The sequence below is a fragment of the Toxotes jaculatrix genome, chromosome 8, assembly GCF_017976425.1.
Source record: "Toxotes jaculatrix isolate fToxJac2 chromosome 8, fToxJac2.pri, whole genome shotgun sequence".
In the NCBI taxonomy this organism is placed as follows: Eukaryota; Metazoa; Chordata; class Actinopteri; family Toxotidae; genus Toxotes; species Toxotes jaculatrix.
In genome coordinates this window covers 19,300,818-19,444,383 of record NC_054401.1, presented here as the reverse complement: position 1 = coordinate 19,444,383, position 143,566 = coordinate 19,300,818, and the positions used below count along the sequence as shown (strand labels likewise).

Sequence of the window (143,566 nt, the reverse complement as noted above, 5' to 3'; positions counted from 1 at the left end):
GTATGCACACATAAGGGCACACACTCTCATACATGTGCGACCATAGAAATACTGACACACAGGCGGAGAGGGCATCACACTCACAGACTTTTATCAAAAGCATTTCATTCTATTTCTATTTCTTTCTTTTCTTTACAGCCAGACGGTGGTTAATTGCTTCTTTCTAGACACGCACAAAAAAACCCCTCATATATGATTACTCGGTTAAGGAGCCCTGGATCACGACTGTGCTTTCAACACTTTCTAAACTAATGGTGTGCAGGAAGTTGTGGAAACAGAGACGGAGAAGGAGAGAAAGAGAGAAATAGCCAGCGACTCAGCAGGATAATCAACTTAGCTATTTATCCTCCAGTTTGGACAGTTGGTTTTCGACTGTGCCGAAACTACACTTTGCTTCTTTGTAGACATCAAATGAACCGTGCATCTTAAGAGAGCTTAAATGCATGGATAGGACGTGCAGGAGCACGCTAATGACTGTGGTTTTTACAGTCGTTTGGATATTAGTCTGTTTTCACTGGAAAAAAGCATTACGTCACTTGTGTGCATGAAGCAGACATTTCAAGGTCATAGATGAAAACTAAATTACCCTCATTTGCTGATAATGCTGGTGCTGACTTGGAGTTAATGTTTTGTGCCTCCTGAGCGAGGGCTTCGCCTGTTTGCTATCATTTCAAACTATGCTAATGAGGTGCATCGACGTTAGCTAATACTGCGGGCAGTTTTCAAATATATTCTAACCCACGCTCAGCGTGCGTCTGTGTATGTGGGTCTGGCTTTGTGTATGACTGTGTGCCTTCATGCATGGACCTGTCTGTATATTTTCAGCACAGATGGAAGCAGTTAAAGTCTAATTTAACACCAACAGAAGAAGTCGGGTCAGATAACTAACAAAATCTATTAGCAAAACTATCATTCTGTTGTCATTTGGTCTTTAGGGAGAGGGGTTGCTCACAGAGCAAATTAAAACAAAACTACAGAAAGCTGAACCAGTCAAGGAGCAAGTTTTAAAGAGATCTACAACAGTGAGAAAAGCAGAAACTGGCTGTTTCTTAAAACAATATCTACTGAAGCTAATGACATATTGGCTGTTTCAGGGTGCACATCTCAGCACTGATGATGAAGTGCCCCTTAGTGGATAATGTAGCAGGATTAAGTCATCTGAGACCGGTGAAAATGAGTCGGGCTTGTTCTGGAGTCGTTATAACAGATTATTAAAATGTTGGAGTAATTAAATTCATGTGTGGCCACATCTGATTAGGCAATCTAGGATAAATCAAGGGTGTTTCAGAAGCCGTCAGGATGCTTATTAGCAAACCACAGTGAACATGAAGTATATGTATGGATGCATCCAAGCCACATAATAGCTGACTGTGGCTTATTTTGTGTGTTAGTTAGCTTGTTTAAATGTCTGGTGTGTTATTTATTGCACCATTTCAATGTATGTCTATGATCTTCTAATCGAAGACCATTTATGAGGATAATTACAGCCTCTATTAGCCACTCGAGACACTGACGCATATTCACATATTTTCACTCGATAAACTAAAGGGATATTACCAGTTTTCATTTCATGGTTGAATACCAATCGCCTTATATGATTGTCGGGCCAGTGCCCAAGTGGAATTATTTTTTTTCCAACCAGTCATTCCTCTCCTCATGCAGCCAGAAACGAAATTAGATGTTTGTATTTGACAGAGCGGCTTAACACAGGAAAAAAAGAGAGAGAGAGAGCAGGAGGGATTGCATGGAAAATCCACAGTTATAGGTAAAGGAACAGCCCAGATTGAGTTTCAGAAAAACAATAAAGTTTGAATTTGGTGAGTTGATAAGATGCCATGAAGAGAGTCTTTACTATCTTCACATTTCATTTGAGATGTTTTCACCTTGATAAAACAATAATATTGTTCCTGTGTGGTAATATCATCATATTGTATCTAAAGTAAACATCATCAGGTAATCATATTAGTGTCGGACAAATCACCCCCCTGGGAAGTAAATGGTATGTCTGTGTGTCCGTGTGTGTGTGGGTGTTTGGAGAAAGAAGGAGAGGGAGAGAGAGGGGGCAGAGATGTCATCCGACCGTGCCCTATTAGTCTTCAAGAGATTGTTTTGACTACCAGACCAGCCTTAAAGCCCCCCTCCTTCTGTTTTGACTGAACCAGTTACACTCCAGCTGAACCACCTACACCAGCTACAGCTGTGCTTTTCAAACTATCGTTGAGCGCTCACAGTAAGACGTGGGATGATTTCATGGTAATTGGATGCAATTTGGTGAATTATCCAATTGTCATGTGCACAGTTTCTGTGAGAGATTTTTCATGCACTCGCTTTCTCTAACCTGCATCAAGTAGTTTTACTTCCACTGATAAATACCTACAGGTTTCCACAATGCTTTCCAAAAAAACACCAGAGAGCATGGTTGCGCACTTGTGTCTTCCAGCTGTTGGTTTTATAGTTTGTTTTAGAAGAGAGCACAATAATAGCAAGGCCAAGTCTGGGCTCTGTGTGTGTGTGTGTGGGTGTGGGTGTGGGTGTGTGTGTGTGTGTGTATATAAATGCACATATACATATACATATATGTGTGTGTGTGTATATGTATGTATATGTATGTATGTTCAGTAGCAGTGTTTTACAACTTGGTAGTAAAACACTGTAAAACAACAAAATGAAACATAGCCAACAATATAATGGTATTGGGGCATGTTTAGATAATAGCAATCTAATAATGACCCTCTGCTCTCAGTCCAGCTGGAGGAAGGATTGACAATAACAGTTCCTGTTTCTCCTTACCCTCACCTCAATCAGTGGGTGGACCGATTCCTGTCCAAATCCTATGATCTCACGCTCTCATTATTGCCTGATACCCTTCCAAACACCTACCCACCTTTGTTGATGTCAGTCAAATGGATTTTTCCAAACACCTACATCTTGCACAGGGTCTGAGAGGAAATGTGTAACAGGTGTTCGGCTGCGGAGAGGAAGGCGAGGGGAGGGGGGGGGGCGGCAGAGAGGGCTAGTCGAGACGATATGGGGTGGGGGGGGGTGAAGAAGAGTCAGGGGAGGACAGTGTAGAGTGTAGAGGAGTCACAACATAACGTTTGACTTATTAATTCTGTAGAAAGAGTATAGAGATGATTTTTATATCTTTGTCCATGGAAAGCAACCACAAACAGCCTAAGAAAATTTATCAGCTATGAGTTCATCTCTGAACATCAGCCCTGAAAAGTATTTACAAAAGCAGGGATGACGCGTGTTGCATATCACCCAATGGTGTGTTTGATAAAAATCCCTTGACTGTTGCTTGCAAAGCCAGTGGTAGATGGCCTGAGAAGCGAGCGGAGCAGAGGTTAGGTGAGGAGGGAAAATGTGATGTTATTTTCCTGGCCAGATAGAGAAGGTCTCCTCACCAGCCAGGAAATCAGGGCCTCTCAGTTCTGATACCACAGATAAATGCGAAGTGTATCATCATGCAGGGCTGTCATACAGCAGCTCATGATGTCACTGTTCGGGCTATAATAAAATTAAAGAAATGCTTTATGATCTCTGCTGCCACAGTTGATACATGTATGCTACCATGCAGTGTGTTTGTGTGAGTTTACTGCATGCAGTCGAGCTTAATTTACATACAAAACCACATTAAGTTACAGTGGAACAGCATCTGTTTCCACAATGAATAAACTGCGTTTTGCAGTGCATTTTCGTGACACCATAACAAAGGGCTGACAACCAACACAGCAGTCCCACTCACCTGTTAATCACATTTAAAGAGAATAAAGGGTAAGAAATTGATCCTATTCATTCAGAAACTTTGGAAAACAGTTTGGTGATTTGAATAAAGTACATGTAGTGTGTTATATTTTTAAGAGTTAATGAAACTTGAGCAGACTATGATAAAACAGTAAAAAGACATAAATATTATTATTAATGTGTCACAGTTGAAGTGATCTTTTCTTTGTCCCAAACAATCCCACCAACCTTTAAAGGATTAGTAATTAGTATAAGTTAGGAAATATTCTAATTTGCAAGAGGTAGCGGTAGAAAACTGATACAACTCTCATGTCTGTGCACTAAATATGCAACTACAGTCAACAGCTGGGTAACTTAGCTTAGCATAAAGACTGGAAACGGGGAAAGCTAGCCTGGCTCGGTCTGAAGGTAAAACTACTTCTGAAGCCCACTAATTTACTCACTATGACTTGTTTGTTTATTCCATACAAAAACTGGAGTGTCTTTAAATTTATGTCAATGTTGAATCCTTGATGATGTGAGATGTTTGTTTATCTTTCTTGCAGAACAAAGACAGAGACAGGAAGACGGCCATCAGAAGCTAACAGTGAGGACACACGCCACGTGGATAAAATGCTTGTCACTTTGACAGCGCTTTCAGTGATTTTACAGTGACTGCAACTTGAAGATTTACAGACTTGTGATGCATTTCAAGGACTTTTTAAGGACTTCTATAGCACTTCCAGGACTTTTCAAGGGACTTTATGAAGCATTTTCTTTTTGTTGACTTTTTATATTGCTTTACAGGAACCTTTTAAGTTTAGAGTGTTCTCAAGTATGATTGAAACACTTCTGAAAAGTTTAACCATACTTTTAAAGGGCTTTGCGCATTCTTATCAACACCACAAAGAAACTTTCAACAACTTATAAAAGACCTTTTACTGTACTGACTCAGCGACTCTATCAGAGTCTAAGGAACTTATGGCACATGATCGAAAAAAAAAAACCACACAAAACCTATGAAAGACAAATTTGTATTCATCAAAAGCTGTGTGTTATTAATGTGTAAACTGAAATATAAATGTATATTTATGTGACATAACATTATATAATGAAACTATGTTATTTAACAGGCATATGACACTCTTGACAAATAATAGGGATTGGTTTAAGGTACAAACCATTGGCTAATGACGCAGTTTATGGCATCACAAAAAAACATGCTGGAACTTCTGTGGTACTGGTTATTTCTAATAATCATTTCTGAAAGTTAATGCTGGAAAATAACTCAAGATGACCAATAAATGTTTTTGTATATCTGGAAATAGATTTCATATGTTGGTGGTATTTTGAGCAGATTGCACTCTTAAACTTTGTCCTAATCCACCCCAGTTCCAACCAATAGACCTTGTAAAAAAAAAAAAAAAAAAGTTTCCACTGTGAAACTATCTTGTGTTGTACAGATACGCTAAAATCAAATGATGGTTTTATCATACTTTTGCTCATTCAGGAAGCAAGGGGGAAGATAATTTTTAAAGTTTCAAATAAATTCCTTCACCAAAGAAGTATTACAGTGAGCAGAAACACAAGGTCCACAGTGACTACACCTGTAGCTCACATCATCCTAAGTCCTTTTCTCTCTCTCTCTCTCTCTCTCTCTCTCTCTCTCTTTCTCTCTCTCTCTCACACGCACACACACACACACTCTCTTTCTTGCTTTCTTTCTCCTTTTCTGGGGCACCCAGATCAGAGCCGAGAAGATGAGGCGGAAAAGAGGGGTTTGAGGAGCAGAAGAAAGGCGAGCTGAAGAGACAGGAGAAAAAAAAGACAGCAGAATTGAATCTGCAGGTATGGCCTCTTGGACATCTGCCTGTGTCCCCTCACTGTCCTCTTCTTTACCTTTCCACATGCTCTTTCTCTTTTCTCCTCCTCTGCTCTTCCTCTCTTTTCCCAGGAGTGCCACTGGCCAGAGTCTGGTTTGTGATGGCTTTCCAGCGTGTTTAGCCACGCATCACTTACCCTCTCCCTACCACGTATTTCTATCTATCTATCTATCTATCTATCTATCTATCTGTCTATCTGTCTGTCTGTCTGTCTGTCTGTCTGTCTGTCTTCCACTCTTTCCATCTCTTGCTACCTCCATCCCTCTCTTTTAGCTTCTTTCTACACTGTTTTTCTCCTAATCTGTCCACTGCTTTCATGGAAAATGATCAGGGCATTAGCAGTGTGGAATACTGCCCTTACTTTTTTCAAGCATGTTGTCACTTTTTTTTTTTTACAGTAACTTGTTTTTTTCTTTCCTCCTCTGCCTGCCATGCACCTATTCACTGGTTAAAATATAGCTGAATTAGATGCAGTGGTCCTCCACCCCTCAGGTTCTGCAACAAATCTTGGAAAATGCAGTCTCAGATAAAACAAAAGTTGTGTTTATGGCGAAGTGTTGCTTTTTGTGGCTGATGTGAGACAAATGCTAATACTGGATTCTCCTCACAGTTATCATATGTTTCATTTCTAAAAATCTTTACTCCGTCTATGGTGTCCTAGTCCAGGATTATAAAACCACATAACGGCAGCATTTCTCAAGCTTTTTTCCACCATTAAGTGAGATGTAAATGAGCCGTTCTTTTAATGGAAGCTAAGCCCGGTGCTGCACCGGTTTGGTGTTTCCAAATTATTTTTTAACAATGCTCGCTAGAAGTTTCTGCGACCGAGGTGCCAATTATGGAGCTTTTTCCTACAATGTGACAAGTGCCTGGTGAAGGAAAACAACCAACAAAAATTAAAACGTCACTTGATTACACTGCCAAAGCACAGTTTTTAGTGGAAGGGGCACTGAAAAACAAAGCTGATTTATTGTGTGTGTAATCTCACAAACACCCCAAAACTATAAACAGCAGTGAGCGCTTGCCGTCAGTTTTAGAGTTAATGTGTCCTAAGAGTGATGTCATCTAGAGGACACTTACTTAAATGATATAACTCACAAAGGTGATGAAGGGGGATAAGGTGTAGATTTAAACTTGGGATTAAAGAAAGACTGAAAAAATGTAGTTTCATAGCGTGCTTTAGGAAGTCTCACAAAAAGAAAATAGAGCCAAATAATGAACTAAAGATGCAAAATCCTTCCTGGAGAATCACTTATACCAAAGACAGAATGCAGTTCTGGCATATTATGCTTGAAATGCCCTTTAAACCCAAGTGCCAGAGCTGGTTTTTCCTCCCAAAATGAAATACAGGGAAACAAAAGACTAAATCTCAGGGCACAGTTTTAGTGTAAGCGGTCCCTGCTGATCACTGGTTCCTGAGACAAAGATTTGAAAAGCGCCATGCGTCTTGTTTAAAAGATCTCAGTTCTGTTATGAGCCAATGAGACGTAGATAATCTTACTGCTGAAGGCTTTTTTTAAAGGACGCAATAGCTTTGAAAAAAGCGTTGTGTGTCTAGTGTGTCCTAATGACTTCTGGTCCAGTTAGTCTGAGAGTCTGATCTCTCTAGCAGGCCGTCTGTCTGAGCAGAGAAGAGAGGGGTGGGGTGGGGGGGGGGGGGACTGGTTCCTCCCACACAGACCAGATCAGGTTCCCCCTACGCCTACACACACACAATTTAGCACACACACAGATGACCATTTACACACTCGTACGCCGATGAACTTATGCACAATAAGATGGACGCACTGTATGCATGCATGTGCAGTCACACTCTTTCATGTGCACACACACGCTCTCTGAGCAGAAGGATCTGTGATATAGCTTAGCTGTCTAATGATCTCTGTATTTTACATTGATGAAAACAGATCAGCTGAGAGGGCAGACTGCTGCGGCATATTTAAGTGGGCGGTTTTGGACGAAGGTGAACCGGAGGTTGGACGATCGACTGGCTCTTATTGTCAGAATAATGGTCTCTGATGAAGATGCCCCCATGGAAATCTGGCATGTGAATACTGATAGCTGGAGTAATAAAAAGCAGCTTTTATCTTGGCATTTCCACAGTCTTAGGTGGTATCAGTGCCAGAGAGGGTTGGAGGATGTAGCTCGAAGACAATTTAGATAAATGAAGCATTTGGAATATGCCTGAAAACTGTCCAAAGGCTTAAGTACGGAAAACACAAACTTGCTAACTATTTTAATCACTTATAAAAAAGGTATCACATGAAGGCATTGTGTTCTATTCTGAGCTCAGCAGTAACGATAAACATCCTGTCAACTGATTTTCCTGTTGCACACGTGAACCTTAGGACTGGGACTCACTGAGATGATGATTTGGTGTTTCACAGGAACTTTACTGCTACATTGTCTTGAGCTGAAGGTCATGTTCTCTGTTTCCTATCTTCAAGTACTCATCACAGAAATTGTCTGAGTTCTCTTAAAACATTATGTCCCTAAATGACTTCCCTCAGTTTCTCAGTTTAATGGCACCAAGTTAATGTGGCAGAAGACAGGTTACAGGTTGTTTTGGCTAATGGTCAGTTAGTGAGGCACTCGAAGTGTTAGCAGCAGGCCGGCAGCTGTTTTGGTGTTGATGTGGCCACAAACTTTTATTTTAGCATTATAAAACATTCAGTCCATTTGTCCTTTTCCTGTCAATACCCTCTCTCATTTGATGCTATACTGGATGTTGTTTCAACAACTTTTGCTTGCTCAGTCATCTGAGACATTGTTAATACAGTCTGTATGTAAAAAAATGATTAATGCAGCTTTAAATAGGTCACTTGTGGAATTAAGTACTAAAACTTAGTTAACCACTTGGCTTGCCTTAGCCCAACTCCTCACTCTGCAGACCTGGAAACTGCTGAGTAGGAAACTGAATGTAAAGCTTGGAAATTTCAAATCAACCACCATAGTTTTTACAAATAAGTATGTTTTTAAAATAAGTGGCTAGACGTGCTCTTGGACCGTCTCTCAAAAGCATAAGTCATCTTGAGTCATTTATACATTTCTCAACTGTCATAACATGAGAATCAGTGGAGGAGACAGGAGCACTTCCTGTTTTTTTTCCAACTCATCCATGTTTTTGCGCTCAGATGGTACCCAGCTGAATAAGGCCTATTAATTAAGGATGGATAGGTAGCAGTGCTTTTCCTGAAGCATGACCTCCTGTTGACATTGGAGCAGAAGTTTCCTCTGGTGTCCTCTCCTGCTCCGTAGGCCTGTTGGCCAACTTCCTGCCTCCACTCGAACTGTCTCAATAAAACATAAAGAACAAAGATATAAAACATGGAGGAAAGAGCGAAATGCACCTTTAGGAACATTAGTCTTTCTAATCCACCTGGGACCTGAGCTATGCAAACACACACGCACACTCACACACACAAACACACGCAGGCACACACGGCAGGAGGCTAACTGCTCCAAGTGGGAGCTGTGCTGCTGAGGGCCGGATGAAAGGAAACACTAAAACTACAACGAGGGAAAGACAGGTGGCCAGTTTGGCAGCTCCACGCACTCATACACACACACAGGCACACACGTACACATCAACACACACATGCACTCTTTCCTCCTCAAACCCCCTGTTGTGCACACCTGTGAAAGTGCCAAATCCTGGACTCTACCTCGTTCAGCTTCCCTGCTTTCTTCCTACCTCCTTTCCCTCTCTCCATCTCTCCCTTGTCTCCCCCACGATGAATCTTTCTCCCTCTCTCTGTCTCCTCGACAGCTCTGTGTGCTCTCTGTGTAAACATTCCTCTTGTAAGCTAGCAGCCTGGCTCTCCTTTAATTGGTTGTTAAAAGGACATTTCCTGCTGAAGGGGATACCACCATGGAAGCCTCTGTGATTGTTCGATTGAATGTGTGCGTACGATGAATGTTTCCCTCTGACAAGCGTATGTGCAGCAGTAAGGTTGCAGAGTCCAGATGTGTATTCATGTATGTGTTTATTCCTCTTCACCGGGTGTTCGTCACTTGTGTGTTCATAAAATATATTCAGTCACCTGATCCCGCATGATAACAAAAACCCTTTCCAAATTATAGACAAATTAAAGCGGAACAGGATTGGAAAGAACTAGAAGAACCATTATTAGAAACCAATGAAGACAAACAACTCTGCGGCTCAGCAAAACACCAGAATTTCTCATCATGTGAAATGTTGTAAGCCTTGCACAATGTTTTGTCTCCTGAACACATCCTGAACTTAAAAGGCCAGTTGTTTCTCTTCAGCTCTTGACAGGCGTCTTTTCATACACTGAAGCCAGGTAACAATTTGGTTTCTCTCCTGAGCTGACAATTGTTTCCCCATTATACTCCTCCATTGTTATTCATCTGGTTTTCTCCTTTTTTTAAAGAAGAATTCTCACTGGTAGCATACACTGACTGTCTAGACTCAGTATTAATGTCTGTCTGGAAAATGTACCCTTATGAGTGAAGAGAAAATGACCAAAAGACCAAAACTACAAAGGTTCTAAGGACAACTGGTGTCCCATCCTTTAAACCAGAGGTGTCCAAACTGTTCCACAAAGGGCCGTGTGGCTGCAGGTTTTTGTTCCAACCAAGCAGCAGCACACCAGACTTGACTCATTTAATCAACTGATCTCAGTCTTCAGACAGTTGATTGGTCAAACTGTATGCTCTTCATTGGTTGGAACAAAAACCTGCAGCCACACAGCCCTTTGTGGAACGGTTTGGACACCCCTGCTTTAAACCTTTAAATAAGACATTTATTAATGAAATATTTTTGGCCTCAAACTAATGGTTGTTTTCATTCTCAATTAATATGTTGATTCTGTCATTTGCAGCCAGTGCACCGGCAAAAGCGTGTGCAGAGCACTGATGGCTTGTCACTGCCATGATTGAACGAGGTTTGTTATGTGGAGTTTGTTATGTAGATATGTGTTTTTAGCCTTTTGTATTGCTGGTTTATGGCAACAATTACTTAATTACCAATTTGAAAAAACAGTTTAGAGTTAATAAACAAACTCAAAGGGGAAAGTCAGATGAAAGTGAGAGTGGTAGTGGGTAGGAAGATGCTGGAAAAACAGAAAATGGAAGACAAGCACTAATCACAAATTGGGCAAATGATTAAGTGCATAAGTGTTAATCCTCATAGCTCTGATGTTGACACTGGCTGTTATCCCGTTGCCATAGTTTCACATGTGCAATGTGGACAGGGGTCTCATATGTTTGAAATTGCAAAGGGAAAACGAAAGGACACAAATTCTGATCTTGAGCCAAACCAGAAGCAGGCCCAGCACAAGTACAGCTGAACAATTACATCATTAGAAAAACTATAATTAAAGGAATCTGCGCATCCAAACCTTGTACAACACCATTTTCCAAACACTAACGATACTTTAAAGTAGAAAGTAGCAAAGCTATTTTGAATGTGGAGGATATTTTACGTACAGGGAAATATTAGAAAGTGCTAAAGAGATTTACATTTGTCATAACAGCTCTGTGCTATCAGGGATGGAAAACAGAGCCAGACCTTAACCAAGTACAGGCTCAGTGACCGCCAGCTGACAATCAATGGAGATGTATGAAATCTTAGCAACCAAAGGAAAACAGAAGATCTGGTAACTGTTCAGCAGGCCATGTTGAGCTCTTCCTCCATTCCTGCATTAAGCTGTCAACTATGAGAAACACTGGGTGACCTACACAGGCTTTTCCACTTGATCTGGGCTGGTGATAAATGAGGATTGAGATAGACGGAGGCTGAGACACACCCTAATGTGTCTAAGTTACACACACACACACACACACACACACAGGCCTGCAAGTGCTGCAAGTGTTTCATCCTTTTACAGGCTGTGTGAATCAGGAGGCACTTTAGGTTTTATTAGCCTCTAAGCAGGCGTGTACTGATCCAACTGTGAACACGTGCTGCCCTCCCCAGGGTGAAAACTCTAAGCACTCTGGACACAGTTATTAGGCACCAGACAAGTAATCAAAAACAAACGAAAATTGAAAGTAGCTGCTTTTAGCCAACCCTAAGTGATCCTAAGTCGGTCTTTGCCGCTCAGATGAATAATAAGGTGACTTTAGTGAGGAGAGGACAGGAGAGGAGGTTTGGGTGGGGCAAAGAGGAGGAGCAGGTACAGACTGCAGCGATCCTCTCCTTAGCTATAGAAATACTGAAGAGAAAGAAGGAGAGGGCAAGAAAGAGAGAATTAGAAGAGAAGCCAAGCCTTCAGTCAGTAGCAGCTTGCCAGAGTGTTGCTTTGCTTCGCCAGGTCCCTGTGCTCTCTGCTCTGTCCTCTCCAATAAGACCCCTGGTTTAATGCTGGAAAATTCCCTCCAAGCTGTCAATCACCCCCTTTAATAAAAACAAAGTATAACATTGCGGTCTCGCTCGCTCTCCGTTCCCCCTCGAGAATTAGAATGCGAGGTTTTGTCTGCGGAACTGTGAAAATCTCCTCTGCTTTTATTAGCAAAGCCCTGGTTCGACCGAAACTCTGGAAAAATCTGGCCACTCTCCGCTCTGCGTCTCCCATCTGGACTACATTAAAGCCAACCACCTGGACGCAAACCAAACCTGAAATGAAACTGGGGGTATTACAGAAAATAGCTCTAGGATCTGCCTGCACATACACACACACACAGATACATATCTTCCTTTATGCACTCACACACTACATTTGCGTGTGTGTATGCTCCTGACATGGTTCATTCAGCCTCCTGTTTCTCTCGCTTTCTATTCCACGCTTAATCAGATTTCCTTAAGGAAAACTAGTCTTAACCTGCCTGATGAGATCTGATTTGACTGATTGGCTGGTTGGGTGTGGGTTTTTTTTCCGGATTGTTTGGTTAACTGACTAGCTGATGGGCCAGTTGGGTGCTGACAAGCTGGCTAACAGGGCTGACAGAATGAGGGATTGACTGGCTGACGAATGAGCGACACTTACGAACTGACTGAGTGGCAGCTGGCAACACAGAATGTGTGAGATTAATGAACTCTTTCTTTTACCTCCAAGAAAAAGTCCTTTGAATCATGGATTTTAGCCCTGAGTGAACTGCAAGTCAGTCACCCCCCCTGGTTGTTTTTAAATCTTTAATAAACTTCTCATAACAGGATATTAACCCCACCTTCTCAGCCAGTAATCTGCACAATTTTGCCTCATCTTGTCAATTAAAGGATGAGTCTAGAAATCTTCTATATTTTTCTTGTTGTCAACAAATTACATGAAAAAATTAAAACCACCAGTCAAAGCTAAATCCTGACATACAATATGTTATTCCTGCCACTACTGTCCTAATACAATCACCAACATATCAGTGAGCCACACTGTTCAACTGGATGACATGTGCCCTCATAACGATGAACATGGGCACTGTAGTTTATTTCAGTCCCACGGACACAGCCCCTCTGCTGTATGTAATCAGCATAGCTCAAAATGTGTAATAATCCGCCGCTGAATATAATCCCCAACAAAAACAGTCTTTCTTCTTTTTTGACTAAGGTTTTCTAAGAACTATAGTGCCCAGCTGTTTAAATAAATCACCAAACTCTTTTTTTAAATGAAACTATATATTTGTGACCAGTTTTTAAGGATTTATGTCTTAAGTAGGAAAAAATAGGCTTGGGGCCGAGAGCCACAGACAGGCCTGAGAAGTCTGAAAGCATTGAGAGGCATTGTTGGTTTTGCTCTTTTCATGTGATTTATTGACAGTAAGAACCTTATACTATAAAAGCAAACTATTAGGTGCTTAGTAAAAGCAAGCAAACGCTTTAAAAAAAACTTTGCAAAGATTTTCTTTTTACATTTGCAATCAATTTTAGATTTATAATTGCATGCAAACACACACTCAGGCAAAATCAGCCTTTGATAAAATATGTAGTTTAAGTTGGATGTAAACAACTTTAAAAAAAGAAACATTGTTCAAACAATAAAATGCTGCACTATAAAGTGGAAACATTAGCATTAGCACAGCTACATTTGATAAGACAGCAGAGTTTATATGGCATATTCTAGGAGTTTCTGGTCTGTTGGTGACATCAAAACAGTGGGTTTAACCTTTATAGGTTTGACCTCTTAAGAGCTGCAAAATGATTTGTGTGATCATAATGACTCAAAAAAATATTTGATAATTATATTTAGATTTAACCAAAGATGCTGTAATGGCAGGTGCAGTGCACATAAGGGGAAGCTGTTCCATCTCACCTTATTACAAACACACTGCTGAATGGAGTAAAGGTGTAGAACAGAAGAGGATTCACTATCTTAATGCTTTGGAGGACATGGACATCCAGACACACACACACACACATATGCACACTGCCAGCTGGTTGTATTCCAAAACTACTCTCAGCCTCCTTAAATCACCAAGGTAAAGTGTTAGTAGAGGCAGAACAAAATGAAATGAAAATAAACATGGCAGAGCAACGTTTACAGCCCAGAACCCAGTATCACTCCCCTCGGTGGAAAACACACCATAAATTACTGCAGATCATTTTGTGGAATTTTGGAAAAAATTGTTCCGCACTCCGACAAAAAATTGGGCAGTTGATTTATATCAGCATTAAATGTGCGTGCATGTGAGTGAGTGTGCTGTGTGTGTGAGGGTGATTTTTGTGAGTGCCTGCTGGGTGTCCTTGTGTGCATCCATTTGTTTATGTAGAAGATTTGTCTTCTGTGTGTGTTTAAGAGAAAGACAGAGAGACAGGATTTTAGCTGTGGAGAGTAACAACGCTGTGGTTTTTGACCATATGACTCTGTACATTTCTTGCTCTGTAGGCAGCTGGACAGCTTCCACCGCTCATAACAACAATATGTTCCATATGAATCCCACTGCTCACCACTGTCAACGTTTGGCTACGAGCTCAAACCCGGCTGCACACATTTGTAATATCCTTTGACTTGTATTATTCTGGAGCCACTGAAAAAGGGACAAGACAAAATCATTGATGTCAAGGCAATTCATTTTATAGCATCACTAGGGAAAGCATCCTTCTGGGAGACAACAAGTGTGCTCTGAAAAACACAAAATGAAGAGCTAAAAGATATTAAAGACTCTGTAGAGTGTTGAGGAACTGCAAAGTTGGTGATAATTTTCTGGGGGTTAATCACACAAACGATCCCTTTCACATTACAAATAGTCATTCGATGCACTGTTGATTAGTGTAGCTTTAAGGCTTGCCTGTGGTAAGCATGAAAAACAAACAGCAAGAAGCTTAAAATATGCTGTTACAGCCATTGTGATGCAGAGTAGAGCAGTAGCATAAATACTTAAGCCAAAATATCTGAATATGATGAGAAAATTGGTAGGGCCCTTTGGTAGCAATCGCAGCTGTGAGCCTATGTTGAATAATCTCATCTTTGCACATCTGGACGCTGCAATTTTTGTCCAATCTTTCTTTGCAAAATTGCTCCCGCTCCATCTCACTGAGTGGGAAAAATGAGCAAAATGAAACTGTCAAGGCCTTGTCCACATTCTCAGTTCAGCTGAGGTTTGGGCTCTGGCTCGGCTTTGGCTGTGCGTTTGGGGTCAGTGCCCTCTTGGAAGATCAATTCTCCGCAACAGGTCTTTTTCCTGAATTCCCAGCTATAATTTTGCTGTCATTTTGATTTTAGAGAGAGACGATGCTGCCACCGCTGTGCTTTTGGTGTTGGGCTTGCACTTTACTCATGTAGAACTGAGCACAGAGGCCAAGCATCTTAGCTATCTTAAGCTATCTCCTAATAGTCCACACACAAACACGATCTGTCATGCTTTTCTTGCAAAAACCCAAGCCAAATAAACCAGTAGCTCTGTGTCTTGCACATGACAGTCTTTAAATCACATTTACATTGCCAGGAATCCAGGAATTTGCACTTTTTACCTTTTTTGAAGACTAATCATCCTGTAAAACAGTAGAATATGCTTGAACTATAGTATGCAAGCCTGAAATAAGTTTTTTTTACCACCCCTAACTGCAAAAGGAGTGTATAAACAAGCCAAATTGTGAGTGAAGTCTCCTGAAGATCTGTACCATATTGTATAGCTTAACTCCATGAGGTCTGTGTCCCAGTTTCTACAAGAGTTTATTTGTGCAAAAAGCTTGTGGCCTGGGGAGCAAATCAGAATCTCCCATTTTTAAGTATAGAACTGAATTGCTATGGGCATCTCTGCATAACGTTTATAATATGAGCAGGATTGTACACTGGCAGTGGCTCAAATGGAAAAAGGGGCATCAGTCACAAGCATGTGGTTGGAAATTGAACCTACAGGACAGTCTGCACATTGTGAGCGACTTGAGTGTTGCTCACACTTCTGTATTGGTCATTTTACTGGGCAGATAATAGAGGCGACTTTTCCTCTGTGTCGGAGTGTTAACCTGGCGTCCAGCCTTTTTGCTCTTTAGCCAGTTGAGATTCCTGTGTGCTTGTGTGTGAGATTAATGTGTCATGGACACAAACTGAAGGGATTTGTTTGGTCAAGAAACTGTGCCAGTGGGTAAGAGAAAGGTTGAGGTTAGTACAGTATCTGATTTCAGAGTCGGTGATTTAAAGGAAAATTGGTTGGAATGTGCTACAGCTGTGAGTGGTGTGGCTCTAACAGCACTCCAGGTCTGTCACCATATCACCAACTGTTCTGAGAAACGTCAGCAAATGAAACATTACTGCATGTCACTAAGCTAAAGCCAGATTTTCACTGTCCAAAATACCAGCAGGATTTGTGATTTCCATGTTGAAGAGACTATATTGTTTTTTATTTAAGATTTTATTGCTTCTGTCTGAGAAAATCCAACATTATCTTTCTGAAAATTCAGGAAAAATGTTCAAGTTACTGGCACAAAAACAAATGTTACAAAGCGCAAATGCTGACACATTGGTATAGTGCTCCATATGTGTTTCTATATACACATACAGTTTCCCTCTGACACATGGCATAAAAAAACAATAGTGAAAGAAGGCAGAAATTAATTTCAATATGTCTCCAAGAGCTATCAGTCAAAATGAAGAATAGTGATAGCACTGAGAAGCTGCAGACTACTTTACTAGCATCTGTTTGAAAGGTCAAATCCCAAACATCTCCAACATAAAAAGCACTTGTCTGAGAGTAACAAAAATTGAAAGGTTGATCCAAAGAAGATCCAAACAGACGATGAAAGAAACTGAAACTAGGATTTTCTCCAGATAACCCATAATTTAAAACACTTGGTGGGTCAAAGTCATGTTACAGTAGCCCACCAAAGTAGAAAAGATGCAAAATGTCTTTGCAAATGTCAATGTCAATGTCCAAGCCTGTGAGCAATTTATAATTCTACAGAACAACAGCAGCTGCCAAAGATTTGACCTGGTGTTCTTGTCCTTCACTCAGCAGTCTGTTTATTTTGCAAAGCTCACTTAGCACTATGAAGATGTAGCAGACGATGCATAACGCATGCAAGAAAAAAGATTTACTGCCCCAAACTAGAATCAGCAAGCTGTAAGTGCAGGATACACCCTGAGGAATTTGGGTGCCATGGATTTGTAGCCACTTCCACAAGCAGTTTACTAAGGCAGTCACAGCAGGGTTTTGTGGTCAGGGCGGAGGTCAGAGCACACTGGGCTTCCCTACAGAAGAGCAACTGGCTGAAAACAGAGAGGACAACCCTCATGGACCCATTTCATAGATAAGGAAACATGAGAGTTGGAATCCTATGATAGCAAAGGTGACATGTACAAGGCCGGACTCAAACCAGGGTTTTGCTTTTCATGCTCATTGTCGTAGCTACAGTAGTAGCTACTCTTGGCCCTTGCTGGATGTCTTCCTCTCAGGAACCACTGTTTTTTTAAAGTGTGCAGCATAATCTGGTTCTGATTTGTAATATTGTTGGTCCTATATTTCAGCACTGCGTCAACATCAGCCTCTCATAGGACAGATGATAGGTTAGAAGCTAGCGGCATACTGTGTGCGCTTACTTGATATACGGTTTCATTCATTTTACAAGGCTTTATTATTTTTCTACTTTTATCATAGTAAACCATGAATCATGATCCTGCAGTCACTGCACAAAAACACACAGACGCTCAGAAAACAAAGCTGTGGTTTGAGTGGAAAGGATTAGAGCCTTCTGAACTCTATTTCCCAGAAGGCCTAGTGAGTCAGAAGGACTCAGATGATTTCTGCACAAACTCAAATGACAAAACGGAAAAGACAGGAGGAGAAAGATATAATGAATGGAAGATGCTTCCAGTAAAGACACAGAAGATGGATTATGGATTGGACATGGATATGGACATGGATTGGATTGGATTATGGACGGAGAAAATGACCAGTAATGTGTGAGAACCAAGCCTGTGTCTGCTCACTTTAATTTCAGTGTTTTTTCTTCAGCATTTGGTTTTGGCACAATAGCAATGGCACAGTTGCTGATTTTATGGTGTTATTACCCTGATGTGATTATGTTTAAAAATATAAAAATGCAATGCAAATACAGAAAGAGTAGCTTCTGTTTACACTTTGTACAGACTGGATTGAATTGACCTCAGCAGTCAAATAGAGCAAACACACCGTGGCAGATGTGGAGTGATGGGATTACGGGTCCCAATAAGTTATGGAATGTACTCCTGCCACTTGTCTCTGTGTGGATCATAAACCAACCTTCTCCTCTATGGACAATGAGGCTCCTTGTGAGAGAGGAAAGATGTTCAGGGAGAATGAGATGAGCCTGCCAACAGAAATAAAGATGGTGGAGATGGAGTGCTCTGTGAAAACGTGGAAGCTTTCAAATGAAAGAAAGAATAAGGTCTCTGCTCCGCTGTGAGCCATCAATCAGTTCAGAAGGCTCTCTCTTCTTGCTAGAAGAACAAATGATAATATTTTGATCGGCATAAATTAGATGCTGCGCATTACAGAGTGTTCTCAGTCTTCCCCGTGACAAACATGTTAAACAGTTGTTGTTAAATGGAGATATTTAATGTATCTTATTAAATATTTAAGTCTAATTTAATCTGGCCTGAGAAAATTTATAACAACACAAAGGAGTAAAGGAGATTCTTGGCTTTCTACGATTTCTTTTTTTGCTTAACTTTGTTTCTTACAGGGATAAAAACATAGATCATTTGACACTTTATGTATAATTCAAAAAGATTTGACTGACTCTCATACAAGTAATCCCTTTTAGTATGTTATTTTGGACTGTAAATGTAAGTTGGCTCAGGTTAATTGAGTTAACAGAAAAGTCACTGTTGTTCTGTTCAGTTTGTGACAGCTATGCCATGTAAAAACAGTAAAGCATATTTCAAAGCTAAAGCAACAGAAAGCAAACATATCTTTAAATCATCAATGGTTTGGAAACTTGGTGACAAATGAAATTAGGTAACTTTAAAGTATAATATTTTTTTGGGAAATACATTTATTTGCTTTCTTCCTGAGAGTTAGAGGAGAGGATCCTTATCACTCTGTAAGTCTATGTCTAAATTATACAAAAAAAAAAAGAAATTCTTAAATCCACTTGAAGCACAAAATTCAGAAGTGTTTTTTTAATGGAGAAATTTTGTAGCTTATCTGCAGGATTATCACTCAGGTTTGACAATACAGGCAGCTAACAGTTTGAGACAACAAGAAGCTGGAAATGGAAAAAGAAGTGGTAGGAAAGTTTGTAGTGGGAACCTTATGGGAACAACTTGGCTGTGTTACGGGAGTTTCTGCTAAGTGTTGGAGAGTTAAATACACTATTTAGTGGCAACTGCAGCTGACAGGACATTATGGAAACAAAGTGAGCAATGCATGACTAGGTTTTTTATCAGCATAAAATGTGGTTGAGGCAGCACGCTTTCTAAACACAAAAACAGCACACATGAGCATGTCCAAACTATACAGTTAGGTCAGCCATCATTTCAGGGAAACTGCTGATACTTGGTGAGGTCCTTAGTAAAGTCAGTATTGTTATTGTCATTATTTGTGGAGCACCTTTTGTCATGACCCTTTGTCTTTCCAATGGTTTAGAACCAGTTCTGATCAGTTCTGATTTCAAAGCAACCACACCATCTGCCTCGTCCTGCCCAAAGTCTTGAACTTTCATCTAAGCTTTTTCAGCCTTTTTTGATGCCCAACACAATAATGTTGCCGTTGAAAAAGGTAGTGATTTCAGTAGGATCTGTCAGGATTATTGTGGTTATTCTTTTTATGCAAGTCTGTCATGTCTTTACTGTCTTTTGTTCTTCAACCGTCCTCCAAACTACCAGCCTCGTACAGAGAAATGGTGCAAAAAAAGGGATGTTGAGGAGGATCTCTGGACCTCTGCTGGGTTTTTTTGGTTCTTGTCTCTTATGATTGTGGTTCCAAACAATTGGACCGGTGCCAAACCTCCATTGGGCTGCTCCCAGTTATTCTTTTTTATTGGTTCTTGTAACACCTAATCAAAAGTCTCTCTCCTGATTGAATTATACATTAGGAAACAGGTTGCCACCTTCATAGGTGAAAAGGCATATAGTATATAGTGTCATGTTGTGACTGAACATATGGAGTGATAAAATGTCTCTGCCAGGTTCAACTGAATTACTGTTACTGCATCTGTTTAAAATAAAAACAGTTGCCACATTAAGGCAAATTCTTTGCTTTGACTGATTGAATGTGATGATTGTTTCCACTCATTATTTTCCCTCAAGGTACGAAACTTTAGCACTGAGGTAAGTAACTTCTTTTTTTTTTTTTGTTGCTACTTTCTACTTTTCCTCATGTGAGGTTCTGTGCCTTTACTCTTTTCAACCCATTTTATTCAACGGCATGTTGTTATTTTTCCAGTTATCACCAATTACCTTCCTACCCATCAATCCACAAATCTCTATGTTTAAGGACGCCTAATAGCTTAAACTAACTGCAACAAACTATCCATTTCTCCCCTTTGAGGTTGGTTTCAATCTTGAAATATGAAGTTGGAGCATATTTAGTGATGGAAACCACCAGAAGTGCTAAAAATACCTCTGCCAGTCTGGTAGCCACGAGGCTCCATCACACACTCATTACCACACGACCTGAGGTTGGGAGGAGAGGAGAGAGGAGGGGATGTGGTTAGGAGAGAGAGGCATATAGCGTTGTGTGTGTGTGTGTGTGTGTGTGTGTGTGTGTGTGTGTGTGTGTGTGTGTGTGTGTGTGTGTGTGTGTGCGCGCATGCTAAAAGGGTTAGCAGCAGAAAGGAAGGGAGAAAGTAAGGGATGTGGTAAAAGGAAGAAAAGAGAAGTGTAGAGTGAAAGAAAGGAAGAGGGAGAGAGGGTTTTGAGGTGTGTGTCTGTGTGTGTGCGTGCGTGTGCGCGCGTGTGTGTGCGTGCGTGTGTGTGTGCGTGTGTGCGTGTGTGTGTGTGTGCATGTGTCTGTCTGTCTGTGTCTGCAGAGAGTCAAGAATGGTTGTGGTCAGATACATTAGTATTATATGATATTTCCTATGGTCTCCTGGCATTTCTGAATGACGGCACACATTTCAGCCTACTGGGCTATTATTGAAATCTTACATCACATCATTTCTGAAGAATTTGTTTGGCTGGACAAATGTCTTTTTCTATGATCCCCCTCCACCTCATCTCTCCTTTCCTCTCTCCTCTCCTCTCTCCTCTTCTCATCCCATCCTCCAAACTTCCAGCCACCTTCCTTTTCTCCTCTCGTCTCTGATTTATTCCCCTGTTTCTCTCCATCCGTCCGTCTGTCTGTCTGGTGTTCTCTGTTCCAGCTGCCGAGTCCCTCCAGGACCATCAATCCTTCTCCTCGACCCATGCCTGGCCCTTGTTCAGCACACACACGCAAGCACACACATACCCCGACACACTCGTACAATAGATATCCACACATGTGTGCAAATGCACAGCCAGGTGTATTCATACACATACATGTACAGACAACCCCCAAAATGCTTACACAATTCACACAGGTATGTACACATACACACACATATCAGGAAGCCAGAGGGGCAACCTGATCCTTCAGTCGGCCTTGGAGTGAATCACACAGATGGAACTTCCAGGTTTGGGTCAAAATCTGAAATCAAGACTAACAAGGTGATCTGTGGCTGAGGAGGCTGGGGCCATGTGCTGGCAATGTGGGTTTGAGCTCAGCTCATGGCTACTCACTTTCGCTGTCCCCTCTCTCAGTCTAACACTTTGAATAATAGACTGTAAGCGTGCAGATGACAACATTTGGATTTGGAAAATAAAAAGAAAGAAACTCCAAATTCACAAAGTTACATGGAGCTACTTTCAGACTTCATTTAATTTGGTACATCAGTGTAGTGAAGACTTGAAGTTTATGACGGCATAAGTAAAGTATGAATATTAAAGTATGAATATTAAACATGAATATAAGTTAGAGACCACCTTTTCTTTATTGGAAAAACTGTATAAATTTCACACACATATATATTTTTTTAAATTCATGCCTTTTACCATAACTGGAGTGTACTTAAGGCTCCTAAGTGCAGGGGCCCACTGATTACTGTCCCCTCAACCACAAAATAGCCCAAGGACCAGGCTATATTTTGTGGTTTCCAGTCAGTTATACAAGCAATTTTACTTACGTTTGTGAAACAAATTCACATTTTAAGGTTTGTTATTGCTGGTGGTTCAGCGGTAAAAAGCTATACAGGTGGTCAAGGTCTGATTCCTGTCTGACAGAACAACCATGTCAACCTCAATCATACCAGAACACACTGACTGGTGTGTTTGATGGAGGAGGGAAGGTGTGTTGTCTAGATATAATGGAGAGGAGGCCCCAGGACCCATGACGAATATGATATGCCACTGTGCTTGGCCATGGAAAATCAGTTTCTTTGCTTTAGATCAGCCTGAGCTGCAGAGAAGCTTCCCTCAGTTTTTGAATTCAAAAATCTTTGCTGTTCAGGTTCAGCGCTGTAGGACCCACAGAGGGCGGGAGGCAAAACTCTCCTCCATCTGTGATTTAAGGCCATAAAAAGCAGGTCACAGCTTTGAATTTGCACATACAGTATTTGTTTGTTGCTGGAAAAGAGCAACCGCTCTTGTTCTGATTGCAAGCACATCATACTCAAGTTACAGCCTCTTAAACATTTATCACTCTGAAAAATAACCCCAGCGAATCACAGAGCTTTGCTAGAGATCCAGATCTCCAGCTCTGACTCTCTTGCTCACTTCTGATCATTTTCCACAAGGATTTAGAAGTGTGAATTACTGTATTTGGACATCTAAATAGGCAATTAAGGGAGATGTCTGGGTAAACATTATCACATGTTTTGGTCCATATACATGTCAAAGAGTGCAGAGCAGCCCAAGGCAAACACATTACATCAGCATACAGACACACACGGACATACAGAAACCAGCGCTGAGAGAGACTGAGAGATGAAGTGTGAGACAAGCGGGCAAAGAAAGGCAGTAAAAATAAATAGGCAGAATTAAGTGAAAGAGAAGAGGGGGACGAGGGGATGGGGGAAAAAGACACTATGAGACATAATGAGAAAGAGACAGAAAAAAGATGGAAAACAGAGGGAAAGTATTGGATGCGTTTCTTGGGTGGCCAGCCGTCGGACCATGTGTTTAATACACTTAACAGTCCCTGATTTACTAAGTGGCAGAAGTGATAGTGACGAGAGAGAGGGAAAGATGAGGAGTGAAACAAAGGAGAGAGGTCACATGCAGGACTAGGTGTTGATGCAAGGAGGTGAGCGGAGAAGAGAGAGGAGCATTAGATGAGTAAAGTCAAGGTATTAATATGTTTAATAGTAGATCACATTATTGAAAGAAGAGAGGAGACGAATAGTCAGAAATACGGAGGAGAGAAACGTGAAGGAGAAAAAAGAGTAGAGGAGAGGAAACGGGAGAGGACAGGAGTTGTATATATAGCTGAGTATATTGGAGAAAGACTCTGACTTAGCAGCTGTTTAAACACACAGTTTATTGTGTGTATGGGCTTCATTATTAATAGCATGTTTAATGGCATGTAGTCCACTGAGCACATTAAGAAATCCTTTTTTCTGGTTGAGATCTGAAAAGCAAAGTCTTACAGATTCCCAATAAGACTGAAATGCATAGGCTGTCCTTCACATAGTCAAAATGAAATGTGTCATTCAGTGAGCAACTAAGTAATACCATCCTGGGAGGGGCAGTAGTTTAGAGATTAGAAAAACCAGTGTACTCCTATTTCAAATGGAAATTCAGCCTTGAATTCATAATGGTGTCAAATACTTGTCAAAGCTCATTTGTGCAGGTCACACTTTTCCCAACAACTCTGCTGCACAGTTATAATAATTAACTCAGCAGACAGCAGGAAAAAAGCTGTATTGCGTGATTGTGTTTAAAGAATGTGGCCTTGGTAGTTGTTATTATCATCACATACAGCTCTTGCTCTGAAAGAAGCAACCTATATTTTGGTCTGTAACATGTAATTCAAATTTACAATATTATGTACTAAGTTTCTATTTATCTTTTCTATTTAACTTTTACTGAGTGAGTTCAAATGTTTCTTAGAAATCAATCAAATTCCCCTCGGTAGAGTCTGGGCTGGACAAGATGCTTTCTTTAGGATTCATCCTAAAAAAACTGAACTTCCTTTGGTGGTTTGTTTTATGGAAAATATACAGGAATACATTTTACTTTATTTCCAGTTCTGCAGACAGTTGCTGTTCCACATGCAGCGTGTCGTTGCATGCAATATTTTAACAATAAAAGAAAATACACAAGGTTAAAAACTGAAGTATTTTAAGACAGCGCAAGTAATTATGTGGAAGCTTCTACTATAAAAAATCATACTTTCTTCTTTCTAAGGAAAATCTTAACTTACGTGACTTATAGATGTATAAAGCGCTTAACTTTTTCACTACGTTAGAGGCTCAGTCTGGAGCTTTTCTAACATATATTATATTATTAACGAATATTATGTTGCATATAGTTTCAAAAAGAATATCTGTAATTTCAACATTTCTCATTATATTAATGAAAGCATTTTGTTTGACTGCCATTATTACAGAATGAGTAAGTAAACAGTAAGAACATATTATCAGTGACATAGATTGAGTTTTTGTGTAGCATTAGGTGTTGTATTAAAACACGTATCAGTGAATTAGTAATAGACATAGTAATCACTGCTTTGAAATTCTGTGGTAAAGAACAGACTGTGATTGTCAAACTGTTTCAACAGCTGTTCAAAAACTATTATTAAAGGGGTTTTTTTTGCCCCTTTTTATGTCTTGTTAGTAATGTGTTAGTTTTGGTTCTAGTACTATTATGACAAAAAACATGTCTGTTGAATTGGTTCCACTTTACTGTATTTGGGTTTGTAAGCTACTGGTTACTTTCTATCTAAAATTAGCTGCTACACAGAAACACAGTCATTATCTATTCTGGTAAGAGTTTGCTCATCCTCCTCTCTCTCTCTCTCTCTCTCTCTCTCTCTCTCTCTCTCTTTTTTTTTCTTTATCTGCCTCCCTCTCTCTACCTCCGTCTCTGCTCCTCCAAGAAAGTTTGCTCATCTCTCCAGAGACCCACCTGATGTTTCTGACAGAAGGTGAGCAAAGAAGACACGTTGTACTCTCAAGAATGTCATCTTAACCTTGCCATACCACATCTTCTCTCTCTCTCTCTCTCTCTCTCTCTCTCTCTCTCTCTCTCTCTCTCTCTCTCTCTCTCTCACACACACACACACACACACACACACACACACACACACACACACAAACTCCTCACATTTCACTCTCTCACAGCCATTTGTGATGGCACTCCATGGACTTGCTTCATTCTTTAAACCTTTAACCTTGACATTCACCCAAACCACTGAATGACTTAACTCTTGCTCTTGTGCTGAATTCAAGCTACAACAAGTGGTTGAACATATTTACATACACACACATAAAGAAACACAAATCATAAACTTTGTGTATGCACATCTACTCCCCAGCTGGAAAACTCTTCAGATGTTGTTCATTCACTAATATGCACACCACATATCACACACATCTTCCCCCATTGAACACATAATTGGCTGTGTTTTCTTTTTTTTCTTGCCAAAGCCAAACCTTGTCATCTACAAAAAATTGAACTGCTTCTGAATGTACTTGGCTCAAAATGATCTGAGTATAAAGGAGCAGAGACAAAATGAGACAGGAAAATTGCAATGAGATACACAAGGAGTTAGAGATGGGAAGAAACGGAGAAAACTAAAGATAGTAGAAGAAAGGCAACATGAAAGAAAAACTTACTGCCTACATTACCCACAATGCAACTCAACCGCTGAACGAGAGATTCACATGTGTAATGCTAGCCGAAGCTAATGTAGCCTCAAGCCTTTGGCTTCAACAAGCAGAGATGAGGAGCGAGCCACAGATGTCTGGTGAGATGCCTTGAGGGACATCACTTGAGGTAATTTATCAGATTTTGAGCAGCTCCCTCTGGAGACATAAAAGGGCTTTGTATAACTTTTTTCATAAGATCATGATCTACAAGCCAACTTTAACAGAGTCCCCTTTAATTCCAGCTAACACCAGTAAGATCAACAGTGTTCAGCTCCGCTCACTGTATTCACCTCCAGTAAGACTTGGAAGTGTTCTTACATAACAAATTCAAAATAAAATCAGAACAAGTAAAATAAAATGTTGCCAATGAAAGTGGATAAATTTCAGCTCAATCCTTTTTAGCTGAATTATTTTGCAATTCATTTGAATGAACAGTAGAAATTTTGGCTCAAACGTTCCCATTGTGGTTTTGACAGTAGAGAGTACATTGTGATTTCTTATACTCCTGCACCTCTGTATCTAACCAGTTGAAGTTGTGTCTTCAGCAGCTAGGCTTAGCTCCCAGGCAGAATAAACATTGTTTGCCTACTGTATAGAACTGAAATATTATCCATTCAAATGTTTTCTATCAGAATGTCAAATCCATCTCTGTGGCAGCTGAGAGGAATCTGAGAACAATTTTATTGCACAATACCTTGGTTTGCTTCCACAGTAAAACCCAGCCAAAATAAGGAAAGGTTAAAACTGGCAGAGTCCCACACACCGCTGAGTCCGATTGTTGAGTTATTACAGGCAGTCTATCTCTCAGATAGACAACGCTGTACGTAGGGCTTCATAGAGTCGTTTCAGAGCCAGCAGTGTTTGTAAGAAGCTGCCAGATCCAGGTTGAGGATTTCAGATCAGATTAACAGACATCCTACTGCTGCCTCCAAGGGAAACAAAACTCTGCTGTGATGAGGTGACACTTCCAGTCCCTCAGTGCCAGGCCAAAGAAAACACAACAGAGTGGGAGAGGCTGGAGAGGAAGTGGAAGAGATATATACAATAGAGAGACAGGTAAGTAGGGGGAAAGGTAAGAATGTGGGTGGGTCACATTTGACAAAAGAACTGCAAATGTGTCCACCTGACAGTTTTATGCATGTTTTTCACCGTTTCACATAAATACAGCCAAACCAATTACTAAATAAATTTAATTAGATGATTACTATAAAAATATGAATTTTCATAGTGATCAAGAATATCTTTTTCCACAGAGACTTGTGAACAAAAACACTGCATGCATTGTAAGAATAGACAAAAAAAAAACTAACAAAAAAAAGGTAAAAGAGCTTCAGTGTAATGTTTTAAAATCATCATACGAATGAGTTTTTTTTTTTTATCTAAATCAATTTGCAATGACAATGGGGTTTAAAAATCAGATTTTCCAAGGAATTTGGACATTTGGTAGAGTTAAAGTTACTGTCATATACTTCTGATTTTACATTACACAGTCCTATAATATTACTGAGGCCAACGGGCTGTTTGCTCTGTAATTCATCCTGAGGCAAACCATTCACGTGCTCTTTTTCCTGCCTCACATTCATACAGTTAGAAGCATTTTTAGAGGCTTCAAACGCAGCCTGCTCCTGTTGGCCTCTGTGCAGCTCCACGCAGGTAAAACACTGTCCTGAAGAGAAGTTGCTCTGTTCTTGTCTTAGTTTGTTCAGGAAAGAGAATCGTTCACTTTCTCCGACAGATTTATTCAGCCAGCACAAAGATTCAAGCCAAGAACCTTTTACCTTCAAGCGATCTCCTCACCTTTTGGCTACTCTTGCCTTTCACCATTTCTGGGCTCAGCTAGAAAGTTTGGAAAATTCTGGAAAAATGCAGGCACACGCTATGCATAAGTGGTCTCAAGGGTTTAAATCAGACTAAAGATGGCATTGCTGTATTTCATCCCCAATCCTTCCCATCTTTTCTTTTATTTTCCACCGTATACTTTCTTAAAAGTCAGATATGCCATAAAAAATAATTGTTATAATGAATGTTTTAACTTTGGCTAAAACTTGGTCCTCTAGGCCCTCTATCCAGACTTTGTGGTTTACTGATGCTAAGCAGCTCTTGGCATGAGTGTAACTCTGCGATTAGTGCCCCTTTAAACACTTATAATTCACAGCCTATGAAAATATTATCAGAGAGGGCCAGCTCTCTGCCTGAGGGGGTCAGGAGGTTGTTTTAATGGTACCATGGGCTCAGTGTGTTGAACTGTTCAAGCTCACAGCATTAGGGTTGTCTTAAATCACTTGCAGTGGGTTGAGAATGTGAAGAAAAACTATATGAGATATAATCACATGTGTGTGGAGTAATGTAAACGTGAAAATTAGGCATAATGCTCCAGCTATTAAAACCTTGACATAACTGGAACATGTGGAAATTATTTTAAAAGTGAATTATAATGACAAATGGTTTGTTTTTTCAGTGTTGTGTATGAAGGAAAGCCTGAATTCTCATATGCTGACATCCGGGCACACACACCCACACACCTCTGCTCAGACCTAAATTTCCTGTTAAGTTGTGGTGTATATGAAAGATTTGTCATTTGGCTAGTGGCTCATTTCAGCTGACAGTTTATAAAAGGAAGTTTAAATATCAATAAATACTTTGTTCTGCTACACAGGTGTTTTCCGTTTTGAAAATGTGATCCATGGTGTGTAGAGGACAGAATTAATGAAAAATATCCAAGAAAAGTTGACTTCATGATGGCAAACGACGCTGCTCTACACAATGATCTTTGTTCAGGGTTTCTTTTAATCTGTGCTCACATCTGATAAGTAAATAAACAACATGATGTCTGCAAAATTATTTGTCAAAAATTATTTTGTTTATAGAATGGGTCCACTACAGTCTACAGTCAAATTTCCTCTGGTTTAAATGTGCAGACTGTGATGTTTGGTATTTCCTTTTTTACATGTAACTCTCTTGTATTGCAGTATATTGTGTGCGTGCAGTCTTAACTCCACACGCACAATATATTATTTTTACCTAAAAAACATGTTTCGCTTACTGCTAAATCAAATATAATAAAGAATTTATATATAGTTTATTCAAATTCATAAACGGATATAGCAGTTTATAATTTGGTAAAGTGGATATGGATGGTCATGAAACACCGCTTTTGTGATTTTTCATGTTTATTTACTCTAAGATTTGTTCTCAGATTGAACAGAAAGTCATTACTGCAAAATCAGATCCAACTGAAAGTGAATGGACAACAACACTGACCCTCAACTACTGCATGCAACTGTTCTACTGTAAAGTCAAGTTCTCCCCCTGGTGCACGAAGGCAGAAAGACATGGGTGGTGTAAATAAAATATCCTCAGAGTGCCACTAATGATGTAATTAAATTTAGGGAGATTTCAATAAATGGGGGATATTATTTAGAAAATAAGAAGAAGATAAATAGATGGTGAGCCCTGAGATGTTGTTTGTGACTTACCATAAAATGCACACTATCACCTTAGAGTCTTACCTAGGCCAGCATGCTGTCTGTCCAGTATATTCTGCCATTTAGTTTCTTTGAACTTTAATATACTATGGAGCTGCTTCACTTGGCTTCACAACATGATTATTCTAACTTAATAACACCCGGACCACCATGTGACCAGTGCCTCCAGACACTGACAACAGCATCCAGTCCAACATTTACTATATAGCACTCACCGTCTATTCCTGTTCTATTGGTTTTCCACACTTCCCTGCACTGTTTGTTGCATCAGCGTCCCTTTCACCTCCCTTGCGTTGTACAGAGCAGTGTAGTGTTACAGCAGGGCCTCTTCGTAGTGGTGAGACCCACTGCACGGTCAGATCAAACATAATGATAGGTTCAGCAGTTACTGCTTTTGCAACAGCTTGCTGTCTTTGCCAATCTGAACACTTTCCAGTATTTTTCACGGATAAAATAATGTGTTTCCACTGCAGTGAGCACCACAAACATAGGAGTTCTGCTGTGAAAATAAACAGAGGTCCTCCACAAAATCATCCTAAAACCTTCTTCATGCTGCATGTAGTTCATTGTCCAGACAATGTTGACAGTCAGTAACAGAGGTGTCAAAGAGTCTTATTAGACACAAAGCACAGACTTTGAAATGCCCTAAAAAATAAACATGAATAAAATTTCAGTTCTTATTTGTCTTGTTTGAACTTCTAAAATAGACAGGAAGACTGCACACCAATCCTGGTGTGTAGAATGGTAGTTTGTCAGGAGATGGCGCCATTGTTTAACTTCTGCTTTTCAGTGGGTTTAGAGTTACAAATTACCACTTATACAAAATACTACATAGTACGATATATATATATATACACACACACACACACACACACACACACACACACACACACACACACACACGACATGGCCACGTTTTAAGATTTTAAACAAATTACGAGAATGACCTGAACTTGATCATGTTCTCTGTAAGTTGCCGACTTGTGCATAAATGATTTATGGTTGTGGATTTAGATAGATGGCGCTGTTGATCCCGTAAGGGTGTGGAACGGGTCTGGATAGTACCCTCTCCATACAAATGATGCTTTATATATTGACCTCTGAGAAATAAAAAATAAAATAAAAAACTAAACCAGTTATGTGATTAAAATTAAAATGGGAGCAGCCCACCTTGGTAAAATATATAACCCAGTCTCTCTTCATAATGCGGAAATCAAACTCTAATCGGAGATGACGAAATTCAAAAGGGGAAATGTGTGCAAATCACAAGAGTCGTCCTTCCTACTTGCACTGCACTACAGGGATTTCCCATGTTACACTGCCGTACGCATCATCCCTCACGTAGGCTTTTTCTCAGTCTGACACGTGATGGGACATGAGGAGAGGAGAGGGAGGAAAGAGGAGAGGTATAGAATAGAAAATTAAAGAATAGAACAATTCAACGAGGGCCTATTTGAACGTGTATAATTTTTAAATTAATATATAAATATGTATACTTTAGAGATATTTTTTACTGTGGTATTTGCAAACACGCAATTCATCATGCCAATTAAGCAGCCTGTCTCCATGGGAACGTGACTGGTAGTTTCATGACTTCTTACATAACAGTGCTGCATCCATCCATACATGTGTATACACACATATACACACACACACACTGCATCCATAGGGGACCAGTCTGCGGTCCTAAACAGATCAATGCACAGTGGAGGCCTGGTTATAAAACATTTGCCTGTATAGACCATGCAGTCCAACATGTCTCTGCCACATGCAGTGTGACCAGGCTGTCAGTTACATGAAATCTGGCCTCTGTGATCTGTAGCTGTTACCGTGGTTTTCTGTCTGCATTTATTACATGCATCATGCTATGTTTCCAGGATGTTTCATCACATCCACGTGTCCAGCTCTGTGCGTGGGGACATGACAAAATGCTTCATCATTCTCCACCACTTCCACGCTGGCATCCTGCCAGTGTTTCTCAGCGTCTCTCCTCTGTCTGTGTCTGTCTTTTTTTCTGGTCAGTATTACCGTTCATCGTGGACACACCCCTTAGGTCCAACATATGAACACGTTGTGTGAATAAGCCGTTAACCAGACCGGTGTTTAATACCCCTAGTTATCCGAATGGATCCTAGCAGCAAAGGATGACGTGACGTCACGTCGCTAGGGCGACCAGGCTCCCCGAGGCACGTGTCTTGTATAAAAACGGAAGGCGGCACTGAGGATTACGCAGACCGACTCCAGAAGTATCAGCCGTGAGGTAAGCTGCTGCACCCAGTTACACCTTCACCGTGCACAGGCTCCTGTAACAACAGGGACACACATATTTATCTAAATTATCTAAAATGGGGGCGCTTCACACGATTGAGCCTTCACTAAAGTTTCAAGTGCTAGCTTATCTGTCAGTGCACACATCCGCTTGGTCGTCTACAGTTATTCAGCTTTACCGTGAAAACTTGTCGCATATTTTTCCTGAGGCTGGCGTTTACTAAACTATATGATTAATTTTGGGACAGCTCAAAGCTCATAAAGCGTTAGGGTAAAAAAAAAAATCAGTCTCTTTCGCAGGATACACGCGTTAATGGTACAGGAAGAGAAAGGCGAGGATGGGAGGGGATGCAGCCTTGGCCTTGCAGTTTGAGGAGACGCTGGTTGTTGTGTAATGCCTTCTGCTTCAGTCGTTTCGTTGCATCATTTAGCTTACACCAATTTCCACTAAAGCTGCAAACTCCCCGAGGTGTTAAAATGATAAGGAATGGTCTGAAAATCTGTATATTTTAACGATGGCCCATTCATAACATATAATTCATTCATCTGAAGCTAAATCGTCCTACTGAGCGGGTGACGTGACATTAGCAGCTCCCAGTGCTGCATCTTTGCGGAAGTGGATTAGTCTCCATGTTACGTAACCCAATACAGAAAATATATATTACAGCGTTTATCGCAACAGAATACTTAACGATAGCCTCTGTAGGTAGAAGGTGATAAGTAAATGTGATTACAGTAAAACCCGACTGTGTACTGCCGCTGCAGTGGTGCATTGAGCTGTAATGAAGCTGGTATACGGGATGAAGGAGTGTACGTGAATAGAGGTGAAGCTACGTGCCTCCCCTTGTCCTCATGATGAAGTCTGTCGTCGTTGCGCCATTAGATTTCAGAGATGAATTGTACTCTCGCAATGACGGGGAAACAGAGCTCGTAGTGAAGCAAGAAACGAAACGGGACAAATGAATAACCTCGGTTTCATCTCATGTCGAAAGATGAAAGCGTGGTGGTGAAAGCCTTCCTGTGATGCATTTGAAGGGCAGAGAGGCGGTGCGGAGTCGCATGATTCTGCCGCAGTTTGACTCCAGAGTCGACAGACCTGTTGATGCAGTTTGGAAAGAGGCCAGCGTTTTTTGTTTTTACACGACACAGTTAACCCTCATCTGTAATTTATTAGGCCTGTAAAACAGCTATAGGGTATGTAAGTGCAATAAGGGTTTAATTAAAAATCTGAATAGTCAACCGTGTTCAGTAGGAAAAAAATAATGGGGGAGATTTTTTTTTAATCTTGCAAAATCAATATGGCAAAGCTTGGAAGCCATATAGACCTGCTGTGCAAAAAATCTTGGACGCTAATGTCTCTCATTATCTCTTTTAATGTCCAGTATTATTTATATTCACACCAGCAAAAGGATTGTACATAACACTGCATCATTAATTATGGCAGTCAGTATTTGTTTGCAGTTAATTTCAGTCATTTTATGTAAGTGTGGTACGATGCAGCCATGTCTGGCCTTGTCTCACCGATGAAGGTCATCACTCCAGCTGAGGAAGGTCACAGCAGGCCCAGAGCTGCTGTAGTGATGCTGACCAGCTTTTAATCTTTAGTTTCAAACTCCTTATCGACTTGAAACAAGTTATCCATACTGGACTTGCAGACAGAGAGTCACTCATCATAGCTTGGGATAATTGAAGGTTATTAATAACAGGCCCCTTAGCACTATAGTCAATGAGTTGGCTGGATTTTAAGGCCCTAATGCCATAGTTTTAAAAGAAAATTAGCAGTCTTGTGCCATGCAATGGCGGATAATAGTTATGGCATGTTTTCAATGAACATGATTTATGCTTATATGTGCCCGCAAGATTCATTTCTCCACACAGCACATATATAACTTTAAAATAAAACAGCCTTGTCTTTATCCAACATCTAGTCTCTGTGAATATTTTACAATTGACAGTGATTGTAATAAATTTCAGTATTAAAATTAGTTTTCTAGTTTTGTCGGTACACTTTCTGTGGTTAAATGCCATATTGATATAACATGATAGGCCAATGGTAAAAAATGTGCCTGTATCACTATTTTATTATTATTTTTTCACACAGGGATATTAATTCCATGTAGTTCACAGAAGCAGTTTGCTTGTCATGTCTCGTACTTGACACGGATTCTGCTCCTATGAATGCTGTGGATCAGGTGTCAGCTAAATATCTGAAATGTAAATGTCAGTGACTGTGTGACTGACATGTCGGACCTTTGCTGAGCAAGAAGTAAACTCTTAGTGACATTAGCCGGAGCACACTAACAACACACAGGACATGTTATTCCATCCTAACAAGGACAGCCATGTTACTCACGAGACCATAGGTTCTCTATGACACTGGTAATAGATGTGAACTGGGTTCTTGGGTGCTTACCATAAGAAGTATAAATGCTTTGGATTAGTGTCTGGATGTTACTCATTTTGACCATGTCAGAGAATTTCCCTTTTCTCTCTGGTGCACACATCAGGTCACGCTGCCTGGGTTGAAAATCAACACACATTAGTGTACTGCATCCCTCAGTTTGTGGGTTATCACTGTCACTCAAAGTCAGTTTTTTCATGAGATTAATTTACATACAGGTTTTAGTCATTTGTCCCTCTTGAGGTTGTTATGAGTTGTTTTTCCTAGATTGACACACGTTTTCCACTTAAAGGTAGTGTGGTTGTTTCTAGGCTGTGGTTAGTATGAGTGTCCCTCTCGATATTTCTATGCAGCTGACTTGTCAACCAGCCATCTTGTCCAGGATGTGTGTAAGAGAGAAGGAACTCCAGAGTGACTCAGCAGTGTGTCTAACCGTTGCCAGTTTTAGGAAATAAACCCTACAGCAGGGAAGTACATACACTAGTGGCCCCTACTTGTAGAACAAAGCCGTTTTGTCTTGCCCTTTTTATGTCTTGTGGTTATTTAAAGATACAGATATTTACATAGCTAGAATGATATGAGGGAGGTTACTCACACCACGTGAAGAGGTGGAGAGAGGAGGGTATAGACAGGACCACGACCTTAAGAAGGGTATCTGTCATCTCAGGCTCATAGGGCTATAGGCTGTGTGTGTGTGTGTGTGTGTGTGTGTGTGTGTGTGTGTGTGTGTGTGTGTGTGTGTGTGTGTGTGTGTTTGTGTGTGTTTGTGGTCCAGCATTACCTCTGTGGTCACGTGTCACTCGTATTGAGTCCTCTGCAGTTTGATACATATACATATACATACATATTTGATACTAATTCATGATTGTGTGTGTGTGTGTGTGTGTACATGTTAATTTCATTAACTCAGGTCTGTTTTTGTGTATTTAATTGGAGGAATACATAAAGCTATCACCACTTCACTATTTATACATTTACAGGCTGCTCGTCATGTTAATTGTCTCTGATGAAATGTCTCATAGAAACAGTGGATGTCTTGTCTGTCTGTCCCTGTCAGCAGGAGGCCATGCCTGCTGAGTAGGACACAGCCTGTGGTGTTGTGTGTGTGCACTGGTGATATGATGGTATTGGACATTTAACTGACTAGTTTACAGCAGCAAAGTGACATTGCCTCAGTGATGAGACTATAAAAAGGAAAGAAGCAGGTATACAGCTAAGGAGAGGAAGAAAGAAGAGATGAGCAGAACCGAAGTTCCTTAAGTCACAGACAATATAGAAAGTTAGGAGTGTATTACTGTCTATACTTAGGGTTTTTTGTTTTTTATTATAAGGCGGGCAAGAAGAGAAAATGTGACCTAAGTGGATAGTCTCTGTGGCATCTAGCCAATCAGCCTCCTGTAATGGAAAAACACTGGAGAAAAGGAGGGTGGGACAGAGGAATAGAGAACTAGAAGGAGGTTTGAATAGGCAAGAGACACTGAAAGAAGGGCAGACGAAAGAGGAAGGCTGGGGGAGTGCCATAGAGGGCAGGAAAAGTGAGGCCAGAGTCAGTGAGTTCATTCATTAGCTTGCAGTTTAAACGTAGCCTCTCTTCACATGGACATAGGTTTTCAAGTGGTACTTTTTCTCTTAAACTGTAACAGCCAGTGTGTACACCGTAATGAATTACATGAATGGTTTAGTTTGTGTCCTGTCTGTATGTGAACCTTGATACTGTTGGAAAGATGTACAGTGTTCCTCCAAAACTCAGCTCCATGTAAGGGCTCATATCAAGTGACTGACTTCACACACTGTCAAACACTCCTTTAAGACTGTTTGGAGATACTACAGAGAAAAGAAGAATTGGTGTTTTTTGGCCAGATGTTGGCGCTTGACATCAGAGGAGGTGTTAGCAGAAGTGAAATGCTGCGTCATGCTCCTCTCCTCTCCTCTCTTCTCTCTTGCTCCTCAACTCATCCAGCAGATTTTGTCTCATTTATGAAATTTTACCACCTGATGCAAACTGTTGTCTTTGTCCTCTGCTGGTCGACTGGTTATGAGTCATCTTTCTCTCAGTGGTCCCGCTCCAGTCCACATACATAGACACAAGCAAGGCGACCCTGTCCTGCAACCCCCCCCCACCGGTGTTTGTGCGAGGAAAATGGGTCGCAGCTCAGAGGGAGGGTAGGGTTGTGGTAAATGAGGGGAACCAGACAGACAAAGAGTGGCGAGGACAGACAAATAGGGACATGAATTTTAATGATTAGTTTGGGTGGTGGGGAAAAAGGGAGGGGAGACATAATACTCATGGAGCCAAAAAAAGAAAAAGAAGTGAGGGCGAGACAGATAAGAACACAGCATGGAAAAATTGATAGAAATAGTAGGTAAAGACGTGGAGGTGGCAGAGGAGAGGACAATAACCCTAACATTAAATGAAAGAAGTGACATTTGGATGACTGGAGAGATGATAGAAGAAAAGAAATGGACTGAGGAGAAAAACGAGTCGCAGGGTGTTCTTCTTCACTGACAATTAAACATTGCAAAAGCTGCTCTGACTGGCTTGTGCTTCCCTTTTCTCTAACCAATCAGAAGAAGAGATTGACAGTTTGGTCTTATGGTGGTGCAAAAAAAGTTGTAGGATTCATGGAGCGCCTACTCATATGGAGCAAGTGTCTCTTCTTTGACTGGTCTCAGTCCTTCTCACTGCCCAGCCAGCCGCAAGGGGAGGTGGCTGCACTGCAGAAATCATGTATTTCGCTCACACCAGTGCCAGTAGTACAGACACTGCTACTGAGGATGACTCACTGACCAAAAGTAAATTCACTGTGATTGCTGCGTTTTTAACTTAGTCATGACCAAAAATGAACTGCATGAGCCATAGGAAGCCACTGTTTTAAGTTCATTTTTCCAACAATAATCATGATGACAGTCTTATCATGAGCTTTCACTTCATGTCTCTTAAAGTCAGTCCCTCCATGGAGAACAACTGAAGGTAAATCTGTAATGGGTATCAGATGGTCAGAGAAATGTTGAAGAAACCTTACTACCCTCCATATGTCAGGCCGTCAGTCTGCCTCTTCTTCCTACGTTTTTATGATTGTCAGCAGATTGCAAGCTGCAGTTAACAACGTGTAATTTCTGTGCTCTGCTCTGCACAATACCTCTTCTGTGAGCTGGGAAATGTCTGTCCGAGTTTCCTCACAGTGTGTGTGCTGAATACCAGACCAGGGCTGATTGGTCAACAGTCCAAAAGAGGCAGGACTTTGAGGTGGAGAAGTGGGAAGAGCTGCTGGCTATGCCGTTGAATCTCCTATTGTAAAATGGCATCAGAAAGGTTACTGCTGTTTACTGTTCACTGAAAGGTTCGCTAATGTTACTCACCTTAGAAGCACTGGATTATTTAACTGCACTATAGTAGGGATCTAACCCAAAATACCTGGGTATGAATGTTGCAGTTATTTCTTTAAGTTTATTACAAACACTCATAATTATAGAGTTTTGTCTTCAGTTCAAGTTCATCCAAGTGTTGGAAATGGACTGCTTCCAGAGCACTGGGTGCTTGTTGAAACCCCCTCCATCCTCTCCCATTGATTGGCCACACAACCACACTGTTGCTAGGCAGCAGTAACACACATGGAGGGGGTGTGTCATAAAGGACATGCAGGCAGACTGACACATGCACCTGCCCTGGTGTAAACTCCACTACTTGCCCAAATCAGATTTTTTAAACACACTCAGTAAACACATTTATATAGTTTTAACTCAAATAGCTGAGCCCCATCAATGGATTTGAGTCCCACCAGATCTCTTATGTGACTCCACTACTCTTGGTCCAGCCCCATTTTCCATTCCTCTTTATGAGGCAGAGTAGGCCACTCAGCAGTGTCATTTGTCAGTAGAGCAGCCATTTTGTGCTGGCAAACGCAGGGCAACTCCTCTATTCAGAGAAAATGGAGAGGTTAGTACAGAGAGAGAAAACCCAGGAGTGAGAAAATTTGTGAGGAAGTGCACAGGCAACAGGAGGAAGGAGAGGAGAGTTCAAAAGAGAAGAAAGATCAGTGCAGAGTTTTGTGAATGCACAATAGGTAATGGTGGGAACCAAGTGTAAAGGAGAGGGAAGACAGAAATGTACATGGTCATACTGTATGATCTCTCTCTCTCTCTCTCTCTCTCTCTCTCTCTCTCTCTCTCTCTCTCTCTCTTCATTGGTGACCTTGTATTATGCTAGCAGCAGAACACAAAATGGCTGCTCTGCGCCACAAGACATGTACTACAAATTGGCACACATGAAAAAATGCTACACAAGGCCAGACAAATATGTACCACAAATGACCCTCTTAGAGATCTGACAGTTGAAACTATGGTAGACTGTTCAATACATTGATTTTGACTGGCAACAAATAGTGTTACACTTCCAGCAAGACAGAGCATCTGTTTGTGCTTTGGTAACATGTGAATAAATCCAGGTTAAAATGTTCCAAGTTATTATTTTCCATTGTTCACGTTTGAGAGTGTGTGGGAGAAATGAGAGAGATGATTTATTCTAATCTGGTTGCCCCTTTAGTCTATTTAAAGGGCTCCCACAATGCATTTCACCAGATTGACAGCCAGTCCTACATGCTCTCAACTGAGACACACACATCAGATTAGGAGATTACAGTAGTCTAAAATGACGACCAACCAGTTTCAAGGACAATCTGCGTTGCCCTTACTTACTCTATCTGCGGCTGTCACACACCTTAGTTACTGGTCAGGCGAGCTGGTTAACACTACTGAGTTACAGTTCACTCGTATGATCAAGTATGATGAATGATTTGGATGCATGCTACAGACAGAGGTCTCTGTAAATTTACATAACTTTATAGATATTTTCATGCTAAATGAACATATTAGTAAAACTGTAATGGAAACGTAAGTTGGTATAAATTTAGGAAGCTGAACATGATCTCTAAAAAGTGTTTATCCCTGTGAACATAGACAGACCAAGGATAGCAGAGGAAAGCAAGAGGCAGAGTTAGAGAGAACTTAAAAGAGGGGAAGGAAGGAAGGAAGAGAGAGACGGGACGGGAGGGGGGGCAGGACAAGTGGGAGGAGAGGGGAGGCGTGGAGAGGAGAAACAAGATGAGAGCAGAGTTATGAAAAGGAAAGGAAAACAGAGGACAAAGGAGGTCACATAGTTGAGTTAAGTCCAGGCTTCCTCTCTGTTCAATCAGCAGACAAGTCTCGGTTGCGTTACATACCTGCCACTTTCTCCCTCCCCTCTTAGCCCGCTGTTTTCTAAACATGTCCCTGCATGATGCAACACCTCCCTGCTCCTCAAGGAGGTGAATGTAAAACACACAGTTTGTCAGCCTGTAATTTTCCGTCACTGATGATAAAGCCAGTCACACCCTTGCACATTTTCAGTTTGCTCAACCACAGTCACCGTGTCCAACTCACATTGTTATACTAACTTCATAAGTTTTCTGCTCAGCAGGGTGTCGCCTTGGTGTTTTTTTTTTCACTCTTTAGGTCTAATGCATCACACTGGTACTGTGAGGCTACTGCTACCAGTCTCTCGTCATGTTAGTTAGACCTTACAGCTGACACTGCACAAGAAAATAACGGCATACAAAGTGGATGTTCAAATTTGTTCCACAGAGAATATTTAAATGCATAATTTTTGATGAGGAGCTACGTTAAGGCGGAACGTCTCCTGCTAGCATGTTGCTTCACTTTATCTTGTGTGTGTAAATGAAAAGACAGGGTGTGAAAGAGGACAGATGGCAGCAGTGTGGTGGTCAGTACATATGTGACAGGGTGAGGAATACAGAAGTGGACATTTATTTATTCAATTGGGTGAAATGTCCAACACAAAAGTGACTATAGTAGTATTAATCCACTCCACGCAGATACAGAGATACAGCAGGACGTTCAGACCAGAGACGAAGATTAGACATGGTCACATTACACCAGCGCAACACATACAAACACACACAGGTTCATTGTATATTGCCAGCAACTCAACTAACCTGATTAAAGCCACCTCCTGGTGCCAGGGCAACAGTTTGCCTCTGTCCAAGCACTCGCGTATGCTAGTGTCTTTGTTGTCAAGCCTACTGTTTGATGTTTAAACTCAATGACAAAGAAGAGAGGGCATTCACTGGCACATTATTAAGCTGCCATGATTACTGGCGTTGAGAACAGATACACTTTTTGTTTATCTGACTAAGTGCGTTGCAAGCTAGAGGACATTACTAAGTGAGGTTGGATAGCCTGCAATTTCCTGTTATTTTTATCATTCTGTAGTAGTTGTCTGTCTAATGTTTTTCTTATCTCTCCTCCAGGTAACTACACACCCCCTAAACAGCAGCAGCCATGTCAGACCTCTGTGTTGGAATCAATGGGTGAGTTTGAAGCACACACACTTTTTATAAACAGGATGGTTCAGGCTGATTTTAGGATGATTAGGAGGGGATGTCAGTGAAGCATAGTTTGGAGATGGGCGTTCTCTCTTCCCACAACAGTTTCTGGTGGTTTATAAGTAGTTATGAAGAGGGATGAAAATGCATTTGTTACTAGAATTAAATAGTTTGTAATCTATTTTCATAAAATCTACCTTAATACAGTATGCTCAGTTGAATATGAGAGAGAGTGCCTGTACATTACTCTGTACAACTGTAATGTAGAACAGCACAAAAGGATTTCTATCAAATCATGACGGAGCAGTAAAAGCCGTAGTTTACCTTAATTACATGTTGGAGATTTGCAGTTCACCACGTCCCCTGCTGCTTTTTACCTAACCAGTTCACTGTGGTTACATGTTCTTGTACCATTCCTTTCTTGCAACATATTAAACAGATCTGATGAAAATAAGTGTCCCATGACTCTGGATTCACTTCCTGTAGCTGCTTCACAATAAAAGCCTTCAAGCTATTGGAAAAGTGTTCAGCTTGTATTAATAGAATCTTAAGAGCAGCAGAGGAACAGTAACAAAGGAGTTGAAGAAGTCATGATTTCTAATTTTACATGGGGAGTAACAGGCAGGTCCTCTCCATGGTAGGCAAATCACTGTAGGCTGTTAGACGATTCATGTAAGGTCCCAGGAGTGGTTCGACATCCTGAGGAAGTTTCCCACCATTTTCTCAGAACAACTATTATTAATCTCTCTCTCTCGCTCTCGCTCTCTGCAGCTTCGGTCGTATTGGCCGCCTGGTTCTGAGGGCTTGCCTTCAGAAGGGCATCAAGGTTGTGGCCATTAATGACCCCTTCATTGACTTGCAGTACATGGTAAGAAAACTTCACACAGAATATTTTGCAGAAGGGACACAAAAACTACTACTAAAACTGAGCCATCGTTACACGATAAGGGACATTTTATCAATACCTAAACTAACAATATGAGTTTTACTCAGCAAATTTTCATTTCTCTGTAGCCTATTTGTTATTTGGTTGTAATTCTTTAGTTTAGCTCAGAATCAGACTCTACCAGTAACTCCCACAATCTCCCTGGAAACTAAAGACTGTTTAGGCAGTCATGTTAAGATAATATGTTAAATAAGGTAATATAGTGTCAGAATAAAAAAAAAGTATACGTCTTTTGGGACACCCAAAAACCCTAGTATCTCTTTAAACCCTTGCATCATTTACCTCTCACCTCTTAGGTCTATATGTTCAAGTATGACTCCACCCACGGCCGTTACCATGGTGAGGTCTCCCACGAGGATGGCAAGCTCATCGTCGATGGCAATGCCATCTCTGTCTTCCAGTGGTAGGTGTTCATGATGATGATGATTTAGTTAGTGGATGTTGCTGCACAGATATCAGATATCAAAAATGACCCCACTGATTTATCATGAAGGACATCAAGTCATCAAGTCCCACATCAGTATCACTTTAATTTCAGCAGAGGGCTCTCTCTCATAGACGCAGCCATCTGAGAGTTCAGTTTGAATTATTGTATAATTTATTTTCCATTTTTATGGTGGGGTATTTCATGCCACTTTGTCGTTAATATCCTGAGTGAATTCCTGGCAGCAGAATGAGGCTGTCTGCTGCCTCGGGCCTCACTCCTGTAGCTACCCCCTCCACTCTTTGTACCGGCTGTTGTTTTAGTCCATTGAATAATGGTGCCTCATCTCTGCAAAAGGCAATACCAACACAAAGGAGGGTTATAGAAGAGACATTCCTGTTTCACAGCCCCTCTTTTGTAGGGTTTCCCTATTTGTGTCTCCTCTTTTTACTATTTTTTGCCAAGGCTCTTAACCCTTTATATCTCAAGATGTTGTTTGGAAAAATATCTTTCGTTCATTACTAAAATGAAATTACCCGAAGAGGCTCTGCACACTAATTTAGATAGTACAGGATGTACTGTACTAACAAGATCAACCCCCCCACTACCACCTCTCACTTCTCTTGAGCTTTATTACTTTACACATTTTCTGTATCCTTGTTTGTACCTTTATAGTAATTTGTTTCCTATGTTTAACATTACTAAATCACGTCATCTTAAACGCACTCTGTTCTTTCTTTGACTCTAGTATGAAGCCAGCAGAGATCCCCTGGGGCAGTGCTGGAGCCAAATACGTTGTTGAGTCCACTGGAGTTTTCCTGAGTGTGGAGAAGGCCTCCGTATGTTCATATGCACACAAATACGTGTACATACACACAGACTGACAGATGGTCCAGTTTCTAACCTGTGCTCGTTCTTTCTATCTTGGCATATCACAGGCTCACATCCAGGGTGGAGCTCAGCGTGTGGTCGTGTCCGCCCCCTCACCTGATGCTCCAATGTTTGTCATGGGAGTTAATGAGGACAAATACGACCCCTCCTCTATGACCATCGTCAGGTAACATACCTTTGGCCTTGGACATGCATTAGCACTGTACATTTACAGTACGAATATATACAAACATCCTCACCAGAGCTCTTATGTAAATAAAAAAATTTAGGTGGAGCGGATGTCAAGAAAACTTAATGTAGCCTGGTAGTTTCTGACCTTGTTTATCTTTCTGTTTATAGCAATGCCTCCTGCACCACCAACTGCCTGGCCCCCCTGGCCAAAGTCATCCATGATAACTTTGGCATTGAGGAGGCTCTTATGGTAAGTCATCTTAAATCTGTGTTTGCGCTCAAAAACACTTTGATAATTTTTATATATTTACTCTTAAATGTATGCCAAAGAATTCACTAAGGAAAACGATGTGACACTGTCCTCTGTAGACTACAGTCCATGCATACACAGCCACCCAGAAGACAGTGGATGGTCCCAGCGCCAAGGCCTGGCGTGACGGCCGCGGTGCCCACCAGAACATCATTCCAGCCTCCACTGGTGCTGCCAAGGCAGTGGGCAAAGTCATTCCTGAGCTCAACGGGTAAGGACAAACACATTCGCAATCAGCCTGAAAATCAGTGGCACCTTTGCTAACTGTGGCAAGGGACTTGTGAAAGACCAATAAAGTTCAGTATCCCTTTCTTTCCTCTCTCTCTCTAGTAAGCTGACAGGCATGGCATTCAGGGTGCCAGTGGCTGATGTGTCAGTTGTTGACCTGACATGCCGTCTGTCCAAACCTGCGTCTTATGCTGAGATTAAGGAAGCCGTCAAGAAGGCTGCTCATGGGCCCATGCAGGGAGTGCTGGGTTACACCGAGGACCAGGTAAGACACTGCATTATTTCACATACACTGTAAAGCACATACATGGTTGGTAATAATACAAGGACTAAAATCATAACTTAAAGGGATAGTTCCTGTCCCAAATGAATTTAGTGATTTATTTTATTCAGAAAAAAACTCAAAGAGATATTAAGTAATATGACCTGTATCCAGTGTATGACTTGTAGTGTGTTTTTTGTTTTACAAGGTCGTGTCCTCTGACTTCATTGGTGATACCCACTCCTCCATCTTTGATGCTGGCGCTGGTATCTCCCTCAACGACAACTTCGTCAAGCTCATTTCCTGGTTAGTTTTCAAAATTCAGAGTCTGTCCCATTTGTAAAAAAAAAAAAAAAAAGTTTTATCTTTTCAAAACTGATAATTTAATATCTCTTTCTTTTTCTCTCTGCTTTTTCTACCTCTCTGTTTCTCTGTCTCGTCTCCCCCTTCCCCAGGTATGACAATGAGTTCGGCTACAGCCACCGTGTCGCTGACCTGCTGATGTACATTCACTCCAAGGAGTAGACACTTCCTGTCCAGAAAGGAAGTCAGGAAAGGGACCACCCCAACCATCCTCCCACCCCCTCTCTTCTCTTTTACACACAACCTCCCTCCATAGAAAAATCACAGCATCGCGGCCCTTAGCTCTACTACAGTGTACGTAGGCAGCAGCAACAGTGTGTTTGAGTGTTCTGTTTTTTTTCCTTTAATGACGAGACGATTGGTCGGTGACAGTATTTGTGTCCGTGTGCCCCCTCTCCACCTCCCACTGCCACTTTAGATGTGTTGTTATGGCTCAGTGCTATGGTAACTACTGTATCCATCTCCCTGTTGGTGTGTTTTAAAGGCTTACTCACCAGTGGAAGGAGGAAGCTGAGAGGCAGAGCTACTGTAACTCCGCTTAAGAGTAATGAGACAAAGAAATAAAATTTGAAAAACCTCAAGCTGTCCACGTTTCCTTGTTATTATTATTTGTCCACTGTTTTCTGTGGAGGCGTGAAACTGACCCAATGAAGAAAAAAAGAAATATAACTGCATACATCATCAAATAATATTGCTAATTAATTAAAGACTACAAGAACTATAAAGCTTTATAAGTTTAACTACTACCACTAAGGACATTAGAGGCAGATGCCCTTATTTGCACTTAGTTTATAATGAAATGTTAATATTTAATAAAGGTTAGATGCCTCATAACAATTGATTGACTATACACATGCATTATAATTATATAGATTAGGGCTTCCTGCTGGCCTAGGACACAGGAGGCTGGACAGTCAGGAGAGAAATGTTAAACTGTTGAAGACATAGGTGTTGATGGATTGTGTCCCACATCTCTAAATAATCTCTGGTCAGTTATGTTACCACCTCTGTTCTTTAAAACTAATCTATATGACGCCATGTGTCCTGTTACATGTCTTGTACATGACAGTGGGGCACTGTAACTAAGTACATTTACTGAAGAACTGTAGTTCAAGTATAAATTTGAGGTAGTTGTACTTTAATTGAGTGTTTTACTGTCATGCTACTTTATGCTTATTATACTTACACTATTCTAATTTAGAGGGAAATACATGTAGTAACACATTAATGATAATAATCCAATGATATTATGTATATCATAGTTTAACCTACAGCTACAACTTCAGCAAGACTCGGTCAGATGCAGCCTCTGCCCCAATATAGAAGGAGTGTTTCCCTCCTGCTTTTCCCAGCCTTGGCCTAGTTACTCCCTCTAAACAGGAACTGAAGTGAAAAGCCTTGAGATTTGTTGATAATGATTTTTGCTGCAGTGCCACCTACTGTTTTATTAAATGTACTACAATAGGAAAAACACCTTTTATCTGCTTATGAATCTATGGACTCAAGCTTGAACTGTTTTAAGAATGGAATACATGTACTATTAATATGACTTTTTAATATAAAGTCAAGATGCATTCTCTCACTTGGGCTGAGACACCAAGATGTCTGTCTTCTTTAACGTATGTTGTGTTTTAAAAAATTACGATAGTGTTAAATAAAATGGAAGACACAACAACTGAAATAATTCAGAATAAACTGTGTATATGTTACATTTTTCTTTAATAATCACTATACCAATGGGATAAAATCATTACTGGTAACAATCAGTAATTTTAATATGCTCTTCAATAAACACATTTTAATTTAAATTTTTATACAATTGTATGTATGGCCACACAATTCCATTTGACATGTTTGACAACTGTTATTGTTTTTGGGTTTTTTTTTTTATTACTTATATAACAGAAGGACTTTTTTCTGTGGCTGAATTTGTTCATTAGTTTTGAACAATCGACACAATATTTCAGACAAATGTGATCGAACAACAGGTTGTATTTAAAAGGACTCACAGAGTTTTGCATTTTGGCAGATCTTGCATAGACTTTAAAAGGGCTGACTTCAGTCTGAACCATTTTATAGTGCTGAAACTTTGAACCAAGGACACTTGTGACACGAGGTATGTACATGTCTGTGGTCTTTCTCTCTCTCTACTGATGTCTTCATTTCAGATCGCTCTCACCTGCTCCGTTTTTAACTAAACCACAACGATGCATATTGTTTCAATGGATAATATCTTGCTGCAACCAAGGTAAGAGTAGTCAGGTAGACAGAGGTCAGGACAAAATCACGGTCAACAGCATGTCTTGACTAAGAAGATTCAAATCCAGTCATTTGCCTGAAGCCTGATTTCCCCATCCAAGCATGGAGACTGGACGGTTTTGAATGTAGAACATTTGAATTCTTTCAGATGCAGAGGCACTGAGCCTTTCACTGCATCACACACAACTGGATTTGGGTCTACTTTGTTTTCTTAGTCCTTTTTTAATTCGTTCCTCATCATTTGTTTTAAATTTATAATTTGACATGAAAAGTAAGCTGAAGCTGAGTCACCTTTTGCTCCAGCCTTTTGAGTGTTTCTGACCACTTATAAATGTGGCTTTTTAAGCATTAAAGTAGTTACTCCAAAGTAGATCAGATCCAATAATTTCTCATCTTCTCTCATATGAAAAGACCATTAAAAAATGTAATGAGAATGAAGACTTCAGCAAAGGTTGGAGCAGAAAAGCTAATGAAAAGTGGTCAAATACAAAGAAATGTTGAAGGGTCTGAGGATAAGAGGCATCAAGGAAGAAAAAGACAGAAGAGAGCATGTTCTCTCATCTTCCCTTTCTAAAAACAGGAAAAGAAAAAAATATACATCCATAGCAATTATAATCACAAAGGCATTTTCTTGTTGTCATTCAGTCTTGCTGTAATAAAATAAAATAAACCAAGATGGACAGCAACTTTCCTATGAAACTAATGTGCCTGTAGCTTTCTTCACTGATGATTCTCTGTGCCAGTGTTTCCCATCCTATATTGGACATATACCTTCATAGCTCCATGGGTAGTTTGGATCTCGTACCCCTTCATCAAAGCCCTTTAACAAACAGGTTGGCTTAGTGGAAGTGTCTGTGGGAAAACTCTGCAACCCAGGGAATTCTGCTTCCCAGGATTGGCACAAGCATGAAACTAGCATTATTATGACACATAAATGGAGACTTAGGATAAACCTGATGTGTGTCAAGATAAGTTTAAGGGATTGTTGTCCCTTAAACTTATCTTGTCACAGTCTGACATAGTCTATAACTGCTGGTTTTTACTAACTCCTGTAACAGCAGGTGGGGAGAGGAGATACTGGTCAGCTGGATCTGGTAAGGTGTGTCTAGATGGGAGTGACCAGGAATGCAGCTGTTATAAGAGCAGAGTGTGACAGCTCCTGACCACACCACAAACTGACCTGGCTAACAGGGGTTCTGCAAACCGATGCATCGTTGACTTGGCCAATCATGGGGAACAAGAGAAGCCCTGAGCTCACACTCTCCTTCCTGTTCATTGCTGCTCTTTGCCTGGAGGCAGCTGTCATAGAGAAGGTCATTTACTGTCCAGGTGCCAACATGAATTGGACAGAGGCGAGACTGTACTGCCAGAGGAACCACATTGACTTAGTTACTTGGACCACAGTGAACGATTTAGCTGAATGGTTGGTAACAATCAATGTCAGTGAAATCTGGATTGGCCTACTTAGAGATCCTGAGGAAGAGTCGGTTTGGAAGGGGATAAATGTAATGTGAGTAGCCTGTTTCCGATTATCTTAATGCTGATTTCAATATCTTGAAGTATAAACAAGGTAAAATGCAGTTGCTCTGAAAGGCATCATTTCTTTGTTTGTTTCAGAAGTGGAGAAGGAGTTTCAGGAGACGACCTCTCACAGAGCAGCAACTGGGCTGAAGGACAGCAGAGCAGTCACTGTGCAGCTGTGGGATCTGATCTAATGTGGCACAGTGTTCAGTGTTCAAGTGAATATCATGTATACTGCTCAGACGGCAAAATTGTTTTTCACATGGTCATTCTTAGCTGGTATGATGCTTCCAAGTACTGTGAGGAGATCATGAGTAACCTCGCCACCATCACCGACAATAACAGTGATACTTTAAACTACAGTGGCTGGATCGGGCTGTACCGACAGGGTGGTCAAAACTGGAGCTGGGTTGGAGATTCATCATCTGACTACAGAAACTGGGCGCCTGAAGAGCCACTCACCGCAGACTGTGGCTCTTTTAATCCCGTCACAGAAAAGTGGTACAGCAACGTGTGCTCCAAAGAGCTTCGGTTTGTCTGCAATGATGACAACCTGGTGGTGGTGAATGAGAACAAGACATGGGAGGAGGCCGTGGTGCACTGCAGGGGCATGACATCACCATGTGCTGGCTCCTCTGATACCTGCATGTACCGCCATGACATCCTGAGCCTGCCTAACTTGAATGACTACAGCTACGTCAGAGACCGGATCTACAGAGCCACGACCGATGAGGTTGGAGGATGGGTGTGGGGGTGGGGTTTACACATTAGCAAAAGGTCATGGTCATTTTTACTCAATACAGAAATGAAGTAAGTGAAAATCTAATTCAATTAATTAAACTGAATTATAAAAGCAAGAGCACATTTTTAAAGGATTTAATTATTTTACTCTTCCTTCTAGTTCAGCTTACTGATGGACAATCAAGATAAGAACATTAGATTAACATCAGACTGTGGACATGTCTCTGTCCAACCTGTTGATAACCAAAATAGACACAAAAATTTATTTTTTTCACTGTGTTGAACATAAAAATGTAATATTTGACCATAACAGTTTTGTGACAAAACGAACTTTAAACTTTTGGTATCTTTGCATTTGGTATCTTTGTGCCTGCAAAGTTTACTCATTGTCTTTCAAATGACTGATTTGCTGTTTGCAGAAGACAACAGCCTTATTGTTTACAGGCCTGTCTCTCTCTCTCTAAACTTTATTGAACTGTCGGCTCATCAACAAAGCAAGCATAAGGTGAATGAAAATGAGAGCGAGTGACACTGAACGCTTGCCTTATGTCTCTCAGGTCTGGTTGGGCCTGCGCTTCCTGGGAGGGGAATGGTGGTGGGTGAATGGAGAGGAGCTGGACGACGACGGGATGCTGCCTGAGTGTCCGTCCCAGTGGAACCACTGTGGGACCCTGTCCAAATACGACACAGACAGCTGGATCACCAGGGACTGCTCAGAGAGAAGAAACTTCATCTGCTACAGAAAAGAAATACTGATAGAAGATAATGAAGTTAGCCACGAGGAGGTTTAGAGTTTAAAGCTTTTCAGTGCTACAATATTAAAACCTGTTTTGTCTGTAAATTAACAGACTGAGCTTTCTCTAGAAAAAAAAACGAGTTTTTTTGCTCATAATCTATATTGATTTTTGTTGTAATTATAATAATTTATGAAAATAAAAGATTAGTACTGTAACTTTACTCTGCTTTTCATTTGTATTCTTATCATTAATATGAAATCATTCCTTGCTCTGACTGGATGCCTATTGGCTACTGGAATGCCCTATTACCTGATGTACTGTTGACTGTTTAAGTTTTGTTTGTTCTTTCTTTTTTTCAAAATTTGCGGGCTGGTGTACATAATTCAGATAGAAGATCACATAAATTATAAAAATGTAAAAAATGTTAGGCAATAAATGCATTTTCTGAAAACAGTTGTGTATGTGTATTATGTCTGTTCAATAGTGTTCTTGCAAGTCACACAGTGACACACATGCGGAACATTTTTTAAGTTCCTAGCCCTGACGTTATCGGAGGCATTTCCGGGTGGAGCCCAGCGTACTTCCGTTTGTCATTCAGTTAGACCATAGTGAAGCAATCTGCTTCTTCTCAGCTCTTCTTACATAGTAAGTGCCGATACTGTAAGCCTCAACTTTACAGCTGCTGTCATGTGGTGTAGATATATGTGTTAACTCGATGAAATATAGTTTTGTGTTTAACCTCCGCAGGGAGAAACTGTCCTCTGGACTTGTGAGCTAACGTTAGCTGTAGTGGCGTGTCTGCACCGGGGATGGGATCGTAGCTTAGCTAGCTAATGTGCAGATTATTCATTTCCTTAATGACATTACACTGTTTTATAGCTCTGTAAATGGACGGAAAAATACACCTGCTAAACATTATACTCGGCGGTGACAGAGTTTTGTAAATAATCGTGTTAGCCTGTTTGTGTCCGTTTAGCTATAGTATTAAAATGTACAGGAGGCAATGTAACAACCTCCAAAGCCGTTAATGGTTTTACATCTGATATATCTGTTATTCATGAACATGGAACATCAGTATTTTTAGTACAATACAAAGTGAATACAACCAATGTTTTTTTAAGTAGTGCATAGACAGTTAACCAAACAATCGATTAATCATTTTCATCATTTTCATTCATTTTCATCAATTTTCTGCCTTTTCTCAGTTTTATATCAGCTTAACTGAATATCTTTGGAGTTTGAATGAGTGACCTTCTGTTGTACGTTCTCTCTTTTCTTTCTCTCTCTCCAGGGTGCTGAATTTTGTGACCAGGTGTCATGACACTGTTTCACTTTGGAAACTGCTTCGCTCTGGCGTATTTCCCTTACTTTATAACATACAAGTGCAGTGGCCTGTAAGTGTCTGTTTTTATCTAGCGATCTAGTCATAGACACAGAAGCATACAGCAGCTGGAGGAATGGATTGGAAGTAAAATACTATCACACTATAGAAAGTTACCGATGACTGGTTTTTATGTCATTATTGATATTGTTTTTTGTGTGTCCCTATGTTCTAACAGCATGTGCTCAGACTATAAAGAGACTATAAAGTTTGTTAATAATCTGCTTAGTAATGACAGGGGTATTGGGGGGGGGGGGGGGGGGGGGGGATACATAATCCTCTTAGAACTGTGTAGTGTGGCCTTGAATTTGGTTGTACCTTTGTCTAACAGAATAACGTGGACTTTTTCTTTGACTGTTTTTGCACTCGTATCTTCAAACGTTGCGTCCCAAAACAATAATTTCTGCTTGGACTGTCTTACCTATAATAATAATCTGTGAAATTAAATTCAGTTCACATCAGTCCTTCCATTTAACACTGTGTTTGTGTGTTCAACCTTTAGTTCAGAGTACAATGCCTTCTGGAGATGTGTCCAGGCGGGTGCAACCTACCTGTTTGTCCAACTCTGTAAGGTAAGTGGCCTTTCTGGATTAAATGATCTGTCATTTTTGTCATTTCATCAGAGTGCCTGGAATAAAATTAAGATTTAGCGGGGGAGGTTGCAGATAAAAAACAAACTCTAACATCTTTAGCCTCCTTGTGTTTCAGTGTGTGTGAGCAGGTTTTCTTTTTGTGCTGCAGATGCTGTTCTTAGCTACATTTTTCCCCACATGGGAAGGAGGAGCTGGAGTTTATGACTTTGTAGGGGTGAGTGTTGAGCTGCATCATAGTAACATCAGAAATTAAGTTTTAACGTTTCTGTCAGATTTATTTTATTACTGTAAAATAGCATATTAAAAACAGCTTGTGCGGAAGCTGAAATACGGGTGCGTGTGTCCTCCAGGAATTTATGAAGGCAACAGTGGACCTGGCAGACCTGTTGGGCCTCCATCTTGTCATGTCTCGTAATGCTGGTAAAGGAGAATACAAGATCATGGTGGCTGCCATGGGCTGGGCAACAGCAGAACTTGTCATGTCCAGGTGAGCAGTTACACTGATCCTGCAGAAGAAACATCAGTTTTATTTCATCAAATTCTTCTTCACGTCTAAACATTGAATCTGACTGTTTGTGTCCTGTTATGGTTCTTCAGGTGTCTTCCTCTGTGGGTGGGAGCCAGAGGGATTGAGTTTGACTGGAAGTACATCCAGATGAGCTTTGACTCTAACATCAGTTTGGTAAGTAGCTGTTCTCCATTCAGTCTTAGGGTTGGTTGGTTTATTCACTTTTTATATCAGTACATTTTCAAATAGTTCAAATTATTCAGTTTATTTGGAACTGGTGTGGATTAAAAAACTTTTTTTGTTTGTTTGTTGCACAGCTGTGTGATTTGCTAAGCTGGAGAGGGAAACCTGTAGTCAGACTCTATTTTAATCAGTCTGTTGAAAGCAACTGAAGGAAAGATGGTTGTCTTTTTATGTAACATTGGCTATTTATCTTATATCATTTTTCATTTATATGTTTTGAAGCTGTATAATTTCAAAGGGGGAAGGATCAAAATAAAATGCAAACAGGGGACTGTCTTTGCACTTTATTTTGATCTCTGACTGTTTTAATAAAAGTGCTTGTGGCACCTCACGTGGCTTTGACTTACAACTGAACATTTATCCCACTTTGCAGAAATTAAAGATATATATTATTATTCTAGTATTTGTCTGAATGTTCAGATTAACACAGATTTAAAAATGTTTCATTCTCAGTTTTCTCTCTCTCTCTCTCTCTCTCTCTCTCTCTCTCTCTCTGTCCATAAGTTTGTTATATTATATTTGCACCCAAGTATGTAAAAACTTATCAGAACCAGTGATTATTATGCCTGTGTGTAGGTCCATTATATTGCCATGGCTGCAGTGGTGTGGATGTTTACACGATATGACCTTCCAAAGAGCTTCAGGCTGCCTGTGACTGTGCTGCTGGCTCTTTGTGTCTACAAGGCCTTCTTAATGGAGTAAGTCTCACACACTTTTACACACATAAACCTATGTTCTCATCATCTACAGGTACACACCTGCAGACATACTACATACAGTACTCAGAAAGGCAGAATAAAAGTGTTTATGTCTTCAGGGATATGACAGTGCTATTAGTGTGAAAAAGAACTCATTTGGAGAAGAAACAAACAAAGAAGATACAGCAGATGTTAATAAGCAAGCTTTACAGGTGTTGCTTGGCATATTTTGTTACCTTTGAACAGAGCCAGGCGAGTTGTTTCCCCCTGTTTCTAGACTTTATGCTAAGCTAAGCTAAGCACATCCTAACTTTTCTTTTTTTCTTATGTCAGTGTGTTTGTTTAAGGGAAAATTAATTTCAGCCACAGTCTCACCACCTGCCTAGTGGCTGCTCTTAACTTTGTAAACCACAGGATGGCAGTAGTTAACAGCACCAACATGAGCCATAATAATAGGTACATTTTATTTGCAGGAACTGAAATTACAAGCAATTAAAGGGATTGAAAAACTGTAGATCCAAAAGTACATTAGAAGTACTTCAGATTATATTAACGCATGCTTTGCTTGATTAAAATATATTATTCACACAGATGTTCTGACCAATCCAAGAAAGCCTCCAAAGGGCGTTGGTGTTTTGCATCAAGAATGAGAGACCAGTGAGAGGGCTAGAAGATTATTTTATTGAATTTCCATTCTGTATTTTGTGTTGGTGGCTGGAGTCGGTCACAGCTCCTACAACAAAATGCCAAAATGCTTTATTTATCTGGATGAATGTATTTAAAATCTTTAGGCTCACAAAAGTGAAAAAGATATGGATTAAAAAATCTCTGATAACTGAAGTTCTGTTATATTTTTTTGGGTGACCAAACATCTGAAATCTTTTGATTGAACTCATTACTTATCTGCAGCTGTGATGGATGGTTTCAGTGCCAATGCATTGTTATGTTTTGTTCTTTAACTTTGTCGTCATGTTTCTGTCTGTGTCTGCAGGCTCTTTGTCCATGTCTTCCTCTTGGGCAGTTGGACAGTGTTGCTGGTCAAAGCCGTGCTGACTGGCGCCATCTCTCTCTGCTCGCTGTTTCTCTTCGTCACTCTGGTCCACAGCAACTAATTAAACCTCAGCACCCTGGGATAAGCCTTCAACAGTGCTTTTGGTCCAGGGTGGACCGGGGTTGTCATAAATCAGAGGCTGACCCCCGACATCATATCAGTCTTAGTATCACCATACAGCACCGAAGACTGCTGAAAAATGTTTGTTGATGTTAAGTAGTTGGACTAGTCCTATGTACAAGAAACAGGCTGATGTACAAGCCACCAACTGGTGAGCTAACCAGTTCTTCCAGTTTGTTTTGATCAACCTGTATGGTCCGTTGATGGCAAACACTCATTCAGGGTGAAGTCTACCGGTTAAAACTGCTGGATGAATGGTGATCAGGAGGCCTCTGTAATATGACTGGCTTACCTAAAGCTGTGTTGGTTTTGTGAAAAGGTGAACTTTCTATCTGAATGACCACAGATGAAATGAGACTTTATAAATAACACATTTCTTTTCTACATGTTGTACAATGAGCCAGTGTAAATGCTTAGATTAGCTAGTGAAATGTTCTGAGTGCATTTATAACAGATGGATGACCGTGATAGTTCTTTCATAGTTCATTGTGTGGCCACAAATTTATCAATTTATTTATATACAAATAAACAGGTAGTTAAAACAAGATCTTTCTAATTATTGAAGAAATTGATATAAAGATGTAAAGTTTAACTCAAAACGTTTAAGCGCCTGCAGCGTGACTAAACTGAGGTTCACTCTGCATTATGACATTATATGGAACTGTAATCATCTGTGATTTCTACATAAAGAAAAGTCTTTCTATTGTCTTACCTTGCTGTCAGTGTCTTGCTGGATCAGACTTTAAAGTGTCTTTTGTGAACTAAGAAGTGATTTCATATTGTTTTCTACGATTTGCTTCATTGCAAACTTCATCCAGGGGAAGACTGTCTGAGCCTTCACGATGTTCTCCAGCGGTGTTCGTGTTCTCTGTGTTCATGTAATCAGAGCTTAATGCCTGGCACACTGTGTGATGAGTAGAGTAGCTCACAATTTTTCATGCACTGAGCACCATTAAAGCTTTTGTCACCTCAACATGCTGAAATCTAAAACCATCAATACCAGTTGTTAGCCAAAGAGTAATTCCATCCCTCTCCTGTCCCTTAAATCCACCATAACACCTTATCTCCAATATGGAAAAAAAGTTCTGTTCCCACATTTCTACGGTTACACTTCAGTGAGAGAGCCACTTGAGCAGGGGGTATACCTAAATGTCCCGCTCTCCTGGGAGGAAGGGAAGAAAACCAAAGGGGATAAAGAAGCTTTTGTGCTCACCAACAATGATAATCCAGTGAGAGGAGTGTGTGTGGAGGTGTGAGGGGTGAAGATAGGAGACAAAGAATGAAATGCAAAATAGGGGACGGAGTTAAAAACCAGAGGGAGGGTCTGTACTTCACCTCACCTCACCTGACATGCATCCCTGCACAGAGCCATAAGTCATGTCACAAACGAAATGAATGAGATAACGTGTGATTTCTGTAAACCTGTTTGCCTCCTGAATGATGGCAGCAAATTGAAATGAAAAATAGTCACGTCCTGGCATTTTTAGTTTGCTGCTCATTCCACAACATGTCTAAAAGAGTGACTGCAATTATTAGATTAGGAGAAATTAAATTCTCAGCAGATTGGATTGCTGCAGAAATATTTATCTCTGAAAGAATCTAATTCAAATCTGAGCTGTGCGGTGACTAAAACTAAAACCCTGAGATTTTGTGCCAAACACAGGACCATTTTTCTAAAAGTAGCAGTGTTACTTACTAAAGAGCTGCCTACTGCCATCTCGGATGTTCCATTCAAACAAATACAATGTTTTCCTCTCACCTTCTTGATGCTCTTGGTGCTTTTTTCCCCACACGGGATAATCTCTTTATCAGAGAAACCTGAATAAAAAGGAGAACACACAAATATTGATATAATTTATTTATCGTTCCATCATTTCACACATTTCTTCTGTTACTACAGCTCACGTTTAGCCTGCCATCCCCTCTCTGCTGATGAACTCACTCTGGCTGGTCTTTTCTCTGCTCCTCTCGCTCTGCCTCTCTCTGCTAGGGCCTCTGGAGTCCAACAAAGCTGCCTTTATTGAAATGCCACAATGAGCTTTGCTGTTACCTAATACACTACATACTACATTCTCTGTGTGTGCACAGTTGCTGTTTGTGTGTTGTTGCTGAAAAAAAAAAAAATCACACTTGCATGTTAGAGATTCAGTGGCACATTGACGTTAGTTTGACCTTGTGGATTCCAGAGAGAATTAGAGTAGTGTGACTGGGCTCAGGGTGGGTACCATCCTGATGCAGGTTTATTCACGCTTTACAAGATTAAGGGTGTGAGTCAGGACAAGCTGGACTCGATGGACATTAGGACGGCCACCATATCCAGTCCAGGAATGCATCAACATGGAAAAACTGCAACTTTTTTGTGTCAAGACACAGATGCAGATAAAGTTCTTAGAACTTCCTCAGTCTCATCCTGGATACCCGCAGGCAAAAAACAGGGTTCTTGAGGATTCCAAAGAAGTTCAGAGAGCATTACCAACACCCCATCCAATATCCCACCCTGCTAACATGCTGCTCGATGATTTATGGCTTTACAATAATCTTTTTACTAAGTCAAACTGAACCCTCCAACCAAAGCAACCCAACCCTTTAAACCTGGTCTTGTAGGTCCTCCAGAGGTGCCGACTCTTGAATTAGAAAACAGCTAATGGTTTGCAGTAGATAGTTGCCATTCAGAAAAAATATACAAGGGGGAAAGAAAAGTGGTTCAGCCCTGTCAGCTAGAGTGGCAAATCAAGAGGAGCTCAGAGAGACAAGGGGACTGTATGTAACAGGAGATACCCTCGTACCACCTCAGAGAGAGCGTGGCAGGAGCAACGTGAAGGCTACAAGTCTGCCTGCAGAGCCATAAGACCTTGAACTGGACACAGTCACCATGTCCCGCACTGAGTACATTCAGTACCATGGCCTCCTCTTGCCCCCTGTGGCTCACAGCATGGAGAGCCTGGAGTATGCCCAAAATTTCTCTGTGGAGGACACTGATGTGTTTGCTGTGACTTACCCCAAATCAGGTACAGTGAGTTCATTTTCATATCTGCTGTCTCTTTTTAGCTGTCCCACTTGTCTCCAGGGGAGGTAGTAGGTTTTACCAGCTTTGTGAATACAGTATGTTTGTCCTCCTCTTTACACAAACAAGCAGCACACTTTATAGTATTATTCACCGTAATGAAATATCATAGGCTTTTCAGTAAATAATATGTAACATCAGTGGCCCTGTTTGAGCACCAAAATATGCACATACAGGTGTTTAAGAAGCATTAATGTTACCTGGGTGTCCATCAGTATGTTCTGGTACTGTGATGTTAGTCTTTTTATGGTTTGTATTTATGCATGTGCATCAGCACATCAGTCAGTCAGATGGCCAAAATAATATATTCTCTGTCTCTCTTTTCTCATTCAATAACAAACACTTAAACACACATATATGTACATAAAGAACTATATGTGTTTGCAGATAAAACTTTCCTGAAACTGGACTTCTATCATGGTTTTTTTTTCCCTCTGAGTTTAAACAGATATTTCACTTTTTTTTTTTTTTTAAATGAACACAAATCTTTACATGATTGACTTTCAAGAAAATGTCGGTAGTGAAACTATCTGCTGTCAGCAATTTTCAAACCGATCTTTAAATCATACCAGAAACATTTATTGTCACACATGCCGTAGATTCAGACTCAACATCGCTTATCACTAACTCAGCCACTGGTGGCGCAACTGGTCAGCAATGGGTTTGAATGGGTTGCCAAATCACAGTCGAGTATTCCCCATATCCCAGTCTCTCACTCTTCTATCATAATAACCACGCACAATTGGCAACTCACAGTCGCTGCATAGATCTTATCAGTGACCCGGGGGGAGGTTCTGAGATGGGTAAACTATTATTCATCTACACTTTAATTTTGGTAGAGACATATCCCTGCTGTCCATACCCACATCTACGCTCACATGAACCCTACCCACAGAGGGGGCTGTACGCGAAACGCGGCTGCAAAGGGAAAGAGAACACTATCTGAAGGTGGACCAGACTTCGGCTTGACTCAGATCCTCGCAGCATAATGTCCTCCGAGGAGATTTACATGACTTACCGCGGATATATTGTTCCTAAAGAGACTCACTCCTTAGAGAGCCTGAAGTTTGCACAGGAGTTCACGTTCAAAGACAGTGATGTCGTGGCTGTCACGTTCCCGAAGTCAGGTCGGTGTCTCTGCTCGACAGACATGAGTTGTTTTTAGTATAAAAGTATTAAACCTAGTCGAGTAATGGGACAGGTCGGTTTATTTGTGTCCTTGTTTGTCCACTGTGTGCTGGCGGCACTTTGTTTTGCACAAGCGTGACTTATGCTACGAGTTTTAACAATTTAGATTAGGTTTTACAACTATCTTTGCCTCCCGGTTGTCTGTGGTGGTGTTTGGAGTCAAGCACCATCAACCACCAGGACGTGGTTCCTGAGTAAAAACTGTGGCTGCAGGGCTGCAGGGCTTCAGAGCTGCAGTCTGCAGCACATGCCGTAGGTTTCATGTGGAAACGCCCAAAAAGAAATCAGACCTTACTTCTAAATACCACAAAGTCTTTACAGGTAAAAAATAATCTGTGGTGTTACATCTGCAGATACAGCTTAAAGAGAAATAGTGAAAAATGCTGAACACTGTCTCTCAGCAGAGCCCAGTGAGACCTCTTTAAATTGTTTTATCAGACCAAGATCCAAAAATATTTAATTTACAATCATATGAGTGGCATATGTTTCAAGCCAAGGTGTGGTCAGCATACACCTGTACACTACTGCAGCAGGAGGAGAAGTTAAACCAATGGCAATCAGCCAAGAAAAACAAAAAAAAAAAACAAAAAACAAAAAAAACAAAAACAAAACAAGGGGTGCGCACTGTTAAGAGTGAGTTTTACACACAAAACTGATGCAAACATATTGCATGGGTCATATGTCTGTGAATATTCTCATGGTCATCCAGGTTATGGTCATCCGAGATGAGTTGATTCGAGGTCAGCTGGACTTGGGTTTAAATGTTTTCACCTCTCCTCAAAACTTCATCAGTTCTGAACCTAACAAGCCTCAGCCAAGTCCAGTTGCCCTCAGCTCAGCTTTTCTTGGATATACGTTGGTTACTATAAATTATGTTCTTCAGGTCCTCTGGAGCTCCCAACCCCTGAGCTCGGTCATGATTTACTCATGATTTGCAGCTCAGTGTTTCCATTGAAAAATATACAAGGAAAATAAAAGAAACGTTGTCAACTGGGTCACTTAACAAACAAGGGCTCAGGGAAACAGCCTAGATGGAGGAGGAGAAACTCTCGGACCAGCGTGCAGGCTACCAGATCGAGCCCTTTGCTCAATCTGTTTGAAGACCCTGATCTGAGCACAGTCATGTCCTCGGACGTTAAGTACAGCAGTGTTCCTCTTCCCTCTGATTGTCACTCCACGGAGAGCTTGCAAGACACCCAAAGTTTATTTGTAAAATAAAAAATTTTCAGTTTTTTACCAAATTTAAAATCTGTATGGGGGTCGCTTACAGGGACAAACCCACAGAGAAGTATCACCCCTCTGTGTTTTAAGGTCTGTCTGCTCATTGTTTTGGTTTCATGGCCACATCTTTATGGTTTTGGTTCACTCTCACAGATTGAATCAATGCTGTTTCCAGCTGCAGAAGGCAGCTGTTGGCTACCAGCAGCTTGCTTCTTGGCTGCCTTTTTGATTGTTAATATTTCAGTGTAATGAGATCACAGAATATGTTTAGGTGCTGAGGTGGTTAGTCCAGAGTCTATATATGGTTCAGGGAGCTGCTAATGGGCACAGCGTGAGGACTAATAAATTCATTCCAGGTAATCTTTTATCAAAGGGAATCAGCATTGAGAGCTTAATATCAGAAGGCTGCACAGAGACTGTAGCAGGACCACACTGTAGTCAAACTGTCAGTGATACACACCATTTTCACTGCCTCAGCACAAGACAGCTGATTACTCTGTTCACTTCAATTAGTCATTTTCATTCATTTTTATGGGAGAGCCATAGTGAGAGAGAATTTCCCTCTGATTTTGTTATTGCAGCACCAGTACATATTTTTCGTGGCTCATGAACAGGATGTCTGCTTGAAATGGAATGTTCTCTTTTGTTTTATTCTGTAATTGACTGTTTTTCTGTTAAGGGTCGTTGGAACCAAGGCTACAATAAGTTGAAAATTATGTAGCCTTTGTTTTGCAGAAAACAAAAATGCTCTTCTATATTTTTCTGCAGGTACAGTCTGGATGCAGGAGATCCTCCCTCTGGTGTTGAATGGTGGGGACCTGACGCCGATCCACACCATTCCTAACTGGGACAGAGTGCCCTGGCTGGAGGAAAAAAGATTGGCGGTTGTTGTGGATCAGTTGTCATCTCCACGGGCGCTGGTCACTCATTTTCCCTACCACCTCATGCCCCCGTCCTTCCACACCTCCAAAGCCAAGGTAAATGGACGGAGGCTTTGTGTGATGTTCCCATGTGTACCTCTTTCAATCTGATCTCATATTTAATATCTAATCTATCTATATTTAATATCTAATACACTTTACAGCCATTATATTATTTGCATGTATTGCGTCACTTGTGTCTCTGCCAAAGGTGATCTATGTCATGAGGAATCCAAAGGACGTTCTGGTGTCTTCGTACTACTTCCATCAGATGGCTGGATTCCTCGACGATCCGGGAACTTTTGATGAGTTCATGGAGAAATTCCTGGAAGGCAGAGGTCAGAGAGCACATCATTAAAAGATTACACTGAAGTGTATGAATTTCAGGGAAATGGAGATCAGCATGTTGGTGTATTGCCATGTTAACACATTTTGAATGTTGAAAATCAAGGATCCTCTGTGAAAAATAAAGTTATGTGAAAAATAAAGTCAGCTTTGTTGTCTCTACCAAAGTAGAGGAGTGGTGGCTTTCATCTAAACTGCCGTCTAATGTCTGTGTTGTCTGTAGTGCTGTTCGGAAAATGGACAGACCATGTGAAGAGCTGGAGACACACTGAACTGGGGGACAGAATCATGTACATCACATATGAAGAAATGGTGCAGGTAAAACCATCCCAGCACTCTCACAAACTCATGCCGAGTTTTTGGAAGTGGCGATATTTTCCTTTTTTTTTTTAGGCCAGAGTTTCTGGTTGACTGAACATTAAATGTGTTGTTGACCATTTTCCCAAACAACTTGTCTTTTAGAAGATTTTAAAGTGTCTGCTACAGTTTCAAGAACAGATTTGTGTGAGAGTAACAATCCGAAAATTCAGAGGTGTTAAGGTTATATGATGTGAAATATTATAATCTGCAGCTACCAAATGCCTGATATTTACTGACTAAATGGCCAAAGCACTTAATTCAAAATTACCAAACCAATGCTATTTAAAGATGACCAGTCAAATGAGGGTCATCAGATGGCTTCACAGTGACCTTCCATCACCGAAATCATACAGAAAACTCAATTTAAGAATTTCTCTCTTGAGGTAAATACGAACATCCGCTGCTTCAAATAAATGAAAGTGCATGTGTCCATGTCCTCTCCTTCTAGGACCTGCCTGCAGCTCTCAGGCGTATTTCAGATTTCCTGGGCAGTAACCTGAGTGAAGAGACTGTTCAGAAGATAGCAGAGCATTGCTCCTTCAATACCATGAAGGCCAACAACATGTCCAACTTCAGCCTGGTCCCAAAGCAATACATGGACTCCAACAAGTCTCCATTCTTCAGGAAAGGTGGGGCTCCGTGTGTCCGTCACGCATTTCACCGATAACCTACTTTATTTGACTGTTTTGGTGTGTTTGTGTGTGTGTGTGTTTTTGTGCAAGGTGTTTCTGGGGACTGGAAAAATCACTTCAGCTCAGAGCAACTGGCCCGATTCATTTCAGTCATTCGCAAAGAGATGGAGGGTGAGAGCTTCTCTCTGCCGTGGAGTCTGGATTGATCAGCAGCCAGAGAAAAGACACAGAGGGAGAAAGAGGTCTGTGCACATCATACATGCCAGAGTAGGAAATTGGTGTTAACTTTTGGTTTTCATACTAGACATTTGATAATAAAAGAACATTTTACTGACGTTTTTAATCTAGTAGTCATCCACCATCTCCACCAGGATTTGCGATAGCTGCAGAGCCTGTTAGCAGTTCTCAGGATGGTCTTGCACACGTAATATATTAGGCATTAAAATAGGATATATATATATATTAGGTTGACTGATTAAAGCAGTTTTGTCTGGCCAGGAAGTGAATGCTGCATCCACAAAAGTTCAGCCTGCACAACAAATAATTTCGTGCAATTTACATTAAACCACGACATTGAGGAAATGATGACGATGATCATTTGGATCTTATGAGCAACATATTGCTTATTATTTAACATGATTAAAACAATAGCACTACGATTGCTGGCTTCTCACTAATTTGCATATCATCACAAGTTCCTTTTCCTTTTTTGTTACTTTGTTATTTTTTGTGCTAATTGCTTTATAACTGCCTAGTAAGTACTTTTTAATTTTTGACATTTTTTTTCAAACCACAAATGATTCTAATGTTAGGACATATATTTTCATAAAATGCAGGTGATTTACCCATCTGTGTATGTGTGGGGACAAACTACTTCCCTGTGATCATTTGGAAAACAGCGTTTTACTTTAGCTCAATTTTCCAAATAGTTTAAATTTGCTGAACTATTGGCTAAAGAAACCTAAGAGACAAAAATGTTGTTTATCAATTTCTTATTGGGTTTTATTCGATTATAATTATTTACTCACTTTTATATTTATTAACTTTTTCTTATCACTATGATTGAGTCACTGTTTTTGAATTATTATTGGATTCATTTACACTCCTTCAATATCTCAATTTGTATTACTTGGTACACACCTGCTTTGGCCTTAATTAAAATTTATACAAATGGACAAGTCACATCTACTTTTTTCCAGAGGTGTTCTCTGTCAGTGATCTGTCTGTTAAAGTGAGTTAGTTTTGGTTGGCCAGAAGACAAATCTTTTTATAAGTTGGGTGCTTAACGGTAAACCTCTAAATGCATCACTGTGAGTTAAATAATGTTGCAAAGCTTTCCATGATTCACTCTTTCCAGTCATGATGAGTAAGAGAAAACCTCCTCTCACTGCTTCTCATACAAACATAGGTATCTGTTTTCAGCAGACAAGCTCAGACATGCTGAGCACATGCCAGCTGTCAAACAGCGTAATAAAAACAACAAAGTAGAAATAAGTAAAGTATAATCCAGATGATTTAATGTACATTTACATACAGACGAGAGATAAAATGAACAGGCCTTTGTTTCATAGTGTCATGTCTGTGTTTGTGTGTTTGTCCTGAAATCTTTTTGCCTTTCAATTCTAATCAGTGTCAAATGGAAAACTGAGACGTAAATCAACAGTACACACACATGTCTATGGATGAACAGTGGGGCCTGTGTCTCTTTGACTCGATTATCTGTTTATTATGATAAACAGATTGACTCTTCAGCTGTGTGTTATGTTAACCACCTGACATCCACTCCTGGGTTTTCCTACAGTGGCAATACATCAGAGCAGTTATGTACAGTGTTTTTGTGTACTTTCAAAAAAACAAGGCAAACATGTCGGAACATGTTTCTCCCGCATTCCGCCCTATAGACAGGGGGTGAGAGAGAGAGACAGAGACAGAGACAGACGTGTCCGGTCAGTCATCTCTTATGTGGCTGGTCGCACACAGACACAAACACAAGAACAAATTTGTCAAGTTGGCATCCTTGACGGAGTAATCTAAACAGCTCTCACATGTTCAGATGTACAGCAAAAAACAAATTTCACTGACAGTGAGGTCAAACTAATGTTGAAGCAGCTCACTTATGAAATGTGTCTGATTCGACCAGTAGATGGCAGCCAAACATCATAATCACTGTTTCTGCAGATGCTTCTCGCTCTCAGTGTCCAACTGGATATCGCGACTACACATACAGTCGCTCACCCAAAGAGATCAGGACAGGCTGGCAGATATAGACTGACAGGTTCACAGACACACACAGAAGAGTCATAATTATAGTAAAATAATTTCTAGAGAGTCTGTGGTCATTCACAGAAATCTGAGAGATGCTTCCATTTGAAACTATAATGTTGGATACTGGCACATTTAAATTTGATCTATAAAAGGGGATAAAAAAAAATCACTTGAAAATGTTTCATTGATTGCATCTTCCAGTCATGATAATTTTTTTTCTTCTAAGTCAAATTTGTCACTGAGACTGGCTCAACGTTATCTGAATTAATTAATTAATTAATCCAGTGCAGTGATCTAATATTTTATTCAATTTAACAAACCAGATTCATTTTTATCTTCTAAATACATGTTAAACCAAAGATTGCGTATTTTTGAATTTTCTTGAAAACTCTAGTAATCATGTCACCATCCCTCTGACAAACTGTACATGGCTCTATAATTACTTTCTTGACACTCAACAAATTCAAGTAGCGAATGGACAAGCAAAATATGGAGAAATAGTATTATAGAGGACCACGACACTTAGACCATTGTTGTTTTTGTCTTCTTTTATCTTCAGCTTTATCTTTGCAATGAAAGAACATTTTTGAAAACTTCACAAGGTGAAGAAAATACTAGTCTAATAAAATATCCATGAAACAATTCACTCAACAGAACAAATGACCTCTTTAAAATATATGAATTTATGCAGTTCATACTGCAGTTCTCGCATTTTGTTACAAATCCTACATCATTACTGAAGAGATATGTATGACGAGCCAGTTTCAAGTAAGACTGAGCGTTTACTATATCTAGTAAATCTATTTAAATTGATCTATAATACTAGATCTAATTAACTCTAATCAGTTCTTTAGTATTAAATACCTGTATATACCAAATAACCAGATTATCTTCCCTTGCTCATTTAATTTCACTCAGCCAAGCAGATTCTATAAACCCGCTCTGTCCATATCACAGACGACGCACTGTCATTTCTACACACGCATGCACCTCAACCGCCAAGACGCAACAGCCTCTTGTTCTGTGACTGGCCTGTAACCTGCCTGAGTGAACCTCAATAAGTTATAACTCTAAATATATTCATACTTATAACGTATAATCCATATTCATCTTTTTTGCGTTTCCATTTTTCCTCTTTTCTGTTGGTGTAAAACATCTGAGTCAAGCTGAGTCTGGGATGTTTTACACAATCAGAGATTTTTCCGTTGACGCTGCTGCCACAGTGATGTACTGTATCACCAAATGCACCTTTCTCTTCATTGAATTTCATGTGATCAGCTCTATGAGCAGCGTCCAACAATTAGGTTTAACATAAGAAGTCATTTACGCCAAAGTTCAGCTTTGAATTTACATGAATGCAGTTGCGTCCTGTTCTCAGGCTCTTACTGATCCCTGATATTTATACAGTTGTAAAACTACTGGAAAATGTAAATTCACAGTCCTTAATCATTTTTTAATTCTTAATTTTATCTTTAAATTATGAACAGTGCTGTCACTGGAGTATTAATGTCAAATTTATACTGATTAGGTCTGTAGAAAGCTCTTCTGAGTGTGTGTTTGTGTGTCCCTCCCAGCTCTCCGTCCCCAGAGTTCTGACACTATATCAATTACATGGTGGCCTTTTGTGCCCGGGGGGGTTGGGTGTGTGTATGTGTGTGTGTGTGTGCCTGTGTGTGTATATATGTGTAGGCAGACGATGTGGTGCCTGCTCCAGGACACCCACCTCGTTGCCGCCTTGTGCCCACTGGTCCTGCCCTGGGCTGCCCACAGGATGCTGGCCTGCTTTGATGCTCTCTTCTCATCAACGTACTGCAGACACACACACACACACACACACACACACACACACACACACACACACACACACACACACACACACACACACTTACATGAGATAGCTAATAACTCCTCAGAAGATCCTGTAATCTTTTTAAAGTTTGTGACGTTCAGTCAGCCAAGTCATCTTAAGTCGGTTGACTTCCTCCGCCCAGGGCATTGCTAGCATTTATCCGATGAAGCTTCAGTCAAGGATGGCCAATGTTTTTGATCAGCTGCAGTGTTTGGAATCAGCTGATGAGGTCCAAGGGTTATAAAATCTGACCAGAGTCTCTCTTTTCTGGCTCCTTCCCAGCCAAGTAACTGCTCCGTACAGACTAAACAAACAAGATGTGTTAATAATTATTTATTATCAGAGTTATTTGTTTATTTATTCAGAACCAGGCTCATTATTTTGCCATTTTCCAATCTTTAAACTAAGTTAAGCTAACTGTCTGCTGGTTCCAGTTACATATTTACTGTACAGACACAAGTATATCTGTATGTTATCCGTTATGTTTCTGTATCATTTGCATGGTTAAATGGTCCTTGCTTGATGTCCTGGTTAGATACATACAGCTTGCTGCCAGCCGTCCCCAGGGTCATATAGCCAGCTGTAGACATCTGCAGATAGCCCAGTGATAACATACAGCGCAACATCTAAACATCCCCTCCTCCCTTTTTGTAAGACACAGGAAAGTCATCACGGACGCTGATGCACTGTCACCGTTGTATGCCCTCGTGTAATTTACAATACTTGGTGTAACAGTACATAAGACTGAATCTGTTTCTTATGTGGCATCTATCCATATGATGTGTCTCTGTCTCTTTAAACCGAACACACCCAGGTCTTTCCTAGAGCACAACAGATCATTCAACTTAAGTCACCCTCTTTTCCTTTTCTGCTTTGTGAGAGACAGAGACGACGTACACATTCTGTCTGGCTGCGTACTATCGCTCCCATCCATTCCTCTGCTGCCCACATCCTCGTCATCCTCTCTTCCGTTTTCTGCATGCACCAACTGAATGCACGACTAAACAACACATCAACCATATGGTTCCCCAGAACATGGGGATATATACAGTGATAAATACAGCCACAGAAACAGGTACGTTGCATTTGCAGACATGCGAATAACTTAAATTTCTCAAAAACAGACACACACACACTCTTCAGTCACGCTCCACCCAGGGTGTCTGCACAGTTCTGGGCCGCGGGGCAATTAGCACTAATGGCAGGAAGCTAGTTAGTGTTATCTGCTGCCATGGCGGCCTCCACTGGCACTGACAGACCCTGGACCAGTCACGTAGAGACACAGACAGTCAGACACAGATCCTGGCAGGGAGGAGGAGGAAGAGGAGGTGGAGGAGGTGGTGGAGGAGGTTGACAGGTCAAGGCACCTCCTGAGAGGACATTCATGTTATTCACCTGCTGGGCTCCATCTTAAATTAGAAATGAGACTTGAGGGAACCAGGAAATACTTTGTTTAGTCCCACAGTGTCTGTTGAGAGTATAGTTAAATAAACTTAAATTTTCTGTTTTATAATGTAATGTAATGTATTTTTATTTTATTTAGTTTTCTTTCTTTCTTTCATTGATTAATTAAAGATTCTCAATATGTGCTCATCAACACTGTAGTTTAATAACTTAATGAGCTACTGGTGAGAAATGAACCAGCCCAAATAATTCCTCAAGTGTCTTTTCATGTATTTTAGGTAACAAAAGTGACCTAACATCCCATCTATGTGCCGCTGCTTCGTCTGCAGTATGGCTCCTGGCTGCAGCTTAGATATCTCTCTATTGTTTCAGCAGCACGTCTCTCTTCCTGTATGCATGATACTACACATGCTTGGGAGTGGGTGGCTGGGTGGGTGTGTTTTTGGCGGGGATGGGGGGGTGTAGGGATGACGGTATGAGTAGCACTGGAGAACGCAAGAGGATGTGGTCAGGGAGGCCCAAAAAAGACTAAACAAAATAAACAGCAGAAATCCCTGAATGAGGCTCAGACACAACAACAGTCACGTAGGTTTGACCAGCTCCAGGTCACATCGTCAGACTGGCTGGCGCACAGAACTGGCAGCATTCAGGATCCACTGTGATTTTATTTACGGAAAGTTGGGCATCTTCAGAGGCTGAATTAAAAAAAAAAAAAAAAAAAAATCAATAATTTGTTTTTCTTTTTGTAATAGTTAAGAAATTAAAAGACACAAAAATCACGTTTTATTTTATGTGTAGAGTGTAAATTAACATTGTTGAGTAAGTTATGATTTAAAAGCCAACATGAACAGGACAGGACCAGTCTTTACCTCCTCAGCAAGCACTGTTAACATGCCTGTGAGCAATACACTCATGTGCCTGAAGGTACAAGTGGAACTGCTATTATGAGCGATTGTTAAAGATTTTTGTACCTTTTGTAGCCTTAGTTTTTTGTTCTTGCAAACTCTGTGTTTCTGGCTTGAATGTTAATGTCTGCCAGCTCAGTTCAAGTCTGAACATTTGAGTTTGTGCCTGTAAACTCTGTTCACAGATGCCCACATGTTCACTGAAACAGTTTTTGGTCAGTATAATCAGTCCTCTTGTCTGTGCATAGCAAGACTACAGATGTTTGGACGATTATCCGGACTTTAGACAGTGACCTGTTGTTGTGGACATAAATATCATGTTGTCAGGCCCAGGTATTAACAATGCATTTGACTTTTTTTGGCCCACCATCCACTTTTACTCTCTCTGTCCTTGTGTGTCTGTGTGTGTGTGTGAAGGCTAGTCATATGTGTTTAAGTATGAAATCTTCCCTTTGCCTTTATCAGCTCCCCAAGGCAACAGTTCAACAAAAGAAAAGGCCTCCGTCAACACTCGAAGCTGAGATAAGACACACTAACAAATAACTTAAAGTAATGCTGCATGGAGAGGTTACGTGCTAGTTTGCCCAACTCTGTGTCACTGAACCTTTACCCTGTCCTCGAGTGCTTCCTCCCCGCTCTAACTGACTACTTACACATAAAGTTACAAATGCATAGTGTCTGTTTTTTTCTTTATATCGTGGCACTTTAAATTCTTTAACTATTCCAACCAGAAAAAAGAGAAAAATCTAGCGTAAGCATTTGTGAATCCTGTACTATTAAGTTCCCTTCGAGATAAACGTTTTGTTCATAAAATATACTTACTTAGAAATAACTGCAAATCCTGAGCACGGCAGATATCCTCGACTGTCAGTTTTAGTGATGTCTGCTGAGTGACAAGCCGCGTGTGTGTTTGGAAGAAAACATCCTTAACGGAAATTCTAGTAAAATATCAGTTGCTGGCAAAGCGCTCACAGCCTCCTGCAACTGTTTGGATGAGAGTTCATTCACTCATGTGATGGCATGCAAAATAAACCATAAGTCAAATAAACAGAGCACCATTCTGGTAAAATATTGTTTGTATTGCTAAGTCAGGATGGGGTCAACTACTTCCTTTTCATTTCCAAATGTCAACAAAAACTGTAACTGAAGTGCCTCATCGTAATGGAAGGATGTTATTTATATCATTTATTAGAAAGTGAACTGATTCTCAGTGGAGGACAAGTTAGATTTGAATCCTGTCTGAGTAAATGAATAGGTTTAATTTTATCTAAGCCACATGTGAGCAGGAAAAGTAGAGAAGGTGTGTTCAGTTAGGGCCAAACTGAATCCACGTATGGAAATGAACTTACGCTTTAATGCAGAGATGCAGAAGCTTGAAGGTACTAGAGCTCATTAGTTTAGCTGCTCTGATTGTCTGCAAAAGACAGTCGCTTAGTTTCGAGATAAGCACACTGCAGACCAGCCTACCATCTGTCTTCCTACTATTGTTGTTCCTGATTGTATTTTGAATTTCAGTGACGTGCACTAACGTTGCCGGAGCCTATCTATAGCCTAACTGGATCACGCAGAGTGGCCTCTGATGACACGCTGGTGATGGACTGAATGAGTGAGGATTTTAGAATAGTTTTTCACTAATTTTAGCACCTCTGTCTTCTGCTTTTCAGTCAGAAAGTACATCTGAAATGGTGTCACTCATTATGACTGTGAAATAAGATTTGAAGGTGGGATTTTAGTGGCAAACAGCTCTATTTTTAAACTGCTCTTACGCAAACATTTTGTCAAGCGACCCAGATTTGGATCTTTCACTTGATGTACGTAAAGTTATCACACAGTGTGTTTTGTAGAGCTCAGTTCTCACACTGTTGTTCTGGCTGGCTGTATTTTAATCGGAGCAACGGAACATCAACAGTGCATCTGCAGCTGGATCTGCCAGAGCGGGTTAAGATGTTCTTGATGTTCAGATGAAAGATCTGATGAGAGACTTAATGGCGACATTCTGGATTGTTTAGACTGCCAAGCCGTTTGATGAGGGACATGGCTTTGGCTGAAAAAATCTTCTCGAGTAGCACCATATTTCGTACCACACCCGCCTCTACATCTCATCCTGCTCATCATTTTGTGGTCATAGGGATACGCTACTGGTCAAAAGTTTTAGAACACCGTCACTTTTCTAGTTGTTACAGACATTTTCATGTTGTAATGTCTCAGTGTTCATTTCTGAAATGAAATCAGTCAACATAGATCAACATAGAACAAATAAATAATTAAGTTTTTTGTGTGTTTCACTTGTAATTTGCTTTATGCTCACCCTCTTTCCAGTTCATCCCAAACCAGCATCTGCATTGTTCTAAAACTTTTGACAGTGTATCAGTGGGGTTCCCTGCCCTGCCCTTTGTCTTTCATAGTGTAGGTTCTTTTAATAAAGTTCACTCTGCTGGGGCATCGCCAACGAGGCCTCTGAGAGCACTGATTCCCTCAGAGCCCATGCAGGCAGACAGATGTTTGAGGACATTGTCTGTCACCTGTCTGTGTTCTCTGCTAATCCACTATGAGTTTCCTGTATGGCACGAGGCCAGGAAGAGCAGGAAATCGTCGGGGTCTCTCCCATTATTAGTTGAACAAATGTGGAGGTACAGGGGTCTGGCTAAATGCTGGACCTGTCCAGAATAGGCGCGACATGGTAAAAATATACACAAAGCACGCAAATGTGGTGCACAAGAGGACAACACACTGTGGTGTTTGTTTATTGGTTGTTTATGTGACAACAATGGTTGGCGTACACAGAGGTTTTGATGACCCCAGGGCGTCTCTCTCACAGTCTTTTTTGTGTGTAAATATTAGTTGGATAAATATAGCAAGCAGCTGCCACTGTCGCTCGCTGTCACTTTCACATTGATAACAATACAGAGAATAGAGGAGAAGGAAAGAATTCCTTTTGTTTGCAGTTTGGTCTGCTGCTATTTTTGTAACAAGGATGATGTGTCATACGTGAGGACAAACTGCACTGTTAGAGTACTTAATGCTGGTAGTGGTGTGTCGCACCTCATTTTCAAGAAACACAAAGTCTTTTCCCTGAAATGTCATTTTAATTATTATCTTGTGGACAAGTTGCTTTGTGCAAAACTGTCATACAATTTGGATATGTCCAGTATATTACAGTGATAAGAATGATAAAAGGAATATTGAAAAGAAAGATACAGCTACACCAAAGTGTGACTTACAGTTCGTAAAAAAGAAAAATATTCACACTTCAGAAGTAGAAGTTTACTGAGTATGAGTCAGTGTAAAATTATACGTCCAATAGATTTATTTTAAAAATGCCAAAGCAGTATTTGCATTAGTTACTTTCAATTTTTCAGTTGAATACTTTGAAGTGTAATATGATTTTGTGTATGCCCTGAGAGTTGTAACAAAAAATAATTGCTAAACAAACCTGGAAGTGGTTTAAATATTTTATTTCCAAGGATTTGACATTTAAATTGATCAAATAAACCAACTTTTATTGGATTGTACAGATTCTAATAATTTGTGTTGATCCTTACTGTTACAATGTGCATTTGACATATTGTGGCTCCACTTAAAATTGCGAGATGAGTGAATGTTAATGTTGTGCATCAAATAATTTCATATCAAAGCTGTCTACACTATCATGTTCTCTCCATCTGTGAAAATATTCACCTTGAACAAGTTTTTAAACACCTGTGCAGTGCAAAGCAAGAGCTTGTGAACGTGTAGAAGAAGAATCACATGCTCTTCAACACACACACACACACACACACACACACATTGCTCTTTGGTTAAGTAATCCACACTTTCAGCTGGGTGGAGGACTTGTAGTAGACATTACACACATACAGAGGCACATACACACAAACCATTCTAGTGGCACATGTGCAGGGTAAGCACTGATTATTATCTTAGTGTGTGAGCACTGAGGACTTCCTGCATCTTGATGTTACAGTAATACTATAGAGTGATGACATGTAAGCGCTGCAGTGGGGATAATGACATGATTGCTCCTGGGTTGACTTATTTTCGATTAACATTTCAGTTTTTAACTTTAAGTTGAAATGTTTCTTATCCTGCCAGCAGTAGGAATATTATTCACAGCAATTTGTTATAAATTCACACTGACATTGAAGCTCTAGCAGGATTTGAATAATTGAGACAACAACATGGTTTCTTATTTGGCGTGAGCGAACTTTAATCTCTGTTCACAGGCTCTTATTTTCTGCTGGAGAAAGATGATGAATCTGTGTCCGTCCATTTAGCCTGTTCAGACGTCACGAACAGTGTTTCAGAAGCTGCCGATTAGAGATCACCACACAGCAAAATCTGAGAGAATATTCGTCTTACTGTTTTACTTCACAGTTTATGAAATGATCTTGACTGGCTTGAGAGGTCTTTTCAATATTTGTTACATTTTGCAGCTGTTGCACATACAATTGTGCCACATTGCAGATTTAGTGATTTATGTCATTTCCACAACTGTCCACAATGTTTTTCAGCTCAGTGTGAAAAATGACAGCTGTCTTGACTCTCAAACAGTGAGGAAAAAATGTAAAGTATAAATCTTTACCGTCCTTTCACTAACTTGTCTTGTGAAATAGTTTTAAACAGTATGGTTAATTGTTGTTCCAGTTATATAAACCTATGAGCCAAGCTTATCTGTATAGTAAAGATACTCGAGGACACACACACACACACATAGGTCTGTTTTGTTCGCACAAACGGGAGAGTGAGGGTGTGTCTTCTCCTGTCACGAGAATCTGTCTCTGTCTCTCTCTCCTTCCTGCCTGTCTCGTCCTCGTGTCTTCAGCTGTCATGTTATTGACTGCCTGCCTGTCTCTGTCTGTGTGCTACATGTGTTTGTGTATACATTGTTTTTGTGTCTGTTCTACATGTACACAGACACAAAAATGTGTGTATTATGTAAATGTAATATATTTTTTACTATGGATGGTATATTTTGTGCATTGTCCGTGTATTTGTAAATGGAATTGAAAACAGGATCACAAGCACAATACACATGTATTATCCACATGCAAACACCCTGTTGATGTCGTTTAGCAAATCGCTGAGTTCTTGCTAGTTGCTATGTTCCTGAGAAAGGGACTACAAATATAAGCTAGTATGTTGACACTGAAAGTTTACAGTTAGTTTATTTCTTTAAACCGATATTATTGAGGTAGATTACCAAAATGCACGTACGTCTTTCTTGTGTGATTTGTGCGTATGCGTGTGAGAGTAGGAAAGTTTGTGATTACTACTACAAGAGGTTTTGGCACCAAGAGAACAGCCAATTGTTCTCAGTATTTTGTTTATTTATTGGTCACAAAGACAAAGAGAGGAACACTGTGCAGTGTTGTGTGTATGTACAAATACTAATACATATTTGTGTGTGTGTGTGTGTGTGTGTGTGTGTGTGTGTGTGTGTGTGAGAAGAATACTGTTTTGGGTGAATAGAGACAACTTTTGGTGTTACAAAATGTTAATGCTGAGAAACCACACATTTCCCTGAAGTGTGACAATAGAAAATAAATAAAGGACTGAAAATGCCAGTGCACATCTTTTAAGGGGGATTTGTTCTAAATAGTAACAAAGTCACTGCTGATCTACAGGATCAGCAAGACCTTGTTAGGACTATCATAGTGTAATCATGTTGTACACCAGTCAAATTTAATACATCATTCAGTTTTTTTGAACGTTTGGCTCAGACGCTTGGCTGTTACTCTCTGTGCTGGTGTCTGTACAGTTTAGCTAACAGTCAAAGATGGTTTCCTTGAGGAAGAAATGCTGTAGTGTGATTTGAGTTGGTGAATAATTCTCTGTGGGGTTTCTGAACCCTTTCCCATTGGGTTAGTCGCAGGTGTGTCATTCAATGAATTTTTAAAGATAACGGGTTAATGCACCATAAACAGTGGATACATTTCAACCTAATTTTTCATACAGTGAAACTTACATTTTAACCAATACACCAAAAATGCTCATGCTTGCTCAGATACACAGACATTTTACAAGTGTAACCGCATCCATTTTTCATGTATTTTCATGCAAAGAGCTGCAAGGTCTTCTATCATATTTGGGACCTCAATGACTCTTCATACAGATTTAATAGCTTCTTTCAGTGGTTAAAAATGTCGATAAACCAAAACGCTTTTCATTGAGCATTAATGTCATTTACAATTTGTGTAGAAAAAATTGACCTACTATTAAGAATAACATGGAGAAGACCAGATGCACATAAAGTATAAAGCCACAACTCTTTGAAACCAGGGTCTCAAAGTTGTCACAAAGATGTTTAAGTATCTTTGTAGTTTGTTGTTGTTGTCTTTGAGCTGCAGTAATGCAATGTGGACAGCAGCATCAATGAACACAAGGGGTTTTATCAATTAGGAGAGGGAACAAGAGAAAAACACAGTTCAAACAAATTTGATATAAGCAGCTGTCAGTGTGTGCCCACCCTTGTTAATGGTCCTTGTAAACAGCACTCATTATGAGCACACTCCGTTCTAATGGGCCATAATAGCACCTCCTGATAATCAACCTGATAGGTGGCCCCTTTGGACTCTACCCTTTGATTGGCTGGCTGGACGACGGTGTGGATACAGTGATAGGCTATCAAGGGGGAGGTGGGAGGGGCAGGCTGGCTCTTGGCCAATGGAAGTTATAGGGCCCAGAGGAACGAAACTTGACTGGCGGGGGGCGCTAACACCACATAGATGAAAGGGCAGTGACGTAAACCCTGTGTGTGTGTGTGTGTGTATGTGTGTATGTGTGTATGTGTGTGTGTGTGTGTGTGTGTGTGTGTGTGTGTGTGTGTGTGTGTGTGTGTGTGTGTGTATGTGTGTATGTGTGTGTGTGTGTGTGTGTGTGTGTGTGTGTGTGTGTGTTTCAGTATGTTGACCCAGGCATGCTTCAAGATCAAACTTTGGGTAATCACCAAAACTGATGCACAGAGTTCTGTGATGATTTTTTTCTGTCCAGAGATTTTTGTAAAAACATCCCACAGGTGTTTCTCACAGCCGACATTTCACATGGCACAGTGTGAAAATAATAAAATGAATGATAGCTGAATACCATTTGATTGCTTCACTTTCTGTTTTTCCTTCAATGATAAGTCAAAGTCTCTGCTGTGAAAAAGCCCTTTTCTGCCTCTTTTCAGTGAATACTTACAGTACAGTGGTTAGCACATGACATTTTAATTTTTTCAGATCTTTTAGTCAGAGAATTTGGTGAAAATTTGAATTGAATTCCATCTTTCAGTGACACTGACTGATACCGTGCCATCAAAATAAATGTGATTGTGTGTGAACATGAGTGTGTATCCTTGATACACACCATAAACAGCTCAGTGGCTCTAAGATATTCACCATCAAAGCCTTGAACTGTGGCACCTTATCAACCATTGATATGACTAATTTCAGTGTTTCATATAGGGTCTGTAGGTGTTACTAATAACATTCTTTTCATGCTTTGAAGTCAAAATGTATGTATTCTATCATGCCAATTCAAAACTTAAAGTTTTGATTTGATTTTTACTTCAATTAAGTCTATGTTGATTTGACTTTGACCTGACTACTTGTATAAAAAGTTGTTTGAAAAGTTTGAACTACATGATTAAATGCACTAGATTTATCTGATAATCAACACTATCAAGTTGGCAATCACTGAGCATGGGCTGTTTTTCCAAGTTAATAAACCCCTTTCTTTGTAATAAAGAAGTCGTCACTGAGGTTTGTTGATTTCAGCATCCTGCAGGAGATACGTTTTCAGCAAATGTGAATGTGGAGAATTTGGCAGCGTATGTGCAGTGTGGTACGTGTGCTTGAGAAGAAGAATGTGACCCTTTTTAAATGAGAGAGGAAAAAATGATGGAATGATAGAAATATCTTTCTCCATCTTTTCTTCCCCTGGGGGGCTGCCTCCCCTGCTTTCATCCGGTGGCCTGGAGGGAGAGACAGGGAACAGGGTGACGACAAAGGAGAGTGAGAGAGAGGGAGAGAGAGAGAGAGAGAGAGAGAGAGAGAGAGAGAGAGGAGAGGCAGAAAGAAAGTTAAAAAAATTAGAGACAGACAATAGTTAGAGACAGTTGTGTGGTAACAAAGAGACAAGTTCTAAATGAGTGAGAGGAGGGAGGGGGCGGGCGTCATTCCCGTCATCGCCTCTCATTTCTCAGGACAGTAATGACAGTAACTGGGGTCAAAGGAGGGATGGGAGAGTAGTGCTTTCTCTCTCTCTCTCTCTCTCTCTCTCTCTCTCTCTCTCTCTCTCTCTCTCTCTCTCTCTCTCTCTCTCTCTCTTCCCCCCTCACGTTTCCTCTCATCTCAGCTGTTGTGCCCCTATATAACCTCTGAAACAGACCCTCTCCCTATCATAGTTGTCGTAGGTGGTTTGGCAGCAACAGGAGTCTGCATGTCAGTGTAATGCTGAGTTGAAGAAACTGGAAGTTTCTTTGCTGTGTAGTAGATTTTTAGTTAGTTTTGTAAATTTTATTAGACCAGGATTTAAGCATTTGGTCCAGTTTTGTGCTGACATTCAAGCTCAACAGGCAAATTACAGAGTTGTAAGTCTTGTGGGATTGGTAACCTGCAGCCAGGTGAACATGACGAACCAATTAGGTCCCCTGAAACTGGCCTCGCTGCTGCTGCTGCTGGTGTATGGCACAGGTAAGATCTGTGGACATTATTGAGACTTAGCAGTAAAGACAGAGTTGTAATGATATGTTTTGATAAACACTGCATGGCTGAAATTTTCACACTATGAGCAAAGGAAAGCTTTTTAAAGTGTAAGCAGGAAATAACTCAGGAAATAACCAATATCTGACTGTTGTTGTGCCACATCTAAAGTATCCATGTCTGTATAAACAGGGAAACACGTTTTTTTCTGCCAGTTTTAAAAAGTCAGAAAGAAACTTTAAATAGTTGATACCTTTCTGCTGGTGGAAAGACTGATGAATCAGAGCATAGTGTGTTCATTGCATAAAGCTCAACATGGTCTACATGTTTGTGCAGGGTTATAAAATGTGCTAACAGCACAATGCACGAGAATTGAGAAAACACAAAGCCACGGTGAAGACGGCTGTGGCTGTGTACGGCACTAAATAGCGTAGTAGGATTTTCTGAGGAGAAATGTGTTGGTCATGTGTTTCAGAATATCAGTTCAAAATAAAGACCAATATCGTAAACCCTAAGTTGTCTTTTTGATAGTAAATCAGAATCACTATGACTTCTAGATGCAAAGATGGACATCATTGTCAAGCAACAAGATGTGCTGGTGGGAGCAGAGATCCTTCTGCTGTGTAAAGGTGAGTCACTTTTGTTTCATTTGATGACCAAAGAAACTTGTCTGTGTGAAGGAAACACATCCAACATTTCTTTTCACTCTTCTTCTCTCCTGTCCTAGCTGGAAGAGAGGGAACTATAAAGTGGCAGAAGGACGGAGAAGACATTGACGATGATGAAATTGTGTCCACTGTGGATGAGACCTCCTCTAGATTGCACATTTTGAAGGCTACGATAGAGGATGCCGGCAAGTACACCTGCCATTGTGACTACGACAGCGGGCACCAAGATGATGCTTACGCACAGATGTATGTTTATGGTAAGTAACAACTGACTCACACACACTTAAATGGTCAGTCATGTTGCTGAATCAGCATAGAGAAAGAACTTGGTCGTGTTGAACATGTGTCTGATGATGATATCGCTCGTTTTGTTGCTTTATTGAATATAAAGTCAGTATCCTAATCTTCTCCTCCTTCGTCAGAGGGTCCATCATTTGGAAGCACCAAAACCTACCATGAGTTTTTGGTCGGCACAAACGGGGTGGTGCCATGCGTGGTGACTGGCAAGCCAGCGGTGGATGTTCAGTGGTTTAGAGACAAGAAAGAAATCCCTTCTAATGGTAGGACCAGCAGTACTTTAAAATAAGTGTGACTTTAAAGAAATATCACTTATTATATTATATATTAGACTTCCATTGAGTGGGTGGCCCGGCTTTAAATGATTGATGTTACTCTGTATCTGTTGAATGCCAAAAACACCTTTGTGTCATAAGAACATGTCAGTGTTCTTTACTTCTGCCTATCACTCTTTCCACAACTCAAAGTCTTTTTGTCTCTGCATTTGTCTCTGCGTTCTCTCACTTCAGAGGGAGAACGTGTGCGGAAGATGACCGATAACACACTCCGTATTGAAAATGTGAAGAGAGAGGATGCTGGGACATACGTGTGTCAGGCCAAGATCAGTGGAAGGCCCGTCTCTCAGGAGCTCTTGATCTCTGTTTTCGTCAATGGTGAGTAGCTTTTTCAAATCAAGTTTGTACTGATGAATTGTCTGTTTTTAACGATGTTGAGAATGCTGATGTTAATACTGCTTAGTTAGGAACTAGCAATGTCTTTCTGTTGTTTGTTTAGTTTAGTTTTTCTCACATTTTTATATTCACGTTTTATTTGTCAAACTATAGTAATGTTTTAATTCACCACCACTGACTGTTTCCTTTTACCTCTGCAACTTTCACATTACTAGTGGCCTCTGCCCAGCGACTACAGATAGCAATTAACATATATGGCAGATAACCATATCTGGCTATCTATCCAGCCACACAATTAAAAACTAAATCTATATAGCATCCAGGGTGGTGAAAGATCAGTTGTGACACAAAGATACTTTCTGGTTCTTGCTAAATCTGGTGTGTGTAAAATAGCATTTGATAGCTCTCAACCATTTAGTGTTAGTGTCAGTTTGGAACTGTTCAGTGGTCATGAGCATTTTGTGTGACAAATTTTTCTATTTTACTTTAAGTTATGATAATGTCATTTACAAATTTGAAGCAGAGCATTTTGCTTTCTGTACGTTGAACACGTTGAACATAAGTTGAACATTAACTAAAATGCAATCCCCCTCCTGCAGTTCCTCCTACAGTGCATCTGAGGGAAGAGGTGAAAAAAGTGATGGCCGGATCAGAAACAAACGTTTCCTTGCTTTGTTTGGTGGACGGTATACCAAAACCCAATATCTCCTGGACCATGTAAGACCTGATTTTTGTACATTATGTTGATAATGTACAAGTATGATCTGGAGATTGTAGCTGACCAGAATCTTTCTTTGCTTCTTTAAACTCATGGCAAAAGTCTAAACACTGTAAATCCTATTTTATATATATATATATTACTTTTATATTACTTTTATTTCAATTCGCCAAGATGTTTTCCATAAATACTCAGTTTGTTCCAATTACAATCCTTGGCTGTAGGCAATCTACAATCAGCAACAAAACTTAGATTAGTGCCCCGACTCTCTGTATTGTTAGTGTAGCGTTAACATCTTGTATGTGTGCCAGTGAGTGGAGCAGAATGTATGTGTGTGAAGCTGAAGCAAAGAAATTTCCTTATCAGCTCAGTTACAGTAATGTTCCGTGGCGTCACCCATTTCCCTCTCTAACTTTTCCTCTGTGTCCCTCTCTTGACTTCTCTCTTCCTCCTGTCCTGCTTTGTAAAGTTATGCCTGCAAACTTCTGGATAGTATCTCTTTGTGCCATATTTTTTAAACACACATTAAGAAAAGAATCAGTACAGCGTCACTCCATGTGCATTTTGCTCTTCGTTTCGTACTCCCAGGCCGGTGACATTCGATTCCTCACGTCATCATTTCAACTCAGACAGCAGCCAGCTGACTATACAGTCTGTTACCAGAGCCGACTATGGGGAGTACGTCTGCACTGCTGCAAACAGGCTGGCTGAGGACAGTGCTACCATCATGCTTCATGTCTTTGGTTGGTTCAGTTCCACTGTTCTTTGAATTCTTTGAATATTGTTTAGGTGGTTACTGTCTTGATAACTCACATGTTTCATTTCAGAGGCCCCAGAGGTGTTTCTGTCAGCAGAGCAGAAGATCGTATCAGTGGGTGAGCGTGTATCTGTGTCCTGTAACGTCTCTGGCCATCCTCAGCCTGAGCTACACTGGCTCAAAAAGAACCATGGATACTCACAGGTAAGAGTGCATGGACGTATACACACATACCAGACGACTACACAAATTCACCTGCATGCAGCAAAGCTGACACTGTAAATTCAAAAGGATGCCCGTCTTTGCCATTCATTGTTAATATGATTGGTGACTGCTAAATTTAGTGTGTTGATCCCAGCAACTGATGTTATGATAATCTGTATGAGCAGTACTTCTAGCGTGATTTTCCTGCTTTTTTCTTCTGCCTCTATCAGGACTTTACTTCTGGTCGCATCCAAGTGGCAGATGGTGTGTTGGTGATTAATGAAATACTGCCCTCTGATGGTGGACTCTATTCCTGCATGGCTGTCAGTGACACTGGAAATGCATCCAGAGATGTCGCCATACTCAGTAAGAGTTCATGCCATGCTTAGTATTTGAGAAAACAAGAATGAAGGAAAAGCAGCTCGTGTAAGTTCCAGTACCATTTTCTAACATTTGTTTTTCCTTCCTCAATCCCCCTCCCTGCCTCCTCACCCACAGCCCAGCCTGGTCCACCTCACTACCTGTCAGTCTCACCTGGACCAACGTCAGTCCTCTTCTCCCTCAAAATCCCACCCATCAGTGGAGGATCGCCAATTACAGGCTATGTCCTGCAGTGGAGGCAAAGTGAAGCCGAACAGTGGAAGGAGATCACAGTACCAACTTCAGGTAGAACATCTGCTCTTCACAGACGATAATTCTCTCTGAACAAAAAAGTCAGCTGATGAAAATCCTGTTATATACATGAACATGCATGTAATAACACATAATTTTGTACATAAGCTGAAGTGACCTTCTGTGTGTGTGTGTGTGTGTGTGTGTGTTTGTACACTTTTGTAGATCCCCTAGCTATCACTGCCCTCAATCCGTACACGTTGTACAGGGTGCGATTGGCTGCCCTGAATGCAGTAGGACGGGGACAGTTCTCTGACTCGACCAGCGTTCGTACCCAGGGAATACGTAAGTGCTACACACATATATTAGCACCAAACACTGACAACACACACCAAATCCACAATGTTGTGTGGTGCATTAACTAGATAAGCAGTGCGTGTGTGTGTGTACATATTTGCAGGTATATACATTTGCATGTATGTATTAATGATGCACATTCACTGATGTGCAGTGTGAGTGTGCATGCTAGTGTGTTTGTAGGTTAGTAGGGTTTTTTATTCCTCTGCTATCACTAATTTTTCTTGTTCATCTCTCATGACACCATCATCATAACATTTCTCTGACATCATCATCTGCTGTCGGACGCTCACTCATGCTGCTGATGACGCCGTGCAATCTACTGTCATTCATCCTCAGGAGGTAAAGCGCTCACAGTGGTTTACTAAAGTATGAAATAATAAACTGACATGTTCAGTCAAACTGTACTAGACTAATAAGTACAACTACATCCAATCATTAGGCGTTAATTATTATTCATGACTGTTGAGTGTAAATCCGTGGTCATCAGTTGGTCGTCTCTTCCTTCCCATTTCTCTGCTTCCTGCCTGTAGGTGAACCCGACAGTCCACATTTGTCACTGGATGAGGTAAATGTGGAGAGCAACTCCTTCTCTGTCCCTCTTAAACAGATTGATGATGGTGGAACGCCTCTGCTGCACTTCAACATCCGATACAGAAAAGTAAGAGACTCTCTCAACCTCTTTCTCTTCTTCTGTCCTTTTTGGTTCCTGACTTTCATCCTCCCTGTCCTCTGCTCTCTCTTTAAACAGAACACAGAAGGGGCTGAGTGGAAAGAGATAGAGCTGTCGCCTGATGCTGACTCTGTCTCCCTTCAAGACCTGTCTTTCGGGTCACATTATCAACTGGAAGTCACAGCAATCAATGCTAATGGTTCCTCTACCCCTGCTACGTTCAACTTCACCACTGCGGAACAGCCTAGTATGTGGCCTCCTATTTCCTCTACCACACACTTTAGGGTGTTGGCCAGAGAATGTGGCTCAGCACTTCTAATTTACCATTATGACCTAAGTGTTGATACAAATAGCTCTGAGATTAATTATACATCAACAAAGTGTTGTGAAAAATTCACCAACAAAAATGTGTAGTTTGCCTCAACCAAGAGGTTTCTCATACATTCAGCCGGGTCATGCAGACTTTGTCATCTCTCCTGATAGTGAGCAATCGCATGACCAAAGGCAGCGTGATTGGCATCGTCATGGTGATCTTCCTGGTGGTGTTCCTGGTGGTAGACGCCACCTGCTGCTACAGAAATCGCTGCGGCCTCCTCATGTCCATTGGTGTGAAACTCTTTGGGCAGAAAGTTCCGGGCATCAAAATGCTTGAAGAAGGAGCTGGAACCACTAATGGGTGAGTTGATGTGAAGAGAAGCTGTTAGTCTTTGAGGGGATGCACAGTGTGTCTGTGTATGTCAGCAAATTTTCTTCATTGTGATCCAAACCTTTGTGTGCGTGTGTGTGTCCTGGCTGCAGAGACGTGAAGCTGAAGGGTATATCTACTCCTAGAGGCAGTATGCAACAGGCGGGGGTGCAGACACTCAGCAAGGAGGGGACGCAGCTCACAGACGTCACCTGCGACAAAGCCCCCCTCACCAAACATGAGTATGTCCAACCACTCTCACACCGAACACAGCAATTTGTTGTCAAAGGTATTGAAGACTTTCCTGGAATCCTACATTTAGGTACAGGCAACATCTGCATCAGCTTCATGTGTTTGTGAGACTATCTTACTCTGGCAACATCAGTGCTGGAGCTGAGGAACATATCAAACTCTGTCTTATTGCAGTTATGCTTATTTGAACAGTCACATAGACATCAAATTTATTGTGGAGTCATTTTTTTCCCTCAACTCTGCTCTGAACTGAGGTTTTGTGAGTTCCCTGTCAGCACAGTTCTTTTATCCCAGTGTCACTAATAAGTTATTTCTTACCCACAGGAAAATACAACCAGACAGACACCTGCCCATTGCCGACGCATGAGGCCAAAAACTGGTGAAAGAAGACACATGAGGGTAAAACGTGAAAATGTGCCGTGCAGACGACAACGGAAGCAATCATGCAATCACAGTCATAAACACTGACTCTGAACACTCACTGATCTCTACACCGGCTACAACTGCCATGGGAAAGGTCAAACTTCCTGACACACTGCAGGAATCTGATTGATTTTTTTCTGACTGAAGCGTGTTAAAACTGGTCTTTTTCAAACCTCTGTGCTATTGGAGTAAGACAACAGTAGGTCTGTGTTGAGCCTCTCCTGACAGCACTGTCCTCTCCTCAGGCTGAAATCCTCCCAGCTTCCAGCGAACAGAGACCACAGGCAGGAGATGGTGTCATTTTGAAGTGTGTTTGTATTCTGCTCTGATTTAGATTAGTTCAAGCTAAACTTAAAAGACTTAATCTCCTTTACAGGGTAACCTTGATGTCTGTGTTTTACAGGGTAAAATTGTTGCTACTATTTAATTTTAAAATAGCTAAATATTCTAGACAAAGCAAATGTTTACCTGCTGCATTTGAATGTTGTGCACAGACACAAGGTCTTTTTTATTTTGTATTTACTTTTTACTTAAAACCATAGCATGGCTTGTGTAAAACAGTGCTTTTTTTAACATCCAAAAATTTGTTTGTCTTTATTGTTAATAACTTTTTATAAACATTGCATTTGGCTGCTCTTCTGATGGTTATGTAAGACTAAACATCTTATTTTTTATAGATTAAATAACACTGTATCCTGATATTGACCTGTATAATGGCCCATTTATAGGGCACTTCAGCTTGAACTAAACCTAATTAACCTTAATGTAGTTATTATGGGCTGATATTTATTATTTTTAAGCCATGCATGAGAGCTTTGGATTTAAAGCTATAATTGTAGCCAGCTTTTCTGAGCTCTTTTTTGCAAAAGATTTTTTTTCATGGTTGGCAACTAACACTGCCCACTTAGGGGATCTGTAATTCAAAGCAAGCTTTATTATGAGAACCTTTTTTTTTTTTTTTTTTTTTAAGTACCTGTAATAATACACTGAACAAAAATACACCAAAAGAGTGAGCTAATTTTGTAAATTATTTTATATTTATAGTCATATTATTAATTACAGTAATTAAATAAGTGAAAATACTCCAAGTCAAATATTTAACTCTGTTGTAGCTTTTTTTGTTTCAATGATACTTTGACATAAAAGTATACATGAATATTACCTGACAATATCATGAAGTGCTGATATTCTTGTAATATTGTATTGAACACTGTACATGGTTGTACATACATTTGTTGTTACATCTTTGTGTTTGATAAAACGTGGACTATAAAACAGCTTTATGTCTTTTGTGCTTACCAAATAAATGTTTTTTTATTTCCATAGGATCTCCATCACAGACTGAAAAATCATTCAGACAGAAGAGAAAATGTTCTTGTCTTTAATGGTTGTATAAATTCTCAAAATCAGAATAACCTAAAGTGTCTACTCAGAGAGCAATGGAAAGACAAGATCATGGTTCTTAAAAAAAACAAACTGAATTTATCCTGTGTATTGGGTTAGAATGAGAGATTTTAATCTTTTAATTAGACAAGCAATGACTCTCATTTCAAGCTAAAGACACTTAAGCCATATGCACACATACTGCCTGAGCACCAAAGATCACTGTGATTCTAACTTGTAGGTAACTTCTGGAGAAATTCTGTTTTCACACCTTTAAAAATTGCCTTGAAATATAACAAAGTATTGTGTTTTGTCCACAGATGAGACACATCATACACAGTGTTGGAAAGTCACCAGACCATTTGCTGAATGCTGGACACACAGAACAGTTTGTCCATCCAAAATATTCAAGGCTGGAAGCTTGCCCATAGAGATTTATGGTGACATTATTTAGTCATTGTTTAGCTGTGTTTGTAACTGTCCAAATTTTGGTGTCTTTTCTTCCATCTGTCATCCTTCCCCCTGTGTCATGCACTGCATCTGGAGCAAATTGCTGAACTAAAACACCTGTTTTCATAACTCAGACATGAGGACATATAACAAAACAAGCTCCATTTGTATTACTGTTTTGTTCTGATCCTGTGCAAGGCATCTGGTAAACTCTCAGGAGAAGGTGCTGAAGCTGATGAATGTGACCGGACAAGTTTTGTTGACGTGCTAAAGCAGATGTTGACAGTGGACAGTTCTAAAAGAATTGCAGAAGGACAAATTCTTCAGCATTCATTTATTATGATGAGCCTCCTTGTCAGTACATTCAGCAACAGCCTCTAGTAAGTGTGTGCATAGATGCTGTGTGTATCTCTGTGCTGATAGTTATAGATATAGATATAAGTGAAGTGGTTCCAGCATGAAATCGTGTGGAGCTGATAAACATCCATCACTGTCTGAGTCCTGATAATAAACATATCTGAATGAGGAGGCCTCTAACAGCACTGCCAGCCCGGCTAATAACAGTGTACCAAGAGCAGCCCTGCTGGTCTGAGCAGCAAGGAGTATCTGTTCCTCTCTTTCTCACACACACACAGTAGAATGAGAGAACAGGAGAAAAATGACTTAATATTATTACAGTTCATCTATAAGGTCAGTGAGAATGCATGTCTTTCTCACTCCTCACTGCTCTCTCTCTCTCTATCTGCTAAACCATAAATTAAAAAAAATAAATAAAAAATTCAGAACAGGACTGTGTCTGCACACAATGATGACATGTCTTTTTTCAAAGCTCTCATCACAGTTTCTAGTTCTGAGTTGAGTTTCTATACTCAATACAACCTGCCACTCTCCACCCCACATAAGAATACACATATTATGTCCATAAGATAAGTAGTCCATTAGAGAGGTCTCCCTAATGAATTACAGAGCATGCTTCAAAGACAAAGCAATTGTGGAGAAGGATTTCCCATCATTTTAAAGCCAAAAAGTTGTTCTCATTAATGGCTTATGCCTGATCTGATGGCTTATGCCTGGACAGTATTCTCTCACAGAATCATAAGTTCCCTCATTCATAAGTATTTTAATTTTTGATACTTAAAGTAGGCCTACATCTCACTTCTCTACCTGATATTGAATACAGTGTTTGCTTGTAACGGAGGATTTTTATAGTTATGGATGGTAAAGGATCTGACATAAGACATAACATAAGAAATTATTTGATTATAGCGTAGCATCCTGCTTATCAGCCTCCATAAAGAGGTCTTTTGCAATGCTACAGCAAACATGATACCCTGCAGTGTCAGTAGCAGTAGCGGTAGCTGCTCTATGTGCCTCGGTGCTGTGGTAGTTTCTGGGTACGCCCCCTGCCTGATACGTTCCTGCTGACTACAAGCACATGACCAGGCGTGTTTACACCTGCAGTCAGGACACACAGCCCCAACCCTGACTGTGCAGCCGACAGGGAAGCGTGTTCTCTAAACTGAGATAAGAACCAGCCTTGTCGTGAGAGGTTATTGTTTAGCGGACGGTCACCGGGAGTTGGTAAGTTAGCTTTATTAGCATGTCTGCCTGGTTTCCTTCAGTCTGTGATGCGAGGACGCTAGCGGCTCTTCCGTAGCAGCAGCTGCTAGGTTAGCATGCTACTTTAACTGTTACCACAGATTAGCTCGCTGCAGCATCACCACCCGAGCGGGTTAAAGGTAATTATTAAACTATAACACCAGCTACCAAAGACATGGCACTAAGTGTTTTACTTAGCTAACAACACAAGGTGTACTTGCCTTTAATGCCATCTTGTAATAGCCTCGCTAACCTTTAAGATTACAGCAGTTAGCTGCTTCGCATCCGTTTTAGTTGGTGGTTGTGTTAATATCGGTAGCTAAAGCTAGAACAGGTAGCTTAGGCGTAGAAAGCTTGGGTGACAGTTATATTTTAAAGATAATTCAGTTTATTTAAATAGACTACGATAGTTTTTGGTTGAAAACAATAATGTCTTTTCAGTTTGTTTTTGTTTTTTAGTGAAGATCAGGGGTTAGTGTCAGCTGTAATGTAACCCAGCATCACCTGGCTGTTTGCTGTCTGTCATGTGAATGACAGGAGCTACATGACATTTATTTTAAGTGCAAAGAAATATCTGCCAACTTGTCTCCAATGTCTGAATGCTGACGGAAATCAGAAAACATTTTCAGTGAAAGTAAGATCATGGCTGTCCATTGAGCACTACATTATAGTTCACTGTATATTCACATATCATACTTTGCTCTTTAGCTCCAGGCAGCCTCTGCCCGTCTGTCCTGCAGGAGGAAAGCTCGATCCTCAGCCACAGGCTCCAGGAGGCCAGCCCTCTTGCTGTCCACCATGGATGAGACAGATGTGGAACGTGAGCTCTTCTATTCTCTGTCAATAACTTTGTCTAGCCATTTGTGTTGATACCATTTCTCTCTACTTTTTAAGCTTCCTCATCCAATATGTCTCTGTTATCTTCTGTTTTCCTCTAGAGGTGAGCCTGGCGCTGCTAGATGCAGCCAATGATAAAGACCCAGAGGTCCAGGAGCAGGTCAGAAAGTCTATGTTAACCCTGGGAAAACAGAAGCCAGACCGAGTGTTAGCCATGTGCCAGGACTACCTTCTGAAACACCCAAAGGTAAAACCCCAGAATACACCTCCATTATATTAAACACACTGTCATTGTGTTAGCTGCAAGTCAGAGCTATCTATGAAAACATACCAGAGTAACCATGAACTGGTGCTGTGTCAGTATTCCTACTGCACATTGCAGAGTAGAAAGCAAACAGCTCCTGTAGTCCTTGTCAAAAAGGCCAGGGCAGCACAACCATATGTGTGTGCTTGTACAGTCATTTATCATGTTTCAAAACCAGTGCAGAAACACTTGACTCACTCACTCACCTCACACACCTCACAGTTACAAATAGTGATTAATTGTGGTGACCGCACCATGTGATCCTAGTGTACACATTCAGAGTGGAGGCTCTAGGGGAAGTCCTCCATGCTTTTGACTTCTGATAAGGGGGAAACAATGCAAATGTCTGTGGCTTTATGAAAGATTAGTCCTGACTCCAGGAACCCAAACTAACAATAGTCTGCAGCAAATCTGTTAAACCCAGTCACACTTAAAAGGCCTCTAAGAGCCCCAAGCAAATGTGGGTTGCTGGTCCGTTACAGACAGTAAGGGCTTCTAAGTCAAGACATTCTTTCTACATGTTTCACACAGGTACAAGATGCAAACTTTGCAATAAGTAGTTGTGCATGTTTTATTGTTTGAGCTCTGGTGATAAAGTGAAGTTCATTTCACCTGTCAGGTGTCAAATTGACTGGATTTGCCAAAAACAGATCCTGGCTTTTGTTTTTTTTTTAATGTGTACATATGTTTAAATTTACTTCCCTGAAAATGTACTGTATTAGTATTGCAGTACAAAATGTCCGTCCTTAATTTGCGTGAGCCTGTGGAGTAGAATAAAATAAAACCTACAAAACAGAAAAACAATAACTAATGTAGCTTGTTGTTTAGAGGAAAAACAAGCCTTACATTTTGTCCTTTGCCTGTTTCTGCTTGTAGCACGTGTTTCACACAGAGCTCTGAATCAGCGCTGTGCCTGTATATGACGCTGTGACATCTTATCATACAGTCACAGCTCTCAGACATGTGATTATCAGATGATGGCATCATTACACAGAGGAAATGTCTTGGGAAACCAGTGACATAGTTCATTGGATTTCCTTTTTTACTGTGATGGTGTTTAATGTACTGCATATTTTACTGTGTATATGCCTGTGTGAAAGCCAAAAAGTTTACATGGTATGTACATTAGATTCTATTCTTTTTGATGGAGAGGAAAATATTTCTTCCAAATTTTTAGTGTTGTATACTTTTGTGCTCTTTATATCTGTATGCTGTCTGTCTCTTGTCATCTCTTTTCCTTTTTTCTCCACCCTCTTCTCCTCTAGCTGGTTGTGAGCCACAGAGTTGTGATTCTTCAGACAATTGAGCTGATTGCCGGCTGCAGGATAGAGGAGATCAGTTCCCCCAGGATAAAAAGCATCATCTCACTGGCCTCAGATGAGATGACACGATCAAAGGTAAAATATGTCATGCTAATTATTTATTTTTAGTTTCTATCAGAGGACAGATGATAAATGATCTTCCTTGCTGTTTTCTCAGGAGGTCATCCCTGACTGGCAGCAGGCAGCCAGTAATATCTTGGTCGCTGTGGGTAACAAGTACATCAATGACATTATGGAGGAGATACTAAGCAAGTTTCAGCCAGGGGTCCTACCTCACTTCTTTGTGGTCCAAACACTGGCCAACCTCTCTGATTCCAATGGTAAGGAACACACATTTGCCTGGTTAAGGTCACACGTGCACACACATGGACACACAAACACACACACACAACAGGAAATCAGAACTTTGGCTCACAAGGCAGGCATTCAGTGGTTGTTGAGAAAGACACAAACCCGTTAAACCTGTCCAAAAACTGAATTTGCTGTTTGTTTAGGAGCGGCCTCTCGTGATTTGTAAATTGCAGTAATGAGTGTCGAAGTAGCCCCTTTGTACCAGAGTTAAGCCCACAAAGCTATTCTTAAAACTCTGCAATTGAATAAACTTCTTTAGAGGGCTTGAACAGTTTCAGTTAGTGATATCCACACTGACAGTGTGTGTTAGCAGGCAAAGCAAGCAGACACTTCAAATTAAAAAACATTTTGCTCTATTGCAGCAAACATTTCCGGATCAGGACCTAAAAAATAACCCAAACAGCACCTTTACCATTTTGTGTTGTCAGTCTCTGAGTAGCTGTTGCTGTTTCATAGTGCAGAATTTTAGAGGAAGTGGTGAGTAATAACTTGCCATCAATGCCGTTCTCTTCTCCATGTTCTGTAGTTTATGGCATGGTACCCTTCCTGAATGCTATTCTGGGCACCATGTTGCCCATGCTGAGCATGGCCAAACAGGACAACATGAAGTGGGTCTTTTCCTCTGGTAAGAACCTCTTGACATACTTTTTAACACTGTTGTAATTGTTGAACCATATTGATTAATATATTTAACTTTAACTTAAAATCTTGAAACTTCCTCCTGTTATTTCCCTCCAAAAAAGTCAAACTTTCAAAATATGCAATTCTCCCTCCCTAATTTCCCGTCACCCCCCACATCTCCCTTGTTTCCTCTCTCCCTCCAGCCCTGTGTCATTTCAGTGACAGTATCTTGGAGTACCTGGCCAACCTGGACAAGGCTCCGGACCCCACAGTCAGGAAAGACACATTCTCCAGTGAAATCTGTGCTGCTTTTGACATCCTCTTCAATAACTGGCTACAAAGCAGGGAGTCTAAAGTAAGTGGGTCATTTTTGGGGATTGAGCAAGATGTTTTGATATACAGTGGACTATGCAGCCTGAAATGTGACTGAACATTTGACAATATGTCATGTGTTCATGCAGTACTGAAGGAAGCTGACTAAGTAGGGAGGCTGAGGTTAGCGGTAAGCCATCGAAAACCTGGCATTTTGACTTCTGGATACGAAGATGATGACGACAGTCCCAAAGGCAAACTTTGAAAAGAATAACACAAAAAAACCCCAACTCATTTATGAAATCAGTTATTCTGAAAATATACCGTGAGACCTCTTTTCTGGTGTCATTTTCTGTTTCCAGTTTAAGCGACATGTTAACCATTAGCACTATGGTTTCGATCTGTAAGAGCTTGTTGATGTATATTTCTGTGGGTTCTTGATAGCGTGGTAACCACACAATTTACTGCTTGTGTTTGCATTGAGTCCATACATGTTTACAAGTTCACCACTATTCCTTCGTGCTGCATTGCAAGAGGCAGGGAACCTATCAGAGTTAATTATGGTTCACTGGAGTGACATTCACAGCTTGGTTCAAAAGGGCACTGAATACACACACACACAAACAGTTCAGTGAAAATAAAGAGATTTTCTGGAAAACAAATGAAGGATTTTCATAAATTTTGTGTATTTTTTTCCTGTAATCCTAAAAAGTAAAATATAGATCTGTGACAAGATGTCCATCAAATGAATTGGCAGTTGAAGCTGAATGACTGAAGTTATATTATTTCTGATATATATATTTTTAAATGACTGGTGTTCCACTTTTTATTTCCTCCTTATGTACACATGTCTAGCTGCTGTTACAATTTTGTGAATGTGTGCCACCTAATCTTTCTCACGTCTGTCAGCTGACAGCCTGTCTTTCTGTGTGCGTGTGTTATAGTTGAGGTTGACAGTGGCCGAGGCATTGGGCTCTATGTGCCATCTGATGGCCAGTGACAAACTGGAGGAGCAAATTCCCAGACTCATTCCTGCCATCTTGTCCCTGTACAAGAAAAACAATGAGCACTACATCATTAGCAAGGTATGTATGAAATCCAGGGTGAGTGAGGTAGGCTTACCATGAATCACTGTCCAACTTCAAACTGTGTCCTGGCTTTTCATTGGGATACATCTGTTGGTTGAATAATTTAACACATAATCACAAAGCTACAACATCATACAATGAATTTAGCATTTTCAGATGGTGATTGTTTTTTTTCCTTTCTTCTGCCTTCACTCAGAGTCTCTGCCAAGTGCTCGATGCTTCTGTCAACATGGGCAGCAGGGTGCTGGAGACACAGCTCGACGCTCTGCTCTTTGCACTGCATCAACAGGTATACATTAAACGCATAATAAATGAAATGCTGCAGCTTTAAACATGAATTAACCAGGTGACTGATGAATGACAGATGCTCATGAAAGGTGGTACTAGGGAGAAAACATGCTTGTGTACATTACTAGAACTAGGTAAGTAGGTCAGCTACTTGCTGGTGCGACTTTTTAGCACTCTCTAACAGAGTGAGCTGTCACTTTATAAGAAATGTCATGACTTTTTGCAGTTGCTTATGAGGTTGTTTTTGAGTCAGATTTTTTTTAAATGAAAAAAAAGCATTGGACATGCTGAGTAAATGACCCACACACTTCTTAACGCCCCTATGTGATATTAGCTGTAGAAGGTCTGTCTCGTCTGAATACTGACAGTTGCTGGTTCCCACCGCTCTGGGTAGCACTTTCTATCACAAACCTTTGTTGCTGTCATAGGAACTGTAATCCAGTCCTCATGTCTCAGTCCTCCTGTTTAGTAAACCATAAATCTGTGGCTAAATGATGTAGAGGATGGATTATTTCTTTTGGTCATACTGTCACCTCATGCTATTTTTTTTTTTAAATGTGTCAAATGGCTGTCAGAGAGTCGCTGTAATCAGACGTTTTCTTAACCTTGTGAGTCAGCTGATACTTGGCCTGATGCCTTGGCTGTTGCAATGTTTTGCCACAATGACTCTGCCAGCGATGTGTGTATGATCTGGATGGCCTGTTGGGCACAGAGAGTTACAGCACCAGTCCATTTTACAACAGTTTAAGTTAGTCATTACTGTTGTAGTCTTACACAGCATCTTATGAATTCATTTGTGAACTCTAAACTGTACATATGCATAACTAAAGATGACAGAAGTTCATTAGGCCCAAATAAAGTGTTTGAACAAAAATAAAGTTTTTTGCTGAATTTAAAATGGTGGCATCGGAAAAATGTGGTCTCTAATAAATTCTCAGTTCCTACATCCAGTTCAGAAACACACGCCAAATAGGAGACTGTGGCTGTACTTTAAACTTCTCATGTGTGACCTGGTTCTATAAAAAGAGCGTGTGTGATCAGTCCCTCCCTTGGACAAACACGTAATAGTTACTGCAAACTTTCAGTGTTTGAACTATTACTTTCCTCATTATTGTTCACTACAGCATGGACGGAAATTTTGCAGAATTTGAATACATTTATTCTGTGATTGTCTTTATTTTTCCTGTGTAAATGTCAGTGCACATCAGAACTCATATCCTGCCATATAACAGTGTCTGTCAGTGCACGTTTGACACATGGCTGTTAGAGTGAACAGTGTAACATTTCCTTTGTCTCCCCCAGGTGTCTGCCCCTGTTGATTACAGTAACCCTCCTACAATCAAGAACCACAACGAGGCCCTGCGCTGCTTCAGTTTACTAGGTACTAAAGCTCCTCAGTCTGTGTTGTTATTTGTCTACTGAAAATTGACACTGTGTTAAACTGTGCTGATTCCTTAGACGGTAAAATGAGAAGGTCTGTGGTGACCAAGCTAAGTGTATGGTAACAGCAGAGAGTTGTCCGTCAGGCCTTTCTATTTGCTTTAGTTCTATGGAGTCACAAGGACAGTAATGAGATCATCCATTAGTGCGCCAGACTCAACATAATCATATAAACTGTGACAGTCGGTCTACTGCTCTGTTTTGCCCTTGTTTTTCTATTCCTGTTACAGTTTCTTTTTTTTTTCTACTTCCACTCCTCTTCCTCTAGCTAACTCCTTCCCAGACCGGCTGGTCATGTTTGTACTTCAGAAGTTGGAGAACAGTAATGAGCGGAGCAGGATGGGCTCCCTCGCTGTCCTTCGCCACCTCATCAACTCCACCAGTGAGGAAAGCACGACATACGCACTCCTCAGATCAACTTATCTCTTACTACACTCACATCAGTGGGTGATTTGCCATTAGAAGAACAGTTAACTTAATGCGTCATCCAGTAAACCCTGTTCTAAATTAAAGTATTAGTTTATATTTTAGCACATCTTTTATCTTTATCTTTTGTTATCTGGTTATTTGTGGTTGTGTCAGAGAGTTTTCATGTGTGCATTTTGCAGCTTCTACAATGGAGACTAAGAAGCTGCTCATTCTGGCCAGCATCAGACAACCAATGGCTGATCACAGTAACAAGGTAACACACACGTACACAGGCAGAGAACTTCAGGTTTGTTCTTTTAGTCTTTAGGTTTGTTGCTTAAATAAAAAAAAAAAAATATGGCTCCTGTTACGATTCTGTTTCTCTGTTACCCAGGTGAAGAAGCGTGTGATCCAGGTGATCAGTGCGATGGCTCATCATGGTTATCTGGAGTTAGAGGGAGGAGAGTTACTGGTTCGATTCATAGTTCAACACTGTGCCTTACCTGACTCGTACCAGGTGACTTCTGTGTGTTTAATTATACAGCGTTCCTGAGATGGGAATTAGACTTGTGTAGAAATTGTTAATGCTTATAATTTCATTCATTTATGATTCATTCATTTATGATTCATTCATTTATGGGTGGCCTATGTGATGTCTATGTATTTTAGGTTACATAGGAAAGTAACAGCAAAAGCAAAAGTAATCTTTTTGTATTTGTGTAAGTAAAACCAGTAAAGGACAAAAATTATCCAGGCAAACACATACAGCTACATACATGCATACAGTGCAAATAAACTTCAAGATAAAATTTGTTCAGACTTCATCATTCAGAACCCTGCATTTTTCAATGCAAAGAGACTACTGGAGATATGGAAAGTAAATTATGTATTCTGATCTGTGCACCTGTCTGTATGTCTCTCCAGCGTGAAGACAGGCCCATAGATCCAGAGGAGGTGACAAATGAGGCACTTAGGACGATGTGTGACAGCACCCTTCATCTCCTGACGACCACTGTTGGACGACTAGCTGATGTATGTGCACTGGCTTCCTGTCTGCCCATCTGTCTAGTTTGTCAGTGACTAATTCATCTTGTGTTGTGTGTTGTGTTCCCAAAATCACTTGACTGCTGATGTTGCTGCACATGTTAGTTTTGCTGCAGTCGCATGCTGATGAAGCTTGAGCTTTACAACAGAGCAGTTGGGGTTAAACGTTGACAATTGCCGTCCATTGTAGATGTAAAATGGATGAGCATTGCTAAGAGACTTGTGCACATGTGTTTTGTTGTTTGTAGGTGCTATGGCCCAAGCTGCTCTACTATCTGACCCCGCCACAGTACAGCAACGCCACCACTCCTCTGTGTAAGAGTCTGATAGTGCTGGGCAACAAGAAGAAAAATAACCAGGAGCCCAGCTTTAACATAGACTTTACACAGGAAGGTAGGAGGAATATTTATGTAGACGTTAAATGGTGTATGTGTTACATATTAAGTCTACTTTAACTATGAACAGAAGCTGTGAATGATAGAAATTAGTCTGTTCTGTATGATTGATTCCACATTAAACGTGTCTCTGTACTCTCTCTTCCAGTCAATCTGCCCTCTCCTCAAACACTAATGATCAGACTGCTGGTAAGTAAAGCCAGCTGTATAGCACACTACAGTAGTGTCTGATCATGTGTTCAAACTGACTGATCACGCATCATGCCCAGTAATCCCTATCAATTGTTAAGGCTCATAACATTTCCATTACAATCTTTGATTATTCCTTGTGAATATACTATATTATTATTTTAAAGTTGCTCTAGCCATGCATTCAACATGGAGGGGGAGTGGGAATAATAAGATAATCCCACAGTGTTTCAGTTGTAACGGCTGTTTTGCTGAAATATCTAGAAGAAAGATACAGTCAACTCATTTCAAGTGATAGAGATAGCAGGTCGTTATCTGAACCATGGCTAATGGATGTCTGTTTATCTACACACATGTTGTGTCCTGGTTTGTGTGTGTGGTCCTAGGTGAATGCAGCATTCCCATTCAGTAGCAGAGGCCATGGAGCTCCGTCCCTCTCTCTCCTTCAAATCCTCAGCATCAACATTCACCCCAATACAGAGATTCTGTGGGAGAAAGAGATACCTCCTCTGCTGTCTATACTAGAGGGTATGGACATCTGGAGATAATACTTTCAATAAAGTCAGTGTATCTATACATAATAGCATTGGAGAAAGTGATGCCCCTCTACTGTCACTGCTAGAAGGCCTGTTTTATCTACAGTGACAGCAGAGTTAATACTTCAGGTCTTCGTTATTTACATTATTGGGGCATTTGTATGATGTATTGGATCCTTTTACCTTTCCATTCCTTACGTCTGACTGTGTACTGTTGTTTCCAGAGTCAACAGCACAGACCCTGGATAAGAACCACTGGAATGAGAAGCTGCTGAAGGTGTGTTTGTCTATATGGGGATATTATCTAATTCACATCATAATGCTTCAGTGTTTTGCATCTGAATAAAACCAAAATGTTGTGACAATAGACAGAGAGATGTAGATTTTACTTTTTTCCCCAAATACAGCTGGTAATTCTCATTTATTTTGCATTAATTGTCCATAAGCAGCAGCATTAGACTGATTGATGCTTGTAACAATAATTATGCTTTTCATATAGATGTCGATGATGAGAGAGGCCTCTTTTCAAACAAAGAGATTATGTTGTCTGTTTTTATATGGAAATATTTAAATCTGACTTTTTCTGAAATCATCTCCAGCTCTTGTCTAAAACCCTGGCTACTATTGATGACGACAAGTGGGTGTGTCAGCTGGCAGCCGAGGCAACGAGATATCTCTCCACATATAACAACGCCTTAGAGGAGAAGGTAATAAGGGGGCCCAGTTCCTCACTGGGTCGCAGAACTTGATGCACTAGATGGACTACCAGTGCGTAGGACAGTAAATATGAAAATCTGTTATTTTCTTTTGGTATATATCACAACATTTTAAACTGTATTTGTCCTTTGCATTGTAGAGTTTCCTGTACCGGTGTATAGGAGTGACTCTCCAACAGTGTTTCAATAAGGAGGTTGTTAAAAAACAGCTACAGGAAATCCTCCTCACAGCACGACACAATGACGCTGTCGAAAGAGAGGTACTGTTGTGGTGTTGAAATAACCAGAAATCACAGATTGTTATCGGGTTTTTAATGTCTTGACACAGTTAAAGTCTAACTTTTTGTTTCTGTCTTCTCTGTCTGTCAGGGAGTTGCAATGGGCATCGGTTTGTGTGCTAACAGCCACCTAGAGGGAACTCTGGCTAAACTGGATGAGTTTGGCAAATCAGACGCCTTCAAGAAGTCACCAAGCATTTTCAACCTGCTCAAAGTACAAAGAACTTTTACAATATATCTCAAATCACAGTTTTAATATAAATATCACTTGGTTTCTTTAATGTTAAAAGAGCGTGAGTTGTATGTTTGTGGCTCTCCTTCCCTTCCTTTTCCTCAGGAGCGTAATGATGTTGAGGTGGAGAAGGTGAAGAGCACATTAATCCTGTGTTATGGTCAAGTGGCTCTGAATGCACCTCCAGAAAAGATACTGAACCGCATTGATCAAGACATCCTTCGCTGCATCAGTAAACACTTCAATACCAAGGTAATGTAAATGCTAAGGTAACATGGCAGAAATTACAAAAGAGGCTTTTAATGACGATGCTGATGATGATGAGAAACAAGGGTCGCAGTCTCTAGTTTCTAGTACATATCATGTACAGTGTGCAGGCAATGTAATAATCAGTTTAAATTAGAAGGACAGGGCTACTGCTACTGTATGCCAATTAAATCAAACTAAATTAAAGCAGTTGATATAAAGCATCCATTCAGCAAATGCCACAGATGGACCCTCATTTTAGCCTGCGTAGGAGTCATCTGACTGCCAGCGACATGCTAATTGCAGCTCCATTAAACTAAAAGATGTTTACAGATTGTTGCTTCAAGTGCATTTGAACTCTGCATTGAAGTGGGCCCAATCTCTTTGAACTCTGTTTGCTTGCTAATTAAAAATAGATATTATTCACAGAAATGAGCTAAACTCAGGTAGCAGTCATCTAGTTTGTACTTGTGTGACTGTGATAGTGTTCATTACCAAATTAACAACGTATCTTCAGCCTGTAACTGGCTGTGTTACCGAGGAGAGAGTTTATCTGTAGTTGCTACGATGCCTTTCACATAAACTGATGATAAGTGACTAAATCTCAGGTTAACAGATAATTCTGAAGTCAGCCAAACACATAGTTATTGAAGTACTTAAACCTGCAGGTAACGGATGTGTTTGTGTGTGAGCTCATGACTCTATCACCTCTATTTCATACAGGTTCTGGGGATAAAAGTAGAGACAAAGGTATCGTCACAGGAATAACTTGGGCTGTTTATCTGCGTCTTTGTCTTCTCTGATCTATGCTGGTTAACTTCCTATTTTCTCCTTTTCATCTTGCTCTTCCTTACTCTTCTTTGAAATTGTTCCTCTATTTTGCGCACTTGTGGTGATTGCTTCACTAAAGTCTTTACTCAAAGTCTATAAGTCAAGAAAAAAATATACCTTGATACAATAATGCAACTGGTTTTCCTTTAAGCTTTTACTTGGCTGTGATGAATCCACTGTGGTGGCAGAGAACATTGTTGACTTTATAAATGCGGTTTGAGGACTGTATTTTACCTCAGACATGTACAGTTAGTTAATAGCAAGTAGACCAGCTCAGCTCTGAGTTAAAATTGCTTAATCACTGTTGTGCAGAAAACGATCAGTTGGGAACAATATTGAGTAGAAAACACAGAAAACCAATAATGTTGCAAGTTGACTTTAGTTGTGATTATGTGATTAGTGAAGTGTAGCTTTAAAGTGATGCACCACCAAACACTCAGAGTATCAAACACTCACCCTGTGTAGGATTGAAAGGTTACAGTGGATTAGGGTGTAAAAAAGTCAAAATGTCTTAAATCAAACTGATACTCTGAGCTAGATTTGAGGTGGTTTGTCGCTGTAACCCACTAATATAAATCCAGTAACATGGTTACTAGATTGTGTTAACAACCCTGCATTTAAAGTGCTATGAGTTTTGAAACCAGCTCAGATTCCACGAAAGTCTTTTGTGGATTGTTTTTTAAATGTCTTTTGAATGATCCATCTCTCTTTATGACCTGATAATCTCTGTCTCCATATGATTGACACACGGAATTCATGTGATTCTTTCTCTCTGGTGGATTGTGCTTTAAATGCTCACCGACGACTCACCCTCAGTGTGAAAGGTCATTTTTGTCATTTCCTGCTAAATCCTAACAGCTCTTCGTGTCTCTAGGCCTCGAGCTCTTCTGTCACGTCTTAAACCAGAGCCTGCTGGTGGTGTGCTGTTGAACCGATCTCCTCTAATCACGCAACTCTGATTTCAAACTTCTCTCCATCCATAGGCATGGAGGATCAATCTACACTATCACCATTAGATTGATTTGATTGACTGATACACTGAGTGGGTCGACTAATTGATTGTTATGTAGTTGGAGTGATTCTGGATTGTTTTTGCTTTTGCTTAGCTGTTCGTACAGTTGCCCCTGAAAAGGGGGCTGCAGTGTGCCGTGTTGTTTGCATTCCTGATCATTTGGAAAATGCAATTATCCAGTTATCTTCATGTCTAGCCTACTTTTCCTCTTCAACTAAATATTTTCATCTGTGTATGTCCTGTCATTTTCTTCTGTTGTATGTCTTTGTGTGTTTCTTATCTCTATGTATTTTGTCCACCTACGTGTGTGTGTGTGCGTTATCTAATCCAGGACCTGACTATGAAACTGAGTTTGATCCAGAGTGTTGGCCTCATAGCCAAAGCCATCAGTGAGTGTGTGAAGAAACAAGGCTACATCTTCTCTCGCAAACAGGAACTCATTACTGTTATGCTGGTCAGTATGGAGACATTAAGGAACAACTTTCAGTCATTTCACAACAATCGATAGAGGTGGACTTGCAACATCAGTTATTTTCTGATCTCTCTTCCTGCTGTTATGTCTTCCCTGGTCAGGATTTTGTCAAGGCGGAGCCAGCTGATTCACTGAGGACTCAAGTTCGCCACCTTGTGATGACCACTTGCGCCAACCTCATGTATCCTTTAACAAAACAACTGGACTGAAGACTAATATTAAAGATTCACTGAATAATTGCAACAGTCAAACATTATTGTATCCCTAAGTTCTTGCTCGTGAGATTCCAGTGTTTGATCTTTGACCTGAGGTTCTTCAGGCCTCTGGACCCTGCACTGAGTGAGAATGAGAGCTTTGACTTATTAAAGGTGTGTGTGAACGGCGTGTTTTCTCTGCCACCTGAGACACACACTCCAGAGAAAACTAAAGAAGAGGAGATACTGGACCCCAAGCAGAGAAAGGTGAAAGAAAGCAAACAGAGATGGGTGCACACACATACAGTAGACAAATATACTGTACGTCGTCTTGTGCAACCAATTCTTTATACTTGCTCAACCATTAATCCTCGTCAGCAGATGAGTTTTTTTGCCACAGGTAATTTTCTGGTATGACAATTTTCACACTTGTGTATTATAAAGACTAACATGTCCTAGTAAATCGCTGCAGGCATTGTACAAAGACACACTGGCTGCACTGCAGGAGCTGCTGAACAGTGTGCTGGCCAGGGATCCCACACCTGATGGTCTGCAGAGTGTCTTCAAGGTGAGGCATGGTGTTTCAGACTATGCTGGCTCCTCTCTAGTCCAGCTCAGTGCCACTAATACTTGTCATTATCCTGTTCCTCCCATTCTGGACTCCATGTTATTTAACAAAACAAGAAACACTACTTTGAGTTGTGAGAACTGGGCCTCTTCTTCTGAAATGTATTACTTGTTTCGTTCTCTGAGGGTAAAAAAAAAAAAAAAAGTTGCCCTGCCAGCATCAAGCAAATCTCTCTGTCTTCCCTCTGATGACAGTGAACTGCTGTACATTAAGAAATAACTTTCCCAGCGGCATTGTACAGTGTCTCTGTGTTGTCTAAGACATGGTGTGTGGTATTGTTCTGTGCAGCACATCGAATCATGGTTGAGCTCCGGACAGGACCACGAGAGAGAGAGAGCTGTCACAGCTACTGCTCACATACTGGCTTACTACCTGGATAACCTGACTGTTAAGGTACATACACACACACAAATAGTCTACTCACTTGTTTCCTCTGTATCCTCTCATTCATCAGTCATGACTTATATTAGATCATGTACCAGTTCTTCAGTCAGTTCATGGTGTCTCTTGCCTGCAGAACCACCAGTGTAGATCTGCAGAAATCATAGATTTGCCTTTGGATATTGATTGAAATTAGGATGATTGTTCAAATTGATGTTTACACGTGAGAAAAGGGCACTGAATGACTTCTTCAATGCTGATGTTTTTTTGGCTTCACTTGATATTAACGCTGGCAGTTTGTGCTCCAGAACATGGTATCCTTCCATAACCTTGGAGCTCTGCTGGGTCGACTGTCTCCACGCTGTTCTGACCCTCACCCCGCTGTTCGTGCTGCTGCTGTTGACTGTATATACACACTGCTTTATATACAGCTACGATATGAAGGTACTTCACTTTAGTAGTGACTTTAGCCCAAATCGAACATTGTCATAACAAAAAAAAATTGAATGTGACTGATGACAGTTTTGACGTGTTGCACAAAGTTTGTTTGTTTGTGTGTTATGTCACATACTGTAGAAGTGAGTTTCCTAGTCTGATATCTGTTAGTATTAAACTGAGTTTAGAAAAGGGACAGACTGTGGGGGCTGGCTTGTGATTTATGATGGTTCTTTATGCATCATAATTACATTTGTTTAAATGATTATAAATGTGTTACTTGTCAACAAACCCTACTTAAACCCAGAGATATAGTGGTTAGTTTCTGTAAAGCTTGCTGCTTCGTCTTGATTTTATTTTATTTTTTAAAGCTTTTCCCTGATTGTCTTTGTGTAGGTTTCTCTCTAGATTACAAGGATGAAGCTGTGGACAGTCTGTTGCCCCTTAAAGACAGACTAGAAAACCCAGACCACTCCGTTCTCTACAAGACCTGCTCTGACCTCACCAAGGTACAATGTGTACCCCTCATTCTGAACTTTATTTTACTTTGTATTTGTAAATTGTGCTTATGAAAATCCTCTTGTTTCTTTTCAGAGATAAATTGTTGTGCCATTAAGACATTAAGCCCAAACCTTTTCCACAGTTTTCTGTTGTTCTGTCTTTACTCTGTTTAACTCTTTCTCGGGTATTAATAAACAAAGCAGCTACCTGTACAGTACAGCTGTGTGTAACTACTTCTTTTTCTGTGTGTGTCAGGTGATGAGTAAACGTCTGCCTCAGCAGCAGCTGACAACGTTGGTGTTCATGTTATTTGAAGGCCTGGTCGACAGTCAGGCAAACTGTTGCAGAGCTTCATCGGTCATCCTGAACACCCTGCTGAAGAACAGAGGAGGAGGACTGCAAGAGCTGGTAACACACACACACACACACACACATTCATACTTCTCACACAGCCCTGTGTTACATCTGCATAGGTCCATAAGTATATAAGTGGATTACTACACACAGAGCCTGTCTGTTTTTCTGTCTTTGTGTGGCATGGTGTGTGTGTGTGTGTGTGTAGGTACCAGAGATTCTGGAGGTGCTCCATGTGCGTCTGCAGAGCATCACGGAGGAGCAGGTCGGAGCAGACATATTTATTTAGCATCAATATTTAGTATTCCATGGATTTGTTATAATACATTCTTATGGCCTATGAACATGATATGGAGTCCACTGATCATCTTTTTTTTTTGACATAAGAATTAACTCATTGTTGTCCTTGTGTTTAGGTGAGAGTGGCAGTAGGACAGACAGTACTAATCCTGGCTTCTCAGCATCTGCAGACTGTTATTAACACACTAGTTAACCAACCACTTCCATATGACAGGTATAATTCATTGGCTTAATTGGTTTCATCCAGTAAATTCTGTCACATGATTCTCCAGTTCTTAGATTTTGCTTTTAGATAATTCATCACATCACTTAAAGCCAAGAGTTTTTAAAAGAAGGTGTTTTGTATCTATTAAAAATTGTGTATTCACATTGTCTGTCTCGTCTGTCCAGCTGGACCAGTGAGATGTGGATGGCCTTGGGATCAGATCCCATTGTAGCCAGTCAGATCATAGAGATGGTGATGGAGAAGCTTGTCGTCATGGCACCATACGTAGACAAGAAGGAGTCCATGATAAGAGGAGGGACATCAAAGGTGGCCACAAATCAGCCACTGGCTGTAAGTCACAAAACACTCACAGACATCTCACGGCCTACACTGGTATTCAGACATGACTCTGATAGAAATAAGTATGTAGTACCCTAATAAAGCCAAATGTAAAATAACAGGTGAGAGTTTGTTACTCTGCGTTCAGTTTCCTGTCCTCAGATTAGATGCTGCTCTATAACTTGTTAGCTTTTACCATCAATCATTAGACATTTTGACGAATGTTTAACAAAAGCAGAAATTGGCCACAGCCAGATTTTATTCAGAGAAGTATTCAGGTGGTTCCTGCACTGAGCAGCAGCTCCACACCAAACAGTGTTAACATGTGCGTTTGTGTGTGTGTGTGTGTGTGTGTGTGTGTGTGTGTGTGTGTGTGTGTGTGTCTGTGTCTGTGTGTGTGTGTGTGTGTTTTGTTTCTAGATGACATGTGGTCTCAAAGAGCTGTTATTAAATGGCCAGAGTCAGGAGCCGGCAGTCAGTCAGTTCCCTCAGCTCTTCTCCTGTCTCACTGTCAGACTAGGAGCCAGTGTTGGAGTCTCAGCAATGAGGGACAGCAACACCAAACAATCTGCCTCCGTCCACGTAGCAGGGTGGGCACCTTTGCTTTTTTTTTATATCTAGTAAAATACAGATTAGGTTTCTACATATATTTGTTTTGTAAAAGTCTAATCTTGGGTGAGGGGGGGTTGATTGCTTGGTCTAATCTTTTCCTGTTTTTTTTTTTTTTTTAGGGTAGCAGCTGATGCACTGAGAATCCTGTTAGCTCGAGCCCAGTTAGATGAAGTAATGAAAAGACTGGATGAGGATAATGCCTGGGACGCAATGAGGGAACCAAATACACACATTACTGGAGTTACACTACTAGCAAGGTAGAAACACACTCACATTAAATATGCTGGATTCATTTTGACAATCTTATCAGATATATACACCAGATAAATGCTGTAGTCTGCAGTAAAATTGTAAAAAAAAAAAAAAAAAAAAAAGTTTGAAACTTAAAATACTTTCTGCTCATCATAATTTAAGTGAAATGAATAACTTGTACTTGCATGATGCTCAGTACATTTAGAGGTGAAAGAAAATGAAACCCAAACACCATCCATATGTTTTGAGGAATATTATATAATTCCTCTCCTGTATTCTCTCTCTCTTGTCTAAAAGTAAATGTGATCTAAACAATCATTCCACTCAGTATACTCTGTTAAGTGTGTGTGTAAATTAGTGTGTGTTTGTCTTGTCTATAGGGCAATGGCTAAACATGCTGGTCCCAGGTTGCCTGCCATTGTGGAGCGTCTGTGTCCCTCCCTGAACAACATCTATGAATGCCAGAGAATCACCGTCACCGCTTTCTTCTCCGAGGTGATGAACCATGTTTATTTTATAGTTGTCCTGTGTTAGGAGGGGGCCCGGTGTCCCATTGGTCTGAGTCAAATGAACAATAACCGCCTCCACCGGTTACAGTGATATCTAAATTACTAACCAGTAACAGCTCCAGATGTCGTTGCATTATCAGAAAAATTGCCCAGTTGGTGGAGAACATGAATAACAGGATGTGTTTTCTCTTTCTCTTTCATTTCCTGAGTCCAGCTGTTAAACCATCACGTGGTGACGGAGTTGATGCTGATAGACGTGTTAATGAACAACATGATGGAGAGGATATCAGATCCCTGTTGTACCGTCCGCATGTTGGCTGTGCGGGGGCTCGGCAATATAGCTGTGGGATCACCTGAAAAAGTACAACACCCACTTACACACACACACACACACACACACACACAAGAGCGCACATACTCTGTGTGCTACTGTACAAACACTACTGTAGCTGTTAGGTCACTCACAGCTTTTTCTTTCTGTCTTGCTTCCCTCCCCCACCAGGTGAATAAATATGCCAAAGAGCTGCTGGCAGCCATGAGTTCAGGCATGGAAGAGAAAGACGATCCAGGTAAGATGACAACCAAGTCATTTCGTTTGCTAGAAGAAGGAACGTTACACTAATCTGTGTTTGGTTCACTTGATTTATTACAGTGATTCCTCATGTTTACAGTCAGCTGGTTTTGGGGTTTCACTTTAATTCACCACATTCATCATGTTCATTCTACCAGATGTTCAGTCACTCATCAGCATTAGATGTTGTTATTGGTAGAAATGCTCCTCTTTTTCATGCTCTGGACTCTGGGCTTCCTGCAGGTAAGCTGATTACTCTTGAGGCCATGTCAGGTCTGTCCAAAGTTCTCCTCCACCTGGACAAGAAGAATGTCCACTTACTGGTGGTTTATATCTTCATGAAGATTAAACCGTTCTTGGAAAGTGTAAGTTTTCCCTTTATTTTTTTTTTTTTAGGATGTTATATGAGGACATAAATTATACCGTATAATACAGCAACTCTCTGAATAATTATAAATAATCGAATGTAAGTATTTTAAAGTTGTTATTAACGGTGCCTGAGTTGTTCAGTGGTTATTTCAGTGTTGGCCAGTTATACACCATTATAGTATTTAGTATCTTTTAAGCTGAGCTGATCTGAAGTCAGTCAGTGATCTGTAGGAGGTGAAGCTGTGTCTCTGAGTCCAACACATAGACACATGTAACTCTGACAGTGTCGTTTGTATTGATCCAGGAGAATGATGAGATCCGCTGTGCTTCCATCCATCTCATGGGGAACCTGTCCAAGTTTGGCTCAGGAGAGCCAGTGTTCAAAGACCAGATCCACAATGTTCTGGTCAGCCTGCTCTTACACCTGGTTGACCCGAACCCACATGTGGTCAAGGTAGGAAATTTGCACTCACACACATAAACACACATTTTCCCACCACCACATTGTTTCTAACAAAAACTGGATTTTGTGTTTGCCTGTGTCCAGGCGTGTAAGTATGCGATGCGTGTGTGCGCTCCTGTGGTGGGATCAGAGCAGATCACAACCATGTTTCAGAACCACCTCCACGAGGACAAGAGCTTGCACTACGGAGAATTCATCAATGACCTTACCAAGTACCTGGTGAGACACACACTGTCATAAACACAAGTATCCGATGTGTTTGTCAGACGCACGTGAAACAGACGACAAAAAAAAAATACAGCTGAAGTGCCTTCTGTGTAGAAGCATAATAAGGGGTGCATTTTAGCATTAACTGCACAGATTCTCAGCAAAGTCAGATCCGATGTTGATAATGTCAGATGCTTAAGTAGCAGATTCTTGTATGTGTTTGATGTGTGGTGTGTTTTGCGTGTGTTTATAGATCCAGGACTTTCCAGGCATGCTGAACTTCTACCACATATCAGTCATCCAGTTCTTCAAGAGCAACTGGCCTGAGGTCAGAGCAGGAGCTGCCATGTTTATAGGTGAGCCTGCAACATCATCATATTGTAAACATGAGACTCTGAAATATACAAGTAAAAAGTCAGAACTTTTTAATTGTGAAAACTTATTTTTCAACTGCTGCATCCATTTGGCCATAACCACTCAGCCATAGTGCAACACAGTGTCCACTATCACATACAGTATGCAGATGAAACTCCTTAGAAACAATATATTTGTGTGTCTTGTGTGTGTGTGTCATCAGGGTTTCTGCTGGGGAATCTTCCAGAGGAGCATTTCTCCCATCTCAACATGGGCACCATCACTAAAGGTGGAGCAGTGGAAACCCCCCCATTTTCTTCTGTAATTATAACTAATTGTTTTTGTCCACTGTGTTTTATTAACTGTGCCTTTGATGTGTTCATGCACAGGTTTAGTGATGCTGCTCCAAGATCCAGATTCAGTGGTGAGAATGAAGGCTGCTGAGGCCATGGGACACTTCCACTGACACAACACACACAGACCTATGTACAAATATCAGTGTTTCCTTTAGTCACAAGTGGTAGGCCACCTCTACACAAAAAAATACATTACAAAATAAAGTATTTTATTTTTATGATTGGGACCTGTGGACAAAAACACACAGGTTCCACCATTTACATGTGCAGTGATTATAAAATGATCCAAATAACACAACTGTAACATTCATTTAAACCAAAACAGGGACCAAAGCAGGAACAAGGTCGGTCATTTACCAATGTAACGAAATCATACAAATGAACACTGATAATACACATTCATACGCACACATGCAAATCTATTTATCCGTTAGCAGCTTTGATTAGCTTCTTTTGACACTTGATTATGGTACTTGAAAGGACGTGTTAATTCTTAGCTGTATCTTAGTGACCAAAGACTGTGTTGCTCTTTACAGACTGGCGTCTCGTCTGTAGCAGTTAGTGTTCAGTCAGGTTGACAACACCAGAGATATTCTGTGTTCCGTTAATGACATATATCGTGCTTGAACAAGTTTCTAATGCGTAGGTTAAAAAACACGTTTGAACTTGAGTGATACATTTTTTTGAATAAGTATTGTTTCTTCACATATTCATTCATATTATGCGCAAATCAGCAACAGTAATGCACATTTAAAGTACATGACAGAAATAATTTCACATGACTCTGCCTGGTAGCTAAAGTGTGTGTGTGTGTCTGTGTGTGCTTGTGTGTGTAGTTCATACCAGAAATTTGTGATAGTTTTAGTGGATGGATGTTAGTTAGTAGTTTAGTTTCAGGCGATCTCTGTTTGAGTGAGCCTGGTAGTTAGTCTTCAGTTGGCTCGGAGCTTTATCCCTGCCCTCCCCGAAGATACAGTTAAACATTTTATACCAGTAAAGACGTGTGGTACCATGGGTAAGTCTTTAAAAAAAATTATGTTAAGTCTACAATAAAAAAATAACAGCTAAGATGTGAGTCGCACAAGAACTACAGCTGGACTTAAAAATGTTCTGTGGTTTCTACTTGTGGGTGGAGGATTTGGAGAATGAAAAGAAAACAGGATGTCTCCGTTCTCAGTGCCGTGTTCGGTAGTCCACATCATCTTGTCAGCTTTGCCAAATCAGCCAAATTAGCCAGCAATTACCAGGTAGTGACTATTTGTACAACCAGTCTCCAACAGCAAGACTGATACTTGATACATGATAACTGGCTGGTTCAGACCAGACTAAAGGAAGTCATCCATGACTTCATCATAGCTCACCACCATTTCTGAGCCATAATGAAGCTGTTTGTAAATCACTGCCACCACCACAACTGAATGGCCACAACATGATCATCTCTGTAGGACACTTAACTCAGGTCCTTTGATCATAGTCTGTTTAATCTGCGCACACTTTATGATTCAGTTTCCCATTACGGGCCACAAGAGTGGTCCAGCCATTCTCCGTATGAACATTAATTATCACAAGAACATTGCCAGAGCTTCTGTGGTGTTCAGAGATCATTAGCCAAGTGACAGTACACAGTTAGTCACTTTAATACAGCAACTTTTTTTCCCCCTTTATTCACCCGTTACAATGACATCAACTCATGAACCAACCAGCTCCAGCCAGTCAGACCAGTACTTACCAGTAAGTAGAGAACAGACCAGTGTAGCCATTCTGAAAACAGTCTGTTGATTACATATATTAAATTAGCACTATAGAGACATTGTTAATGATTTCCTTTCTCATTTTGAATGCACTTAATGTTAAGTATCTGACATTATCCCATTGAACAGCCAGGTTTGTACAATTTTAGGGTACAGCTGTGGATTTGCAGGCCTCTTAATGTCATGTAAATATATGTGTGTGTGTGTGTGTGTGTGTGTGTGTGTGTGTGTGTGTGTGTGTGTGTTGTAATGTTTAAGGATGTGTGTACATGTAACTTGTAAACTATGTCTCCAGATGAATTCACTCAGTGGCCAATAGGGAGGGATGCAAATTGATCCACTATGTTTCCCAATTTGAATTCATTTGGTGACAAAAAAACATAAGTCCATTAGAGAATGGGGTGAAAGCAATACATTTTTGTATTTGTAATACGTTTGTCTTATGTATGAATATGTATTAATGTGTGTATGTCTACCTTCAATATTTCTGTTGCACTTTCAAGCTCTGCCATGTAGTCTCTGATGTAAGACCTGACAGGCAAACTTCAGCTAATTTCCTTCACAAGTCCCTGGTTACAACTCATATGGAGAACATTTTTATGTTTTCTGCTGATTTTCAGCAGCTGATTTTTTTTGGTCATTTCAAATGTAACCGGAAAGCAGATTTTTTTTTAACCTAATGTGTTAAGTTCTTTGTAAACAAAAGCTATTAAACCTCACATTTACTTTGTAAATGTAATCAATTGCTTAGATGTTCTACAAACAGGGACTCATGGCTTCCAGCACTTTCTAACACTATGGCTTGGTTTAGGGTGAGTGTTTAACTGGAATTAGCAGTGTTCTCAGTTATAAACTTTATACAACTGATGTGATTTTTTTCGTGTCATTTCCAGTTTTTTAACATGTTGAATGTTGTTAATGTATGTCCTCTGTATGCGTGACACATGGAGGTACGGCTGTTTCCAATGGTTCATGTTTGAATGTGTGCATGTCACTTTTCATATGTTACTGGACCAGAACAGAGTGGATGATGGCAGTCAGTGTATTTAAAATGAAGAAATAAACGGATCCATTAAAACATAAGTGTTGATTTTTGATTGTTGTTGTTGTTGTTAATGCAGGTTAATCAGATTTTTTTTAAATCAGATGTGTACCTCCACTCTCAGTGTAGCAGCTCTAAATGTTCATTTCCTGTTTTAAGTGGAGCTCTCTTGACTTTTATGGGTGTAGAATGTGGCATAGATTAATTTTCTTTTCTTCCACACGGGTGCAGTAAAGAGCCAAGTATAGTCATCTTGTACTAAAGATTTTAAAGAAGAAAATGTTAGGCTCTGTCAACCTAAACTTTTGATGACACCAACAGAAAACAATGCAGTGTTTTCATTTATTATTCTTCTTACTTTATTTTTTGATTTATGTGTCTGCTCTTGCATCATGTCCTTTACCCACTGTAAAACGTTTCTTTATATTTTGAGAATTTATTCTTGTGATCAGTCGTCTGTCACATTGTTCATGTGTCATATTGGAGCTGATGGTCCCTCTGTCCTCTGTCTGGACTGATTCATCCGAAACTAGATCATCAAGCTAAACAAAATGACATTGTGGGAATTTGCAACCAGTCTCTGTTTGTTAGTGTGCTATATCAGCAGCAGTGTAAATATGAACCACTGGAGCTCATGTATGAGAGCTTCAGTCACAGACAGACAACAACCAGACATCGTTCTTTGAGTTGTATATTGTGTCTTTTTGTGTGTGTAAGAGAGAATTAGAGAGATGAGCTCTGTGTGAGTTTTGTGTGCAGTGGCCTCCTACACATCTGTACAGTATATCTGCCATCTTGTGACCAAATTGTTTTGATGCAGAAAGTCATGTTGGTATTTGACACAAAAACAAAAAGTAAATTGTTTCTTTTATTTCTTGTGTATGTGTAGTTGTGAAACAATTAGTGTGTCTGTCATATCATGTCAGTCATATACACTTACATTTATATTGCTTCGTATCTGTTTTATTACAAATTTACATCTCGTACATGATCATCTATTTTCTGAAGACACTGCTTTGTATTTCCAAAGTAAAAGCTTGATTTTCTTACATTTTCTCTACAACTGGGTGCATTAAGGTTTGTGTTCAGCTGTGTGGCAGACAATCCTTCACTGTCACTTGATGGTCGCTATTCAGGTGTTTGCTCCTCATTAGCATTTGATTTAATTCACCTGTAGGCATAAAATCTGCTATCATAGCTGAAGTCAGCTGATCTAAGGTGGATCAGTAAAGTCTTCTCTCACTTTGTGTGAATCAAACTTTAGTTTTATTTCCCCAGGAAGACAGATACCAGGCTGCTCAGCAGCTTCTGTTCGGTCAACAACAGGAGACCATTAGAATGAGCTGTGTGCACATGCTCACACTAATGAGGACGCACACAGATGGCTGACATTAATCTTTTTTAAGTTGTAGAATTGAGCAAAAAAATTTTTCAGAGACTGTCATGAGACAGGATCAGGCCTAGTTAAATTTATATCCTGTTCAGGAAACTGGCTCATTATTCTTTGTGCTAATCCTGGGAAAGCCTGATCTATATTACAGTAATGATTATGTCCTGGCTTCTGTGGACTCTAGGATCCCCCCCGGTGAGTTACACCAAATGCTCATGTGGATGGACACCCATACAGATGAAAGACGTCCAGTGTTTCTCAGCTTCTGACGCTGCTCCATCCTGAACACAGACGGCAGCTACATGAAATGCTTGGGATCAGCCCCACCAACTGTACCCTCCAGACACAACAAATTCATTATCCCAAACAAATTTGGATTTGCATTTCTTGCTGACGTCAGAGAAAGGAGCTTTATTTTGAATTCTACTGAATCTGAAAGTTGGTAGAAACATAGTATTTATTACAGAGATTTCAACCTTAAAGAGAGCATACATACATACATGATGATCTTGCAAAAAAAAAGAACAAAACACACTACCTGTATTCATATCTGCACTTGTAATCCTGATTTTTAATGTATGTGCCACCAAAGTCCATTATGCAATGATAGGGAGACTCCCAAGCATCTCATGTAGGCAACACCTTGTGCTTTCGAAAAAATATCTTGTGCTTTTCACACTGCACATTTTTAGCCCAGGGTAACCTTCAGCAGGTTAGAGGTGGAAAGGTGGTTGTGTTTTAGCCCCTTTTCTACCAGAGATGCTGTTACTGACTGAGACTGTTATCTTAACGTCTGCAAGACTTTTTATCTTCATCTTATAACTCTGGGTTTTGCAGATGATATAAGATGAAAAAAAATCTTTTGCTTTACTGTGCACTTGTGTAACATTGAAGCTCTGTGTTGCAGTTTGCTGAGTGTATTAAGTTACCAATCAAAGATAAAGACTTAAATGCCTCTTTTTGGTTCAGTTTGCCAAAGACACCTCAGTGACTCATTAAGGTCCAATGTAAGAACATTCTGAACTGTCTATAAAATGAGACATTTTATCACTGCTTTGAGTGGAATAAATCTGAGTCCAAAGACACTAGTTTCCCTCCATAGATTTAGGCTGACATTTATATTTAAAGGAATAGGTTTTGGAATATTTCTTCTTTTACCTTCCAAATTTTGAAAGTTTATTGAGATTACATCCTTTAAAAACACATTATGTTGCTCAGTTTGCACCAGATGTAAAAATGAATGTATGTTGAGCTGTTAACGCTGGTGAAAGCTGTTTTTGACCCCTGTTGGTTTGAAAGGATAAGTCTGGTGATATTCTGGTCTGTTAATATTTTTCTTATTGTCATTACATCTCTTGAAAAGACCAAAACCAACAATACAGTGGATTCATCTGTGCACACAGATCCACTGCGGTCCAAAAAAGAGCCACACTGTTGCACTCAGTGAAATGTCCCTTCATTGCTGTTGTAGTTTATTTTGAGTTTAACTCACATATAATGTCCTGTTGCTGTAAATGCTTAGTCGAGCACCTGTGTGTGTTGACCCACTGCTTAAAATAGTCCCTAATTTTTTTCAAACAAATGTGTTTGAGGCTGAGTGCCATAGACAGGCTGAGTAAGTCTAAGAGATGGACAAACACACTGCTGGGTTTGTTTTTTTCAAAGGACTTCTCAACAATAACAACAATATATATTATTATCCCTTATCCCTTGAATTTAGTGCCTATATATGATGCTGACATACTGTGGGGAGCGGCGATTTGGGGTTCACAGATTGCAGGATATACACTTTTTGTAAATGATCCTGTTCTCTGCTTATAATATGATGCTAAATTCATTCTAGGATCCAGTCAAGTCAGCCCTGGGTAACAGTAGGTGCAGTGTGAAAAGGGCTCATTATTTTTGTGAGCTTTTTATTGGCGGTGTTGGGGGTTGTAACTCAGGTTTCCAGAGAAAGCAAGCTATGCCTTTAGGAGGAGTATTCATACTCCTCTGCACTGCGTCTTCCAAAGTCCATCCAGCCAAGATAATCTCTGTCCTTTATCCTGTGGCCAGGGGCTAGACCACTGGCTCTGCTGGTGAGGGAGGATCTGGTCTGGTAGGGAGAACCTGGAGGAGACGGGGACAGGAAGAGGAAGACACACTGATGTGATGATGTCATTCTGCTTGGCCAAAACATGATTGTGGTGCACATTTTCTACCTGCACCGGCTGTATAATAGTAATAGTGTATAACCTCTGAATTAGGTGAAGTAACTCATGCTGACTTGTTCTGTTTCTATTCCCGTCTTTGTGTGCTCTGTAAGACCAGTGAGCTCAGCAGGTCTCCCAGTCACACACTGTTGACTTGAAAAGGAAACAGAGATACACAGTGACAGAGGGAGCAGAGAGTGAGGTCAGAAAAGAGGGAGATGAGGGAAGGAGGGTGGAAGCAGCGAGGAGTGAGGGAAAAGGAGGAAGGAGATGTGGAGAAGAGGGAAGGAGGGAACAAGGAGGAGGTATGGAAATATGGAGGGAGGAGAGAGGAAGCTAGAGGGAGGTGGGAAATGCCAGATGGTGGGACTCAGGCACAGCATGAGTGACGACAGTTTACAGAAGGATGGACGTCAGGAAGAGAGAAATAACACAACCACGAGCAAACTGAGACGGGAGGAATGATCTGTGTGTAATGAGATGAGATGACTACAGGGAAAGACTTTCGCTCCAGTTACTCTTTCTATATCCACCTCTCCTCTCTATCCTGACAGTACATCTAACTGCTCACCTTTCCTGGAGATAAGTTTGGCCAGTAGCTGGCTCAGGCTGTTTCGAGCGTCTGCTTCCTCCTGGGGCTGGTTGTAGTTGGCGAGCTGCCCCGAGGGGGGCGCTGGAGCTGAGCGGGCCTGGCGTGTGTGGTTTGGTGAGGGTGGAGGTAGGCTGTCTGACATGAGAGCCTCACCCTCAGCTCTCTGTCGCTGGAGAACATGAAAAAAAGCAAGATTTGTATGAAATATTGTGTTTTCCATTTGTTTCTCTAAATGACTTTATCACAACTTATGATGCAGACTCAATCAAGTTGGTTTAGTTCTTTGTATATACACGTAGTTTTGCAAAAATCTGTGTGTGTGTGTGTGTTACCTCAGACTGTGAGGGCAGACTCAGGGAACCACTGGACAGAGCAGCCAGGAGAACACACACACAGATACCTACATTCATGTCTGAAGGGAGAGAGAGAGAAGAGGACTTAATACAACACAATTCAAATAAGTGCACTGCACCTAATGAGGTAATTTTCCTTTTAGATCACTTGCTCTACTGTCTCTCCTCTGTCCTCTTTAATCTTCTGTCTCCAATCAGCTTGTTAAATTTATGCTTCTGAGGTGAAAAAAAATTAGTAATATGTGTTTTTCAGAACACAAAATAAATCATTTCACATTAGTTGAAACACGGAGGTGGAGAAAGAGATTAACCTTTGGTGGTTCAACTGGAACCTAAGGCAGGTTTAGTCTTTCTCACAAACAGTCCCTCATGCTCTCTCTCTCTCTCTCTCTCTCTCTCTCTCTCACACACACACACACACACACACACACACACACACACACACACACACACACACACACACACACACACACACACACACACACACGGAGGTGGCACGCAGTGTGATGAATGAATACTGTCAGCATTAGCAGAATCCCAGAAGACGCAAGTTATCTCTAAACCTTCATTTTGCTCAGGGTTGAGAGAATAAATTACATTATTTTCTTTATTCACTTACTCACATAAACACTCCAAAAAATGTCCAAAAAAAATCTTTACAAATCTTTGCTTTGTTTATATTTTAAAGCGTGTTCAGCATCTCAACATCAGTTGAACCATCTTCTTTGAAAAAGCAGTTTTACTTCAGTGTGATGAAAACATGCAACGTGCCAAAAGCAAAAACACAAAAAAGGATAGTGTAATATTCCATTTGTCAGACTGATGTGTTAACACTGTGTTGATCATAGAATCTGGCAAACCAGCATATTAGCTGTGATGAATTATGGTCTGTGCCAGAACATTCATCCAGGGGAAAACATCCAATTAGATAAGATCAACAACACCAGTCGCTCGGAGGCTTTCAATCTCCAATAATTCAGAACCCCACTTTCTCTGTCTGATTCCACGTTTCTATTAGGGCAGTTCTCTCTGTAGACTTCTCTCAATCTCACTCTTTCAGCAGGTAAATTTGTTTACTGTTACTCAGGGTCTTTACTCAGTTGCTCCCTCTTTTTTTTTTCTTTTTGCTTGTTTGGCTCTCTATTTCTGCAGGAATGGCCCTTTTTTGCCACACTCCCACACAGAAAAGCACACACTCTGGACAGTGTAACGAGACGAGACATGACGTCTAGTTTTACATGGAATAGCCTCCTTCTGAAGACTCACTGATTTGTTGGAGTGAATAATGTTCTCGCCTGAGAATTAAAATTGCTGAATGTGTGTGCTCCAAACAAAGATGTGCTTATCCTTCTTTAGCCTGGATGATATTCTTCCTATGAGTCAGAGTCCAGACTTTCCTCTAGTTACTGCTCACTGGACATGATGATTACATACATTATAACATGACAGATGCACAGTACAGCATCTTTAAATGAAGTAGTATTAAACTCAGTGATATCTAGAATTTACATCTGTGTAGAATTGTCACTGTAACTCAATGTAGCCGTCCATTTGAATAATTTTTGTTTAAATTGACACTGGTGGTGTAAACAGTCATTCTGCTGATGCTAATATAATTCCTTTTAGCAGCTGGTCATTGTCTCTCATTCATTATTCAGTGGGCTGGTAATGATGTGTTATTGTAATGTGTGAAAGCTCTCCCCTCTCCTCCTCCCCTCAGAAAAAAAGTTAATAATAATAATAATAATAATAATAGGAAGAAAATGCTTTTAAAACACCTCTCTGCTCAGTTATTGCACAGAAATGAATATTTAGCTTTTGGACACTCATATGTAATTTCTTTCCTACTTTTATTTGTGAGTTTTATTTGTAAATTTTTTATTTTCTTTAATGCATTTCAACATTTCGGTCAGTTTGTCAGTCAATCTTTATGTTTTATACCTTCTCTTAAAGCTACAACGTACTGAGCTGCAACTCAAAAGAAGACAACTGTGAGAATATCTGAATTAAATTCATTGTGGAAAACACATTTCCATCCCTTCCTCTCCACTTTACAGATGAAACGTACAAGTTTTGGATCTATGATGTTAAAAAAACACTGAAAGACAAAAAAGTAATCTAACCTGCAGTAAGAGAAAAACTTGAATTTCCTGAGGATGCAAAACCAGTTTTATATATGTTTTTAAATTCTTACCTGCAGTTGTTTCTGTGCACCAGGAGAGGATGAGCCTGAAGATGTTGAGCTTTGCTCCTCTAGTGCTGAGGCTGTGAGTGAGTGAGAGAGAGAGGAGACCATGTTTTATACCGACACACAGGAAGGAGGATGGGTCCCGGACGGAGGGGAGGAGCCTGATGCTGCCACAGAAACTGATGCCACTGACGCAAACGTGCACACATCCTGCAAACGCACAAATGAACAGACTCGCACACACGCAAACATGCATGCACACCAACTAGATGAGAAAGTGAGAAAGGGTTGGGACAAAGGTGACAGCTTTAATTGTGTTGTCCTCTCGCTCACCTACATCAAGAGGAACACACACACACACGCACACACACACGCACACACACACACACACACACACACACTTTGGTCTGAATCTTTGGATTCTAGTGAAGAGAAGCGCTTAAAAGCTCTCAAACACTGAGTCGAACGCACTGTTGTGAGTCTGAGCCTTTAAGTGGCTACACAAACACACACACACACACACACACACACACACACACACACACACACACACACACACACACACACACACACACACACACACACACACACACACACATCATGAGTTCAAAGGAAGGTGGAGAAACTTGGATGCAGACAGACTGAAGTACAATGGGAAAGAGACAGAAAGACTGTGTGGATTTGTATTAGATATTCATGTATGTAAATGTGAAAACAGAGTAAAATATGTTCCACATTGCAGGACCTGAGGACCGGAAAACATTTCCACTGCATCACTGTGTTTGAATCACTCTTTGTAATAGACCAGAGGCAGCATGCAGTTCAATGCCCTTCCAATTTCAGCGAGGGTCGAAATGACTCTGGCTGATCAAAACCTGGGACATTGTTTAGGTATGACAGGCCACTGCAGTTTTAAAAGGAAATAAATTTCCCTCTGGTCCTTTCTTTTCTTCATATCACAAATGATCACTGATGTAGTTCTGAAAGAATGAGTCCAAAGTGAGTTTGTATATTACACAGAATATAATTCTGAGACTTCTAGTAAAGCTTTATTGTTGCATTTACAGCCAACAGCATCTCTGAGGAAAAATACTGCTGAAATAGTTTACGGCTTGTTTTCCAGTCCAAGGATCTGTGTATTTAATCACCACAACTATCAGTCAAATACAAGCTGTTGTGACTGTGGTTGTTTTAACATCACATCTATGATCCTTTTCCTTTTTAATATCTTCCATTAGTGTCTGTGTATCCATCAGTTATTTATGTGCGACAGCTCCGTCCTGTGAAAACCAGAAATGCAGTCTTGTTTTCTACTTTAAGATGGTGAATTTTAGGAAAATCCTACTGTTTTCCAGCATGAGTGTGCATTGTGTAGAAAGGCTGAATGGCATTCAGATATTAGAAGGTACGAGCCTCACGCTGGCGTAATAACACAAAGTGGTAAAGCAGTTGGTTTTTAAAAGGTTCATTAAAGCTGTAAAAACTGGCTTTAGCTCTTAACTCACTGCTGAAGCTGAAGCCACATTTATTCAGTGATTGTTCTTCATTCAAGTCATTTACTACAGTGTCTTTATTGCAAGATTCAAACCACAATGGTACTTGAGAAAAAAGTATTTTAGCTGTATTATCTGATCTCTGTCAGAATGAGCTTTTGTTGTGCGGCTTGTAGAGTGGAGACATACAACTGTGCTGCCTTCACTTTCCAGGATTAAATTATTATTCCCGTTACGTCTATTTAAATACTTATTTGCTTGCAGTGGTTGTTCGATTTGTTTCAAATTCTTCAGTTGTTCGGCTGCTGCTGAGGTCACAGGAAGTCACAGGCATTTTTGAAAAATATTTTTACTTTTCAGTTTTGCATAGTTCAAGACCTGAAACTTCAACTTCCCAGGGGATCTTTGCTGGCACTTGGGTTTAAATGAATAAAGTTACGCCTGTCAATTTCGTCATTGTTAACACATGCCCTTGAAGGGCAATACTTTTCAGTGTATGAAAGCTGATCACAGCTGCGTCATCAGGCAGTTTTGTATACTGTACCAATGTAAGCTTAATTACATATACATCCTGTATATTACCCATTCCATCTTCAGTATGATTTTTGCTGTAAGACCCAACATATCAAGAACCACGTAAACTTTAAAATTAAACTCTGGAAAAGAAAATCCAAAAATTAAAATGTGACTGAAAGTGTGTGTAAGTTAAAGTGTTTGTGTGCTAGTGAAAATGTGTTAGGACTATCTGGGTCTGTTCGTGGTGTGTTTTTAGCTCTACTCCTGTATGTTAATGAGGCTAACATTAGTCTGTTTCCTATCACTGTCATTAGCAGCTGTTTAACTTTTGTAGGGAGATTCACCTAAAAGCTGTCACTGGCACCTGTCTAACGTCTAACGAACGCATGCACAAACACAGTATTTTGAAAATGTTCACCTTTTTCAAGTCACCTGACTGGCCTTTGGGATGCACTGCAACATTTAACTGTCTTTACTTCATGAATAATATCCGCTGAATGACACCTGCTCGTCCCTGCTGTGCACAATTAAAAACCTAAAGTAATACCACCCCCCACTACATGTCTGGAGAACATTGACTGTTTACCTCTTTCACCATGTGTCAAAATCTAATCCTCGGTGTCTGAGATATCAAGTGTGCTTTTGGGCAAACAAACATTTGAGCAAACGACTGGAGGCTGACTAATCCACTCTCCTCCCACAGGATGTCATTACAGAAGTCCAGCTGTAAGCCTGATCAGACAGGTTCTGCCTGCTGTTTGGGGGGAATGTAAAGTCATAAATAAATAAATAAATAAGTGCTTTCTGTGTAAAATCATTACGTTGCAGGTCTGATGAAGCTATATTCTCTGTTTTGCTTTAATCTTTTATCGCACTTTACTTCTTACCCTGTCAGGGGCCACAGGGGCACAGTGTACAATGAGGCTCTCTCCCTCACTCTTCCACCTCCAACAGCAATCTGCATTACTCAGCATAATTATTTCTAAACAGTGTGTAAATCTACATCAAATTCCATTACATTTACTTGGCAGACGCTTCTGTTCACAGTGACCTACATTTTCCCATAAACATACATCGGGAGCAAGTCGGGGTTCAACGTGTGGTTCAGGTGGACATGAGGAAACATGCAAAGACCAAACCTGCACCCCTTTCATCAATGGGTAAATACTGCATATTTAGGCACTGCTCAAATTTGTAGTAATAAAATTTACAGAGACCTGCAGCCTTCAGGGACTCCTTGGGTCTGGGGCCTTTTTCTTTTTTGACATTTCACAGTATCAGAAACACAGGAGTAAATAATAAAATGAATGACGGCTAAATTCCATGTATCTGGTTTTGTTTAATTTGGTGCATGCTGTCACACTGTGACACTAGAACAGAACAGACCCATCTTTAATGTCATAAGTATATTTATAGGTCAGAAAATCATTTTGTTTACTATTTGATTTCTTCACACATTTTAGTCACAGTTCAATTTCTGCGTAGTTGCTAAAACAAACGCACCCTCTGAAATGGGGCGGTCTATTCAAGCTCTTGCTATTTTGAAGAGAGCCGTGAGTTTTTGGAGCTACCTGTGGACTTTATAGGTAGTTTCTTTGTGCGGGATATTTCCTTTGAGGTGGATGTACCTGAGCCAGCACCAGCTCATGCTGTTGCAGGTGTCCAGGTGTCTGTTAGTCTGATCACCTGCTGCGCCTCAAACCCACATCAGGTCAAAAGTCGAGGGATTTTTTATTTTTTTTTATTTTTTTTTGCGCCGTGGAGCCGGTCCAACTCTGAAGGATTTACTCTCTGCTGGGATCCCGAGGAGGACCAGCTGCTTCACTTCGGCTTGGTAAGTAATAGCTGCATGTGTTAAGATGCATGCTGCTGGTTGATGCTGATTGCTAGCTAAACTGCTGCTGGTGCTGCTGCTGTCCACCCAGCTGTGTGCAGGTTAGCATGGCTTTGAGTTGTAGCTCATGCTTTTGTTGTGTCTGGGCTGTTGTTTGAGATTTTCCTTTCATGCTGATTCGAGCAGGGATTAAATATGAAGAGGCTACGTGTGTTTGAGTATTAGGCTGAAATGGTTCAGCAGCATATTTCCCCCGGGGTTGTTTCTTGTTTTCGTGGTGGATTTCCTGTTGGCTCAGTGCAAACTTTGAGTGGAAGATAAAACTGTATGTTGGCTTTAGTGATGTAAACAGGACTTGCATCGTGTATACAGCTTATTCATGTAATTGTTGGCTTCTTCTGGAGCTCTAAATGACTTTTGTTACATATTCACATTTGCAGCAAAGCATAGTCCAATAGCACTCCAAATAAAAAACATGGCTGTGTGTCAGCTTGACTTATTACTACTCCTCATCTCAGTTTAATCAAACTGCTCAGCTCCTGTTCTGTGGTTTATATTACTGCTAAACTATCAGTGCTTAAATCTGTGTTTTGGTCGTCTGCCTTATTACTCTTATTCTTTGTTTGTTTGTTTTGCTCAGTCTGTGAATTTGTGATTTTAATTACCTTACCTGAAACTTTGATTAATTCTGTAAATATTCTGCATTCACATATTATAATGATCCTCTCAAGAAGTTTCAACAATAAGAAAGAGCATTTTAGTTTTCACAACACAATTGAACTGCTGGGTACAGTTAACAGGAAAATACCCTCAGCATTAAACCAAATAAAATTTCTTGAATATGAAATTAGTGAACAAAGTGGGCCCAAAAATAAAAATTGTTTTACATTTATTTAGAAAGAGGCTTTGCGTACAAGATATATCCATCTTGATCTTAATGCCAAGTTGAGCAGGACTTGCATTGACGCACAACATGAAGCTAACCCTCCACTGGAATCTGTGATCAGTCTCTGTCAGTCTGAAAATATCCAAACAAGACCTTACACATAGGCCTGTGGTTCATAATGACATCAGTGGTCATCAAAGAAAACATGCATGCACACACACATCCAGCTTTTCAAGGAATGCATTCATGTTTATTCTCCCCCCCCTTCCCCTCTCAGCAGTGAGTCATGGTACTCGAGTTAATTGCATTGTTGTGTTGTGTGGGTCAGAAACCTCTTCAGTGGATGGACCCTCTTTGCTGCTCTTGTCAGCCGGCTCATTCTGTATTGTCAGACATGAAGGGAAGGCCGGGGGCAGAGATGAAGATAGAGGGGGGAAAGTGGGCAGGGACAGAGTGATGTGGATGATAAAAACATTAATCAAATCACCTTTTAAAAAACATGTTTATCATATTTTTTGAAAACACTTCTCAAGAGCAGTAAATTATCAGCAGCAGTTTTAGCCCAAAGAGCAGCAGGAGCTTCAAAACAAAGACCTGTGAACAAAACACATCACAAACTTATTTGACCTGTAATTTGATATAATACTGATTATCCCAGTTTTCTGGTCATTATTTTGGATTATTTTGGTTCCAAATATACTCTCTAAAGCAGACTTGACTCATTTAATCAGCTGATCTCAGGCTTCAAACAGTTCATTGGTCAAACTCTTGATTGGTTGGAACAAAAACCTGCAGCCACACGGCCCTTTGCAGAACAGTTTGGACACCCCTGCTCTAAGTCTCTCAGCTTTTGTTTTTACTGTGAATTTGAGCATCTAGAGGGACAAAAGCCCTCTGGTAGAGAACCCGGGGCTGGTTGGCCTCACATAAAAGTTTGCCTGCCACAACACTTTGTTTCAAGCCTGAAATTATAAAGTGTATATTATATAAATAACCTAAAATTCCCTCAGCAAACTCCCTTTTTTTCCTCTCTTTTTCATAAAATCAGAACAGAGTCTTCGCTCTGCATTACTCCTCATTATTAGAATTTCTTTTGCCCCTTTTTTCCCCCTCAAATTAACAGGTATAACTAAAAGTCCGCAGACATGCTGGCAGCTCTGTGAGGCTGCACTGAGGCACTGTGGTGCTTTGAGCTCGGAGACACTGAGACTTTATGAGCCAAGAAAAAATATGAACCCAATATTATAGCTTGGAAACGGTGCATTACTGTAATTATGCATTTGTCTGCCTAAAGTGTCCTGGAAAGTAATGCACCAATGAGTGAATGAAGGAATTATCTGATGGTTTGGAGCAAGGATGTTTCCATGTTTTATAACTTCACATTTATGTTAATAACCTCATGGAGGAGATGATTAATTTGATCTATATAAGAATCAGTGTTAACATAAAACCTTTTATACCAGGCTGTTCTTTTTCCAGTCAAGAAGCTTTGACCCTGTTTTTCTCAGATGTCTTTCTGTGAGGCAGCTCAGTAGTCAGAAGGAAAAGTGATATGAAAGTAACATTAAAAATCTGGTCTTTGAAATTTTAGCGTGAAGGTCAACAGCAGGAAGAAGCTGCAAAGAGATGTGAGACCACATGTGACAAGTGCCACATAGGTTTTCTGTCCCCTGACACGACGTCTTCTTAAATTTTCATGATTACATGAACAAGTGTGACTTATTGTCCGCAGGTGTCTCTGTGTGACTTCTGTGTGTTGAACTTGTGTTTCTCAGAGGAAATAACGTTACTGAACTTTGCTGCTCTCTCTGACTTTCTACAGTTTTCAGTGAAGCTTTCTAACTAAACGATGAATCAGAATGTCATATGCAGGACCATCAAAATCTGGAAAAAGCCTTCACAAATCTTTACATTTTTTTATTATTTTGAGAGTTTAATGGAAAAGCTGAAAGCTATTTGAATTGAAATAAACAAGTTGTGCAGTTCAGTTGTACAGAACTTCAAGGTCTTATTGATGCAACTTAAGAATGAGATTCTCAGGGGAAATAACGCGAGACTACATTCAAGTGCGTTATCTAATAGATCCTTTCATCAATACTAATGCTTCTCTCTGGGCCATAAAAACTGTGTGTGTGTGTGTAATCTTCACCATATCAGTTACATGTGTGTCTTCAGCTGTGTTTGTGTGTAATACAATAGTAATGATAGAAAGTTCTGAGGCAGTTGGTTAAACAGTGGAGAACTGTTGTGTTATTAGGAGAAATATTCATTCTGAAATGTTATTAAATGTTCCTGGTTGTCTGTGTAAATATCCTTAACTGTTCTGTATTATGAGCAGGTGGGAACAGTAAAATGCTGTCCTGGGGTGGACTGAGTTTGTCTTGCATAACACACAATAAAACAGAAAAAAAGACACCACAAAGGATGAATTTATATATTTCAACTAAAATCTTTCTGCATCCAAAATTAAAAAGACGTGAGAGGTTGTGAGCGAGTATCATGTGCTCAGCAACTTACAGGTCATATTCTGCTTGGTTTATCATAAACCAGTTTATTAGGTACGTATTAGGTATATGTATAGTCTAACGCAATAAAATCATTGACTCTTATTTTTGCTGTTATCACAAAAACGAACAACTCATTAATCATTTAATATCTGTGTCTGTGGTCAGTGAACATACATCATGAATTGTTTCCTGAAGTGTTCTGGAGGAGTCATTGCTCTCTGTATGTGAAGGTTCTCCCTAAGGCAGAGGAGCTGTTATTCAGATCAGGATTTTTATTGTTATGTTATTTAACACACTGTAACTGAATGATGATTGAGAGACTGTTGTGCTGGTTGGTTGGTTCTTAATAACAATACCAATATGCAATAATTAGTAATATTACTGAATAATTAGTAATATTACTGAATGAGACCAGACATGATAAAAGAAAAATAATTCTTCTGTGTCGACTGAAACAGTCCAAGAGAGAAATAGTGTAACATGGCTTCCTTGTGTTGCCCTACAGTAGTTAGGGGTCAAAGGTCAAAATGGCTCCTGCTGGGTTGGTGTCAGGGAGCACTGTCTGATACCTTGATCAGGGTGATCACACTTCTTGTAATGGGAGAGAGTGGTTCCCTGACCCTGTACATGGTACAGATAAGGTTCTAATCCAGGAACAGCACAGGCAAAAGAACAAACAAACAAATTTAGGCCTTCAAGACAAACCATCTCTCTAGGGGCCTCATCTGGATTCAGTCAGTCTTGCCCACCTTTTACATCGAGGCAGTTTTGGGAAGTCCTTCTCGAACAGGTTTAAATGTAATGGCAATCAATGTCTGTGTAGAGATCGATGTCAGTGTCACCTTCCCTGCTCTGCTTTTATCTGGAATAGATTTCAAATTACTCAGAAGCCCCATCCTATTTACAGTGTTTATTCTGAATCAGCACTGCAGCATTTGTGGTGGAGCTTTCCATTCCTGTATCGCACAAGGACACACAAAGCCTCTCCTCTCCTCTCCTCTCCTCTCCTCTCCTCTCCTCTCCTCTCTTCTCTTCTCTTCTCCTCTCCTCTCCTCTCTTCTCGTTTTGACAGTTAGTTTAGACAGTTATATTGCGTGCCGGAGGCAGTCTGTCACTGGCTGGTTGAATGTAGAAAATGTGTTGGAAGCAGTGCGGTGAGAAGCTGCACACAACCACACATAAACACACACAAAACAAGCTTACACGTATACTGAGAAAAACAAGACGTAGACCAAGGGAAACAGGATGGGAACAGGATAGATGAGCTGCTCAGTAATGTTCAAAATTAGAACATGGACTAATGTAAGTTTTCACTAAACACGTTTGAGTTTGTTGACTGGTTCAGGGGAAACATACTAGTCTGCTGTTTGTCCATTTATAGAAGTTGCTGGGAAAAAAAATCACAATGAGTAAAAGTTCCTTGGACAAACAGTCGTCTGAAAGTCCATCACATCGATCCATTTTCTGTACCCTCTTATTATTTTTCAGGGTCATAGGTGGACTGAAACTTATCCCAGGATGTATTGTGGGCGAAAAAAAAGGCAGGCAAAGAATGTTGAGAGGCCAGCAGTGTACTGAAAAGACCTGCCCTGAATAAAGCAGGTGTGTGTGACAAGTATTTCAAGAGATAAGTTTGCATGAGCAGTAATAAACTGTCCAAGTTCATTTCACTGGTTGTCTGTATTTTACTGAAAAGTTATTGGTGATGGTGAGTTGGCTGTTTGAACAGGATAATGAGACAGTTGTAGATGTGATAGGTGTTTTGTGAATACTGGAACAGCTCTCTCACAGCAGATCAGTCTGGTTGGTGGGTCTCCATCTGATTATTTGAAAAAAAGCTCATCCTGCCCTGCAGAGTTTTAATCCAGTTTCAATCCTTCAAACGAAAGCGAGATCATTGATCTAAAAACCATAACTCTGCAGCTATGTTTTTCAAAAATACTTGAAAGTCTGGTGAACACTGAATTCTATGCTATGTTTGAACACTAGTATAAACAATAATTAATGTGCTTTTATTATATTTTTGGATTTATCAAGACCTTTGTATCTGGTGGCCTCATTTAACCCTGTAACTTCTGAAGCAATTGTAGAGCGTGGTTGTTATGTAATATTTAACATTTCTATTTTTTTTGGTTTGTTGTGCTAATATGATTTTTTTTTTTTAACTGATAAACTGTGATGCTATGTGTTATTGTTTTTATTTTCATTTCTCCTTTTTGGTGAGATCTCCTTAAAAGCCCTTTTGGGTTTTCCAGTATGCGATCCATCATCACATGGATAATGAAATAACAGCCAGGACAGACACACACACACTGTTGCTCACAGCTCTCTCTTTGTCCTTATAGCCCTCTATATGTGTGAAATCAATACGAGTCCTAACACCCACCAAAAAGAGCAGGAGAGAGCGACTCAGGAGAAAACACTCCATCCTATGATTAACCAGCAGGGACTGGCCATATTGTTCACCTCCCACAGGGTTTGTGAGGTGTCACTGTGTGTGGGTGCTTCGGGGTCGGTACCTGGATCTGTGTGTGTGTGTGTTCCTCCAGGCAGCATGGCACCAATAAAAAGGTGAGACAGATAAACCATTCAAAAGATAGACTGAAAAGGGGAAATGAAAGAATGACGCCTTGGAGAACAGTCGAGAGAGAGAGTGAGAGAGAGAGAGGTACAATAACCATGTGCTTTGAGAGACACTGGTACGATATTATTGCTGCACTTTGTTAGACACGTAGGTTGATTCCCTGTTTCTGAAAGGTGCCTCCAGTCACTGTCATGAGACCGTGTTTTAGTTGAGGAACACAGTTTTAACAGGAATCATGTCTGTTTCACTGTTTGCTTTAATTCACTGCTCGTCAGAGTTCAGTCTGCACATTCACAACAGTGCATCTTTTATTCAAACTAGAATACGTGTGTGAGTTTGGCTTTTGTGAGGCTTTTCTCGTGTGAAGGAGTTCACAGCTTATTTTGAAGGAAACACTTCCAGTTGCCAGTTTATTAGGTTTATCTACAGTAGGTAAATCTAAATACAAGAGGTGGCTGTAGGCTGATGGAGGGAGTTGGTTATGAAATAGCAGCAAGACACTGAACTACTGAAATGGTACATTTTTGTTCCTCTTTTTCTTTCTCTGCTGTCGGGCCCTAAGGCAGTGAAGTTAGTATAAGGTATATATGCGCATAAAAGAAGGACGTTAGACGATGAGTTGAAAGATAACATTTCATTTCCCGCTGTAAACAGCAGGAGGAAATATGAAAAACTAAAACAAAACCCACAACAAGACACATGTGGGGTTAAATAGATGATTATTATACATAAGATCTGGTAGTAAAAAAAAAAAAAAAAATGATTACAGGCCTATGGTCCTCTCATCATTCTCTCTTATACCTTTTATGTCCTGCTTTTGTCTCCAGCCAGTGATTGAAACACACTGCATGTGCCTTAATGATCACTATAATGCAAGGTCTGCCTGTGAAACAGTTACACAGGAGAAACACACAAGTGACGAATAACATACTTGATATTTTCACAGTAGCCCTGTGGTTTAGGCACGCACACACACACACACACACACACACACACACACACACACACACACACACACACACACACACACACACACACACACACACACACACACACGTGCTTACACAAGGGTATTTGTGTTGCTGTTATAATGACGAACACCCAACAACCTTTGCATATGTTCAGCATATATACGTATACGTACGCCGTCCACTGCAGTCTGACGATCTCTGCTCTGCACACATGTATCAAACACAGATCAAACAGCACGCTCTGCTGTGTTTCCTGTCCTCACCTGTCAGTCTTATGTAACACTGACACAGTGTTGATGGATAGTATTAGCCGTTCTTGACTCGTCTTTAGTTGTGTATTTATAATAGTGTACAGACACACACACGCACACCCTTTTGATGACCTTTCTATATCCACGAGGATGAGATATGATTATTTTATACAGACACACACACACACACAAATCAAACAGTGTTGTCATTAGTGTGGGTTTGGCGATCGGTCATCATAATGCAGATGACCGTTGCGTGTGAATCACTGGATCAACAGCCCATTGTTACTCTGTTGTCTGTGTAATTTGATAGAGAGCAGCTGCCTGAGCAGCACGAATATTCCCCAGTGATCCCACTCTCTCATGCTCGCTTTGTTTTCTTTATGGGGTCATGGTTGTTCGATCAGCGTTTACCCTCTAATTTTGCTGTCAGCATGTGTGCGATGGCAAGACAGAAGCAGATTTCAAGGTTATTTACATTTTGTAACTGAGTTGTATTCGTTTAATTTAGTTTAAACAGCAGCGCTTCGCTTTCTTGTTACATGAGAAGATCAACAACATTCCCATGTCTGTACTGTAAATATATGTGGTTTTATTGGCCAAACTATTTCTCTATTTCTAAGCTGGGTGGAATAACTCACTGTTGTGTGACACTAAGCTCACCAGCTCCCGGCTGTAGTTTCATATTCACCGTATAGAGATGAAAGCAGTACTGAGCATCTTATCTATAATATTTCCCTAAATACTGAACTATTCCTTTAAAGATGATTAATCTGACAGCTAATCTACAAGTGCTGTACAGTACATAAGTCTTTTTTAAGGACAGATTTTTATTTATTTTTTTTTAAGTTTCTTTCAGAATTAAGCCAAATTATTTTTAATGTTTATAAGTATTTGATTCACTAAATTGTCAGTTTTGCCTGCACTGATTTTCAGACTTACTAGAGTTGTTCTAACTTAAGTTTTTTTTCTAACTCGAAATGATGATATGTATGAATGACCTGCTGAAATAAACTACTGAATCAGGCTTTTTCCATCACTGTCCTGTTTTTATCAGCAGCTGGGAATTCACTGCGTTTTATAATGGTTCAGTTTCCATTAATTTAAAGGCTAAATTTCATTTAAGACTGCAGAAGTGGAAATGTTTAGTCATAATATAATGGATCCTTTTCATGGTAGAATGAGATGAAGTGAGCAGTGGACAAACACAAGAGTTCACATACATCATTCACTGCACGTCAATAGGCTTGTAGCTCTATTCACATATTGCAAAGTCTAAATACTGCATCCAACAGCATAACAGCACAATACGACAGGTTCTAACATCTGTTCCTTCAGGAGAGGTCTGAAAAGGATGGATCACCTGTCATTGTGTGAAGGGCTGTGTTAGTTCTGTTAACTGCCCACATCTGACCACGTAACGTCACATCATGCGATCACATATCGTAACCATACTTGGGAGTGAACTGTCTCCGAATGACTTTTCACTCCCCTGAAACAATTTGTTCATTAGAAGAAAAAAAAACAGAAACAGAGTTTCAGAAAAATATTAACTATTCTGGACTCAAATTGACTGCGTCTGGCTTTTGGTCTCTGGAACGCAACAGATTTACATATTTCTGTCACGACTGAGCGGGTTTGAGCTTCAGATGTGTGAGCATCAAATATTCAGCTGGTTAGGCTTCATTCGCACTGTCAACCGAAGGCTAACTTAATTACACCTCTAATGGGCTGAACTCGTTCTTTTATCGTTCAGTTTTCTATTTTTCACACACATTTGTGAAGGAGAGACAGAGAAAGAGAGGGAGGATTGCTGGTTCGTAATCCGGAGGACCTGAAGCACACAGCCTCAGGTTGTGATTGGGTGACTGGGGAGGCTCAAGGAGGAGAGGCAGAGTGAGAGGAAGAGCAGTCTAATTGGATCTGAGTCACTCTGCGGAGTGTCTTTCATTAACAGCAGAGAAACACTCATCTGAGATAAACAGTGACAGTGATACTTGTTTAAAAGAAATACACGCCGTACACACACTGTGTTGGATTGGAGAGCTGTGTGTTGACCTTGTCAGTCTTTTAGTTTGGCTAACGATCTTTCTGAATGTTGAAACAGTGAGTCTGAGAATTATCCTTGTGTAAAGGAATGGAAAGGAAAGGCAGCAGTCTGTCTGATGTTTTGGGTCAGACCTTTGTTTCATCTAAAATTCGGGACCAATTAGCTGATAACTGCGGGGGGGGGGGGGGGGGGGGGGGCAGAGCAAAGCTGGAGGAGAAACAGAAGAAGAAAGCAGACTCCGTACATTCATGGTTATTGGAAGCTGGGAAACAATAAGAGTGGCAACATTTGGAAAAGTAAATAAATAAACGAAACAGTAGTGGAGGGTTTATTAGTCGCCTGCAGGCATAGTGTATATGCTGTGCAGCAAATCAATAAGTCCAGGGTAGAGACACAGCTCTACAGACAGTACATGGACATGAATTAAAGTGACAAAATCTATGGCCAGTATAGAGAGTCAAACAGCACATGATGCCCCGAGCAGCTAATGTTTTATTTGTTTTTTATTTTTAATGCCAAGAAAAGTCATGTTTTTAGGTTGGGGTTGGGGCACAACAGGCTCATTACAAAATTATTTACAGACAAGAGAAAACAAGAGGGAACACTGGGCAACGCAGTGCCACAAGATTACGAGTCTGTAGTCATGTTAGCTGCTCTGTGAGACCATGCACAGCTAAATGCTACTGTCAGCACGCTAACATTTACTATCTGGTCCTAAGCACCATGTGAACTAGCTGCTATGAAATAAGTCAAGTAATAAGAATTAGGACGGTAATGAAGCCTTTCCTCTGCCCAGCATTCGTCCCTAATATAAGTTGTTTCTGGTTCTGAATGTCTGAATTAAAGTTTTTGATTTATGATTACCTTAAACTCAGGTGTTAAATTAGTAGTACTATTAAATTTCAGATTCTGTGTAAAAAGGCCAAAAAGTGGTGTTAAGTTCCCCTCAGTGGATACGTCCATTTAAATCAGCTTACTGATTTAAACCAAGAGCAGCCTCAGCAACTCTGGTCTTTAAAATCTGTTACATGATCCTGAAGACAAGTCTTAATTAGTTTATCGTAACTGAGGTCAGAGATAACACAGCATTATGAGCTAATGTATTTCATAGGTTTTTAAATGGTGATAACATTTCAATTGAAGCCAGGTTCAAAACTATGAGGTCTGATGTGGTTAGAGGTGCATTTCATTCAGTTCAGGTTTTAACTCCAGCACAGCATACAGCACGAGCTTTGACCTGAGAGCAGTGAGCTAATGAGAACTACTCCATTCATCACTAGGACACCATAAAAAATTGACTTCATAAGGTTTTAATTTCTGGTCTCTGTGGGCAGGTTTAGAGACACACGCACACGCACACACACACACACACACACACACACACACACACACACACACACACACACACACACACACACACACACACACACAGAGAGAGAGAGAGAGAGAGAGAGAGAGAGAGAGAGAGGCTGATTTGTGGTATGGTTTCTCTCTATATGCTCTCTATGGGGATTAGCTATTTAAGCTTATTAATCAGGATGTACCATAGTACATGCCCGTCTGTTCTTTCAAATCTGTACCATGAGACTGAAAAAAACTAAAGATTGTAACATAGAAAAACACAGTTTTACATAATGAAGCAGAAAATCAATGTGTAGAATCAAATCTGCTGAAACTGAAGCTTACAATTAATTTACATTTACATGTGTGAAAAGTAATAATTTGAATAAACTGGACTAAAGACAACCTGTGCTGCCATCTTGAAAATGTATAAAAGTTTATGAAATAAACACGGTGGTGTGATAGTGGGACAGAGGATTGTTTTTAGTTCAGTTTCATTTCCTAGACTCAAGATTTGTTTGACTTGATTTATTTGAGCAGCAATCTCTGTTCCCCAGACACATTTCTCTTTCTTCATTTGTCCCGTTGTGGCTTTAACTTAACTATGTGACTGATCATTGGGCCCCAGACAGACTCACATTTTTTAGATGACCTCTTCAAGTTGTACTTGATTTCCCCCTGCTTTAAGAGCAGTCATGAGGTCTTTGAGCCATAGAGATGCTTTTGGGGCAAGTGGTGACTTCCACTGTAATAGGTGAGACAGACGCGATGGACAACCTTTAACAGCGTTAAATCGAGCCCGCAAAAATACGTGCTGTCGTTCACTGAGATTACTGAGACCATCCCAGTCATGGTCATCTCAGGTGCAACATTTCAAGGTGTTTGATTACCATATGTTGCCTTTTCTCAAACTGCAAATTAGTGATGTTTTTGCCATCTGGTTCAATTTCTATCCCACAGTCTAATCTAACACCTGGTCAAACCAGCCAGAGAAGACTTTGATACACTTTCACTCTAAATGCTGAAGAACTCTGGAGTGAAGTTTTAGGATACCCAAAGCCAAAGCCTCGACTGGGAATCACCAAGTAATAATCAATATCTCCTGTGCTGGTCAGTAAATATAACCTATTGATCACTTTTATTCACAAAACAGGGAAGAAAATGTGTATCTTTGCCCTTTGGATGTGCATGTTTAAATAATGAGCTCCATCTATAATCCCAGTATTGCCCTGCTGACAGGAACAGGCCCACTCACTGTGAATGCACTCTCGTGTCTAGCACACACACCAGCTTACACGCACTACCTGCTGCTTCCTGTGATTATTACCATAATGGCTTCCTGTAAGAATGTTGAGCAGCATGATGGCTAAGAGTCATTAGTGGCACAGGTGAGATCATAAATCACATTTAGCACTGTTTTCATTAATGATAACCACACACACAAAATCAATACGAGACTGCATGTCCTCACTTATGTAACATGCTGTAAATCCAACAAAGATATAAGCTAGAAACGGGATGACAATTTTTTTCTGACCTTTTCTAAAAAATTCAAATTTCTGCAAGACAAAAAAAACAAACCTCAGAGTGGTGTAATAAAATCTTGTGTATATATGAAACAACTATTATTACCACTACTATTGTTATTCCACCGCCCAAAATATGCTCACAATGCAAACATCAATGGTCATTTTTTTTAAGCCTATGTAACCTGTCTCTGTTTTGACTGCATCAGGTGTAAAAGATGTTTTAATCATACTCACATGAGGCACTTTAAAAGTCATTATCAGGGAGCTGAATGATTAATCACACAGACTCAAAAAAATCAATGCACAATTGTCTCTACCTGCTGACAGATATAAAAACGTTGTCCATCTTCCAGACGTCTGTCTCCACTATGAGACAGGACAAATTTGTTCAAGATCAAATGTATTAATGTGTCTGCTGTGTAAATGTTGAATTGTAATACCATTATAATGGATAATGCCATTTATAGGCAGAGTAATATTAAATTGTTTTTAAACTTTAATTTAGTATTTGTATATTTGGCTCACACATCTTTCAGAGCTTTACATTTTGAACATTTTAATATTTTATTATATTTTATTTATATATTTATATTTATATTTATGTTTATTATATTGCTGCTATCATCTGATTGCACTCTAGTCTCTGAAATAATTAGGCGAATGATTGTTTAGGCAGATTATTAACCGGTTCTAGACTTAAATGTGAAGATTTGCTGCTTTTCTCGATTTTATATGATTGTGAATTGAGATCTTTAAACTGTTTTGTCCACCCAACAATCTGAAACCTAAAGATATCCAAACACCCACATTTTGCAGACTCTGATTAGTTGTTTAATACTAAATAAATAACAAGTAATAAAATAATAATAATAATGATAATTGTGAGCTGTAGCCCTACTGCACTCACCTGTCAGTATACTGCAGACGAAGCAGTGGTAGAAAGAATAGACATGTTTGCTAGTTTATTGCACAGAAGTGTAGCTGGTTGATTTGTGATTGACACCAAATTTATCTAATAACCATATCTGAAGCTACTCTGTGTCTGTAGCTGGATATTCAGTCGCCTGGTGTTTGTGATCCATTTCCTAACTCTCATCATATTTTTTTTAACATTTCATTGTGGAAAAAAAAAACAACTTCATGTCAGTTCAGTCATTTCAGAATGTAAACAGTAACTGCAGGTGTTTAATTAATTATGAGAACTTCACCGCATCTGCTTCTGAACAAAACTTTTTGAATTATGGATTCACTCCATCCCTGACGTCCGCCTGTTCAGTGGGATGCTGTGTGTGTCAAAGCAAAGACTGTTTTTCTCATCTGTTTCTCATCCTCGCTTATCCTAATAAGTGAGGAAGGTTTCGCTCCTAAAGCTGACACTGTGGTGATCCTGTATCTTTTGAAAGATTCATTTTTGAATTATCATATCATGATTTAGCCGAGCACTCAGAACCCAAACGCTCTTTATTCATCGGATGCATCAGGGCAGTTAAAGTGGAGGCCTCTTCTAATTTAATAGCAGCAGCCATGGAAGTGCAGCTCCCCCGAGCATTACACTGAGGACCCTGTTTGAATAATCTGCTCGAGTGAAATTGTGGAGTTTGTCACATTTACAGCTGGACCGTGGTGGGATTGGGAGGACATAATAAGTAGTAAGAGATAGTATAAAAATTTTAGCTCTCATAACTCTTGTGTTGAAACTTGAGTACATCGTAAAATGGCTCTGAAGGCAGACATAAGCACTGTCTCTGTGTAGTTTCGACCTACCCTGTTTTTGCAGTGACAGATGGAGTGAAAGAGTGTCCACTCGTGATGTGAGCAGTCGTGATTAGCAGAGCCGCGTGCCCGTGCATACCAACAACTGTCATGAACTCAAAGTCAAGTGGCCACACAGAACAATGACTGCAACATGCCTGTGTTTGTATGTGCTGTGACTCAGTTTCTCTATGTGCTTCATGTGAATGTTAATCTATAATATTATTAATTTAAGTGTTTGGGGGTGTGTGTTTCAGTGTTGTTGTGGGGATGCAAATGTGTTTTGTGTGTGTGTGTGTGTGTGTGTGTGTGTGTGTGTGTGTGTATAAGGCCTGGGGGTGAGTGTGTTGGCGTCAGCACGGTGCTTATGAACTTGCGTAGCAGATGATGTCATGCTTTTTGGGAGCTGGAGGCACACAGATTCAAATGAGTGTGTTTTGTTTTTAAATTACTTTTGTGGCATTTTGTGTCTCTGAGACACTACACAACAAAAACAGATGCGAGTATTCTTTGCTTATGTTCATATATTATGATGTTTTTAAAGAACATCTGTAATGTTTAATATTTAAGTCACTGAGCAACAGCCATGCTCAAACTTCATGGCTGGATTATTTTTGTCAGTGGTCATGGTCTTTCTTACTTTTACAATCTTGAGGGTGGTGTTTCTTTCAATGGGAGGTTTGAACTGATGGTGGGATATTGGCTTGGCGTCGCTCAGTAGTTACACAGGGGACGTTTCTCATTGGAATGCCACTTCAGGTTAGAGTCGAGCATCCTGAAATGGAAATCATGGTGCCAAAACTCATCATGCCGATAGTCCAATAATGGCTCCAACTCTCAACAATTAGAATCACTGTATAAGGCCTTGGAGCTATTGTCTGGGACACACACATGTGCGCGCACACACACACACACACACACACACACACACACACACACACACACACACACACACACACACACACACACACACACACACACACACACACACACACACACACACACACACACACACACACACACACACACATACATATGGATAAAAGAAGACAGGATATTCTCACTGAACAAAAGAATAAAAGGTTGTATTTTATTGTATTTTAAACATGCAGCAGATCATGCGTCAATATCAGAAAGGTGATATATAGAATATACAGATAATATATAATACATTTCTTAGGGATATGGTCGTTGCAGATGTAAACAATGCACGGACAAAGTACAGGAGAGCCCTGAAAATGTTATGCAGCTCATTTGAAGGTAGACAGGTCTGAAGTGTGATGTACTACACACAACGGAGCAGTAATGACAGACTGTTAACACATTTGGTACACACACACGCACACACACACCACACACACTTACAGTCTTTAATCTTCCATTCTCCCCTCTCTCTCTTTTTGCTTTTTTCCTTCCCCTCCCTGTGTTGTTGACCATTACAAGCAGTTGTAAAGACATTAGGGCACAACCACAGGAGATAGGAGCCATAAAACACACACATACAGTGGAAGATGTGGCCCTAATGTGTATAAAGTACACAAATTAGCAGGATCCCTCTGATATACAAACACCCAGGGAGGAGGGCAGATAAGAAAGCTAACAAGCTTCAGTCATAAATATATGAAATATAGATGGTGGATATGAAAATGTGTGTGTGTTGGTAGTTTATTGTGCAATAAAGGTTTCACATTAATGTTATTAATTGGTCAAGTTGGTATTTATTAAACGTTATTCTGCTGTCGTGATGTTATTAACAGAAAACTTCACTTATTTGCTCCATACATACAAAATCGGTGGTGAGTAGCAGTGGTAGTTTGATTATGTTGACTTACTAAACAGGCCAAAAATTAATTTTCCACAGAGTGATGACACAACAATGTGTTGTTAATGCTGTAATAAATAAAGAACATAATATGCATGGTTTTTGTGAGCATTTGTAAACACACATTTTTTTTAAAAAACCTTTTAGATCTATTTATTTATATATTTATTTTTACTATAATAATTCAGTGATGTCCCTCCCACTGTGTCTGGTGCTGTGTATTTAGGTTGGCTGCAGTTCAGATCATTGATGTTTAGCTTTATCTTTTTCATGGATTCGTGTGGAAAACACGAAGCCAGTTTTTGCCATGGTGATGGTGATGAATACAATATGAAGCTTTTGCGGTTCTTAAGTCCATTTACATTTGTGTGTGATGGTGTGAGCGGTCTCACCAGCTAAATGGGAAACTCCAATTTACATTACAGTGAAAAATGATGCACTGTGGGATAATCACAGCCTCTTCAAGCCCAGAAAGTAGTGGCATTGGCCTTTTAGAGGATGGAAGGTTTGTCTGTATCAGATGAAGACTAGGAGCTGAAAGATGTTTAAGTATACGTAACATCCTGCTATTTGATGGGAACCTTGTTACATGTGTTTCTCCTCTTTCTCCGTTTAATGATAATCCAGCAGGCAACATTTCTGGAAATAAAGTGGTTAGAAAAAGTGTTAGATGTTTTCCACACTGTCGTCTAGTGTCTTCCTCAGCGGTATGCACATCAAAACTTAATTTTAGTGTTTAGTCTCCTGTTGTCTCACCAGCCTTGTGTACCTGCTATCATAATGACAACGATGCAACCTGGCAGCCCTGCCGTCATAACAGCACAATGACTAGGTGAGCATGTGATGAGGTTATTATGGGGCATTGGGATGGGAGACATAGAGACAAGTATGGAGAGAGCTGGTGCTGTTACAAAACACCGGAAATGTAAATATCTCAGTGAAACACAAATAAAACTTATTTTACTATACATGGAAAAACAGACATGTTACTGCGTCGCTGCTTCATTCGGTGCTCAAACTCACACTTATTTTTTATATGATTTTAGTTATGAGGTTCACTCCCCTTCTAGATGTTTAAAACTTGTTTTTCTGTGTTTCCTCCACACTAAGAGCGACAACAGTACACATGGCTTTATGTTTGAGAATGAACAAAAGCTGCTTGATTTAATAGAACAAGATTAAATGTCAGGTGCAGCATTGGTAAAACATTTCCCTCATTTTGTAATATCTTTCATGGGTTTTTTTTGGGACTTTATGTAATAAATGTCTGAATACTTTGAGGATCTGACAAACACAATCCCCCTCACACACACAGACGCACACATAAATAAATAAGAGCGACATCTCCGTCTCCATGTCATGTCGTCTTGTTCTACATCCTTCTGATGACGCAGGTGAGACGAGCAGATTCTGCTAAATATAACCTTGCACTGGAAATGTCACCACTGTCACATTCCTAAATAAAAACGTCACCACAGCTTCAAACATGAGCTGGTTACATCCCGGTGACGCAAAGTAAACTTTTGGATTTGAATCCAACTTCTTTGCCATATATCATCATCATCATCATCATCCTCACTCACCCTTCCCTGCCTCTGATGCAAGACAAAAGAAAATGATAAGTTTAAGTTTAGCACAGGGTTTAACCTGATCACTGACTCCTGTCACCTCTTACTTGTCTTTGAAAAATTAACAGAAAATCAGAGATTGTGTCAGAATCATACATTTATTTAACATATTCAGTAGTGAGCTGTACTTTTAGGAAGTTGTTTGTAAAACTGAGAAATCCAAATTAAGTTAAATCATAAGTTCTGTGCCACATCTTGTGCGACTGAATAAATCATATTAGCCTATAAATAGATTTGAATAATACATTAATGGCCTCGGTTGTCTGATTCCATCTGTGGGGCATTTTCTGGCACTGCACTGCTGAAATCACCTTTGCTCTGGTCAAGTGTGTGATTTTCTGCTTTTGTGTTTTTTTGTTTTTTTTTTTGACCATGCACTCATCACGTTGTATGACATGGGTGGGCTTCAGGTGACGGAACAAATTGTTTGTCGTGGTGCAATTATGGTCTTGACACTTTCATACTTTGAGCTTTGTTTGCTGCACATCCTGAGCAGTAATTTGTCCAACATTTGAATAGTGTTTTCTGTCTGAGTTAGACTCACAATTAATTTCATCACTTATAATTGATTGGTGGAACAATGTAGAGTCGGCTTCCTGTGTTTGGAATAAATCCACACAAAAAGTCTAAGTATAGAAGGGCTGAAACGAATGCTTGTTTTTATTATCGATTGATCTGCTGATTATTTTCTCAATGGATTACAATTCTAATTCGTTTGTTTTACAGTAACATTAAACAGATTGTCAAAATAGTTGATTGATTTTGTGTCAGTTTACTAATCAGTTCATTGTTTCAGCTCTAAAGCAGAGACACTTGTTGAGTTCAGGTACTTTCAGGTGCATCAGGATGTGCTACAAATGACAGCCATCTTGAAATAATTCATCTACTGGCATCACTGATGTAAGATCAATGAAAGATTAATATTCATTCAGTCATTTTCTGTAAATTTCAATAAATTTAAAATTTTACCTCCCGGCCCCGGTAATGTCAAATATATTTTTAAATGAGAATTAATGCATTCTGACGTGGATGAGCACAGAAACAAAGCTTGCTAATAAATAACTGATGAACATATCTAGGGTCTGAGTCAGTGGTTGTAAGGTGAGAACCTAAAAGGAGAACTGTACGGCCAAAATATCTTCAGTCAGGCATATTATTAAGCCTCTTTCAGACATGGAATAAGTCATGTTGTGGGCTGTAGTACCTGTGAAGTAAAAAGTAAAAAGAGCTTTTTGGGATTTTAAACAAAGGTCTGTGTTATGCAAAGATGCTACAGTATATTGACTATGGATGTTTTTTGGCAGAACGATGGCAGTCAGCCAGTGAAGTATCCTGCTCCAACTTTCTTTTCCATTACATGGGGGAAAATGCTAATATTTGTGATTTATGAATTTCTTTATTAACAATGTACTGCAGCAAGGAGATTAGCGTGAGGTGCCCTCTCACTCAGTGCTGTTCACACTCAGTCATGTATAATCTTGTTTACTTATTCCACTCTGTAACCTAATGAAAAGCTGCAATGTGGCACAAATTATATTGTGTTCTTACGTTTGTGTTTTTAGGTGTTATGTACTTATTTAGCCGTCCTTCAGATTAATATAAGTTTTTCACCTGAGGTGTCAGAAACTTGTCGGGATGAAAAACAAAACGATGCCGTCTGATGTCAGCTGTTTGTTTTCCCAGACAGACACAGAAAGAAATCCAATTCTGCTTCATTTGACTTGATTCAATTTGCTGCCTGGCAAATTCTAATAATCAGATATAAATATTGTTGGTTAAAAATGTCACAATGAAATTGTAATGAGTGGAGCAGGGGAGGAGAGGAGGGAGAAGACCCGCCTCACACATTTCACTCTCACAGACCACAGCAGTGGAACACATTAACTCTCATTTTGTTGTTCCTTCAGGATCTTTTCCTAATCATATGAAGGATGCCGCTGCAGAAATAAGCGACCGTGGATAATCTGAAGATGGTTATCTTCATGCTCATATTGTCTCAAACAATCACAATATCACAGTGATTACATAAAAGAATGAGAAATGCTCTCCAAAGATAAAGCTGTATTTTGGATAATGACTAATGTTTTGCTTCTTACAATTGGCACATTATTGTACTGAACTCATAAAATGATTAAACTGATTGTACAGCTTTACTTGCTCTGGTATGACCAGTAGCTAATGTTAGCAAACGTAGTGTAACTGTAACTGTGTTGTGGGCTATTATCTGTGCATAATTAAAGTTCTGTGTCTCTTTATTGTGTAGTTTCAGGATGTGCAGAATATTTAATCATAATCCTTCTGGTATTTGAAGCTATCAGAACAGTGTCTGTACACACCGATCAGCCACCGCATTAAAAACACCTGCTTAATGTTGTCTTAAGTGCCCAGTGCATCCTGCTGCCATCTCTTCCCCAGGTAAATGACACACATGCACCTGGGTGTCCACATGATGTAAAAGAAAATGCGATTCACCAGACTAGGTCACCTTCCTCCATAGCTCCTCGGTCCAGTTTTGATCCTCACGTGCCCATGTAGGCACTTTTCGGTGGTGGACAGGGGCCAGCATGGGAACGGGCTACCCATACACAACAAGCAGTGTGTGTTGTGACAGCTGCCTGTCAGAAGCAGCACTGAGCTTTACAGCAATTTGTGCTACAGTTATTCTTCTGTTGGACTGGACCGGATGGGCCAGGCTTCACTCCCCACACATAACAGTGAGCCTTATGGGGCCATGACACTGTCCCTGGTTCCCCAGTTGTCGTTCCTTGGATCACTTTTGGTAGATACTGACCACTGCATTCTGTTGCTTTGGAGATCCTCTGACCCAGTAGTCTAACTCTCAAAATTTGGCTCTTGTCTAAGACGCTCAGATCCTTATGGTTGCCCATTCTTCCTGCTTCTGACACATCAACTTCAAAAACTGACAGTTCACCTGCTGCCTAATATATCCTGCCCCATGACAGGTGTCATTTTAATGAGATAATCAATGTTATTCACTTCACCTGTCAGTGGTTTTAAGACTGTGGCTGATCAGTGTATAACCAGGATATGATGACGCAGCAGGAGTGTCGCACTGAGCTCGTGACTTGACAAATGCCTGGAGCGCCCTCATCTTTCAAACAGGAGTTTGGCACTTTTAAGGTGAAAGACTCTACAGGAAGTGATATTTTTAAGTCTGTGTCTACTAACTTGTATGAGTTTTTTTTTTTTTTCCATCACTTTGGTGAAAATTAAGTTTGGACAGCAAATACGTATTAGTAGATTTACTGTATTTCAGCACAGTTATCTTTGAAAAGGTCACCAAGTTAGACGTCATGTATTAGTTGTTTTTTTTTTTTTTTTTCAGGTAATGTCATGATAATTCATGATTATTATTTTTACAGTGTAGATTAGGGCTGTGATATGTGAATCTTTATCACATCACGTGTCACCAGTTTTTCTTCTCTTGGGCTCAGTTATTTCTTTGATTTGGTTGTCATTGGCCAGCTTTGGTATAGTAAATTGCTACATAAAGAAATATGTCATCCACTTGATCCACAGAAATATTAACCAGATATCGTGATCATCAGTGTCAGTTTAAGTTAAGCCATGCTGAAATGTCTTCATTCAGGAATTACTTAAATTACTCTTAATTAAACCTAAATACTTAGTAATTAGTAGTTAAATGTCTAATCGTATATTAGTTCAGAAGTGTTTTCTTTGTAGTTGAGTTTGACTTGTCATCATTTGACCATATTTCGCTAAATGCATAAGAGACAAATTCACCACTATGGTGTTGAGAAACATTCAGTCTCAGTAGCAGTTACCTCTATGTCTAAACTATTCTCTTGCTCTGAATCAGTACTATAACTCAAAGAAACACTCTGTTTTTCAAAAGTTCGCTCTCTTAGATTAATGACTTCCTGCTGACCAGAGGACATAATGTTTCATGTGTATACACTGGACTGAAAAAACGTCTGCTGGCAGCACTTTCATCCCTACATCTTGTTTTTGTGTGGATGGGTGACAAAGACAAAGAGAGTGAGCGACACAATCGATCAAATGAATATTTGAAGGCAAAAAACTCGGTTCACAGTTCTGATCCATCGTCAGAGAAGAATGAAAACAAACAAGCAGAAAAAAAAAAAACAATTCACTGAGATGAATTCTGCAGAATAGTGCTTACTGGACAAATAAAGATCTTGTTGAGTGGTGGTCAATGCTAACATGGTAATGCTGAGCAGGTATAATGTTTCTCATGAATGTAGTGCTCACCATCTTAGCATTACCATGGTTATCCATCCCTGGATTACCGTGATGTGTGATTCAGATATTAAATAGTGGTAGATGTTGAGATATTTCCAAAGATAAGAAAACTGATGAAAAGTCAAGGTATCACCAAAGTCTCTGGATTCAGAGCCTCATACATCACGGACTCTTATATTTCCTCCATCTCTCTGTTCTGTAAAAGAACAAACTAAGCGAAATAAATATACTGTCCTTTTCTCAAAAATATCACAAACATGTGTTTGACATTTGAACTAAAGAGTTTTGTGTTACAAATGACAGACTTTGTCAACAAAATGGAGACATCTTCAGTCTCTAAAGGCTGTGTTTGAGGTTTCTGGCGGCCTCCTTTTGGTCACCGTGTGAAGGATCGTTGCTGTGCAGCCCATCACGCTTCACCTCTTGAGGACATGATCACACGTCACATAGCTGAAGTGGAACTTCCTTCCGAGCTGCTGTTAATTACTCTGTGCTCAAGAACCTCTCGAGTAATCTTGGCCCTGAAGCATGCACAGCAGCTGAGCCTGGTGGACATACAGACTTAGGACACTCGTCTCTGAGAGGGAGATATAGTGTTTAGGGCAGCTTATGGAGACAACTAACCTTGTCTTTTTTAAGACTTGTTTGGTTGATGTTTTCTACGAAATGTTCACCCAGTTTGCAGTAACAATGATCTTCAAAACTTCAGTCTGCTGTGTTCTTGTTGTCCCTTTTGATACTTTCTCCATAGATGACAAGATATAAGAGACTGACCAATATTAATTTAATGGAGACATGCCAGGGAAGGAAATGTCCTCCTCTGCCATCATCTCATTCTTCTCCATCTCTTTACGTCTTTGTCCTGCCTGACTCAGCTCTGCAGAATGTTCTCATTTCCCCTCTGGGAGCACACACACCTCCTAGTTCTCCACTAAGCATCAAAAACCATTTCACAACCATCCAGTACTGTGTGTCCATCTGTCCCCTCTATTCGTTTTCCCCTCCATCTCTCTCCAGTCTTGCTTTCCATCATCTGATTTGCCTCTCGGCCATCTCTCACTGTCTCTGCTGGTTTTGGAGCCTGGTTTATTTTAAGAAAGAGGAGATAATCAGGAAAATCTCTACTTATTAGTTCCTAATTTTAATGTCCACAGATTTTTATTTGTGCTCTCTGGTGCATACAGTCTCCATCTGCTATGTCAAAGCAGTAACATACACCAAGTAAATAAATTATAAATTCTAAGCCTGTTTACAATATCAAACACTGAAGTTAATATAGAACAAAAAGTGATATGTGGTGCTGTGTCAGGCTGTAAGAAAGACAGACTGTAGGAGAAGCTTAAGAAAAAGCTCTGCAGGGCTTCACACTGAGGCCAGGAGGAGCACATATGGGTTTACTAGACCAACACTGGGTGCATTTCTTAATATTTAAAGGTTTAAAAGCTGGTTTGCTTTCTTTTCCAGGCTTAGAGTTGGCTGTGGTTTGTGTTTGCATCAGCTGTTAGTTTTGTTCTCTGAGACACACTGCCTCCCTGTGGAATATAGCTGTAACTGGAATGGATAGAGCTTTTTTTTAACCTCATACATAGTGCTGCTGTTTCCATTTACAGACAGTTTATCTGACTGTGGACATCTCTTTGAGATGACTGTAAACCTTTCCAGCTTCAGGCAAATCAACAACTCTAGATCCTTTGAGTCTTCTGAGATCTCTTTGTGCAGCAGATTCTTCTTATGAATAGCAAACTCAAAATGTTTGAGTGTTTTATATAACACAAAGTAGCTCTGACCCACTCCCCTCCAATCTGGTTTCATTGACTGGACTCCAGGTTTGATAACTACTGACTTCAATCAGCTTTTGTTAATATCATGAGCCGAGGGGTTCACACATACTTTTTCCAACCTACAATGTGAATATCTGAGTTGTGTTTTCAGTATGGACAAGAACAACAAGTTGGCTTATGTATTATTAGTTAAAGTTGATTGTGGTCATTATTGTAACTGATGAAGATCTGACCAGGTTTAAAGACTTATTTTTCTTGCCATTGTTATTTGCAGATGAGTTTATAAAGCTGTGAGTGTCACTGTGTGTTGTGCTGAACAGATGTTGCTGTCTGTGGCACGGACAAGTGGACCTTTAGGTCTGTGACATTTTCTTTATGTTGGCTTCTCTTTGATAGATTATCCTGCTTATTTGTGCCCAGAGAGGAATGAGGCAGAGGAGCGCTGTGGTAGTGCTGGAGTGCAAAGCTTTACATTGGCTTGGAGTTAGGAAGGAGCCGTTACCTTTACTGGCTTATAGGCAATTACCCGAGTCTATACATGACTGT

At 40.2% G+C, this 143,566-nt stretch overlaps 8 protein-coding genes across 10 annotated transcripts in view; 7 read left to right on the top strand and 1 right to left on the bottom strand.

The window, feature by feature from the left end:
• The window catches only part of LOC121186122 (basic helix-loop-helix transcription factor scleraxis-like), an 11,920-nt gene extending 7,156 nt beyond the window's left edge, over window positions 1-4,764 (top strand). The window contains exon 3 of the mRNA XM_041044762.1: window positions 4,293-4,764. Within this exon, the coding sequence (XP_040900696.1) occupies window positions 4,293-4,331 (39 nt within the window). The 3' untranslated portion in view covers window positions 4,332-4,764. The remainder of the gene's footprint in view (window positions 1-4,292) is intronic.
• Window positions 4,765-31,461: 26,697 nt separating this feature from the next.
• On the top strand, window positions 31,462-44,519 carry gapdhs (glyceraldehyde-3-phosphate dehydrogenase, spermatogenic). Its single transcript, XM_041044027.1, has 11 exons — window positions 31,462-31,554; window positions 40,269-40,328; window positions 41,115-41,211; window positions 41,586-41,692; window positions 42,462-42,552; window positions 42,652-42,770; window positions 42,944-43,025; window positions 43,145-43,296; window positions 43,416-43,578; window positions 43,784-43,881; window positions 44,031-44,519. Exons 2-11 carry the CDS (start codon window positions 40,300-40,302, stop codon window positions 44,098-44,100), a joined length of 1,008 nt encoding a protein of 335 aa, XP_040899961.1. The 5' UTR covers window positions 31,462-31,554; window positions 40,269-40,299; the 3' UTR covers window positions 44,101-44,519.
• A 2,931-nt stretch (window positions 44,520-47,450) lies between these two features.
• LOC121186302 (secretory phospholipase A2 receptor-like) lies at window positions 47,451-49,590 on the top strand. Its single transcript, XM_041044991.1, has 3 exons — window positions 47,451-47,707; window positions 47,815-48,451; window positions 49,017-49,590. Exons 1-3 carry the CDS (start codon window positions 47,535-47,537, stop codon window positions 49,248-49,250), a joined length of 1,044 nt encoding a protein of 347 aa, XP_040900925.1. The 5' UTR covers window positions 47,451-47,534; the 3' UTR covers window positions 49,251-49,590.
• Window positions 49,591-49,755: 165 nt separating this feature from the next.
• On the top strand, window positions 49,756-54,501 carry tmem147 (transmembrane protein 147). The gene is made up of 8 exons (XM_041045438.1): window positions 49,756-49,841; window positions 50,488-50,590; window positions 51,080-51,149; window positions 51,319-51,384; window positions 51,521-51,657; window positions 51,768-51,852; window positions 52,498-52,619; window positions 53,611-54,501. Exons 2-8 carry the CDS (start codon window positions 50,514-50,516, stop codon window positions 53,729-53,731), a joined length of 678 nt encoding a protein of 225 aa, XP_040901372.1. The 5' UTR covers window positions 49,756-49,841; window positions 50,488-50,513; the 3' UTR covers window positions 53,732-54,501.
• A 3,056-nt stretch (window positions 54,502-57,557) lies between these two features.
• On the top strand, window positions 57,558-63,391 carry sult2st3 (sulfotransferase family 2, cytosolic sulfotransferase 3). 2 transcript variants are annotated; one of them, XM_041045436.1, is made up of 7 exons: window positions 57,627-57,657; window positions 57,750-57,981; window positions 60,032-60,240; window positions 60,395-60,521; window positions 60,752-60,846; window positions 61,337-61,517; window positions 61,611-63,389. In XM_041045436.1, exons 2-7 carry the CDS (start codon window positions 57,843-57,845, stop codon window positions 61,724-61,726), a joined length of 867 nt encoding a protein of 288 aa, XP_040901370.1. In that variant the 5' UTR covers window positions 57,627-57,657; window positions 57,750-57,842; the 3' UTR covers window positions 61,727-63,389. The 2 variants fall into 2 exon arrangements, with proteins under 2 accessions (XP_040901371.1, XP_040901370.1); XM_041045437.1 differs by lacking the exon at window positions 57,750-57,981 and having other exon boundaries at window positions 57,558-57,657; window positions 61,611-63,391.
• A 12,924-nt stretch (window positions 63,392-76,315) lies between these two features.
• Window positions 76,316-84,266, top strand: ncam3 (neural cell adhesion molecule 3). Its single transcript, XM_041045212.1, has 16 exons — window positions 76,316-76,612; window positions 77,179-77,250; window positions 77,349-77,546; window positions 77,712-77,849; window positions 78,096-78,239; window positions 78,857-78,974; window positions 79,564-79,718; window positions 79,803-79,936; window positions 80,167-80,302; window positions 80,435-80,602; window positions 80,774-80,894; window positions 81,437-81,566; window positions 81,657-81,825; window positions 82,062-82,254; window positions 82,377-82,505; window positions 82,840-84,266. Exons 1-16 carry the CDS (start codon window positions 76,549-76,551, stop codon window positions 82,880-82,882), a joined length of 2,112 nt encoding a protein of 703 aa, XP_040901146.1. The 5' UTR covers window positions 76,316-76,548; the 3' UTR covers window positions 82,883-84,266.
• Window positions 84,267-86,213: 1,947 nt separating this feature from the next.
• Window positions 86,214-109,156, top strand: mroh1 (maestro heat-like repeat family member 1). Of its 2 annotated transcripts, XM_041044390.1 has the most exons (45): window positions 86,214-86,352; window positions 87,079-87,190; window positions 87,309-87,454; window positions 88,777-88,908; window positions 88,991-89,153; window positions 89,711-89,809; window positions 90,009-90,160; window positions 91,062-91,202; window positions 91,402-91,494; window positions 92,796-92,874; window positions 93,202-93,315; window positions 93,542-93,615; window positions 93,736-93,858; window positions 94,266-94,373; window positions 94,634-94,778; window positions 94,929-94,969; window positions 95,356-95,497; window positions 95,730-95,782; window positions 96,105-96,212; window positions 96,362-96,481; window positions 96,591-96,713; window positions 96,837-96,983; window positions 97,701-97,727; window positions 99,152-99,274; window positions 99,394-99,473; window positions 99,612-99,753; window positions 99,959-100,054; window positions 100,403-100,507; window positions 100,804-100,939; window positions 101,327-101,439; window positions 101,687-101,839; window positions 101,994-102,050; window positions 102,202-102,299; window positions 102,476-102,641; window positions 103,050-103,219; window positions 103,361-103,498; window positions 103,874-103,988; window positions 104,217-104,363; window positions 104,505-104,571; window positions 104,817-104,938; window positions 105,247-105,396; window positions 105,490-105,624; window positions 105,866-105,968; window positions 106,190-106,255; window positions 106,356-109,156. In XM_041044390.1, exons 2-45 carry the CDS (start codon window positions 87,169-87,171, stop codon window positions 106,430-106,432), a joined length of 4,911 nt encoding a protein of 1,636 aa, XP_040900324.1. In that variant the 5' UTR covers window positions 86,214-86,352; window positions 87,079-87,168; the 3' UTR covers window positions 106,433-109,156. The 2 variants fall into 2 exon arrangements, with proteins under 2 accessions (XP_040900324.1, XP_040900325.1); XM_041044391.1 differs by lacking the exon at window positions 97,701-97,727.
• Window positions 109,157-110,037: 881 nt separating this feature from the next.
• ccka (cholecystokinin a) lies at window positions 110,038-115,900 on the bottom strand. The gene is made up of 4 exons (XM_041043435.1): window positions 115,837-115,900; window positions 113,622-113,701; window positions 113,269-113,458; window positions 110,038-112,614 (listed from the first exon to the last, which is right to left on the bottom strand). Exons 2-4 carry the CDS (start codon window positions 113,697-113,699, stop codon window positions 112,475-112,477), a joined length of 408 nt encoding a protein of 135 aa, XP_040899369.1. The 5' UTR covers window positions 113,700-113,701; window positions 115,837-115,900; the 3' UTR covers window positions 110,038-112,474.
• Window positions 115,901-143,566: the final 27,666 nt, after the last annotated feature.

Coding starts and splice junctions, on each gene's coding strand:
- gapdhs (XM_041044027.1), top strand. CDS start 40,300: ATGTCAGACCTCTGTGTTGGAATCAATGG. Junction 41,693..42,461: donor GCCATCTCTGTCTTCCAGTG/GTAGGTGTTCAT, acceptor CTTTGACTCTAG/TATGAAGCCAGCAGAGATCC. Junction 43,026..43,144: donor GCATTGAGGAGGCTCTTATG/GTAAGTCATCTT, acceptor TGTCCTCTGTAG/ACTACAGTCCATGCATACAC.
- LOC121186302 (XM_041044991.1), top strand. CDS start 47,535: ATGAATTGGACAGAGGCGAGACTGTACTGCCAGAGGAACCACATTGAC. Junction 47,708..47,814: donor TGGAAGGGGATAAATGTAAT/GTGAGTAGCCTG, acceptor TGTTTGTTTCAG/AAGTGGAGAAGGAGTTTCAG. Junction 48,452..49,016: donor ACAGAGCCACGACCGATGAG/GTTGGAGGATGG, acceptor TATGTCTCTCAG/GTCTGGTTGGGCCTGCGCTT.
- tmem147 (XM_041045438.1), top strand. CDS start 50,514: ATGACACTGTTTCACTTTGGAAACTGCTTCGCTCTGGCGTATTTCCCT. Junction 51,150..51,318: donor TGTTTGTCCAACTCTGTAAG/GTAAGTGGCCTT, acceptor TTTGTGCTGCAG/ATGCTGTTCTTAGCTACATT. Junction 51,853..52,497: donor TTGACTCTAACATCAGTTTG/GTAAGTAGCTGT, acceptor GCCTGTGTGTAG/GTCCATTATATTGCCATGGC.
- sult2st3 (XM_041045436.1), top strand. CDS start 57,843: ATGTCCTCCGAGGAGATTTACATGACTTACCGCGGATATATTGTTCCT. Junction 60,522..60,751: donor GAAATTCCTGGAAGGCAGAG/GTCAGAGAGCAC, acceptor TGTTGTCTGTAG/TGCTGTTCGGAAAATGGACA. Junction 61,518..61,610: donor GTCTCCATTCTTCAGGAAAG/GTGGGGCTCCGT, acceptor TTTTTGTGCAAG/GTGTTTCTGGGGACTGGAAA.
- ncam3 (XM_041045212.1), top strand. CDS start 76,549: ATGACGAACCAATTAGGTCCCCTGAAACTGGCCTCGCTGCTGCTGCTG. Junction 77,251..77,348: donor GATCCTTCTGCTGTGTAAAG/GTGAGTCACTTT, acceptor CTCCTGTCCTAG/CTGGAAGAGAGGGAACTATA. Junction 82,506..82,839: donor GCCCCCCTCACCAAACATGA/GTATGTCCAACC, acceptor TCTTACCCACAG/GAAAATACAACCAGACAGAC.
- mroh1 (XM_041044390.1), top strand. CDS start 87,169: ATGGATGAGACAGATGTGGAAC. Junction 90,161..91,061: donor TACAAAGCAGGGAGTCTAAA/GTAAGTGGGTCA, acceptor CGTGTGTTATAG/TTGAGGTTGACAGTGGCCGA. Junction 103,499..103,873: donor GGAGTTACACTACTAGCAAG/GTAGAAACACAC, acceptor TCTTGTCTATAG/GGCAATGGCTAAACATGCTG.
- ccka (XM_041043435.1), bottom strand. CDS start 113,699: ATGAATGTAGGTATCTGTGTGTGTGTTCTCCTGGCTGCTCTGTCCAGT. Junction 113,459..113,621: donor GTCTGCCCTCACAGTCTGAG/GTAACACACACA, acceptor CATGTTCTCCAG/CGACAGAGAGCTGAGGGTGA. Junction 112,615..113,268: donor CAAACTTATCTCCAGGAAAG/GTGAGCAGTTAG, acceptor CGTCTCCTCCAG/GTTCTCCCTACCAGACCAGA.